General features: G+C 41.5%; 2 protein-coding genes across 2 annotated transcripts in view; one reads left to right on the plus strand and one right to left on the minus strand.

Moving 5' to 3' along the window:
• Nucleotides 1-4130, minus strand: part of LOC134400430 (cryptic protein-like) — a 5994-nt gene extending 1864 nt beyond the window's left edge. The window contains exons 1-5 of the mRNA XM_063128763.1: nt 4108-4130; nt 3330-3379; nt 3036-3212; nt 1143-1257; nt 945-1051 (exon numbers count right to left, since the gene is read on the minus strand). Coding sequence (XP_062984833.1) covers nt 945-1051; nt 1143-1257; nt 3036-3212; nt 3330-3379; nt 4108-4130 — 472 coding nt within the window. The remainder of the gene's footprint in view (nt 1-944; nt 1052-1142; nt 1258-3035; nt 3213-3329; nt 3380-4107) is intronic.
• Nucleotides 4131-42286: 38156 nt separating this feature from the next.
• Nucleotides 42287-108904, plus strand: LRRC2 (leucine rich repeat containing 2). The gene is made up of 9 exons (XM_063129434.1): nt 42287-42408; nt 55405-55550; nt 68741-68948; nt 71343-71499; nt 80403-80539; nt 97316-97461; nt 99202-99357; nt 102677-102813; nt 108672-108904. Exons 2-9 carry the CDS (start codon nt 55426-55428, stop codon nt 108719-108721), a joined length of 1116 nt encoding a protein of 371 aa, XP_062985504.1. The 5' UTR covers nt 42287-42408; nt 55405-55425; the 3' UTR covers nt 108722-108904.
• Nucleotides 108905-144179: the final 35275 nt, after the last annotated feature.

Raw genomic sequence — 144179 nt, forward strand, 5'->3', positions numbered from 1 at the left:
AATGTGCTGTGTTTTTAGATTTTTACACTGCTGTTGTTTTAGTCTGGTTTCCATTTGATTTTAGTCTGTTTCAAACTTTTAAAGGCTTTATATTTTATTATGTTGTATTTGGGGTTTTTAACTTTTGTAAACCAGTCGGAGAGCTTTGGCTATTGGGCAATATGGAAATGGGTTAAGTAAGTAATAAGTAAATAAAGTAGAAATAAGGTAGAAGCTCTTAAATTGCAGATGCAAGGAATGTTTTGAGATTAAACTTCATCCATGCTAAATTGGGTTCAGTGCACGCAAAACAAAAATTGTTCCTGGGGGCTTTTTGGCCTCAGTGCTGATGCATGTTTGAAAGAGAGTAATAAAAATCGCCCAATCAGCAGACATTTTACAATATAGCTAGTAGCCAAACAAGCACATAACTAGTTTCTTTTCTAACCTAATTGCTCAATGAACTTTGATAAGAGAATAGGCATTCAAAATAGGAGAAAGCTATCTTGCCCAGAAGGGATCATTATGATTATTTAATCTGATCTCCCACATCACCTAGGCCAGAATTAATCCAGCAATACTTGTTGTTTCCTCTAGTTCTCTACATACTATGCTAGCGTCTTGGGTGTTCTTGTTTTGAATACCTTGATCAAATATTCATCTAGGGCAGGGATAGGCAACTCTGTGTCCACCAGGGTTTGGACTATACTTCCCATCATCCCCAAACAACTTGCATCTCCAGGTAAGGCTGGAAAAAATCTTCCTTGATACCCTGCTAGTCAAGTGTCAACAATACTAGGCAACATGGTATAAGGCAGCGTCCAATGGCCTTCCCCAACCTGGTGCCTTCCAGATGTGTTGGATCTGAGAGATTCTTGGGAGTTTTAGTTCAACACATCTGCAGGCAACCAGATTAGGGAAGGTACCATCAATGAGCAAATGTTTCAATCAATTTTTTTTCTTACCACAGTTTTGCATTTGTTCCGATAAACAGTGTAGGACACCATAACCACACCGGCACAACTGGCAATCTTTTTGTATCCATTCCCCATGTGTGAACGGGCCACAGTTGCTGTCAATGACAGATCAGAAAGTTCAGAACTTTTATCATATCACATTAGCACCATCACCAGGAACTCTTGCCTTCCAGTCTGTTTCCTTACCTCTTCCGTTCATCATGCTCACAGTGTCTGCCAGTGAAGTGTTTGCGGCAAGCGCAAAAGCTGCCCAGGATACAGGTCCCGCCATTTTGACAGCAGTGCCGGTTCAGTGTTTTACCTGAAAGTGAATATTCCACAGTTTATCAAGAAACAGACCTCTTTGAACCTACTTCCTCACTCGCTCTGCCAAAACTCCCTAGCTGCTGGGTCTGACTTTATTGGCCTTAAGGGGACAATAAAATTAGCTGCCTGTTAAGAGTGTTTGCTCAGTTAAGCCCGATTTGTTTAGATAAGGATTAAAAACACACTACTAGGGATTACTGAGTAGCCAAGCAGAAACCCCTGACATGTTCTACTGGAGAAGTGTGCAGGCTGAACTGCATATTTCATACTAGTAGAAGAGATCTCAGTCAACACTGTAATAAATACATGTTTTTTAAAAAAGACATTTACCAATAGAATAAAAATTAGATTTTTGCCATTATCTCCTGATGAAGCAAAGATCTGGCATGGCCTTTTCAAATTCCTTTTCAAATTATACTTCCTTTACAGTTTAAGCCCCCCAAAAATACCAAAACAAATTTAACAAATAGCATGCTCATGTTTTGACGATGATCACATGTTTGTTATCTGTCACCCCCCCCCAATGTATATATTTTCTGCTACTATCCTTGGCTGGAAGGGCCATTTATAATGTAACTACAGAACACATTAATAGCTTTTCATAATCAACAGGGACAGATTACATGGGGACTTCAGCCTTTTCCAGATGTAACTGCAAGAGGATCTTAGATTTCTGCCAATTGGTGTTTAGGGACATTGTGTCAGAAAAGCTTGACCAATACATCGCCACATAGGATTCCCCTGTGCAAGAACACCTATGAAAGCTTGAGCATTCAAATGGCTGTATGGTTGTAACATTAAACATGGCAGGAGTAAGCTCAAATGGACTCAGTGAGATTCTAAACAACTTTAGGAGGAGTTGGTAACAGTGTAATCTTATGCATATTTCCTCAGAAGCAAGTACTGCTGATCGTAGCAGAATATACTCAATGGCCAAAACAGACATTACTTTACATCAATAGCTAGCAGCTACATCCCCCCCTTTTTTTTTACTCTACAGTAGGTGCAGTTGGGGTTGGTCCAGATCAGAACTCTAATACAAGGGATAGGTGAGATTTAACCCCTTCTTCCATTTTTGGGCCTAATCTGGATTGGGGCCCTGTCCATGTTTAGACAGATAAAATGCCTACAATTGCCAGCACGCCCCAGCCAGCATGGGAATGCTATGAGTTATATGTCTTTTTCTGTCTAAACATGCATAGGATTGTACCTTAAATGTGTGGAGGTGAGAAGTAAGGACAGCACACAATGCCACTACCAACCCCCCATCCACACTGTAATATCTGCACAGACTTTTTGTAAGAAAACCACATGTCAACTGTGACAAGCATAGTTTTATCTATTTCACTACATGTGGGAAGCCATGTGGCAACAGATTTGCCATATATTCATGTGATTATTACAACCCTTTCCTCCAAGTTCAAGATGTTCCCTATTTTGTCCTTCCAATTCCACCCCTGTAAGGTAGAATATGGGGAAAGTTGGTGACAGGTCCAAGGTCACCCATATTGCAGTCATATACACACAATCAGTCTTAATTCTGAGAAAATATGTATACCATTGCACTGCCAGTAAGCTTTATGGCTGAAGGAAGGATTTGAACTCAGGCCTCATGTGCCTAATTCCCACACTCTATCCATTTCAACACTCTGCACCAGACTCTCAATTGTAAAATGGCCCTGAGCTGCTCAATAGCATGAATGGGCCAGGACTGCCTGTAAATAATGAAGATACAAAATGTCATAATGATAGAAAAAGACAGAAGTTACATACTCTGTGTAAGACCTGTGAAAGGCAACATTGGCCTAGAGTCCACCTGCTTTCCGCTCTCATAGCTTTGATTCATTCCACTGAAGGCTTTTAACGTGGTAGCTTGGTCTTTTGTGAAATACTTTTGGGCTGTAGCATCATTTTGTCCAGTCTCATGTCCATCCTCCTCTTTGCTATAGCCTGGGAGAATACATGGTAAGAACATTAGGATACAGATTTTTAATTTTTTAAATGCACCTATTATAGAGTATTAAGAGCAACAAATGGTATCAGACAAAAGAAGGGAAAGTTCCTCACCTTTTCCAAAGTGCATAACTTGCAAGGCCATAGTCAATATTAAAATAAATCTAAAAATTCAAAGCAAGAAATCAAAATTAGTTTAATTACAAAAAAAGGTGGATGGAAAGAGATAAATACATTCACAAGGTTGATTCCAAAGTTAGTGCTCCTTAAGAGTAGACCTATTGAAAAGAATGGTACTTAAGTTAAACTGACATTGGATACAATCCACAATGCAATATAAGGCATGTCTACTCAGAAGTATACCCTGAATTCTATGGGACTTAATCCTGGTAAGTAACTTCAGGATTGCAGATTTAATGGTGGGGTGGGTGGGTTAGATGCTAATGAAGAATGTAATGCTGAACACATTCAACTAAATTCATCGAGACTTTGTTCTGGGCAAAGTCTTAGGAGTAATGAAACTACCACATCTGTAAGATCCTAGTTTAATCATTGCATTCTCATCCCTGTTGCCACTGAAGGAATCACTTCACAACAACATCTATAACATCAATTGTATAGCTTATAAAAGATAACATTCAAAACACTGTGGACTTTCCCATTTACTTTCACTGGAACCAAAAGTGTGCAAAATTATAGTGGATTGGATCCAGACTGGGTCAGAGTAGGCTCACTGATTTCAATGGGCCTTAAATTACTCATTGATCCCAATACCTCTCTTAATTATGACTAGGTCTGGAACCAACTCTATTTAAAAAAAATGCCTTTGCATACACAAAGAATAAAAGGTACATGACTCAAAACCAATTTTAAAACATTAAAGCAGACTTACCTTGTGTTTTGTCTCCAATGCATTTTCCTACAGTGTTAGGTTTTAAAAGCACACACACAAAAACCTCCCCACTTGAACTGTACCGCTGTTTCCAAGGGAGAACTGTCTAGGTTGTTCTGTGCTTTGCCTCCACTTTGATCTCAGGAGCTGATGCTGCATCAATAGAAATGTTTAACAGAGGGAAACTTTTCCACCTGGCTTCAGTTCAGGACAGCCTCCGAGAGGTACAAGGCTCCAAGTAGCTCTGCCTCGCAGAGGTGCGGCCGGTCAATTCTAATCTCCCAGAGTTGCTTAGTTCTTTCCTACCCCCTCCCCTAAAATACGTAAACACATCTTGCTGGGGGTGGAGCCCCCAGCGGCGATGATTTGCCCGGGTGGCCTAAGGGGGATCGCGCTATTAGCATCGGCAACATTTTATTCTTGTTTGTTTGAAGTTTTTAAGAAACGGCGAAAGGCACAAAGTGACCAGCAGGGAATGATCATCTGCATACCCTTTTCAACTATTATTCTGCATCTAAGACACAACCGAAATATGAGAGATATGCAGATTGCCCCCGATAGAGGGGAGGGTTTCACCCCTTCCCCCCTCTTGAAAGAATCCCTAGGTCATTTTCGCATTAACAGTGCTTGATGGACCAGAAGGTGAGGTCTCACTGCCCACAAGTTCAGTTTCTCTCTCTCTCTCTCTCTCTCTCTCTCTCAATCTCAATGTCTGCAGTCACCTCTGATCTAGGAATGTGTTCCAGGGCCCCTTCTGGATATGTATAACATTCCGTTTTCATTTAAAACCCATCCCATAAGAGGAGAGGCTTAGCAGACTTAAGTTCAGATTCAAAACTTCTGGTGCAATTTCTGCTGTCCCTTATCAATGGCTATGCTGGAAATTTGTGGAAGTTTAGAATAATTCCCATGCACATCTAGGGGCTGAAGATACTGTAATATTAACCTTCTTCCATTCATGTAGAGAGAGTGTAAGCCACAATATTGTTCTAGGGCTTTTTAAAAATAGAAATCCCTGATCAATATTGCTCAACTAAAATTACCTCTGGTGTACAATTAAAGGCAAGAAGTTGTCATATTGAGCCTAATGTTTGTATTCTGAACACTACGGTAGGCTTCTAGTTCAAGTATTACTTGTCTAAAGACATATATCCACATATGTGGGAATAAGTCTTTTCTGAATGAGTATGCATAGGACTGGACTTCAATCATCTCTAAAAATAGTCTGGCAAATTACTTTTTTTTTTTTTACAAACAATCATGATTAAATTACAATCATGATTACAAATGACAACGTCACAATTTTAGTTAATGCATCTTTGTTTTAAATACTCTTAATATTAAGGCTGCACTCCTAAACACACTTACTAGGGAGTAAAACCCATTAGATACAACGGAATTTATGTCTGAGTAAATGTGCTTAGGATTGTACTATAGGGTTGCAAGCCATTGCACTTTACATGGAACTAAGTCTCATTGGACACAGTGGAACTTACTTCAGAGAAAGCATGGATAGGTTTGGGCTGCACAAGGATCTGAAGATCATCTAATCCAGGGGTGGGCAACTTCTGGTCTTCCAATTGTTTTGGCCTACAACTCCCATCACCCTTCATCATGGGCTATGCTGGCTAGGGCTGATGGAAATTGTAGCCAAAACATACACATTCAAAGCCTGCACAGTGTGTACACACAGATTGTCGATTGTACACTTGTCCAGTTATTCACACTTAACATGTTCAACATGTGAACAATATATGTACACAGATTGCTGATCTGTACTTTCATACAGTTATCCACATGCCATGGACATGTATTCATACAGGGATTTGATAAGCAGAGAGGAGGGCAATGAGGATGATCAGTGGTCGGTGCTCCCTCTCATCCTCTTCATTTAGTTTACATTTTTTGGTGGACAGGGGAACTGGTTTCCTTTATATATATTTGTTCAGATCTGACACTTATGGAGTTGCATTTTTCTTATTTACTGTTACTAATGCTTGTACCTATTCTGTTGACTCCTCTACTTTTAATCCCCGCTACTGTCATCACTGTAAATGTAATTGTTTTTAACTGCAATGAGCAGGAGCATGGAATGCATGATTTTCAAGGTTTGTTCCAACACTAAAATTCTATGATTCTAAAGTTCCTTCAGGATCCTTCACTTCCAGCTCAGGTTCACTTCTGTTTCATAGAATCATAGAATAGCAGAGTTGGAAGGGTCCTACAAGGCCATCTAGTCCAACCCCCTGCTCAATGCAGGAATCCACCCTAAAGCATCCCTGACAGATGGTTGTCCTGAAGCTTAACTTTTTTTCTTTTTATCCCTCAGTACATTTCAGTTATGACATTAACCTGTCCAAGTGAACATGAGAAATAGCATTTACCTGTGATCCTATGCTCATTTTATACAAGGTCTGTCAATAAATATTGATTTATTTATAACAAGTTGTATCTAGACTTAGTCATCCTTAGAGTAGACCCATTGAAATAAATGAAATTTAAGTTAGTAACGATTATCTTTAGTCCCATTGGTTTCTCGAGGTCTAATCTATATGACTCTAACTAAATAGTTTTATACTGCCTTTCAATATAATTTTTCAGAGCAAATGGCTCAAATGGCAGTGAAATCCAAAACTGCTGCAATCCTATTCACATTCACCCAGGAGTAAATCCCACTGAATGCAAGAGGACTTACTTCTGACATGATTGCACTGTTAACATAATCTGGTCATTTAATTGAATTGTTACACTGTACTTTTTGTATTACATTGCCATTTAATGCCACTGTTCAAAATTTTCATCTACTATACCCATAAGCTTATATATCTGCCTACTGAAGTTAACACCTCTTGCATGTGATGAAGTGGATTCTGGTCCACAAAAGCTCATGCTGTAAGAAATTTGTTATATCTTTAAAGTGTTACAAGATTTGCTGTTTTTTTAAAAACATGATTAGAAGTTTTACGTATACTATTAGTAACAAGTTCCCATTATAACAGAGGTGTTTATTGGAGGAAACATTGATTAAAACTGACAATTTTCTAAATAATTACTAGTTTATCATATCTTCTAATTTGTTTGCTGATGATAAAAATGTTTCGGAAAAGAAAACAATTACTATTATTTACTATTACTATTTAAATTACTAATTACTATTACTATTAAAATAATTCCGATGCACACTATTTATATGAGAGTAAGTCCCATTTAGCTCTGTGGGTCAAATTTCCATGTAAATGTTCACAGGATTAAACTGCGTAGTAACTTAGAAGCAAGTTTCATCGGGAGCAGGAAAATGTGCCTCAGAATAAGTATGTTTAAGATCAATGTACAAGTTTTGGAATACATTCTGCTTAAAGCCCTGTTCATGTTTGATACCTGTTGTGGGCACCAAATGTGTCAAACAGCAAATGGGAATCCCAGGGGCTAGGCCCATCCGCTTGATGACATCACACATGGCCATGCTTCCTGCCAATGAATAATTGACTCAGTCTACATAGTGTTTCCATCAGAGACCTGGAAACCTGGTCAATCAGGGATCCTTTCCCTTTGGAGGAAATCTTGCATGCATAGCAGGCAACCCCTTTAGATTGTACCCATTATGCATTGGCTAGTGTGCATCATTGTCAAGTGGGTGGGGCTAGTGCTCCCTGATCCCGCTTGCCTCTTCACATGTTCAAATGGAACGAAGAGGCCTTTTGTAAATCAGAATTTTAATAACACAAAGATTGTTCCCTGAATTCTTAAGAAATTTAAGAATAGAACTATCTCCCAAATATCTAAAGTAGGGGTTCTCAAACTTTCTACCCAGAGGCCCTCTTAAGAGAGCTGTAAATGGCTGAGTCACTAAATGATACTGCAGTGGTGGAGCCAGTTCCAAAATTATGCCAGATGGAGGTGGAGTTTGGCATAATCAGCTGGCAGTCGCTCATACCATTTTATGTTGATATCTAACCCCTTTTTATAAATTGCTAAATTCTTTGCCATAGCTATTTCCTTGCAACAGGGAGTTCCATAGTTAAGCTTTCCTCAAGTAAAGTAAACACATTGGCTCTGAAGGTATCATGACTCAGCCTGCCTGTTTCACACAGAATTTGCTGATCTAAAGGTTTAAGTAAAAGAAGCTTTGATGCTTCAGGAATCTTTCCTTGAGAGACTGGCCAAGGTTTTACCAGAACTCTGTTTTACCAGAACCCTATTTCTTTTTTAAAATAGTAATTTTTAATATGGTGTTTTTATTCTTTTATCCTATCTGTGGTTCATCACTCTGAAATCTTTTGGATGTGGAGTGGTATATAAAAGTAGAAAACTTTATTTTATATTGTTTTTCTTCTATTACCGCATGCCTCTCAAAGTATTCTTCTCTTGTCATTTCTTCTCCCCTTCTCTTTTCACACTTAATTTCTGCCAGTTTCTTTCATCCCTTCCTCCTGTTGCTTTTACATTTGCTCCCTCCTATAACCACTTCCCTCTTTTATACCCTTCCTCTTTATTGCTAGTTTTTAAAAATCGTTATTCAAAATATTAGCCTTGCTCTCCTGCTGCCATATCTGCCTCAGCAACGTAAATAGTGCTGCCATGATGCAGGGCAGTCAAGCAAAGAGGTACTCGGTAGTCTGCAGCACCGAGACACACTGGTGGGTCCTGCCCCACAGTTTGAAAAAAGCTGAGGACATACATTTACCCTTCACAACAGACTGTGAAGGGCAAAATAAAGGTGGAAACAGCATATTATTAGTTTCCAGGAGATGTAACCTTTATTGAAATGTCCCTTCTTTGTTTTTACACAAATATATTTCTAATGAAAAGACCCCAATTCTATGTCAGAAAGATGGAAATGCTGGGTTAGAAATATAGATGAAATGTCACACCTCGTACCATTTGCTTGAGATCTGAAGCTTGTCTTAAGGAAAAGATCTAATGGCTCTAGCAACTGTAAATCAACTGAGCAATCCTTCTCACCAAGATGCCATGTTCTGCTCCTTTCCGTACAGCCAAACAAAAAGGCTATATAGGCACTGAGGCAACCCAAGCAGGCGGCTAAGCTGTGGCTTTCCCCTGATGGTCTTGAAAAGAGCTTGGCATTAAACTGCTGAAAGGCCTCCAGTGTTCGGTGTCAAGAGAACCTGTCAAAAAAGCCATTGCTCAAGCCCCAGAATCTGAGAGACACGATAATGAGTCCTTGCCTTCCCCACCCCCTTCACTCCACCTTTATCAGCCCTGGAGACAAGATAAGATTGGAGACACGAAGGAACTGACCCTAGAAATTTCAGTGAGGCCTTATTTACATGAGAGGATTGTTGTAACAGAGAGCAGTCACAAGACTAAATGTGGCAAACTTGAAACGATGCTCCGCTTGTGTTTTTCTGCAGTGATTTAGCATATTCAGTAGGATTGTCAGATCAAAATGTACAATGCTAGCAGAACTGGCCCAAGACACTTTGCTGCCTGAGGCAAAAGGCAAATGGTGCCCCCTCCTCATTCCATGTACAGGAGGCAATGGGACTGGCAGTTGAAACTTACTTCAACAAATGTGATGGGATAGCGTCCTCCATCCCACCTAAAGCCGAAGGCTAATTTAAGGGCATGCAGTGTGGCCCATATAGCGCTGTCTTACAACAGAAGGAAACAGCTGGGGATTTCAGGAGAAGGAGACAGGATGCTACTAATGCTCCTTTGCTCCCAGGTATCTGCTGCATGAGGCAATCAACTCACCTTGCCTAATGGTAGGACAGCTCCTGAAAGTTAGACAACCTCTCATACATGCCCAATGAACCCTTGAATACCATTGATGTTGTGTTGGTCATCGCTTGCTGCATTGTCTGCAGTTACTCATGGTAAATCATAAAGTACCATAAGGAGCACCAGTTCCCATATCAACCTGCATGTGCCTTGATGTCAGGGGAAGACACACTTCAGGTTTGCAGGATAACCTTTTTAATGTTTATTTTTACTAGCATGCTGAAATCCACCAAATGGAGCTTGGTACAAAACACATAGCCCTTGTCTATACAGCAGTGGGATTGCTCCTCATTAAATATAAACCCGATTTTTTGTTGATTCGAATGTAGGTAAAGAGCATCACACTGCAGCAGCAACAGCGATTTATCTCCTGTATTTTTGTTGTTGTGCAGTTATACATGCGCACATGCACATTATCGCATTATGGGATATACGAGGTTAAGGAACGAGTGAAATGCTATAGGTTATATGTGGAGCTCCGCAGATTGATATAACAGCAAAAAATGGAGCGGGGGAAAGGAAGGAAGCTGCAGAGGAGGATGGCAGTGCATTTCTGCCTCTTTATTTATGCGGAGCTCCGTAGGATCAGATCGTTCAATCTAAAAATGGCATGGAAAAAGGAGCCAGCCGATAGATGGGAAAGCGAGAAACCGGCCAATCACATTCTCCTACCTTGAAAGCTCCGCCCACCTGTCAAAATATGGTTTAACTTCCCCAATGACACATCACCATAATGCAGAGCAAAGTCGGACATGAACGAAAAGTCATGGTAAATCGCTGAAGCGAATATGCACATTATCGCGGTTAAAATGTGATGTTACTGCGAATGGACGGCTGACTTGTGTGTCCTAAAATGAGAATATGCGCAGCTACGTCAGAGTAAACAAGCCGTATAGACAAGCCCATACACTTAGAATTAAAGAATTCCACACCCAGTAATTTGTTTTGGATACCAAAATGGAACTGAGCTTACAGTCCATATTACACACATTTTGTTGCAGAGTCATTTTGGTTTTGCCATTGTTAAGAAATGGGGAGTCAGCAATCTTTGCTGATCTACTTTGAGTCTCCCAGAGATCTACCCGTAGATCCTGATCTATATTCTGCTCACCCCATCTGCTGAGGTTCTTTGCCAAGTGCCACCCTTGTCAGGTGTGAAATGAGCGGCAAGGAAGGTCTTTTCAGCCATGGCACCCTAACTATGAGAAGCCCTCCTGAAAGACGCTTGCTTCGTGTTCATACTGCTTTCTTTTAGACACTAGGTAAAATCTGTTTTTGTTCTTCCCTACTCCTCAGTGTAGTATAGACTTGTAGACGTTCAAAATTTTGTTTTTATTTCTGTAATATTCTGGATATTTTCTTTCTGCTATATTGTAATGAGCTAGGGTTATAAACAACAACACTGAGAATAACTGGTAAAAAAACTTGTTTTCATTTTTACTCTATAGTAGGAGCAGGGCCCCCAGTCTGGATCATGACCCTGGCATGGGGTGGGGTTATGAGGCTTTTAAGAGAGCTTCGGCTATGGGGCTGCATATAAATTTAACAAATAAATAAATAAATAAATAAATAAGATCTGTATTGGGTGCCCTGCACCTACTTTAGAGTAAAAATGAAAACAGACATAGCTGCTAGATACAGGGCTGGGTGGTTCCCCTTGTAATTTAAACATGGGGAGAGAGCCTCATCTTAAGAAATGGCTTGGCTTGGCTGCAGTTACATCTATTTTGGTCCCTAACTTCTGATATTTGGCCCTTGGATAAGGTGGCCACTTATACATCACCAAAAAAGAGGAAATGCATCACTAAAAAATAAGATGAAAAAGCTAACACCAATTTGCATAACGTTTGCATATGTAATTTTTTTTACATATATAGAGTGCAAATTTAGAAATCGTTGTTGTTGTTGAAATAGAAATACAATACATCTCATCATACTGGGGAAGACTGACTAGGTGAGTGGTGTGACTGCTCAGTCTGCTGTCCAGGTGCTACTTCAAGGCCCAGCTCTCCCTCCTTAGGGTTCTTTGACTTTAAACCTGACTTAGACTGGACAGCCTATCAAATAGAGGACCCCTTCAAATAGAGGACTGCCCTCTGCCAGGTCTCCAAAATAGAGGACTGCCCTCTGTAAAGTAGAATATGTGGCCACCTATATGAGAAGATTCTGAGCAGAATCTATTTCAGAATAATGCCTTGTAACGTCACTATGGAAATTAGTGCAATGTTTCCAAATAAGATCTTCAAATTCTGGCTTCTTAGTGTTTTGAATCTGATTTTGCACAAATGAAAGCGCCAAGTTTGGTATATCAGTTGATGGAAGGGTTTTGCAAGTATTTCAATTGTCTAAACTGATCTTGAGCATGTTACATTTCCCCATCCGGTGTTTGGTGGTGGGGGAAGCACAAAAGACAAAACGCTATAAAGCAGGATGGTGAAATTTAGCTGTTTATAGCTGTCAACTCAGCCCCAAGGCTGCCGATGAATAGAATTGTCTCTCTGTCAGCCTTAAGTCTCTTCAGTATGCCTGAATGTTGTAAATTTGAAAACAAGATTAGAGCTGAGGTACACAAGGGCAACAAAAGGATTTTGCAAGGATCTAGATAGATTGAATCAAGTTCTTACGGGAAGCTGTTGAATAACATGTTGAGCTTAACTTGGGAATTATCCCTTGAAATTGCTTTTCCTTTTTCAGGGTGGAGGGGATGCCAGAGAGGCTAACACATTTAAGAGAAAGTGATCAGCATTGTCTTAGGCATTTGTTTAGGGATATTTGGCTTAAGCAGCAAGCTTTTAATTGTGTTTACACTTAAATGAAGGCAGGGAATGCTACCCTCATCCCCCCCCCACTCCCATGTGGGTATAGATGATATCCCAACTAGCTTTGATGAATTTAGCTTGTTTGAAGCTGGAAAAGCAAAGGGCTTTTGTAGTTCCCCCGTTAATAAATACACTTGCAAATATTTGATTAAACGTGGATATTGATTTTGTGCAAATGTATCATTGGTTCCTCTTTTAAATGGTGATGATTCTGATAATGATGTAAGTTTGAAGGGGATGTTGTATTATAAGTTTGAATGGGATATTGTAATAAGTTTTTTCATTACATTTTGTATTCTGCCCTGGGATAACAATATTTTAATGAACAAATAAATGTTATGCCTAAAAGTGTGCCCATAGTAAACAGACAGGAGATGCACATCTAAAATTGCCAAGGGCTATTGCACAACAGTCAAAATCCTGATTAGCGAAGGAGAGGTGTTAAAGATACCGTGACTCTCCATAATTTCTCACACCATGCCAATTTTGGGCAGCATATGGGCAGACAGACCTGCCAACCTCCTTGCAGAACTTTACCATCTATTTCCCCCATTTATTATTCTCAGTTCTAGTCCACCAGCCTCTCCTCTTTGTTTATCTTGGACCCTAATGGCCTGTTTGTCTGCCTAGCCTGCTACCTTTTTTGATACAAATTGCCAGTCAGCATCATAATCGTGGTAAAATCTATTTGGAATGGCTTACAGCATCAGTAAAGAATTTACAAAATAAAACACAGCATTTCCAGATAAGCCCAGAACTTTTCACAGTTACTAGGGGCGTCCCTACCATTAGGCTTGGAAAATCCCCTGCTTGATGCAGTGGAACAGGGGTACTGGTGAATCAGGCCTTCGCTCCTCAGGCCCGCAGAGAAGGTTTGCCACTGCAAATGTAAAGTAGAAGATATACAAGGAATCTACATAGCAGGGAAAGGAATTATTTATTTATTTAGGCATTTTTATCCCACCATTCAGCCAAAAAAGGCTCTCACGGCGGCTTACAAAAATATTTCTTGACAGTCCCTGCTTTAGGCTTACAATCTAAAACACATGACACAAAAGGAAAGGGGATTGGGAGGGAGGAGGAAGGGGAAAAGCAAAGCAAATTCAGACACTACATTCTTAGGGCCTTGCTAGATGGCAGGTTAGCCCGGTGTGAGGCCCGGGCTTGTCCCTGTGTGTCCAAAGGACTCACAGAGAATCCCGGGCTCAGGCAGGGCTCAAACCTCCCTGGCCCCAGGCTAACCTGCACCTCTTTTGGCCCGGTTTTTCCCACGGTCACAGGCTCAGTCCGAGACTGCGGGCGTGTAGCCCATTCCGCCGCTTTTCCCGGCTACTGCATTTACGCCCAAATAACCTGGAAAAGCGGCGGATGGGCCGTAGTCCCCTGGCCTGCGACATGGCGGTGGCAGGCATTGCAGGCCGGGGGACATGGGGGGTGGAAAACAGAGGCTGGGGACATCAGGGGCGGGAAATGGAGGCTGGGGACATCAGGGGGCAGGAAATGGAGGCTTGGGACATCGGGGGTGGCGGAAAATGGAGGCTGGGGACATGGGGGGGCATCGCAGGCTGGGGGATGTGGCGGCAGCGGGAAATGGAGGACATGGGGAGATCGGGGGGGATCGGAGGCCAGGGGAGATCATGGGGGGAGGAAATCGGGGGAAGGGGGAGCAGGGGACCCATTTTTTTTTAAAAAAACCCCATCTACCTTTAGTGGTGGGGCACTCCTGCGCATGTGGCCCCTTTAAATGAAAATAAAATGGCGGACGCGACGGGGCTTTCCTAGACCCCGTTGCGTCTGATGTGTAGACGGGGCTGACAGGCCGCACTACTTCTAGTGTGGCCTGGCCCCTCCTCACTGTCGGATTTTAAGTTAGGTCTAGCAAGGCCCTTCATTGCAAAGTTCAGCAGTGACACCTCATCTAAAGGTAAATGATACTCCCAACCACAAAATCTAAACAAGACTCCATCCTAATTGTCCCTAAGCATCTTCAGCAGCAGGAGCAAGCTTTGTAGCCGGAGTCAGTCAGGGCCCTTCCACTCCAGGTCCTGTGGAAATGAGCCAGTAAGAGGACCAGGTCTTGTAGAACTCACAGCTAGATGTTCTTTAGGTACATGTGCTTGGAATCTGTTCCTGGTACTTAAGGGCAAAATACAGGTTACATTAAATAAATATGTACTTTTATACATAGCTTTGCATGTTTTTTCCTCTACCCAAAGACAGCATATGACCCAGACCAAAAGTGGGACCACAGCATGAAGGGAGAAGAGCTTAATTCTTCCCTCCCCAGCTGCTTCCCCCCTCCTGAAAATTGCTTCTCCTAAACAACAGTTAGCAAAACCAACAACCTCTCTGGCAATAGGAGCTGGTTTTACTGTTGTTAACTGTTATGTGTGTCAATTTTCTAGGAGGGGATGTGGCTGGGGTATGTGTGGGGTGGGTGGGGGAGAAAAGGATTAAAGCTCCCATCATGCATACTGTGTTCCTGATCTGGATTGCCCCATCCCACATTTAGTTCGTAGTAAAGAAAAAATCCCTACAGAGCTGCATGTTATTGCTATTTGTGAACCCCATCCTTTCTCAGAGCAGGCTTGAAACCTCACATCCACAATCCTGTGACTCAGAACCTGACTGCCCTCTGTCAGTGGGGAAGGGGACATCCTAAACCCACCCAGCTCAGGAGGACAAACAGGTCATCTGTTCCTCTGATCTGCCTCCCACTCCACAAGGCCACATCGCACTGCCCTGGCCATCACTGGCTTTCTCCATGTGTGAAAGGCAAGAGAAGCAGGATGGATGGCATACACTGACCCTGGCTCCCACCCCTGCACATTGATATCAGCACAACGTGGAGGCTCTGTGCAGATTGTTTGAAACTGGGAGTGAGGTCTAATACCACCATCAGGGCTAACCCTGAAGCAAAGAACAAAATGGCATCGCAGCCCATTTATGAAAATGAACTGGACTGGCAGTTGAATTTTACTGCAACACTAGCAGTGGGAGGGTGTCCTCCCCTGCACCTGAGGGCAGCAGGCAAGTTTAAAAAGGGGCAGGACAGGTCATGTGGCACCCACAGCTCCATTAGAGGGGAAAAGCCAGGGAGCTGCTGCCCCGCAGCAACTGCCACCTGAGGCTGTTGCCTCACGCTGCCTAACTACAGGGCCACCAGTCATCAATTCACCCTTGATTGCTGTCAGTACAGGGCATAGGCCTTCCACTCTGCAAGTGAGTCACACTTTTGAAAAAGATGGTTAGTCTCTCTATTGAAGCTCTGACATAGTCTCCCTGTTGACCAAAACAGGGGACAGTCAACACATAGAGTGGGAGGTCATAGCTTTTGGTACCAACCTCCATAAGCAGATTAGATCAGACTCTCTTACACAGAACCGATGAACCTTCAAATTGTAGCCATGTAGGTTCTTTCAATAGGTACACATATGCTCTTGATTGAGGTAATATATTCATTCCACGTAGATATCCTGAACTTGTTATATTATCAAATAAAGTGGTTAAAAGGTGACGAAGGGGACAAATATTATTAGGGAACGTTTGTTCTGTTAATCCAGTTGTATTTGCTTTATAGTATTTACCAAAAAAAAGGGCCCTATTTCAAAAACAAGTCAGAAAGTTAAATATTTACACAATGAGGTAAGATTTACCTGTTGGCCTAAGCGTATATTCGTTACACTCCTAAGAAGAACTGGCTGAGTTCAAATAATTTAAAATGAGCACTAACTACTAATTGTAGGTGATCTGTGGATTGTTTAATCCAGGATTAAACTGTAGTGTCCAGGTTTGGATGTCAAGTAGGAACTCCCAATTGGCCCAATCAGGGGTTAAGGAGTCAAAATGGCAGTGGAATGTGCTTGGTATGTGCTGCAAAAAAGTGTGGGTCAATTAATCCATTATTTGCAGCCATTGCGTGTGAAACAGGTCAGTAAAACAGGAGGTAAACTTATGATACATGTGGAGGATGAAAGGATCACCTGAAAAGAATCACCTTTGGTTTTACCAACTGCTTTCAATGAAAGAAAAAGGCCTGCAACATGATAGTTTGAATAAAGTTGGCTTAGACTAGGACTGTCAGGTCAAATTTCCAAAAGGAAGTTATGTATTTTGAAATAAAGCGTTCCTTAATTATTATTTTTTTCTAGAAACCTGAGTTCTGACCTCCCTTTCCTGTCTTTCATGGCAGCTTTCAAAATTAATAAACCCATAACAGGGAAAATGTGGCATTTAATTGTGAAAGGAAAAGAAAGTGCAATTCCCTTTTGTGTATTTGTGCTATTCTGCTAAACTGCAGTACCACCTAGAGGGAATGTAGTAGAAAAGTAGGAGTAGAAGTTAAAGAAAGAAGAAGCTTCCATTGACATTCTACATCTGGGCAGGGCTGAACCCTGACATCTCTAATCCAACTTCATGTCAGTTATTCGCCATTCATTGCCATCCTTGAAGCAGCTTAAACATGTTATGTATGAAAAGAGCAAAACAGGATGTGAGAATTTTTTTAGTTTCGTTATACATGTTTCTATGCATTTCCCTTCCAAGGTATCCACACATTAAATGCCTCCCATGGGACTGAAGACATAGGGTGCCTGTTGAGATCCTGGGTTCCTCAGAGAAATTATAGGAATCTTCCTGAATATTGAGCCTTCCTTCCTTTTTAGTAAGTCTTTAGCCCTTTCTGTTATGCATCTATAAATAAAAGCAAGAGGTAGTATCCCACTCAATATCTCAGTAAGATATGAGATTTTGCTCCCAGTGAGTGCAAAGACACTGAGGGAAATAAGCTCTTATTTGAAATATTTATAAAGTTACATTTTGATTTTATTAATAATATAAGAAATAACTTTAAACAGATCAAGTTGCTTGTGTTTAGGTTTTGTCTATTCTGCATTTAATCCTTTAACCATATTCTGTACTATTAGGCCCTGTCACCACAAAATGTTTGGCTACATTTGTGTAGGGGCCTCCGATAGGATCAGCATCAACAAGCATAGTAAGAAAAATGGCCTCACTTTGGCCTCACTTTTAAAAAAATTATTACAAAAAAGGAAAAGGAAACTTTCTTAGGACCTGGAACTCTGGCTGAAATGGCTGTAACCACTGCCATGTTAATTTCCCCAGAATGTCTCTGTGCTTTCATGAGGGACCCCAATTCATTCTGGGAAAATGAAAATGGTGGTGATTGCTGCAACTGCTTCTAGTGACAACACTGGACTCACTCCCCCCCTCCCCATGTGTGCTGTCCCCTACTAAGCTTGCTGGGGGAAAGCAGAAGTGTGTGTGAGGGAACTGGGGGAGAAGAGAAGACACCTTATCCAAATCTCTCTCAATCTTGGCAATGGCTTTGCCCTCAGTGATACAGTTGATGCGCTATACCAGAATTTTGTACTCCTGAGTGAATATGAATCCGAGAATAAGAAGTGGCATGCAGCCACACTGAGATGTTTGTGACAGATCTATTCCTTAGGTCAAGCCAGTAGTTCAAAAATCCCTGAGTTAATCACTGGTCTATCACAGGATATATATGAGAGTGGCATTATTATTATTATTATTATTATTAATAATAATAATATTAATATTCCCCATTCAATAATTTGAGTGGTTGACAAATAGAATAAAAAAATAAAAACAGAATAAAAACTAGGGCTGTGCATGCCCCCCCCCCAAATCTGCTTCGGAGCCCGAATCGGACCTTCCAAAACGGGCCCAAATCAGTTCGGATTGATTCCGACTTTCCCTGATTTTGTTCGGATCCGAATCCAAAGTGAGATTCTGAGGTTCAAATCGTGATTCAGATTACACATTTTCCCCATAGCCTTACATTGGGAGAAATAAACGCCTATAACTTTTTTATTTTTCAAGATAGAAACATGAAACTTGGTGATCTTACAGTTGTGATCAACCTACTTATATGTGTAAATTTTCATATATATGTGTTCAGCAGATTTCTCTTAAATCCCTCTCAACCTTGGCAAGACCTCAGTCTTGACAAAACCTCAAACTTTTTTAAAAATCCTAAAAATCAGGGGATGAACCAATGTGCTTCAAACTTGGCATGCCTAAAGCCATACATAGGTGCTATCATTTTGCCAAGTTACATGTCTTTACCTTTAAAAATGACAGAGATGAATGCATTTTTGTAAATTCCCATGTGTAGGCCTTGAAAAAAATGTCCGAATCGATCCAAATAGATTTGGACTGATCTGATTTGGATTGATTCCAACCTCCCCTGACTCACCTCAGATCTGTTTTAGAGAGGTCTGAATCACCCTGATCCTCTTTGGATTCGGGATTCGGATCCGAAGTGGTGCACATCCCTAATAAAAACACATTAAAAGTACATTTTTAAAATAAACAAAGGACAAAACTGCAGCTGGTCATTAAGGGAAGACTTCCTGGAACAACAGCATTTTCAGGAGGCTCTGGAAGGAATACAAAGTTGGCGCCTGCCTGACCTGTGAAGGCAGGGAATTCTATAGGATTGGGGCCACCACACTGAAGGCTCTTCACCTGGTGGACTCCAATCAGAAAGTAGGTCTATGTGGAGCCACCAGGACCATGCCCTCAGATGCCCTCAGAGACCAGGCAGGTTAATAGGGGAAAAGGTGCTCTCTCACGCTTGCACAACTGGAATGCAATTCTCATAAAAAATCCAGTTCTGTCAATGAACAGATGATGGAATGAAATATGCCGGACAATCCTCGAAACACGGACAAAATAGATTTTTTTAAAAATCCGTACATCTCTAGCCAGAAGGGCAAACTCTACATCTGTTATGCTTATTTGCATCTTATTTTTAAGAGTCTGAGGCCTAGGGTGGCCCTGGTCAGAACAGTGGGGTGCTTATGCCCCTGCCAATTCTCTTGCTTCGCAGCAATTCCATTGCACCAGTGGCCCCCACCCCTTGTGCGGTGGCAACTTAGGTCTTCCGGGGCAACTCAAAATGAGCATAAATGCTCCTTTCTGGATGGAGGCAGGATGGCGGAGCTCATATAAGGGAGCACCACTCACCTGCCTCATTCCAGAAATGAGCATTTCCACTCGTTATGCGGCTTCTGTTAGGAAGCCCTAAATCTCCCTTGCCTAAGTGGGGTGGGAGAGCTGCCGTCCAACATCTTCCCTACAATTATTAAAGTTACTCAGTGGAGGCTGGTGGCTCCGATGTCAGTGAGGTGGTGAATTCACTCTGGGTTTCAGTCAGCGCTCTAAAGGATCTATCCAGGGTGCTTTAGAGTTCAGACTGAAACCCGGAGCGGATTCATCATCCCACTGACATTGGAGTCAGCAGTCTCCACTGAAGGCACATTATTTCGATTTAAAGTACAGTAAGTCCTTCTAAATGTGTTTCAATACATATACATTAGCATATGCAAATTTGATGTAATTCTGTGCCCTCTTTTGTCCTCTTTTTGGGGGATGCATGAGTGGCTACCTTACTGGGTCCTCTGAACACAACAGCACCCTAAACCACTCAGTTGCAAACACAAAACAAAATGGAATCCAGCTTCCAGCATTCCCCCCCCCCCTTACATGCCCACAAATATATGTTGAACAAATATACTGAATGTCAAAGATTGCTTCCATTAGGGGGCTACACTTTTTTAAAAAACGTTTTGCCATTGCTCTGAAGAAAAAAGAAAAGATGTTGCACTAAATAGTATTTGAGATTCTGCACCTGTCCACTTTTCCTGCTGAGGTCCTAAAATTCATACCTTTCCCTTTTCTCTTGGCTTTTATAAACGCTATTAACTTTTAACAAGCCAAATACTCTACTGGTGCATATAGAGAGCCTACTTAACCCCACATGGCTGTAGGTAAACCTTTTCCTCCACATTACTAACTGCAGGTACCCAATGATGACCCATAAGCTTTTAGAATAAGAGCACATTTCTCCACTGTCCAATTACCAGTGTAAAGTGAGGAATTATGTTTCCAGTGTAAACGCTGTGATAGAACAGGAGGAGAAGCAGAAAACAAATATTGTGACACAGTGAATTGTTGGGCTTCCTTGGGATACCTTGGCTGAAATTTCATTCTGGAGGCGAAAACCCCTCACTTTGAACTTGCTTAAGAAGTTAAAATATAAAAGTAATATGGATAAACAATAGAATCTGAAAATTGTCATGGGAGAGAAAGAGGGGATGATTTTTTTTTAAGACCATAAGCTATGAAATGGGAATCTAATCTATTTCTTTCTCAGCAGGTTTCCAAGATTGAAATGTAATTTCTGTTGTTATGGTGATATTGCTTTTCTAACATGTTTCCCCCCCCACCAAACCATCATTACCTATATAATTAATATTTTTTCCCCAGTCACAATGTTTTGGCTCATATAATGAAAGTGTCAAAAATTAAATCACTCCCTCCCAATCTTTTCTGGACAGGCTTGCAGGCAGAAAATATTTTTTAAAAAAATCAGCTTGCATTTGTAATACAGTATGGTTCCTACTTATGTAAGAAGTCCCATTATGTAGGAAGTCAAATTTTGGGATGGTGAGCAGAGACCTTTCTCTATAACATTTTTCCAATCTCGGTTCCCCACAAGCCACTTCACAGCAGAATATTGTGCTGTATTAACAATCAATTATGCTGTGCCATCATTGTTTTAAAGATTGGATTCAGACTGTATGTTAGTTTAAATGAAGCTCTAGCTAGTCTCTATCTATTTACACCAGTACATGGGAACATTTTACCTTCTTAGCTGTTCTATATAGCATGGCCACTTATGCATCACCAAACAAGAAATGCATCACCAATAAAGAGGGCAAAAGAGGATGCAGATTTGCATAAAATGTGCATATGCTAATTTATGTGCAGAGATGCAAACGTAGAAATAATTATAATAATTTAAATAGAAGTACAATACATCCCACTGTCCACTGTGCCTATTCAGTCTGCTTCCAAGGTGTTAACTGTTGATGGGCAACTTCAAGACCCCAGCTCTTCTTTCTTAGCATTCTCTGGTCTCCTCTAAATGAGCGATTTATTGCACATTTGTGATCGGACACTCATGTAAGTTTACAGGTCCATTACATGATGTCGTTAATGACCAGGACATCTCCTGTGCTATCCCCTGGAAATCCTGCCATTAAAAGAACCACTTTTAATGTGGTATCCAGAAAAAAGCAGGATTTCCCACCACTTGATGGTGCTGTTTCAATGGAAGTGAATGGAGCATGCTTACAGAGGAAGTATTCAATCCAATCCATGTGGTTGCCCCTCTCCACTTGTGTAATGCAGCTCATAACAATCGCGCCAAAGAGGTAGGAAGCACAAAGCCCTGGGTATGCAATGCAATTTCCCCTTAATGTAGAGGCGCTCTTTATCTTTAAACCAGACTTAGACTATACAGCATTTCAAATAGAGGATGCCTTCAATTAGAAGTCTTCTGACAGCAAACATACAACAAGCTTATGGGATATTTAGGAGGAGAAAATGTAGTCTGAGTCCATTCACAGATTCTGTGATCTTGGCTGAGATTACAGCTATTGTTTAGCTTTCATTGTTTTGAGAGTCCAGCAAAGGCAGATAATGTATTGTATCCCTGTTATGAGGACTGTTCTACTTGGATTTCTTTGTATTATCATCTCATCCCACTTGGCTAATTTTGTTTTCCCTTGACTGTACTTCAACCTACAAATATATCCTCCCTCTTTTAAGCAGCCCTTTGTCTAACAGAGGTGATGCCACAATTAAATAATTCATTCCTAAGGTTCAACAAGACGGTTTCTCCGTATATTTGATATAATTTGTATTCGTAATGTTATTTTTATTGTCTTATTCATAATGATAAAGTGTGTGTGTGTGTGTATTTGTAGCTATGGCCATATCTACACGAAGCAGGATATGACACTTAGAAAATCTTTTGAAAACTGTATATGCAGCATGTCCCGGGCCCCAACAGTTATCAATACTGTTATAAATCGTTTTAAAGCAGTAGAGTAGATCCTGCCTATATGTGTGTATATATTTGTGTATATCTGCAGGTCTGCATGCTGATTGATTGTTGGAACTGTACCCAGCTCTTCAAAAGAAATCTATCCTGAGGTGTTACCTTCCTTAGTGACTTGGGGTGCCATCACCTTTTAAAGTTATGGGAGGAAACAAGGAAAAGAGCTGCTTCACACGTTATATTGCATTGCTTTCTTGACACACAGAAGTTATCCCTTGGACGTAACACAATCAGTGGGTAACCTGCCACCCTGATCAGCCACACAGCTTCCATGTGCCAGAGTTTTTAACTTCACTATGTGATAGCCATTTTCTGTCAAGACAGAGCCACTAGCCTCTCTAGCTCAAGTTCCCACTTAATAATAGAAATTTCATGCAAGAGCTCCTGCTGAAAAGAACCTGTCACTGACAGATAATCAATGGCTTCCAATAGTAGGTCAAGTCATTTCACAGCAGCACACAAAAGACTGCTTAAGACAGCCAGCTTGGGAGTTTGAAGGACACAATTTTAACATGCTATTTTTTCAAGGCAGTGCTGTGTACATGGACGGAGATGAAAAGGGCAGGTGTGCCTGCTGAGCAGTCAATTTGAAGGATCAGATGCAATCATGAACTGAATTTGGTCCCCTTAGCCCACATGTCTGAGACTTTGGGCTTCTTTAAATGAGTGATTTGTAGCACGCTTGTGACTGGCCACTCACAGAAGTTTGCGAGTCATTTTGACAGCATTGTGATCCTCCTGTGCGTCTCCTGCTCCTTTTCCCAGTTAATCAGTTTAAAAATAAACCTAGAAAAATCCAATTCTTCTGAAAGTTGGGCTATAAAACACCCACTAGATGGCACTGTTCCCATTGAAGTATATGAGTTGGGGGGTTTTAAATTACAGGCCACATGGGTGCTGCTTTCTTCCTGTGTAATTTAGCTTGTTTCAAATGTGGAAGAAAAGCAGGAAGCAGAGTGACGGTATGGAAACTCTGTGACAGCTTCCTCATCCCCATGACTGATAGATGTCCTTAGCCATTGACTATATGGTCTGCATGGCCAGCCTCGGCTACTGGCATAGGTAACCTGGACATCGGGCATACTTCCCACCCTTCTAATGGTGTATTCTAATACTGAACTGGGAGAGTAGGCAGCTATTTTATTTTATGGATATAGAGAAACATATTTGTACACATCACAAAACCATTGGGGGTGGGGAAACCTACATAAAACTGCTGTTAGTTTTCATATACATTTACAGGATGAGGGCACAGAAAAGGCTAAGACCTAGACAACTCTGAGCTGGTGAAACTTGACTAGTCTAGGAAGTAACACAAATTAGAATGCTTCATTAATAAGGCCAAAGAACCTGTTGCTTCTACAACCACCACAAAACATCCACTACAAGTCAGTTATTGTTTTTTTTTTAAAAGGTGGATAATATATAAAAACATTGGACTGCAAAAATTGGACAACAATGTCATCTGGATTCTTCACAAAATGCAAGGGAACAAAGGATGACAATTCTAAAAAGGGCTAGCGTAGAAGCAGTAAATCATGTCTGACATACAGCTGATTGAATTACTTAAATTCAAGATAATATAGCAATCAGATGATGAGCACAACACTGTGAATAACTATTCATTTACTTCTTTAATCTCACCTTTCCACTAAAAAATGGTGTTCCACGTGGGATATCTATCTTTCGATAGAAAACCCAGCCATCTCCACTACCATTATGATCCATATGTTCAGTCTCTGTCAAACTGCAAAAGCTTACCTATTTCACCATTTTTATCTGTACACATAACTTGTTTCAGTGTGAAAATTGTCCCTTGCACGTGGGCATGCCCACAAAATTGGTGAATTTTATTTGGCCTGACCAGCTGTGTGAGTTTTGAGGGATTTAGGCTGCAGTCCTAAACACATTTACTAGGGAGTAAGCCCCAGTGAGCTGAGGGTTACTGCTGAGTAAACCTGCATAGAATTGAAAGAATATTATCAGTTTCCAGAGGGTAGATGTGTTAGTGTTTTGCAGCAAAAACAAAGACCCAGATTGCTTAACCCAGGATTGCTGACATGAGCAGAGCACCAGAGCTACACGTTCATCATTTCCACATTTATATTAACAACCCAGAGTTAACCCAACAATTGCCCATGGTTTGCTATTGGTTTAACTCTGCATTGCTTAACCCATGAACAATCTAGAATTTCTGTGTTCTTATGTCACAAAACAACCCAGAAATGGGGCCACTTCTTCCTGCAATTCTTGGGTTAAACAACCCAGGAATGCCCACCGTGATGTGCAAACCAGGTCTAAAGCTCACATGACATAAGCCACTTCCACCTAATGCATAAAGTATTAAGGAAAGTTTCAGGTCTATATATGGCATGTATGATGGTGTCAGAATCAATGCTAAACAGTGATGTCAGAAGGAAATTAAATGCAAAAAGTGACAATCACATTATTACTTTTATTAGGACCAACCAAAATCCCACAAATTGTGCAAGCTTTCAAGTTCTCCCAATCTCTTCAGCAGACTAGGTGGTACAAGAAATAGGGGATAAGGGAGGAAACAGAGAGTTAAGAAAAAATGGCCAGGTGTTGTAGCCATAAAGTCTGCAGTTTAGCCAGAGCTAATCTTAAAATGGAGATTTGCAATCTGAATGAATAAGTCAGTGGTAGATGTTGCAAGTATCAGATTACACATGACGTAGTAATGCAATTTGGAAAGTGGGGGCAATGGCTGATCTCCATTTTGGGGGGAAAGTAAGGCTGGCTGTAACATTCACAGTGCCTACTGTGATTTGCAGAAGGCACTGGGTATATTTTTTCACGTCTGTTTTTTCTTCCCCCTTTGCTACCAAAAACATCTAGAATCTATGACATTCAGAAGACTGAATTTCATCTTGCATTATTTCAATATATTATCTTCCACATTAAAAAGTAGGGAAAGGTCTCTTAAAAGGAGAAATAAAAAGTGTTTGTCAAGACTTTCTGTATTACAAGAAGAAAATCAGAGACTTCCCAAGGAAAATGCTATCAATAAGAGCAGATGCTGTTATCAGCGGTTAAGTGATATTGAAAGGTATTTATCAATTTAAAACACTATTGCCAATTAACTTCCTGAGCGTATGGGTAGTGATCTCAGCAGGATGTCATCCAGTTACAAGAGAAACATTATATCATACTGGCAATTGATTTAAAAAACAAAAGCAAAACCTAACTTAAACATTCGGAAGAAATGTCCATTGCTTGTCAAACACGCATTCTTTTTGCCAGGGCTGTAAGTTTGGCACCAGCTCCAGCTGTGCACAGCAGGTATTTCCACTCAGAACTATAGTGGGCTCAAGGCACCAAAAGAGGATCAGCCCTCCTCTTTAGCCATCACTAAAAAGTTCAATTACTGCTTCAGGAGCTTTGTCAAGAGGACCTAGTATGATCTGAAAATCACATTATGGCATTAAAAAACAACAACCTTTAGGACACAATGGGAAAAAAAGCAAGAGGCATTTAATTTTGTGGTTGACAAATTGCTATCACCAGAGTTGCTAACAAAACAGCAGGAAAGATATGTAGATTAAAACCAGCAACTGAACCTCAGTACCAATTGTAACTTTCTCCCTCTTCCAGAAACACGCATAGACCTTTTATTCCACGATTTGGCCATATTTCCCTGTGAATAATAGTTTCAGAGCCTTTGGGGCCTCCTGCAGCCTCCCGCTTCAGCCTGATTAGCGGTCCTCACTTTGATGAACAAACCAAAGCTTCATGTCTATAACTTCCTCTTCTTTTCTTGCTGGCATTAAGAAGCAGCAAAGAAATCAACATCACTGATGTTTGGCGTATCTTCAGCGGCAGCTTTCCATGAGGAATAGTCAGAGAGTACATAGAATTCCTGATGGAACAGGCAGTGGTCTGGGACCGCTCATATGACAATAAGCCATTCGGTTTAAACCAGTTCCTGTTTTGCTTTTAGCTGTGTGCCATTCTTGTGGGTTTTTTTAAAATTAGAATGTGTTCCTGAGGATATGGCTTGAGCTAAAGGGAAGAATGCAACATGCTGTGGTCCCAAAGGAATCGCAGGGGTGTGTATTGTGCTGAGGCCTGCTCTGCCCTTCTCTAAGCAGAGGGAAGCAACTGCCCCAGGCAGCAGATGCTAGTGTGTGTGCGCAGCAGCAGTGGCAGCCCCCTGGTTGTCCAACTGTAGCCCCAGACATTCTCCTCTGTTGGAGGACAGAGTGGGGTCACGATGTATCTTATTTTATAGAGAATAATCCTCCACTTGAAGGTGTCTTGAATTGGAAGGACTGTTACTCCAGGTCTGCTTTAATTTATTTATTTATTAAATTTATATACCGCCCCATAGCTGAAGCTCTCTGGGTGTTTTACAAAAGTTAAAAACAGTGGACATTTAAAAAGTATACAAAATTTTAAACCATCAAGAAATATAAAAACAACAGTATAAAACAGTATCCATTTTAAACAACAACAATTCTGGGGTCCATTAGAAAACAAACAAACTTAGCATATGTTGTTAAATGCTGTTAAATGCCTGGGAGAAGAGAAAGGTCTTAACCTGGCCTTCTTGGGGGAAGACCCCCAAGAAGTAGAGCAGGGGCCCTGAAGTTGCTCATCAGCACTTAGGCCCTGGACAACAGACTGATCTGCAGGCACAATCACAGTTTCCCCAGCTATGATGTGATAGATGTGTTGTATTTCCATTTAACTTATAGTAATCATATCTAAATGGGCACCTATTAAATGGGCACACATATTAATACATGTAAATACTGGGAAAATCAATGTCCCCTTTTCTTTGGTGATGTGCAAGTGGCCACTCTAGGGCAGAGCTATGCATGCCATAGAGCCTGGCCTACACTCGCCAAGCTAACTTGGTGCCCTCAGGTGTAATGGAGGCTGATGCTGTCCTCTCGCCACTATTGGGGTAAGAGTCAACTGCCAATCCAGCTGAAGGGTGGGGATGCACAGTCTTTGTCTCAAACTGTGCTTTTTCACTTTGGCCCAACTGAGCATGGCTGTGAATGATTTCCACAAGGTAGGAAATTGATTGAGGCTCCTGTCCAGCTCAAATGAATGTCTTGGGCTCAGTGCCCAGGGTCTGGCATGCCATGTTTTTCTCTGTGTCCAAGTGAAACCCCAGTTCTCAGGCTGGAATAGAGGTTGGCTAGGTAAACACTATCTACGTTAGTTTTTCTCCTGAGCATCTAACTCAGGGTGTTTCTGCATTATTTATTTATTTATTTATTTATTTATTTATTTATTTATTTATTTATTTATTACATTTTATTACATTTATTTATTTATTACATTAAGCAACCCCCCCCACATATTTACCGTGGGTTTCTGCTTTTATTTATTTATTTATTTATTTAGAATATTTATATACCGCTCCCCATTGAAAAATTTCGGAGCGGTGTACAAGGTAAAATGAAAATAAAAACAGAATAAAAACAGTTAAAACAAAATTTAAAAGAAGCAATAACAGTAATCCAAGGCTGCATGTTAGAGAAAGGCTTCTTGGAATAAAGATGTTTTCAGGAGGCGCCAAAAGGAGTACAAGATTGGCGCCTGCCTGACCTCCAGAGGCAGGGAATTCCACAGGAGGGGCGCCACCACACTGAAGGCTCTTCCCCTGGTGGATTCCAGTCAGAGGCTGGATCTATGTGGAACCACCAGGAGCAAGCCCTCGGATGACCTCAGTGACCCGGCAGGTTGGTAAGGGAGAAGGCCCTCTCTTTTGAGTTCTTTGCGGTATTAGGATGGGCTTCTTTATACAGCAGACACATGGTTTGACCAGAATGGGACTTATTTTTGAGTAGACATAAGATCGTGTTGTAAGTGTAACCCTTGGCACACTTACTTGGGAGTAAGCCCAATTGAAAACAATGGGACTTACTTCTGAGTAGACATAAGCTTGTGTTGTAAGTCTGTAACCCTTGGCACACTGATTTGGTAGTAAGCCCCACTGAACTTATAGAGGTGCTCTCGGTGGGGTGGGAGATCAGATCAGTCTCCCTTTGTTCCGGGGAGGCATTTTACCCTCTTCTCCCTCTGATCTTGGCAAGTTCATAACGCAATACCAGCTTTACACACTGCCGATGCAGCACCATTAGGGATTTATTCCAGCTTATCTCCAATCTTTTTGAAAATGGGATTGTGGGTGGAAAGGGGAGGAGACGTCCTGGCTGTTGTCAACATCGTGTAGTCCACCTGCAAGCTTCCATGAGTGACCAGTAATGGGAATGCTATAAATCACTCATTTAGAGAAACGCTCAATGGCAGAGAAGATGTTTTGCATGCAAGAGGTCCCAGGTTCAATCCCTGGTGTATCCAGAGAGAGCTGGAAAAGTTCCTACCTGAAAGACTGGGAAGTAGCTGCCAGATAGTGTTGACAATATTAGGCTAGATGGATTAATGATCAGTATACGGCAGCTTCCTCTGTTCCTAGCTGTATTTTATTTTATTCAATTTTCTGAGCATCTAGCTTTCTTTTATTTAATTTTTGCACAACAGCCCCTGCTTTCTTTTTCCTGAGCATCTAGCCAATGAAGAGTGATGTGGGACTCAAAAGCTTACACCCAGCATTCTAAATATGAATTAAATAAAATAATGGCCTTGGGTCATTAATATAGTGTTTGCTCAAGAATCCTAATGACAGGATCCTTATTAGTGGTGTAATTTAATTCAATAAATGAAGAGAAAGAACTTTGCCTTAAATGTGATAATTATTATGCTGGCATTTGGTCTGGTGTAACACAGATGTACAACACTGGAGAATCAGGCCCATAAACCAAGCTCACAATGAGATGAGATGCAGCTGCTACTAACATCAGCTCAGCTCCTCCAGCTTGTGCATTTCACAGAGCCCTACTTTGGATGGAATGCAGCTGTTGCTGCCATCTAACCTTTCAAAATAAGAATAATTGAATTTTGAACAAATTCCCTAGCAGAGACAAAGCTCTCTAAAGTGATTATTGTGGCTGTCTGGAAAAACCCTCAAAACGAAACAAAGCAATCCCAATATCATTTGTGTATGTGTTGAGATGTCAACATTATGCAAAATTGCTTGCAAGCTAACTCTGTATAAGCGTGCGTGTGTGTTTAGAGAGATAAAAATAGTTGTTTGTATAATTTTGCTTTGGGCAGAAACAAGGATTCTGGGATGTCTCTTTGTTCCCTTATCTTGATGGGGGAAACGAGAGAAATGTACAAAGTACAAGCCTTATTTCTTCCAGAACATAACCATGTCCATTTTTTCAGCATGTAAGCGGCTGTGCGTTGGTTCCCCTTACATCTGCTTTTCTTCTTGGTGGGAAGTTGAGTTGGCAGCCTTACAGACCATTTGAAAACAACTCTCTTAGAACTACCCAAAAGGGGAGGGGGAGTGTGAAGTTGCCAGTATGGAATCAGGGAGGAAGTGGTGATAGCTGTTATTAGCTCCTTTGCAGAAATATCCTGGGCATTCGGGCTTTGTTAACCCTTCCAAAGTTAATTACAAAGGGATGGACCCGATTGTGTGGGTGAACAAACCTTGAAGTTCAAAGAGATTTTGCATTTAAAAAGCTCCAGTTTTCATCAAGGGCCAAAAAGTATTCCTCTGGATTCTTTCAAGCCCAAGCCATTTTGTAAAACTTAAATTGTTTTGCCCAAGTCAGGAAGTGGATTCAGTTCTCATGTTTCTGTGGGAACTATGTAAGTAAGAAACACATTTTTTTATACTATTAGTGTAGCATGGAAGATTTGTTTGTACTTGTTAAAATGCTTGGCCCCAGGGTATATGTTGAAAAACTACCATTTTCTTGACAGAGTTTTTGTGCCTTTAGAAATTCAAAAGGTCTCATTTTCACAGCCTAGCAACCTGCACAAAGGCTCTTCTCTAAGTTCCTTTGCTAGGGGAAACTTGTTATGTAGCAACTAGGCATTGGGCCTTCTTCGTGGTGGCACCTTGTCCCTGGAAAGCCCTCCACATTGAAACTCAACTGGCACCGCTGTGGCTCACATTTCTGCATTTAAAGGTTAAAATTTACTTGCTCAGGCATTTCAAAGTTATGTTGGCTTCAGTTTCCATTGTGTTGCTGTTTTTATGTTCCTGAGGGTTTTTTTTGGTACTAACTGCTCCTGTTCCAATTGTGTGCCTCTTTGCCTGAGCTGTCTCCTGGAGCAGATGATGAAATCCCTGATAAGCCACAGATGAAACAAAGATGGAACCTCAGAGGGTGAGAACACAGTCTTGTGAGCTAAGGGGATATGTTGTTGTTGTTATCATCATCATCATCAACAACAACAACATTATCTTTTATTTGTAGTCATTAAGCTTCTTTTCAGCCTTCAATGCAAGTTACTTGTCAAAATGTTGTTTTACTTGTTGAACCAGTCAAATAATAGCAAGGTGTCATCCTCATCCCTAGCAGTTATGCCTGGTAGCCTCCAGTCTAGTGAATTACCTTGAGCCTTGCTTGGATTAAAGTCTGGAGCTACTCTAATAGGGTTCAGTAGCAGTCACATCTTTGAATAGCAAGGGGTAAGGCGATACATACACAACCCTAAGAGTGTATTCATTCTTTAACAGTGATCGAGGGGGGATCCGCACGTCGCTTCCAGAGCGCTTCTATGCGATCCCAGTGCACCCCGAAAACGATAGTCTGACTTCCTGTAAAAGAAACGAGGAAGAGCCATCCATGCTGCCTCTGCCGCCGCCGAGGAGAGCTCTCCCCCTGCGAGGAGAGCTCGGCAAAAGAAGGAAGGGTGGAGAGCTTCTTCCGCTCTTCACCCTGTTCTAACCGTTTCTCAAGGGAGAAGGACATGAGAGTGGAGGCGGGCTCTTCCGCCGAGCTCTCCAACCCGGGTGGCTCTTTTGCCGGCAGCAGGAGATGGCCGGTGGGGAGTTGGGCTCCGCGGCAAGGACTCACCAGAGAAGCCGCCTCTTCCTCCGTCTCTTCTGACCAGGTAGCTACACTAGGAGTTTCGGGGCGCCCTGAAGCGCTTTCGGGGCGCCCCGAAGACTGTGTGTGGAAGCCCCCGAAGGCTGCTCTAGTCACACTGATATTTACACTACCATTCTAATTTTAAAAAATAGTTATCAAGTAAAAAGAAAATGGGAAAAGCAGGGTCTTTGGTGTGCCAGTGCTTCAACTATGCTTGAGATTGCAAGGAAACTTGACCTTTGAAATTGAATGCGATGGCTTTGCTTTTAATATTTATGGGTGTAAATATATCCTTTGCCAGGGGGTTAAACTGCAATGCTGCACACGCTTACTTGGGAGTAAATTCCACTGAACCCAGTGGGGCTTACTTTTGAGTAGAGATATAAAGGATTGCACTGTAAATTGTGTATGGTTCACTCATATATGATCAAGTCCTATTTTACATGAAGATCTGCAAACAAGTTTGATTACATCACGATCAGATGCTTTTGGCCCCAGGGGCTGGATTGCTCCTCTCTGTGTGGAGAAAGTTCTTTTCCCAATTTGGAGGAGGAGCAAGTGCAGGATTTGTCCCACAGGCTACAGCAGGGAAGTTCCTCATCCCTGCTTTAGCAACTTTAATTAGTTTTTAATTATGATTTAATTGACAGTTACATGATTAATTTCATTCAGCAAAAATCCAAAGGACTGATTTTGCAGGCCTATTTTCATATGCTTCTTATATCCCCACCTTCAGCTATCTTTTTTTAAAATAAAAGTTTTTAAAACATTTAAAAAAGATTCATAAACAAGATGAAAAGTTAATTATCAAGTTTGCATAATATCCAAGTCTTATAATACTCAAGTAAGAAAAATGTTATAAAACAAGAACAACAAAATACTATTAGGATGCAATCCTGTCCGGATAGTTACCAGCCTCCGAAATCGGAGGCTGCTGACTATCTTATGTAGGGCACAGTCTGCCTCCTATACTTGAGCTGGTTGGAGATGGTGGCTGGGTTCGGACGACATATTAGGCAATGAAGGGGGGAATAGCACACTCTCCATTATTTTTCAGGTACTCTCCACACAACATGTTGCCCTTCCTCCCGTTGTGCGGCTGAAAGTCCTGGTGTTCTTCTGAGCTGCTGTTGCTTCTCCCTTCCCTTTCAGTCCTCCCAGCCATTGTGAGTTCTGCTGGCTGAACAGGAGCAGCCAGGTTTTTTTGGCCACTCCTGCCAGAGAACTCTATGGTCAATGGAATAGTGCAATAATCAACTCAGCCAACAGTTGCATCTCCCCACCCCCAGTTGATTATCATGTCGTCTGAACCCCGCCACTGACTGATGCAAGGACAGCCTTACTGTTGTTAAAATGCCAGCAGGTCACCTGCATATGCAGGCTTGTTGAGATAGGCATGGCAGCTTTTAGGCAGGGAAGCAAAGGTACTTTAGGGACTGGAGGAGTAGAATTAGTGTGGTGGCATGAGGCGTGCTTGGTTGACTCATGGTTTGCCTGCTGGTGATTGTTACCGGTAAGCTTTTGATGTCTAGGCATGTTAGTAATGCATGGAATAATTAAATGCTGTTTTGTTAAGTTTAACAGGTAGAGACTTCGTTTCAGAGTAATAACTAAACTCTGACTGGGTTACTTTTAACTGTAGATGTCTCATAGGCCATTGTACTTTGGCCTTGTAGATGTCTCATAGGCAAATGTACTTTGGTTTATAAAGGTGTACAGAGGCTTTTTTGTCTTCATGTTTCATCTTGGTCCAATTTGCAATTGATTACGATTAATTATAGGTGACATTTTTTGATGTTAAAAATAAAACTGTATAGTACATTGTTACAGAAGATAGCCTAATTCTTTTTTTAAAAAAAGATTTATGGATATAAATCAACTCCCAACTTAGAATTACAGTGAAAACTGTTGTGATTCGTGGACATTGCATGTCAAGACCTTTCCGATGAAGTGTGTTTCATGAGAATCTGTCAGTGGGAAGGCTGTCAATATTTGAATTATATACATAAGGTAGATAAGTTTCTAGGAGAGAGATATTTTAAAAACCTCCAGGACAAAGCTGCATGTGTTCTCATATGCCCTCAGGGAGCTCCAGTGATCCTTTCAATGGAAGCACAGAACTACCCCCCCTTTTTTTTAACTGAATGTGGCTGTTCTGTGAGTGGGAAAGGAAGTCTGTGCATATCAGCTCATGTGACACCAATACTGCACCAGCTGCACTGGTTGAAAGTGTACTTCTGAACCCAAATTAAAGTGCTGGTTTTAACCCTTAAAGCCTTAAATGGTTTGGGCCCAAGCTACTTGAAGGACCACTTTCTCCTGTACCAACCTGCCTTCACGCTAAGGTCATCAATAGAGGCCCTTATCACCTGCCTGCCAACAAGGGCAGTTAGACCGCTGAGCACAAGGGCAGGGCCCTCTCAGTGGTGGCCCTGCACTTCTTGAATCAACTTCCATCGGAGGTTCATCAGGTCCCTTCTTTTCAGGTCCTCAGGAAAGCTCTGTTTTCACTGGCCTTTCCTTAAGTTTTTACTGATAAGCTTAGGATTTTTCTTTTTTAAAAAAGATTATTTTAATTGGCTCTTATTTTTTATGGATTTTATTGAAATATGTATTATGTGTTTTAAAAATTGTGTATACCTTGTGTGGGTTTTATCTTGTACGCTATCTCAAGGAAGTTCCACCCTTCAAGATAATTTTAGATGGATAGATGCCACAAAATGGCCTGTTTTTGCACCTACCAAGGAATCCTTTGATTGAGACAATAATAATTGGAGTATATCAATTGGTTAGAGGGAGGAAAACTGTTTTCAAGTAGATTCTTAATCTGCACAGATTTGTTATGTTCACATGTTACGACTCCGAGTTCATCAACCACCATAGCATGGTAAGACTAAGAATTATCTTCTTCTGAAATTCCTGGGAGACTATTAATTTTGCTGGGCACCTGTAAATGCCTTATAAGGATGTTAAAACTTTTCCAGTTATGGTTGGAAGTATTAAAACCTCATTTGCAGATCATAGTGATTAATGAAGGCCCTAATGGGACAACTCATTGCAACAAATTAAGCACTTAGTGCCATTCAAACTGGCCTTTTTCCCATCATTACCTTCTCTCTTGTTAATTATTTCAAAGTTATTGTTTCATCTCTGTGTAAGTCATGGACAGAAGTCATTAGTTCTTTGTGGAGGGTTTCTTTATTCTTTCATGTAATTTGTCATCTTGTATGATGGAGTGCATCGCCTCCACCTGTAATTACCTGTTGTAATTGCACATCTCCTCCCTTCTTTATTGCAATGTTTGCATGACAGACCAAAAAACCAATATATTTAACGGAGGACTCTAGTTTACAGCTTGTTATTGATATGACAAACCCTGTAGAGGTGTTTCCATATGGGAGGGCTCCTAGGGCTACAAATAAAAAAAAGTAATTCTATTCCATCTTTCCTATTTTACAGATTTTTTTATGATAAGGAAATAGATGGGAAAACGCAGGAGGGTTTCAAATGGAAGACATCTCCCTCTCTACCTGCCCATCCCTCCAGTAAAATTCTGTGTTTCAGACAGGACTTGCAGGATAGACTACTAATCTGGATGTACCCATGGATGATCAGCATGCTTAATTGCAACCTTTAACAAAATCCATTCTCTTCCTAATTTCTTCTCTTTCCCTTTTTTCTCCTGAGGGCTGAGTCACATGAACACACACATCACCGGAGAGTTTATCACTTGAAAACCTGCAGCTGAATGTCTGAACTATTTCTGTTGTGTTGAGGGCTATCCCAAGGGCTATAGAAATTTGGTGTATGGTGTTCAATTTGTGGTAATGGTTTCAAAGACTAGCAGAGGTATCCTATGTTGGAGGTGGGCAATTTAATTCTGTGGCAGAGAAGTTGATACTTCCTGAACCTTGCTGGTTTGCTATGATCAGGGCAAGAGGTGGACAATGGCCTTTCCTTGACTACCACCCCTGCCCCAGCAGTTTAATTCCCCCTTCTTAGCAAGGGCCCATTTGTTTCATAGGGCTGACCCTAACATACACTGGAATGCCCCCTTTTGGGCTATGCTCATCCAGATTTCTTCAGGTATACCAGGGGCCTCTCAGGGCAGCTGTACTCCTCTCGGTTGGTAAGGGCACTTCTGCTACATCCAAGAACCCAATTGCTCTGCCCAAGAAATTAACTGATAGTCTCTCCTATTCTCAAGAAACCCACTCTTGATAGGCTATCTCTGTCTAACTACCGACCTGTCTCTTTGTTGCCGTTTGTTTCAAAGATCCTGGAGCATGTGGTCTACTCTCGTTGTCTTGATTTTCTTTCTAGTAACTCTGCTCTGGATCCTTTTCAATCTGGATTCCATCCTTTGCATTCCACCGAAACAGCCCTTACTAAGATTACCAATGATCTTCTTACTGCCAAGTCTAAAGGCCATTATTCCGTTCTTATTCTCCTTGATCTAACTGCAGCCTTTGACACGGTTGATCATGATCTTCTTTTAGATTCCCTTCATGACCTTGGATTTTGTGGCTCTGTCTATAACTGGTTTGCCTCCTATCTAGCGGGTCGCTCTTTCAGCGTGTTGGCTAATGGCAGCTCGTCTTCTTCTTTTCCCCTTTCAGTAGGGGTTCCGCAAGGCTCGGTGCTTGGTCCGTTGTTGTTTTCTTTATACATGTTGCCCTTGGGTAAGCTTATTCAATTTCATGGCCTCCAATATCATCTGTATGCCGATGATACACAATTATATCTTTCATCTCCGGAACTTTCTCCTGATGTTCACGATTGTATCTCAGCATGTCTTTCAGATATCTCAGCTTGGTTGCTTCATCGTCGTTTGAAACTTAACATGGCAAAGACTGAATTGCTTGTTTTTCCTCCTAAACCTTCTCCTCATCTCTCATTCTCTCTTACTGTCAATAATGTTACACTTACTCCAGTCAAGGAAGCTCGTAGTCTTGGCTTTATATTTGATTCCTCGCTCTCCTTTATTCCTCATATTGAGGCAGTAGCTAAATCCTGTCGTTTTTTCCTGTATAATATTGCCAGGATTCGATCATTTTTGTCTGTCTCTTCTGCCAAGACTCTTGTTCATGCATTGGTTATTTCTCGGTTAGACTACTGCAACCTTCTTCTCACCGGCCTTCCTTCTTCTCACATCAATCCGCTGGTTTCTGTTCACCACTCTGCTGCTAAGATCATCTTCTTGGCTCACCACTCTGACGATGTAACTCCACTTCTGAAATCTCTTCACTGGCTTCCAATTCACTTCAGAATCCAATATAAACTTCTCCTGTTGACCTACAAAGCTTTTCACTGTCTAGCTCCTTCCTATCTCTCCTCTCTCCTCTCACCATATTGCCCCGCTCGTGCTCTTCGCTCCTCTGATGCCATGTTCCTCGCCTGCCCAAGGGTCTCTACTTCCCTTGCTCGGCTTTGTCCATTTTCTTCTGCTGCCCCTTATGCCTGGAACGCTCTTCCAGAACATTTGAGAACTACTAGTTCAACAACAGCTTTTAAAGCTCAGCTAAAAACTTTTCTTTTTCCTAAAGCTTTTAAAACTTGATTTTGTTCTGACTTTATACTGTTAGTTTTACCCTACCCAGTGCCTGTTTACCCTACCCTGTGCCTGTTTGCATTCTCTTCTCCTCCTCATTGTTTTATTATGATTTTATTAGAATGTAAGCCTATGTGGCAGGGTCTTGCTATTTACTGTTTTACTCTGTACAGCACCATGTACATTGATGGTGCTATATAAATAATAATAATAATAATAATAATAATAATAATAATAATAATAATAATAATCTAGTATGGGCTTCAAGGCTGAGAGAGAATTTAAGCCCTTGTCTACCAGATCCTAGTCCAAAACTCTAATCATTGTACCACACTGGTTCTCTGAACAGAGTTCACCCCGCTTTCCCAGCTGTTTTTGATGCCAGTACTCAGCTCTGGAGAGAACATGAGGAAATATTAATGTACAGAGTGCTGTTCCATCACCATTGCAGGAGATCCCCTATCAATGGAATGGGAGGATACTCAGTGGCAAACTGGGCACAGTGAGTTGAGCTGTACCTTCACATTCTCTTACTGATCCTTAGATTGGCTTGGGTTAGTGAAGTGTGGGGAGGGAACAATCCTTTTGTGTCTTTTCTGACTTCCTTGCAGAGGTTACTTGTTCCCTGGTTCTCTGGCGGGATGGCCATGCTCCAATTTGTTTAACCCTCACATAATCCATGGTCCCTGGGTTTGCATGGTACAACAAGCTGTGGCTAGATGCTGAATGTTCATAATGGCCACCCCCCCCCCCCATGCTGCTACCTGCTGCAGACCACCATAGCATAAATAAGCTTAAATAAGATGTGGTGGGCTGTTCAATCATGTGAACTTGGTCAATGACATCCCATGGTTAAAGCAACTCATGGTTTACAACCCAACGACAAACCATGGTTTCTTTTTGTAGGTGTTCATGGTTAACAACCCATAGTTAACCTGTAGTCCTGGGTACACATGTAATGGCAGGTTGTCATTATGTGTGAATTGGGTGTGTGGATGTGTGTGAGAGAGAAAATTGTGTTGGGAAAAAACCAGTGGCTTTCTGCCCTGACTCAGTGCAACAGCTAACAAGGAGATGGCCCTTGATGGTTTGAAATGTTTCCATGTACTCCTCTGCTTTCCCGGCAGCTGTACTCTACTGCTGGTTGCTGGGGTGCGTTGAACAGTTCTCAGCTTTGCTTTGAAGGGCCTTAACCAGTCTGAGCCCCTGAATAAAGTGGAGATCACAGTTAGGGATTTAAATTTGCTTTGTTAATTTTTTTTTTAAATGGGTTTACCAAATTTGCACTTTCCAGAACCAAATGTGGACTCCCCAAACACAATTTGTGGTCAGAAATCCATATAGCTCTGGGCTTGTGCTGCATTCTTCAGCATCTTTAGTTGTGTGTCACAACCAGAGACAGGAAGGGTTTCAGGCGTGCACTCCATTTACTTTATACTGGGACATGTTAGAAACAGTGAGCAGAGCGGTTTCTTAGGGATGACTCCATATTTTCAGTGGAACTGTCGGCCTTTGATATACAGGAGAAATGATTTCTTATCCAAAGGGCACAAGTTATATAATTTGTATAAGTTATAACGCTGAGGTACAGTGTGTGTGTGTGTGTGTGTGTGTATGTGTATGTGTATGAATGAATGAATGAATGTAATCAGAAGCTCTAGAGTCCCGGCATTATGTTCGATGTATGTTCAACCATCAAAGTATGAATACACTTCTGTCAGCAGATGGCAGTATTAGTTTCAATGTTAATAATCACCCACTTGTGCAATACATTTTTTTTCAAGAGGAAGCATACAGAAGATGGATGTAATTACAACAGTATTGTAGTTATATTTGTGGGTGCTTTCATACCAAATTAAGAGATAAAAATCTTTTTAATTTTCTCCTCTCTCTACACCCCCCAAAAAGAGTATATTATGGGGAATAAACCCTTAATTGTGAGAATCAATGGCCACTAGGTTACTCATGTATTATATTCCATATCTTTAAAAACCTGCCAAAGAGGCAAAAAAGAACAACTGAAGTGTGTCATTGCTGGAAAAAGCCTCACCTGTTGATTTTTGCCTGTTTTCAGAGCTATTAAAGGCATACAAGCAAATATAACAACCAGACACATTCTTCAGCAGGTTATTCTTTGGGCTGCTGATTTTTTAACCAGTCCCTGCAGCTGTGTTTTTATTATGGAGCAGTTAGGTGATGAATTTTTCTTCGTCACCCCATCCCGCCCCACTCCACCCCTCCATCACAACTCCATGCTTTAAAACTGCTTCTACATTCCCGATATGTGAGAACAATAGCAACAAAATGGTTTGCCAACGATTAAAAAAACAAAAAACTAAACTCTGAGTATGTGCAGTTTTGCATTTTGAACACCTTAAAATTATAACATCATGAGGTCTTACAGGAATAAAGCGGGTGTTTGCTTCTGTGCCACTGATGCCCTCATCACCTGACACTCTCTGGGTGGTTATTTGGATTACTCCTGGGCTGTAAGGCCCTGGACCATTTGCCCCAAGGTACCAGTGATAGCTGCTCCACCTGAAAGGTTCAGCTGGCTAAAGTCTTGATAACACTGTTATGTTATCTTCCCTTGCCGCTTGACCCAAACCCTTAGGCATAATTCAGTGGTTAAAGTGCTAGACTTCAGTCAGTGGTGAATCATCATCACCAGAAATCACACTGAAAATAGAGTCTACAACTACTTTGCCATGTTTTACTTGACAGCAGGGGTGCTGTGTCAAAGGGTGCTTCCAGACACAAGGCTCCTTGTGTTACCTGTCATGAGACATCATGCAGCTGTTCTGACTTTTCTTTCTTTACGGATTTTCTGCAGCAAGAAAAAAGACAGAAGACGATGTGGCAAAATATGGGAGGGGTAAGAATGGAGGACAATAGCGCTTCGGCAATAAATAAATAGCGCTTCGGCAATAAATAAATAAATAAAATAAATTTGGGCCCCCTCATAACATTCCATAAACGAGGTAGGATAATGGCATGGTAGGACTTTGAAGCGAACAGCCAGGCCCCACTCTGCATGGGTCCCCAAACACAGCAGGGATGGAACGCCTCTCCCGACATGAACCTACCCGTACACTGCGCTCAACATCTAAGGTCCTCCTCCGAGTGCCTACTCCGAGGGAAGCTCGGAGGATAGCAACAAGGGAGAGGGCCTTTTCAGTGGTTGCCCCCCGACTGTGGAATGATCTCCCCGATGAGGCTCGCCTGGTGCCAACGTTGTTATCTTTTCGGTGCCAGGTCAAGACTTTTCTCTTCTCCCAGGCATTTTAACAGCATTTAACAACGTTAAGTTTGTTTTTAATGGATTGTTGTTTTAAAATGGATACTGTTTTTATACTGTTTTTATGTGTGCGTTTTTTTTAAAATTGTATACTTTTAATGTTTACTATTTTTAATGTTGTAAACCGCCAAGAGAGCTTCGGCTGTGGGGTGGTATATAAATGTAATAAAATAAATAAATAAACTACCTCATTTTGAGGTAAGTGAAGAAATGCATGTTACCACCTAAAGAGGGGTTGTGTGTGGTAAGCCATTCAGTACAGCATCTATATTTACTTAACTGAACCACTGTTAACAACAATAATTAAAATCCCTATAACTTACATTGGTGGCAGGAAATAGCTGGCAGTGTGATGGTGTTTGGGAAATTCCTGGGGTTTGCCTATACGATCTGTATATCCTGTCATGGCTGCACAGCTGGGCCCCATTGTTTATATGACGCAGCCGCCAACTTGCAGCCACATCGTGCTATTCCTGCAAAACAACACTTTCTCAATTCGTCGTTTTACTGTGACTTTTTACCTTGTTCCGATGTCACTAAGGTTGTTTCTTGTCTGTCAGTGGTGGCTTCAGTTCGGATTGAGAGAGTTGGCATAGTTAGGGGCGGATAGGTCAATGCTCAGTTAGGTCAATGTTCTGGTATCGGATTTTATTGATCTTATATTATTGTGTATGTTTGGTGTTTTCTTTCACTGTTCTGTTTTTATCTTTACTATAATAAACTTTACTTAATTGGGCCATTGGGCTGGGCTTGATTCCTATTTATACCTTAAAGGGTGGATTTGCTTCCTGACCCCACCGCCTAGAATATTTAGGATAGGCTTTACTGCAGGATAAATCCCAGTCACTGTTGTTTACATTGGGGGGGAAAAAATTGTTGGCGCAAATGCAGACACATAAAACATGATTAGAACTGCTGCAAGAGCAAAAGGATAAATACAGGGCATTCCAGGGTCCCAATCCAGATTAGGATCTTTATGCCTATCATTTACTGAAAAAAGACATCGTGTAATTGCAATTCATGCAATAATTATGAATTGTATGAATGGTGTCTCGTCTAATTTGGCTCATAGCGACCCGCTCTTTATCAACCAAATAAGCAGAAATCAAGAGGTGAAACTTTCCCTCTGCATACAGATGCTGTGATGGAGAAAGCACAGGGCCTTCTATTTTTCCTGTTAAGCAGCTGTCAAAATCACAGAACATCAGCCCACAACCAAACCAAGGTGGAAATACTCCACACTGCTTTCTTTTGCAGCCTCAGCAAACTGTTTACATGGAGAGCCTTTGGGCATGGTGGATTTCTGGCACAGCTACTCCCTATTTCAAAGTGGCTGGCTCAGAGGTGAAGGCCTACCAAGAAAGAAAAGCTGGATCCCTTCCTCAGAGCCCATTTCTGTAACTATATCAGGAAGAACTGAATTTACCAAGGTCAGAAGGGCAGTGACACCTTTCCCTTGAAACATGTGCTTGTCCTGCTGGGGTGTTTGTGGCTGGAATATCACTCCAGTCACTCTGCATCGTGACAGCTGCAGCTTGCCTTAGTTTATGAACGGGTCTCTAGACTACAGAAATATTTTACTAATTCGAAGAAAATCCTACCTTCTCTTTCCTTCTGGGGAAAAAATACTTTTGCACCTCTATGTGATTGTAAATAATGTTTGGGTCATAGGTCAAAGTAATGTTGTTTTTATCACTCTTGCTATAGTGCCAGCAAGATGCTTATCCTATTAAAAGGGCCATTCTTTTCTCCAAGTGGAACCTTGCCATGTTGATATACTATCATGTCCGTGGATGCTTTCAAGCCACAGATCATGTTAGCACAGTACAAATATAGAACATTAGCGTATCTGGAAGGCTGGTCACACTGGCAGGTTTAAACAAATAGAGATATTGGGCTGCCCAACAGCTATGTTATTCCTGTAAACAACCTCAGAGTTTTCACTTTACTTACAGTCCAGGTGCACCAAGGAGCTCAGAACAAAAGTTCTCTTTAGGCAAGTGTAGGTAAGTGGCCATTTTGCTGATTGTTGAGATTACAGTTCTTTGGATCTGTGAGGATGAAACATGCAGAGTCATAATTGCTGATAGATGTTGCTGGAATTGTTTTAGTGCCTGCCGAATTAGATGTATCTGAAAGAAACAGGCATAAATAAGCTTAAATCCAGAGCAGTGTGCTGTTTTGAAACACCTGATCTTTTGAAGATAGCTAAATGAACTCAGTCCACTGACCTGAAGTGCTTAACCTGAAGGATAAGTCAGAGTAGTGTATATCATGGGATTCTTTATTTTAATTTATTTTTTTTCATGCATACCTAACTCTGGGTGCTAGTACTTTCCCTATCTCCACTGCAAAATGAAAAAAGAAAAAGAAAAGATAGAAAACAGAGAGAGAGAGAGAGAGAGAGAGAGAAACAAAACAAAAACAGCAACAATAATCCTGTGCTATTATATCTCAAGGGCATAGGTTGGAGTGAAAATGATTTACTATAAAGAAAAAAAAGTTTGAGAGATTGGCTATTTATCTTTTGAGTGTCAGTATCTTGAGTGAAGTTTAAAAGAGTTATAGAATGTCTGCTTCTGAAGGCCACTTGTGCCAAATACCTAACACAGATAAAGCATATCTAGAATGCTGAGAGACATTTGTGTATATGAGAGAAAAAAAAGGTTGCAGTTCAAAAAATGTACGTTGCAGATTAACAAGTTATCACCTGGTGCCCATCACTGTGAAAAGATGCATGCTAGTCGAAAGGCGTGTCCTTAATCTTCAAGGAGTAAAGATTAAGGCTGGACATTGACATGGAGGATAAGGAAGGCTGTCAGTGGTTACTGTCATGATAGCTACATGCTACTTCTAGGATCAGCAGCAGCAATACCTCTGAGTATGAGGTGCTGTGGAACAACAGCAAGAGAGGGCTATTGCCCCCTTGTCTTGCATGTGGGCTTCCCAGAGACGTCTGCTTAGCCAGTGTGAGAAACAGAATGCTGTACTAAATAGGCCTTTAGCCTAATACCACAGGGCTCTTCTTATGTTTTTAATAGATCTTTCTTCCTTCTAGAGAGTTGGATGGTATAAAAGAGGCATTGTCCTCTATTCGAAGGGCTGTCCAGTCCAAGGGCTCCTCTAAATGAGCGATTTATTGTACGCTTGTGATTGGCCACTCATGAAAGTGTGTGTCTTTTACATGACATCATCAACAACCAGGCCATCGCCCACGCTTCCACCATGAAAAGAACTATTCTTAAAGTGGTTATATCCTGAAAAATGTGAAGCTATCTCATTGAAGTGAACAGAGGGGAAGTATTCAATTCAATTCAAACCACATGGTTGCCCCTCTACCTGTGTAATACAGCCCATAACTATCACACCAAAAAGCAGGAAGCACAAATCCCCGGCTATTCAATGCAATTTCCCCTTAATGTAGAGACACCCCAAGTCTGTTTTAAATATAATGAACCCTTGAAGTTTTCCATCAGCACTTAGCCCCTGGACAGCAGACACTGCTGCAGGCACACAGATATAGAGATGCACATTTAGAAATATTTACTATAATAGACATACAATACATCTCACCATAGCAGGGAAGACATAAGGCTTTTCTACACTGGTGATTCATTGCACCTTCACGACTGGTCACTCACGAAGTTTGTGAGTCTTTTTGTAAACCGCCCAGAGAGCTTCAGCTATGAGGCGGTGTATAAATTTAATAAATAAATAAAATAAATAAATAAACATCATTAACCTCCAGGATGTCTACTGTCCTTTCCCCCATTTTATCCCGCTTTCAAAAAGATCAGAGATTACATGAAAAGAGATGCTCTTCTAATCTATAGGCTGTGTCAAATGCTGACGTAGTGGTATAATAACAGCACCATCTAGTGACTGTAAATTGAAACAACGAAACATATAGAACTTGCTGACGAAGGGCTTTCCTAGATTCAAACCACATGTTTGCAATGTAAAGGAGCCCATCGTAATCCCACAAAGAAACCAAAATCAGAAAGCACTGGTAAGAGTGTGGTTTTTTGCTTATTGTAGAGAAGCTCCTAGCGGGGAAGACCAGGTAACTTGTGTGCCTGTTCAGTCTGCTGTCCAGTTGCTAACTGTCTCCTCCCTGTTTTCCCTTGTTTATTTTATTTATTTATTTATTACACTTTTATACTCCCCCAAAACCAAGGCTCTCTGGGCAGTTTATAATTAAAACCATAACATACAGCATGTCAAGGTTTAAAATGTAAAAATACCATATAAAACCAAAATAAGGTATAATCCAGGGAAAACTTGTCTGAAAAGATTTTTCCAGGAGGCGTTTAAAGGATGTCACATTTTCTGCCTCCCCAAATCACACGAGTGAGGGTGCCACTACAGAGAAGGCCTGCCGTCGAGGTTCTTTGTGGCGACGTTCTGTTTGTTTTGGAGTGATGAGCTAGACCTCCTCTGACAATCGTAAATGCCGTCTGGGTGTATATAAGGGAAGGTGGTTTGCTAGGTATTTATCTTTAAATCTGCTTTGGACAGGACAGTCCTTCAAATAGAGGGCTGTCCCATCCACAGACCTTTAAATAGAGAACAGTCCTCCATAGGTGCCCCAGGTTACAGGGAGGAGTCGGGGCAACAAGTGTGTAGACATATGGGAAATCTTGCCTCTGACGTATCATCTTCAAGCCTCTTTAAAACACAAAAACAAAAAATGATTGTCTGTCCCCAGCTTAAGGGTGCATATTTTCAGCATTCTCAGTGTACTGAGCTGCAATGGTCCCTGCTTTCATGGCAGGGACCACAGTGGAGAAAGTGGGCAAGACCAGAGAAGGATAAAATAGCAAGGAAATATTTCACACATATTCATCCCTGAATTTGGTTGGAACTGGCTTGGCTGGCCCTGGCACACAGCATACTGGGGCAAGGGCTAGGACCCAGCAGGTTTGTCACTGCTGACGTCAGGTACATCCTGATGGCTGTCCTCATCTTTTTCATTGCTGTTGCTTCAGCTGGCTGCTTGCTTGCTGGGTGATGCTGATTGTATCCATGAGCCACGTAGGTGTCAGCAATGGGGCCAGCATAATGCAAAGGAATTCAGAGTTCTGTTCTGTAGCCTGCAGCTCCAATCAGCGGAGGTATCTGGTCACTTCTTTTCCAAGAAGACCTGCTCAGTAATGTTTTTGATTTAAAGAGAGTCTCCTTAAAATTCTTAAAGATTGTAGAAAGTTTTTGAAGTGTGTTACCAAGCTTCTCACCAACTGTAGGTGTGTTATATTCTTAAGAATCATATAAATATTCTGTTTGAATTTTTGAAGCTAAAGTATTATGTTTTTGAAAAAACACCCCTTTCTCACGTTTTTTTAAAATTAAAAATATATCAATACATTACCGGTTGGAAACGTGAAAAGGAAAAAAAAAACTTTGTAAACTGCTTAGAGAGCTTCGGCTATGGGGCAGTATATAAATGATGATGATGATGATGATAATAATAATAATAATTAATAATAATAATAGTGTATCTTCTTTATGGGTAATTCTCACACGTCTTGGTTAACATAAACAACTATTTTATGTTAATTAATTATAAGCACCAAATTGAGACAAAGTAAATGGAAAGGAAAGGGGCTGATAAAGATGCTCTGAGGATGGTGCAAGGACATGTACTTGGGATGTTCTCTTAATTTTTGCTTTTCTTGAGAGGATCCATGTTGCCTGTTAGTGCTCAGTGCTCCTGTCATATATCTAGAGCTCCTAGTTCACCTCTGGTGGTGGCGCACGGTCCCAGTGGGGAAGGGCCATCTGAGCCACAGCAGTGGCACCAAGTGTGCACCCACATAGGAGACAAGGAGTCAATCAGGAGCTAGACTGGCTTGACGGGAACAGAGCTTTGTTGGCGGACTGGAGCGGGATCCTCTCGCGTGGCTTTGGCATTGCCGTCGTCATCTGGATTTGTTTCCCCACCTCTCTGACGTGCCGTAAAGGGAATGGCTTTGCGCTGCCACACCCAAATAGGACAGATCACATTAGTGAAGGCACTAGTGCTCTGGTGAGAGAATTTAAATAGTACAGCTGGAGCTCCCACTGCACTGCTGAGGATATAAAAAGAAGGGATTTACTGATTTTTTTTTGGCAAATGTTTTTACAGTGAATGTATAAGCTGGAAGCATTGGTATAGACAAGGGACAGAGACAATACCTACATGGGGCCCATTGAAGGTATAGGACTGCCTTCCCCAGTCTGGTGTCATCCAGATGTTTTAGATTTCGATGCCCATCAGCCCTAGCCACTATGGCCAATGGTTAAGAATGCTGGGAGGTGTGGTCCGTAACATCTGGAGGGCACCAGGTGGGGAGGGCTGGTATATGAACACTCTGAATAAGACTGTTCCTTCACTTCACACAAACAAATGATCATACCTCCTCTTGGTTTGACCATATCTCCATGTTTAGAGGCAGTAAGCCTTTGACTACCCAATTGCTACTAGGGGGCAATAGCAGGAGAGAGCTATTGCCTTCAAGTGCTGCTTGTGAGCTTCTTGAAGGCAGCTGATTGGCCACTGTGATAAACAGGTTGCTTGACTTGATGGATCTTTGACCTGATCCAACAGGGCCCTTATGTCCTTATGGCTGTTCTTTGACGTAAAATAACATTTCCTCTCTGTATCTCGGACAAATACTTATAGTGCTTCCATCTCTCCTTCTCTATTGAAACACAGTCAATTTTCCTTCCTCTCTCTCCTCCCAGTGTTGTTGACAGTCCCTCAAATCCTTGAGGTTCAGTGTCCTTATGGGATGAATGCAGGATCCATAAAACAGTTAATGTGTTGGTATTCCCATGTGTTGCAGGACCAGCAAGAGGGAGACAGGCCAGAGAGTTGGCTGGTCTATTTGCCACTCAGGGCTGGTATTCAGAAGTGTGCCATATCCTTGTGTGTACTGTGTTCCAGAATGTTCCTGATTCTGAACTGATCTGTCATGGTGTCCACCCTTCTCATACTCACAATTGGCAGACTGAAATAATGTTTATGTGGGTCTCCAATCCCCATGTTACCAAAGGTTGGGTATGGACAATATAGTCTAAAAGACTAAATAGATTTCTGTCTAGGACCAGGGAACTGAAGTAACAGATGGACCCTGAATAGAAACAATTGTTCCATGCATGATTCCCATCCTGTTCCAACATAGTAAAACAGTCACCAGTCTAGTTTCTCATAATGCATATTTTGCTAAAGTAACAGAGAATCCCAGGATTGTGTACAGTTCCAAGGATCTCATGCTGGGGCCTTTTGCAACTAGACGCAGGCGCATCAATCTCTGCACCAACAGTGTGCCAGAAGCGAGAGCTGCAGCCTGCTGGCCTTCTTTCTCTTCTCTGCTGAGGCACCAAGACTGCTTGCCAGAGGGTGCTTGCAGCTTCTCCTCCAGTTCTTGTGAGGCGATACACCTGGCAACGTTCTAGGGGCCAGCTGGTCCTATCAAACCCCTGATTCTGGCCTGGCTCCTCACTTGAAATAACTTGTTGCTTGAGTGAAGGCCAAACCTGTTCAATATATTTTGGAAATGCTGATGATCAAAGTTTCATCAATAAAATAATGATGAAAAGGATAACTTGAAACCAGCAGGGAGGAAACCAGCTTCTTCGGCCATATGACAGAAGGAGGGATGTGTTTATGGAACGGCCTTGCCAGCTTATTGAAGACATAGGGAATACATCTGTAGTAAATCCCAGTACATGTGTAGCATCCATCAAGCTTGATGGCAAACACATTAGTGCTGCGAGAGCCAGGGCAGAACAAGGAATACTCTCAAATCAACCACTAATTAATCCATAATTAAAGATCTAATTAATGAACATCCCCGTGAGGAGCTTAGACTTGGTGGCGCAAAGAGTACTGCAATAAAAGAGAACCTTGTTGATGAGATCATGTTCTTTGATGAAGCCTAGAATATGAATTCCAGGTCAAGTCATTTCCTCCTTTTATGGATATGAAGAAACATAGAGATATACATAGATCAATTCTGCCTTACAGGAGGCTGGACTTGGTGGTCTTTTTGGTTCCTTTCCTTCTAATATTATGAGTTTGAAATGTAGATATGCTGCTCTTGTGGCAGATGTTATGGATTAGTGACTCCAATATACAAGAAATTAATTTATGTGATTAATCTAATGAAATATTAGGCTTGTTCTTTTCATGAGAATCTTCTACTCAGCCTGTATCCCCCCCTCTCTTTTATGACTAGGTTATGATTTCTGTCTAGCCATAACCTTTCCTTAGAACAGGGGGTACATGACCTCTTTTAGAACAAGGGTCGAATTACATGACAGAGAAGCCCTTGGGGGCCACATTCCTGGGGTGAGCAGGGCCAAGGGCAAAAGGGGCGGGACCAAAGGCAAGAGAGGAGTGGCAAAAATACAAAGAATTTGAGCATGTTACAGCTCAAGGCTTTGACTGCCAGTGACTAAGCTTGAGGGAAGGCATTTCAACTTTTTTTAAAACGGGGAAAAAACTGCACAAAAGTCAGGAAACCACCAAAGGATTGGTGGTTGGGGCAAAGTGGGTGGGGACAGGGGAAGGGTGTGTGCCCATTTGGGGATCCCAGTTACGCTGAATCTGCCTCCTGGGCCTGAGATTCTGCCCCTAGAACCTCTGGATTAATTAACTGGTATTGTACTTAAAAACAGTGGCACAAACTGGAAGCTTCACTCCACAAATATTTATCAAATCACTGTTTGACCAAATCAATATCGGTGTCACTGAAAATCCATTTCCATAGTTTTGGGTTTCGGTGCTATAGTGAGAAGGGCTTTCTTGTGTGAAGAACTGATGTACGTATCTATATAAAGCTGAATGTTTTTTATGTCCAGAAATGTTTACCCACTTCTAGATGAGCTACAAACTTGAAACGTTGGATGCTGATAGGTCTTCCTGTACAATGTACAAAAAAACACAACCCCCCCCCAATTACTGCAGTTAAACTATTTTTAAACAATTTAAAACAAATCCTACGATGATGCTTACAACTCCTAGCAACTTCTGGGAAAGTGCCTCTCAGAGAACGGGGCCACCTGCGGACTGCTGAAGCCATGCTGAGTGGTGTAGGTGTTTCAGAGATTTTGGGGGTCGCATGTGGCCACATGGGCAATTGCCCTAGATCTCTGAAATGACTACACATCCCAGCATGCCTTTCCTAGAGTTGCCCACATCCACTGAGAGCCGCTTCCCTCTACTCCTTGGCAATGCTACTCTGAGAGAGAGAGAGAGAGAGAGAGAGAGGTGAGGTGAGGAGCATCAGCATCAGCAACAACCAGAGGAAAGCAGATTAACATTATTCGGGAACCAAGCAACACTGGGAACTTCTGCTAGTATTACATAAAGGGCCATGAAATCTATGTCCTGTCCCACCCCTGAGGCCCAGTATTTCTGTCAAGGTGCGTTGTGGAAGGGAAAGATGTGGGCAGTGTTTTGGTCCATTCACTGAGGTAGTGAATGACCTAGATTTTGTTAGAATTACATTTAAACACAATTCCATCCAGAAGAAGCATCTCAAGGAAAGTCAGCTGCACGCAGAAGTACCAATGGTTACAACAGAATGTAAGCACACTTGGCTCTATACTGCATTCAAAGTTGCAGAATTGGTCTGTAAGGTTTCTTATTAAACAATTAAATGGATGAAAACGTGAACATTGTATTCATTTCTGCAAAACAAATAGGAAAGTAATAAAAACAGGACCAATGAGAAATGAGAACAATAAATATTCAATTTGGGAAACCTTTAACTGTGTATAATGTTGGAGATATAAGTATTTCTGATGCGACACTCAGGAACTGAGTGTTGAATAAAATGCAGTTTCAAATCTAGCTATTGAGAAAATGGTAGCAACGATTTTGAAATAGTTTCCATATGCTCTGAAAAGCAGGCAAGGATTTTGCAGTAACCATGAATTACACAGTTGATGCATTGAATTATTCCTTGTGTAAATCTGATAAAGCTATTGGAAAGGCATTGGGGATGACTCTAGCTCAATGTGTTAAACATGAGCTTATTGATTGAGGCCCAGTAAATTCTCCACGAGTAAATAGGAATGGCTAAAGCTAAGAATACCTGCTACTATCAAGTCCAACATACAGAGCTTCTTTGTCACAGGTAGCACCATTATAAATTACTTATAATCTCCTTTTTTATGGCCTTGGACCTTTTCCGCTTAATCTGGGATCCTGCTCTCTTTATAGTATATGGCTGAAGAGACCAGCTTTCATGACCTCTCCAACTAATAGATCATAAAATTGAGTGATACTATAACAATGCATCATCGAAGAAAGGTGTGCCATGACCTAAGGAATAAAATACAGATGTCCTCTAGGAAAGATGGTATTGAGCAGTAAGTGCCATAGAATTGCAGGGTAAAGCTGTGTGGAAAACACAGCTAAATGCTCTTCCACACAAGTTTATTTATTTATTTATTACATTTATATAGTGCCCCATAGCTGAAGCTCTCTGGGCAGGTTACAAAAGTTAAAAACAATGAACATTAAAAACAGATATACAAAATTTAAAATCACCAAAAGTATAAAAAACAACAATATCCATTTAAAACAACTATTCTCAGGTCAGTTAAAAACTCAGCATATGCTGTTAAATGCCTGGGAGAAGAGAAAAGTCTTGACCTTGCATTGAAAAGATAACAATGTTGGCGCCAGGCGAACCTCGTCAGGGAGATCATTCCATAATTGGGGGGCCACTACAGAGAAGGCCCTCTCCCTTGTTGCCATGTGGCAAAAGTCCATTGATGAGAGGAGGCATCATTTCCATAGTTTTGGGTCACAGAGCGTCCACAGACTATCAAGGAATACAGCAGGGGTGTTGAACCTCTTTCAGCCAGAGGGTCAAAATCCATTTTGAAGGAGCTCTTGGGGGCTGCATTCTGGGGGGCGGGGGCAGATCTGAATGCAAAAGGGGTGGGGCCAAAATACAAGCATATTATATCTTGAAGTTCTTACTGCCAGTAACTAAGCCATAGGAGAGGCATCTCAGCTTTTTAGAATTGGGAGGGGGGAAATGGCACAAAAGCCAGGAAATGACCAAATAATTGGCGGTTGGGGAAAGGTGGTGGGGAAGAGGGTGTGGTCTTCTGAGGACCCTTAGAGTGCTGGACTAGGTCCCCGTGCCTCATGTTCTGCACCCTTGGAGTCCAGTCTTTATGTAAGAATACTGTAGCTTTGTCTAAAGCCACATCATTTGTAGATTTCCCCCCTCCTTACGCCATATTGGCCACCACCAATCCTCAGTGCACAATCCATTGCTCTTGAAAGGAATTAGGAACAACATATTGGTATAGTCTATGATTATGAATAAACATCTTTGTCAATACATTGGTAATCGGGATCCAAAACCCAAAAATAACCATTATAATTCTGTTATCCCACCTTGCCTTTGCTATGTGCTCAAGGCACTTTACAATATAACACATTTAAAACTAATAATTTATGAAACAATAATTTTAAAAATAAATCTAGTATTAAAACTTGTGAGTCCCACTCTGCCACAATGGTACCCAAGGCAATGTACAACTTACCTTGATACTTAACCAGAAATTTAGAAAAACCTACCTCCCCTTCTAGTCTCCATTAAAAACATAGCATAATGTAAAGTGTGATGAAAGCTATATTGTGTTGCAATTTCATTTATGGAACTGGTGACTTGGCTGTGTGGTTGTTTAAGAAGGTGTCCAGCAGCAATAAAACTTGTGAGTCTTTGAAGAGAATGGGATGAAAACTTTAATGAGAAAAACATTAAGATATCTACTGGAATCTGTCATAAAATCTTCTTTCCATTTTTTTTTCAATGAGGACTAAGGGCTGTCCCTATCATTAGGCAGAGTGAGGCAGCTGCCTCAGGTGGCAGATGTTAGAAAGAGGGGTGGGGAAGTGTTGGAGAGAAGAACTGTGTGTGTTACACGGCTTGCTCTGCATTTCCTCAACTAGACACCGTCCCATCACCAGTGTTGAAGTGAATTTCATTTCATTGGCTTTGAGTGGAGGAATGCCATTTTGTCCTTTGTCTAAAGTAGCAAAATGTCTAGGGCCAGCCTTGTGGTCTTCAAAATGGCTAATAATCTAAAATGACAAAATATCAATTAAAACTTTCTCTAAGGTCAGCAAAAATAAGATCCCCCCACCCTCAACAAACAAAAGACAACATAAAACCAATAGCACAAAATCAACTCAAAAAGGTTGGGTAAAACAGAAAGCTTTTAATTGCTCTTCTAGAAGGGCCAAGCCCTTCTCATTTTCAAGACTATGAAAATTAGGGATGTGCTCCACTTCTAATCAGACCGGCGAATTAGAAGCGGAGCGGGGTGCTTCGCCTCCCCTTAAGGCGGAGGCGAAGAGGATTGGGGGGCTGGCGGAGCATGGCGAAGAGGATCGAGGTGAAGGCGGATCCTTTGCCTTGATCTGGAGCTCCGCCGGAAAGGTAAGTGGGGTTTCCCGGGCCCTGCCGCTGTCGCTGTCGCCCATGCGGCGACAGCGGCAGGGCCTGGTAACCCCCCCGCCCTCCTCTCCCTTACCTGCCTCCGTCCGCAGTCCGTTGGCTTCTTCAATTGAGCCCGTGGTTCAACCAGGAAGTCTGGGCCACACTTGCGGCCCAGATTTCCTGGTTGAACCGCGGGCTCAATTGAAGAAGCCGACAGACCGCGGACGGAGGCAGGTAAGTCCCCCCTCCCCCTTGGTCCCTTACTGGGCTCTGCCGCCGTTGCCGCACGGGCAGCGATGGCGGCAGGGCCCGGTAAACCCCCCTGCCCTCCTCTCCCGGCCTTACCTGGCACCACTCCCCTCCACTGCGGAGCTCCGATTCGGAGCCGGAGCTCCACGGCGAAGAGGAGCGGAGTATGGGCGGAGCGGCGCGGAGCGGAGCAGGGGGTCCGTGCACACCCCTAATGAAAATGTCCAATAGGGCACAATAGCGTGTGCCCTATAGAGTGGTGGTGGAGTCAGTTAGAACAAGAACTGAGAAAGTAGCAATAGCTGAAAGAGAAATTAAGTATATAAGAAGAGCTCTGCTTGATTCAAAAAAGGGTCTGTCTAATTCAGGGAAAAGCAACCTTTTTCTTTTCTTTTCTGTAGCTGTTTCTCTCCTGGAAAATCTGTCAATAGCCACATGTTGGTAGTGAGCAGTGCCAAAGCCAGAAGTGGGTGGGGTCAGCCCCTTTCTCTTTACGCCAACCCATTTTCTCTCTCTTCTTCCTCCTTCCCATGCAGCAGGTTGCCATGGAAGGGACAGATTGCTTTTGCAAGAGCTCTGAAATGATTGCATGTGTGAAATCTGGGTGAGGGCCACATGTGGCCCTAGGGAAGCCTGCCTTGATTGCCTACCCCATTCTAATTCCCCATCCTATATCCAACAGTGTCTAGCTAAATGCTTCCAAAGAGTGCTTCCTACAAGCATGGCATGAAAGCAACTGCAACTCCCCTGTTGTGTGACTGGTATTCCCAAAGTTATGCCTCAAAACATGGATGTTCCATTCAGCCAGGATGACTAATAACCATTATCCATGACTTTGTCTAGCAAAAGTGTGTGTGTGTGTGTGTGTGTGTGTTAGAGAGAGAGAGGCTATTTCTCTAGTATTGGATTGACAACCCCCCCAGCTCTTTTATTAAGTGCAATAAAACTGGCATCAAATGAAATCTCAAGTGAAGTTTAAAAAAAAGAAGAAAAAGAGGGGAGAGGAAACCGCCATTTTTATCTGGGTTGAAGCAATTATTTTTAAAAGGCTTTCTGACTTCTGTTACATAAAATTCCTTCAGATTGGCTCAGTGAATGACTTTATGAACAAGGAAGTATAACAAAAACCCTGTATAGATGGATTAGCTGCTTTTCATGATAATAAAAATCAAGTTGAAATCATTACATCTTCAGCAATGACCGAGCAATAGAAAGAGCAGTTTTACTAGCATTTCAGCTATGCTTGCATCAGACTTAGTGGCTGACTGGCTTGTCACTACTGAAGCAGTGTTCCAAAACACTGGTATGGGGCAATGTTGGAGATGCTGTCTTTTAATGAGGTATAGAGGCAGGATCTGCTGGTTATTAAAGAGCCCCGTGTGCCATTGGCAGGGATACAGATGTCAATAGTTGCTGCTTTTCTCAACAAAATGAAGGGCAGCATCTGATAAGAATTAGAGCCACAATAAAGTTTGTATGAATTCAGTAATGGGTGAGTTACTCTGGAAGGAAGATGGCTTTTTAGCAGACAAGGCAGTATATAAATCTTAATAATAAATAAGTCTCAGTCCTATAAATCACACAAATAAGTCAGTTCTATAAAACACAGTTTACTTGCTAGTTCACACATGCATGTTCTTTACGTGCATCATCAAATGGCATATTTCATGTGGGGATAGCCCGTCATCACATATATAAGACCACAAATAGAACTTATATATCACTTCTGGCCACCTCAGGCACAATGCTTTTCAGTATAGTCAAAGGTGGCCTAAGACATTTTGCTATTTGTGGCAAACCAGCAAATGGTGTCCCCTTTCCCTCTGTCAAGGTACAAAGTAGCCTAGACCAGCCAAATTATTTTGGCACCTGAAGCACCCCCCCCCCCGCCACAACCAACACTTCTCCCTGGCAGGAAAGATGCAACTGTAATACATTAAATAACTAATAATTTTCTGCCTTTTCAAGTTACCCAAAATCAACAGTCTGAGGAGACCATCTCACTCTACTGGTAAAGCCAGCCATGAATACAGTCCATTCATAAATTCAGCTGCTTGTTCTGTTTATGTAGAGAAATTAACTGATGTACATACATGCATGCATTTGTGAGCCTAGCCTAATTCAGAGGCTTTGGGGATTGAAAGAATTTCAAAGCTATGCCTAATAATATGGTGTAACTTGTATTATTTGCCTAATAGTATGGTGCAAACAGTATTATCTTCCTTTTTTTTTAATAAGCCAGTTGCTACATGAGATGTTTTTCATTATCATGACACTGTCGTAATGAAATTGTTCTTGCAGGAGAATCCTGATGTCAGCAGTATGGGGCATCAGGTGATAATACTCGACTTTTCGGCCATAAGAGGTTTGTGGGAGATTCGGGTTAAGAAGCACAAAGAACGGGAAAAAAAGGAGAAGGAAAGAGTAGCCAAAAGCGCATTAGAGAAGTAAGGAAATGTATTATTCATTTCAGTATTAATCTGATGTCTGATAACTGAATTTTACATCAAGCCATGGGTCAATCCTAGGCAACAACAGCTTGCTATCAGCAACAGCTTGCCTGCATTATTTTATTAGATAATTTTTCCATCTACACCATTGCATTTAGATGACTTGCTAATTTTGTGTGCTAGCAGAAGTTAAAGCTATGCTTCATTTATGGTCCCTGAGCAAAGCAACCTCAGAATCTACTCTGAATCCATCTCCTCTCATCAGCACTCTGCATTAAATCTACTGGGATGGTTATAACTGCAAAAGAACATGAATGCAACTGTACAGACTTAGCATTTAATGAGCCAAACATGAAATAACACCCAAGTCTGCAGTCACAGGAACTTAAGAAGAACCTTGATAGATCAGACCAAGGCTTCATCTAGTTCAGCATCCTGTTTCTAACAGCGAGAAACCAGATAGTTTCTAAAAGCTCTCAATTTGTTTTTGAATTGTTAGCCATGCACCTTGGACTTTTTAAGGAAACTTGGAATACAAGTGTAACCCTGTGTAGTGCAGCACAACCTTGAGGAGTTAGGTAGGAGAGTTGCTTCTGAGGAAATGGGGAGGTTCTGAGGAGACTGTAAGCAGAAAAAGAAAGACTGAGATTGTGCAGAAAAGTTCTGAGGAAACTGTGAAGAGAGCAAGAGAGAAAGAGAGATGGAAAAGAGAACTTCTAAGGAGGCTGAGAAAAGAACAGCAAAGAACAGCTGAAGCATTCTGCCCTCCCTCTGCCCCCCAGTTATGAATCAGTAGAAGTTTGAAAGCCAACTGTCAGTAACTGAGGTCTACAGTTACTTCTGAGTCCTGGGTCCAATCTACATGACTGATCTAGCATGGAGTGAGAACACATCGGGGTTGTTCATGGCAGATGATGGTATCACCAATCTGCAGCAACCTCACAGCTTCCCTCTAGAAAAGGTGCATTTTCTCAAAGTCATTTTAGTACGTTGTTTTCCTTAAACATGGCTCGTATATGGTTCAGCTGCAGTGTCCCCTGTCCCCCTGCATTAAATCCTGAGCATGCCTAGGGGTGTTTCTGTGATGTGGCAGTGACATGGCCAAGAGATGGAACCACCCCTTTCCCTCCTTCCCCTCCCCGCCATTCACAGTAGGGTGCTTTTGGACACAGCCTTCCTTTCCCATTTAGCACTACTTCACAGCAGAACCCTTCACAATAGTGCAGTAGCCTGCTTCACCCATTCACAGTTTGTATCCTGTTTTTCCCATTCACAATAGCACAGTAATACTCTTTTTAACAATCCACAAGCGCACAGTAGCACTGTTTTAACCCTTCATAATATACCAATAGTGGATGAAAGGGGAGATGTCTTGGATAGATTACAAGGGCCGTTAAACTTCCCTGAATAGGGAAGTTTAATGGACAGGGGTGAGGAACAAGTCTCTCTCTTTCACCGAGCAGCACCTACATGGTAGATGACAACGTTCAGTTCTTTTTGCTGGCAGTTTCAAGTGCCATGTGACCTGTCAAAGCGGGTTTATAGGTACCGTTATACTCCACTTTCCTTGGTTCATGTGCTGCTGATGGACCAAAGTTATTTCATAGACAGAAAGCACTTCTCATACAGTTTCCATGTAGATTGGGCCCTGAACTGCACACCTAGGATCAGTTTTAAGAAATAACTTATGTATAACTATTAGACCCCTTTCCCTCCATTTTATTGTTTATAGGTTTTTTTTAACTCATTTATTCATTTGAATGTTTCTTTTGCTTCCTTTCTCCATTTCCCATCCCTTCTTAAATAAATCCTGGTTCTTGTTTTATCAGTTGCTCACTGGTTCCCCCACTTCTACCCCTTTTCAGGGAACAGGAGTCCTGGTAGGCAGAGGTACCACTTTTTCTCCCTCATCCATGCCAGTAATATATGAGCCCATGTCCCATGGTTGCTGGTAGGGAAAGTGGGATTACAGAAACATTTTAAATAAGAAAGCAATAGCTTTGTCCTATTGTTTTCCCTCAACAACTGCTATTGAGAGTCATGCTAGCTCTGAGCATGGATGCTCCATGTAGCTATTATGGGTAATAGTTGATGATAGACCTGTCCTCCATGAGCTTGCCTAATTTGCTTCTTAACTGTCTAAGCAGGTGACCATTACCCCCATCTTATTATTTGATTTATTTATTACACTTATATACTGCTCCCATAGTCAGGGCTCTCTGGGCGGTTTACAAAAATCTTCTATAGGAACATAGGAAACCACCTTGTAATGAATCAGACCAGTGGTCTCTCTAGCTGGGCATGGGGAATGTGTTTCCCTCCAGAAGTTGTTGGACTGCGACTCCCATTATTCCTCACCATTGACTATGGAAAGGGCTGTGGGAGTTGCAGTCCAACAGCATTTGGAGGCCTGCATATTCCCCGCCATTGTTTGCAGACTACACTGACTGCAATGGCTCTCCAGGGTTTCAGGGAGGTGACTCCTCTCACTTTACCTGGAGATTCCCGGAATTGAAACTGGGACCTTTTGCATGCAAAACCTGTGCTTTACTGCTGCGCTGTGGCTGAGCTGTGTGTTGTGTGCCTCATCTACAGGCAATAAATTTCATTGAGGACCTCCAATATGAGAGACAGGAAATAGTTCTCTATATCTACTTTCCCTCAAATATGCATACTTTTATAAACATCTATCATGTCTGTCCCCAACCCCTCCAGTGTTTGTTTTTGAGTTATGGAGTCCCAAATGCGTTACCCTTTTCTCATAGAGAAGGTGTTCCAGTCTCTATCATGTTAGTTGCTCTTTTCTGTACCTTTTCCAATTTTCTTAGATGGAATGGCCAAAATTATGTACTAGAATGGTCACTTCTGCATCACCCAATGAAAGACAAAAGGACACCCAGTTTTGCATAAAATTTACACGTGTTAGTTTATATAGATGTAAACTAAGGCACATATCCACCCTGGGGAACATGGGTGGGAGGGTGCTGTTGCACAATCTCCTGGTTTGTTGGTCCCTGCTCGACAGCTGGTTGGCCACTGTGTGAACAGAGTGCTGGACTAGATGGACCCTTGGTCTGATCCAGCATGGCTCTTCTTATGTTCTTACACACTTTTTCAAATGTGCTTGTATCATGGACTGGGATGTTTGTGGTCAGGCATTTTAATACAGTAAAGATCATTTGGCAATGCTGCAGTTATAAAATGCTCTCGCAGTGTGATCCTAGCCATGTCTACTCAGTAGGAAGTGCCATTGAGTTCCAGTCAAAGATCACATCAACCCCAAAAGGGAGGAAAATTCATAAACTGAGTATTTGATGTGTAAGCAGTTACAGTTTATTTTGTCAAATGAATAAAATTATTCCTTGTCATCTGATGGTAAGGTTTTTGGCTATGGTGGGCTGTTTGATACTGCCAACTGACCTATTAAAAAGCCTTCACACATTTGTGATTAGTTAGTTTTATGCAATACTTATAATATTGGCTGTATTGTAGATCAGATGGGACTAGAAAGGAGATAAACCTGTAACTGGATTTTTATGTACAGGTAATCAAAGCTCATCACTGGCTTTTAAAGGTAGTATAATAGCAAATTTTGTATTTTGATATTTAGAGAAAAGACTTTTGTTCAGACTTTTGTCCCTTTACCTATATTTGTCTATAACAGGTTACTGCTGCTTTGAGGGAGTGGTTTTCCTTTTGAGTGCTGCCATTTGAATACTAATCTGGATTCAACTGCGGTAGCAAAGCACACATCTCCCAAAGCCCCATAATTCCAGGCAACAAGGTCAGGTCCCTCCCCCTGATGAATTTGTACCATCCCCATAGGCCATATGAGCCTGAGCAGCAAGTCTCAGTGACTGCCAATTGTCATAAAGCCCCTCTTCTCTACCTGATAATCCCCACACATTAGTGATCAATTATTTGCCTATTTACAACAAAGAGTCTCGTGGGACATTAAAGTTTAAGGCATTAATTCTGATATCAGCTTTCATGGGCACTGTTCGCTTCATCAGAGGCATCATGACTCTTTCTTGGTTTTGCTGCAACAGTTTAAGATGGCTACACTTCTGAAAATTATTACCTATTTACCAAGCCTGACCCTATTCCTGAATATTCAGTGCAGCATACGTGAAAAACAGACAAACAAACCCTGTCCACCTGGCCAATTTGCGAACAGCCAAAATATTTCTACTCGGCCCCCAAAGGGCAACTAGCTAATCCTGCATTGAAGTCAGAGAGGGAAGGTGGGGGCCAGACCCTGGCAAGAGACCTTGGGAGAGGAGGAATGGCTTAAATAGGCCAAAGGTCTTCCCCTAATGCCAGCATGGTGTGGACCTTCGGGTCTCCTCAGTATGTTTCCGTGTCTTTTCCCCTTGTCCTATACCTAGCTGGTTGGGCTGATACAATGTTCTTTTATCTACAGTAGAGCTTATTCTTCATCTTTGCTTAAGCATTCATGAAGAGATAGCACAAGTTCCATTCATTAACACAGACTAACGAGTGTGTAGCAACGAACCCTGACTCGGACAAAATGCTTCGACGCACTGATTTGATTGAACATGAGGCATACCGATGACTGATACGTCTGTAGAGTTAATCATACACATCAATATTCTTATCATAGTCTCTGAGCTTTCCTTGCTTGGCTAAGGATTAGAAGAACACGTTGAGTGAAATGGCCCGCAATTGATTTTGATGCTACTTTCTGGGGCCAGGAAGGCTGCATTGATTCATTTGGGTTAGTGATGATGCTCCAGGGGCTGTACATGATTAGAGTATCTGATCTAGAAATGCATTACAACTTTATTCAGAACAAATTGGCAAGGTGTCTTCATGGACAATCAAAATCTTCCAGATGTTGCCTCTTGGGCAGTGCTGGCTCTAGCCCCCCAATCCAGTAGGAGCCATGCAATATCCCATCACCGTATAACGCATAAGAAGATAGCCTTGCTGCAATGGGACAAGGATGCTGCTCTTTCCATTGTTTTTAAATATGTAAGCTAGATGAATGTTCAAGCTGTGCTGCTCTTTGAACTTGAAAACTAGGACTGGGTGAGTTGTGTCTCTTATTGCTAGTTTGTAATAGGCGTAGTTTAGCAGGTACCCAGGATGCTAGGGAAACCACATTTCATACAGTTCATACAACAGTAGTGTAGGTTGGATTCTCTGGGTAAAAAAAGTATATTTTTTCCAGTGCAAAATATTTTGTTTAAGTTCTGGGAAGTTGCTTTTGTTGTTTATTCGTTCAGTCGTTTCCGACTCTTCGTGACTTCATGGACCAGCCCACGCCAGAGCTTTCTGTCGGCTGTCGCCACCCCTAGCTCCCCCAAGGTCAAGTCTGTCACCTCCAGAATATCATCCATCCATCTTGCCCTTGGTCGGCCCCTCTTCCTTTTGCCTTCCACTTTCCCTAGCATCAGCCTCTTCTCCAGGGTATCCTGTCTTCTCATTATGTGGCCAAAGTACTTCAGTTTTGCCTTTAATACCATTCCCTCAAGTGAGCAGTTTGGCTTTATTTCCTGGAGTATGGACTGGTTTGATCTTCTTGCAGTCCAAGGCACTCTCAGAATTTTCCTCCAACACCACAGTTCAAAAGCATCTATCTTCCTTCGCTCAGCTTTCCTTATGGTCCAGCTCTCGCAGCCATAGGTTACTACGGGGAATACCATTGCTTTAACTATGTGGACCTTTGTTGTCAGTGTGGTGTCTCTGCTCTTAACTATTTTATCAAGATTTGTCATTGCTCTCCTCCCAAGAAGTAAACGTCTTCTGATTTCCTGGCTGCAGTCAGCGTCTGCAGTAATCTTTGCGCCCAGAAATACAAAGTCTGTCACTGCCTCCACGTTTTCTCCCTCTATTTGCCAGTTATCAATCAAGCTGGTTGCCATAATCTTGGTTTTTTTTGAGGTTTAGCTGCAACCCAGCTTTTGCACTTTCTTCTTTCACCTTTGTCATAAGGCTCCTCAGCTCCTCCTCGCTTTCAGCCATCAAAGTGGTGTCATCTGCATATCCGAGATTGTTAATGTTTCTTCCTGCGATTTTAACTCCAGCCTTGGATTCGTCAAGCCCAGCACGTCGCATGATGTGTTCTGCATACAAGTTGAATACGTAAGGTGAGAGTATACAGCCCTGCCGTACTCCTTTCCCAATCTTAAACCAGTCCGTTGTTCTGTGGTCTGTTCTTACCGTTGCTACTTGTTCGTTATACAGATTCCTCAGGAGGCAGACAAGATGACTTGGTATCCCCATACCACCAAGAACTTGCCACAGTTTGTTAAGATCCACACAGTCAAAGGCTTTAGAATAGTCGATAAAACCCTGCAAAAGAAGTGCCAGCTTGAGAGTTCCTGTTAAGATATTGCCATTCTTCCTAATTTCTTACTTGTTTGCTTCCATTTCTTGTAATATTTATTGTGCCATAAATAAGTACATTGGAAAGGCCTTTAGATTTATTGTTTTAATGGTATTTAATCAGATCAACATGGTTGGGCTTATTTAATGGCACCATAGAGCAGACATTTGTTACCTTTAACAAAAGGTATCACTAAGACCATAAAAAATAATAAAATATTTCTGTTTCTTCGACCTGATTTACATGTTTAAAAACCCAAAGTTTGTTAACCATGTTTTTGTTTTTGTGGGGACAGGGGTGAGTGGGCTATCTCCTAACTACTCATGTGTTCTACTTTGCTAAATAATCCAGGGTTAAAACTCTGAGTTGTTTCTCCCTCAGCTACCTAGGGTTCTGGGTTCAGACATCATGAAGAACAATCCAGGAATGTGGCATTCTAGGGTTGTTTAGCAAAGTGGAAGGGGGCAGCAGTCACAAACAACCCATGGCAGCAGTCACAAACAACAATTTGTGGGTTACTTAATTGTGGGTATTTAAATATATATAGGTGAAAATTTGGAAATAATGATTATTTAAAACACAAGACATCTCACCATAGTGGAGAGACAGCCTAGGTGACCTGTCTGCCTGCTCAGTCTGTTGTCCAGGTGCTACCTGTTGATGGTCAAATTCAAGGCCCCTGCCTGCTCTCCCTCCAAGTTTGGTTTGCCTTTAAACCAAACTTGGACTGAACAGCCCATCAAACAAAGGACACCCTCTGCCAGCTGTCCAAAATAGAGCCCTGTCCTATAAAGAAGGGCACATGGACACCCTGTGTTAATTTTACTGCTATGAAGACTCAACAAATGGGATAGTTGTTGTATAGCAGGCATCTTTGATTGCCAGTGCCCTGTATAAACATTATAGGAGGAAATAGTAAGGGCAATCATGTCTGGTTGCAGCAGCACCATGCCTTGCAGGTGCAAAGCTGGTTGCCAGATTGCATGTCTAAATTTAGACCTCACTTTCTCCTGCATATTAGTCATTCCATCTTGCCTGTCCTTTCAGTCAGGGTTCAGTAAATTTAATCTAGAGGATAATCCATCCAAACGTGCCTTAACCCCAGTTAACAAAGTATAGATTGATGTCACAGTTCAGCCAGAATTCTTCCATTATCCCAATCCTGTATTGGTGGTACTGGTTCAGGCATTACCTCTGGATCCTCCAGTAAACACGAATTAGCATGGTTGGGGGTCTGTAATAGACCTATCATTTCTGAATTCAGAACTGCGTAATGATTGGTGGTGTGAACATTAAACTCCGTAGAGGAAGAAGCAAAGAAGGAATCAGTTCTGCACTGCTTAGGCTTAGGAACACTGGGGCCAGAACCTGAGCTATCTGGATGTTTGGTCTTACCCATACGTGGGTAGTACAGCAACCACCACAACAAAAGTATATATATATATATTTTTACAAATAATTAGAGAAAACCCAACAAATGTGTGGGGCCCCACCCTATGAAAAACGTTTTTAAACCAAGAACACCCTATGTGAAGGGCCCTATGCCAACTCAGGCATGTAGTGCTCCTCCACCATGAGTGACCTTGGTTCAATCAGGATTCCCCCACTTCATGAAAAAACTCTAAATGTGTACATCTGGGCATTTCACATGGCTTCTGAATGTGTGGCTAGCCAAGGATATGGCTGGTGCATGGAGCTATACAGTATGACCTCCCTTGTATATCTTTTCTAAAGGTGTTTTACCACCTCCATGGGATGTGCAGTATTTTACACTCTCCTTGAATTCATCACTCAGTTGTAGTTAGGAAAGGCTTGCACTGAGGACCTCAGCCTACTTCTGAATTTGGATTGATAGTCTTGTGCGAGAAGGCATTGCAACATAAAACTTGTACTTTGATCCATATTGTACTTTGGTCTGTTCCTTGGTGCTGCTGAGGATGTTAAAGTGAAAATTGTACATTGTAAAAGAAGGTGCTGCTTCTGAAAGCCAACTTGTAGGTTGCTGGAGTCTTGCATTAAATTACAAACAAACAATTTTATGGAAAAAAGTTCCATAAAATTCAAGAGAGTTGTAGAAGAATAGCGAATATAAAGCCAGTTACACCATGACCACAGTATCACAATATTTTAAATGCAATGCGACTTCTTCTTCTTCTTCTTCTTCTTCTTCTTCTTCTTCTTCTTCTTCTTCTTCTTCTTCTTCTTCTTCTTCTTCTTCTTCGTCCTCCTCCTCCTCCTCCTCCTCTTTTTAGACAGTTTTTAGGGCCTAACTCTCTTGCACAACAAAATATACAATTACATTAAAAACAGCATTGGAATTATTGGTTGTAGTTTGTGATGACAAAGGAAAGCAGGTTATTCCTGTTGCTTTAAGCATTGTTGGAACTGAAGATTAGTTTTGAATATTTTTGTTTGAATGCCAAAGCTAATGCAATATGTGTGAGTTATCTGGATCTTTGAGTTAACTATAGACATATTTTGCACACCCTCCAATATATGCACCTCGTGATTTCTGCTCTTTTAATATAAACCCTTTCAGAGCACTGTGTTCACACATCTGTGGACATGTGTAAGTCTGGCACAGGACACTCAGCAATGGTTTCCCCAACAGGCTCCAGAACTAGGAAATGTCTGTTGTTATCTGGCTTTCCAAGCCTGAATGACAGATACAAGGATGAACAGATGAGAAGAAGAGGAACACAGCTTAGCACTCCAATTTATATTTGCTGCATTTCCTGGCCTAAATGCTGTACAGAATTAGGCATGTTTATGCTTAAACCCACTGAAGCGAATGAGTTAAGCTTGTCTAACTCTATGTTAGAGTTAGGCCTCTGATTTGTGTTTTAGGGTGTTTTCCAGAGTGGCCACTTACGCTTTGCTAAAAAAAGAGGGCAGAGATTTGCATAAAATCTGCATGTGCTAAATTCTCTGTATAGGTACAAATTTAGAAATAATTATTATAATTTAAATAGACCTCAAATACGTCTCACTATAATGAGGAAGACTGTGACCTGTTCCTTCTAAGTCTGCTGTCCAGGTGCTAACTGTTAATTGGCCTGTGCTCTCACTTTCCATGATTCTTTATCTTTGACTTAGACTGGACAGCCCTTCAAACAGAGGATGTCTTCAACAAGAATGTCCTCCGGCAACTCTTCAAAGAGAGGGCTGTCCCCTGTAAAAGTAGGACACATGGCCACCCTAGCACACTGCTTCCAGATGAGGCTTTTATTATGCCATTGCCCAACTTTATTTACAGATTTTTTCCTGGTAATGGGCAGGTGTGTCCATATGATGATGTCTTCTGTTTGTAACCCTCCTATGTTGTCCCACCACTGTTTTCATCAGTTTTCTAACCATGGAAAATTTAGAGGGGGTGGGGAGAAAAGACAGCAATACTTTCTGATTGTTAGCCCCAGGACTCATTCATCCGGAAGCACCCTTAAAAAGAGTATGTGTGCATTGCAGATGAATTAGGCCAGTGATTTCCTATATGGACTCAATTCTAAGAAAGCTAAATCCCCCCTCCCTGGTAGGACCCATTTAAATTAATAGAAAGGGTTAAGCATGCAGATAAAAATATTTCTTTAGTTCAGGCCTGGATTGTGGCCTGCCAGGGCTTTCATAACTCCCTATTTCTGCAGCCTGAGGAAGACAAAAATAAATTAAACGTTTATCAATCAGGCTCCTAGTGGGCCAAACTACATGGCCGAGGGGCTCTGCTTGGCATCGTAAATTGCAAAGTGTGGGCTCGGTCTAGAGAGAGCCCTGTATGGGCAACATCAGAAATAGACCAGAACGTCTAACCTACCAGCACTATGAAAGTTCTTGATTGAATGATTTGCACGACTTGGAAGACCTCAGGGTAATCTAGTTAACGTAAGTGCTAATACTGTACTAGAATTTCATAACTTTTCACAGGTGAAAACAGGAACATTTCTGCGGACTTATGAGGCCTTTAATTACACACCGAGGATTGCTGCCCGAGTCGCTCCTCCCCTTGCTGAAAGTTGCTGAAAGCTTTTCTCCACCTGCAGTACATTGCAATAATTTGCTGTGCAAAATAGTCCATCTTGCACTGGTGGTTGAAGTAGGTCATGTTGGTAAACTGACTGCAATGTTTCCATATGAACCTGTCTGTCAATAACAGTCATTCCTGGAGGCCCTGGTCTGTGTTCAGCCACCAAAAGATGTGCAATTGTCAGTGATGCAGGATTGGGCCCTTTTGTGGAACTCCCCTCCCAAGGGAAGTTAGGCAGGATTTACACTACTACTTTATAATGGTTTATAACAGTATTGACAACTGCTGGGCCCAGGACACACTACGTATACCATTTTCAAAATGCTTTCAAAGTGTTATATCTTGCTCGGTGTAGATCTGGCCTTAGACTGGGCTCCTTCTCTGCTATCTTTCAGGTGGGCAGTTAAGAGATTTTTATTCTGTCAGGCTTTTAGTGCACCTTCATCTACCTAGCTATAGACTTGTTTTGTTTGCAAATATTACGGCCTTTAATGTTCTGCAGTTTAAAACGTATTGAGTTTCTATTCTTGAGAACCATCTGGGGGCTCCTTTTTAGGGCTGAAAGGCAGAAGAATCATAGATTGATAGAATTGTGAAGTTGGATGGTACCACAAAGGTCATCTAGTCCAACCCTCTGCAATGTGCAGGAAAACCAATTAAACCATCCACGAGAGGTGGCTGTCCAGCCTCTTCATAAAAACCTCCAGAGATAGAGAACCCACAACCTCCATAGGTAGATTGTTCCACTATTGTACAGATATTACCATCAGGAGTTTTTCCTTATATTTAATCATAATCTAGGTAAACTTGTAAAAACATGTTTTGATAAGTGCATGGATTAAATAAATAAATCCCCCTCCTGGACTTTTAAAACTGAATCATGTTTAGCAGAACATTTCATTGTGCAGTGGATCTGGTTGTACTTGTTATAGAACAGTCACAAAAAGCATTCAGCAATGTTTATTTTCTGGATGAAAGGAGGAGGGATGGAAGGAAAGCAGTACAACAGCATTTTGGATCCAGGTGTGAGCATTCACATGGAACTGCACATATGCAACCCCTTCTTCCTCCCTTTTTGGAAAGGAAGAGCCTGGACTGTATCACCAACCTGCCAGGGACCAGAATAAACTGTTCCTCACCTCCAGCATGTCCCTGATCATACTGTACCACTATGTGGATTTTAATTATAAGCTGCTTTGGAAGTTAATCTTGGCTAAGAGTGGAATATAAATATAATAATTACAAAAACATGGATGGGGCTGAGACTCCCCGCCCCTCAGATTTCTTTTTAAAAGGCATCCTTAACATCTTCCCCAAAGACAAATTAAGAAACACAAAAAGAACAGTATTTTTCTAAGGATAAATATGAACAAAATAAGGCACTGATTTGGTAAAACAAACAAACAAAAAAGAAACACTGGTATATATGGAACATGCAAAACTGAGAAATTGGCTTAATTCAGAGTACTTTGTGACCATTTATTTCATGGTTCTATTTTGGTTCCGACTTCTTCCCACTTTAAACTTTGCTGGATTTTGGACAGAGCTCTTCCTTAGATTAATTGTGTGCATGTTCGATGTTTCCCTGTGTACTTCATCCACTTGTTTTCCTCAGTAACACCTCAACAACGTTTGCAGCTCCTTAGCAGCACTGGCTTTCAGGGAAAGTGTACGCATGACTCTCTCGGGCCTATTTTTATTTGGTGATACTACAGTGACATTTCATAGCTTTTCAGGGCAGGGCCTGCCTGACCTCTTGAAATAGCCATTGTCTTGCTTGTGTGAATTCCCTGTTGCACTGGTGATCTTTTCTGTTTACACTGGTAACATCACTTGGAAAGTCACTCTCAGCAAGGGGCATTGCATTGATGACCTTTGGCTCTTGACTATTTAAAACGGTTATGACTATGTGACCTATCTTTAGTGCCAAAGCAGTATGTTAGAAACAGAAAAGGTGCCTGCTGAAAGAGTAACAGGCCAGCCTTATCCCCCTGCTTTAATTACTAATGCACAAACAGAGGCTTACATTGTAGCTACTAAAGTGGTATCCTATGCAAAGGAATTTGGGTATCTTATTATGCCAGCCTGTCATTTTAAGCTATCCTTGGGCTTTTAAGCACTCACTGTAAAATGATCCAACCTGGGTCCAGCTTGCTTACCTCTAAATCAGTTGATCCAGCATCATATGATGATCCAGAATTGAATGAATAAATAACATTAAAATGAATGAATGAATGAATAAATAATAAGCTGAAGCTCAGTCACCAGTAATTATTTAATTCTTACTGCTACTACACATGGAGCTGAAGTAATCAATTCTAGGAAGAGGAGGAAGGACATGATTGTTTCCTCTTCCTTCTCCTAGAAAGGAGTTGGTATGGAGGGTTCAAACCAACACATGGGTAAGACAATTTCAAGAGAACAAAGTCCCATCTATTGACTTCAGTGGAACTGTCAAGTGTGCATAGGATTGTAGCCTAAGCATCTTAGAAATGTACGGGGATTCAGCAGTATTGTCCTTCCAATTCATGTAAATGCCACTGGTACAAGAGAAGACCCAAAGGTATTTTGTCCTTAGCAAAAGAACAATAGTTCCAGAAATAACCACATTTTTCATATTTCTGACTGTGTTGTGTGTGCAATCATGTCTCCCTTTCATGTGCTATTAAATTGTACTCTTTATAGAGACAGGATCGATACAAGCTTGTTTGGATGCTGAATGAACCCTTCTCTGAAACATTATGTAATTGTAGGTTTTCCAGGGGGTGGGAGGTGGAAAGAAAGCAAATAAAAATGTTTTCATTTGTACGCTTTCAGGATAAGGCAAGAATGGGACATTGTGCTAGAGTGCAGAAGAAAAGGCATTCCACAAGCTGCATATCTGAATAATGGTTTCATAGATACGGACAGAATTTTGGATAAGCTTGAAAAGAACTCACCACTCATTAAGAAGATTGCATTGTTGAATGAAACAGAGAAAGAAAGAAACAAGTTTATTTTTCAACTTTCAGGGGAGCACTGGACAGTAAGTATAATTGAATGGATGAGATATTTGGGCAATGTGAGACTTTCCCACAATATCATAACAATGGGCACAGTCTGTCAACAGTAGGTGTGCTCAAGTCTACTAACTACACTAGGCTTAAGCATGCCTAAAGTCTGTTGGCCATCAGCATCTGTGACATCTTTTGGGCCAGGGTCCCAGTTGCTGCCATCTCAAGCCCTTGTTCCCTTGCATTTTCTTTCCAGGAGCAGCACCCCAACTAGCACCTTGTAGCCAGATCTAACCATCTTTTTAATTTCCCACAATACCCCCTGACCTAGCAGAACTCTAGTGGCTCTGACCTAGCATCATTCTAGTGACTAAGGGATCACTGGGGGGGGGCATTAAAGGGGGAGGCTAGAATCCAGCTCCCCAGCTTGGAGGACTGACACCACAGTAAGGTAATCCTGCCCACTCAGGCCCATTGATAGAGAAGGGGAGGCCACCAGAGAACCCTTGAGATGCTTTTCTTTTGGAGATAAGCTAATTAAAATGTGCACACTCCCCGGGTGAACTAATGCTTGCCCTTCTGATAGTAGAGGATCACCCTTCATACATTTATAGCAGGGGTGTTCAATCTTTCTCTGGCTGGGGGATGAATTCCAATTTTGGAAGGGTTTCGGGACTGCTGTGGGTGGAGCTAAGGGCACAAGGTGGGGCCAAGGACAGGCAAAACAAAGTGGGCAAGACGGATGTAATTCTTACCAATTTGGATGTTTCCCCACCAAGCATACAAACTCACAACTCAATTCTAAGCAAGTCTACTTAAGAGTAAGCTCCAGTAGAACAGCTCTCCTGCCTGCAAAGCACAGCAGGTATTCTTTGCAGGCTGTTTAAAGCTGACTTGCCTTTAAATACCCTCTTATCCCCAGTCACTAAACTGATCATTGATCAGAGGTAACAACAAAAGAAGCTTGCCTGCTGGGGAACTCCAGGGGCTACATTGGGCCTGCAGCCAGGTGTTTCCTGTCCCTGATCGTCAGAATAACTTCCAAGTATACCTTACATTTAAATAATTTTGGGGAAATGGGGTATTTCCACATTGTCTTATATATTAAAGACGAAGACTGAGCTTTTCTAGCGGCTGTCTTTATGGAGCAATTTCTCACTTTTCTTCTGGCTTCTGTGAAGTGATTGAAGACTGCTGGAGAACATGAGGGAATTGGAGAGCAGAGCCAAAAGGAAGTCTGTGTAAATTTCAGTTCCTATCATAAGCTGGTTTGTAAACCAAGCACTAAAATGCCATATAAGATTGCGCTCAGGCAAAGCACAGCCATATGTATGGCAGTAAGCACAATTCTGAAAAGTCATTTATAATAGCTTTTCTAATGTCCTTTACACAGATTTCCTGATTCATTTTTCCCTTTTTTAAAAACAAACCAAAAAAACCACACAAAAACTTTTCTTGTTTTTCTACTGTGAGTTTTGTTTTTAGCACCTTCTGGAAATATTATGTTAACTTTTGCTTTATATGAAGTCATTTCAATTCATTATGTTTAAAAAACTTGAGAGGAAAACATGAAAGATTTGTGGTTATAATTTCTTATGAGAGATATAGGGCATGTCTACACCAGGCGATATCCCGGGGATCGTTCTGGGATCGTCCCTGTGCGTCCACATGATGCACAGGGGATCCTGGGAGCAGGGAGGGATGATCCCTCCATTTCCCTGGGATATTGCCATACCCTTTTTTTGTGGTTTTTTTCCACAGTCCCAGGACGATCCCGAGGACTGCAGGTGGTGTGTCCGACCATCCTGGTTTCTTCTCTCCTCCCCATGAGTAGCTCTTCAGAGGGAAGGAGATGGGACAGGGGGAATCCAGACCCATCAGGGGTGGGTGGGAAGTGAGGTCGGGGTGTTTTTTTTTAAAAAAAACTTTTTCACTGGAGCGCAGGTGTGCTCCAGGTCTTGTCTTCTTAAAAATATATATGGCGGGTGTGATGTCCTCCTTCCTCCCTGGACATTGCACGCCACGTGTGAACCCAGGGGGAGGCTCTCACAGTCAGCATATTGCAAGATCCTCCCCCTCCCCTCCCCTGGTGTAGACATGCCCACTGTCATTGCTCCTGTTCAGTGAAAGCAATCCCATAATTCTGTCTTTGTTAATCATATTGGGACACATTATTACGAACAATTTGCCATGACATAAAGAGATTACTCATATTGTAGTGACTTTTCCTTGTTGGCCAAACTAGACAAGACAGTAGACATCTGTGATTGAATCTCCCATTCTCCTACTTAAAACTTTTCTACAAACAGAAAAGCAGACATGCATGGAATAATAATATCTGTTTTCATTTTATTTTGGTAGCATTAAAGATGTCGATATATTTCTAAATAAAGAAAACCTTACTTTCTAAAATCTTCTGTTCTTAGGAATTTCCAGATTCACTGAAAGAACAAACACATCTAAAAGAATGGCATATAAACAATACCAAGATCGTTACCATTCCAACCTACATCGCCTTATTTCAGGAGCTGAGAATACTGGAATTATCCAGTAACCAGATTACAGATCTTCCCATTGAAATCGGTAGGTTTCTCCCAAGACACAATCTTCTGTTGTTTATCAGATTTTATACTGAACTGAAAGTGTGGGTGCATTTCATGAAGCCATTTGAAATGCATTCTCATGCTTTTAGGTGATTTTTCACACCCTTTGTGAAAGGGTGCAAGAGAAGGGAAGACAGGGATTGGCCTACCATTGGGCAGAGTGAGATGTTTACCTCAGGCAGCAGTTGTTGGGAGGTGGCAGCATGGTGTTGGAGGAGAGAGTTGTGTGCCATGCGGCCTGTCTTGTGCTCCCTAAAATAGCTCGATGCCTTCAAGTACAGTGGAGGACACTGCCCCGTCACCAATGTTGAAGAAAGATTCACCTGGCAGTCCAGTTGTATTTTGTTCATAGAATGGGAAGGGGCAACATCTTAATTCAACAAAATGTTCCTGTGGGGTGGATGTTAGGGGGAAAGACAGGGTACACATTTTAATGCACTTCTAATTGTATATCCACTGGAAGTAATGCTCTGTGAATGGATAAGAGTCATAATCAGATGCACATCTTAATGTGGATGTTGCCTATGTACCCTGCATCACATTCAATGGGAAGTGCATATGTGGATTTGTTTTGTAGAATTTATTTTCCCTTAAAGTTTTACTGAAGTTAAAAAAATGTAACACAGAAAGCAATGAAACCACCTGTGTGACACAGGAAAACTGGAACCATTGCCTGGTAGTCTCATAAATACAGGAACATGTTCCTTTCCCCAGTACCTATGTTGTATACCCAGTACAGTTAGATGTTCATTACAATGAACATTGGAGCATTCATCCCAATGCAATTCTTCTTATTGGGATTTGTACTTGAATGCATGTACATGACTGATGATTTTAGCTATAAAGTGTGGGTAGAGCTTTCACTTTTTCTAGACTAAGTGATGCACATGAGGGACAGGAGTGAAACTCTTTTACTTCCCCTCACTTTTAGATGTGTTCATAAACTGGTGGGGGTGATCTTCTAAGTTTGAGGAAACTTCAATTTTCAACAACACTTCACTGGGAATACTTCAACCTCAAAAATTTCAGACTTTGAACACATATTATGTCTGTTCTCTTAAATATATATATACTCCAAAATGATATTTAAGGTGATTAGTATAACCAGCAGATAGAAGGGATTGGGTGATGTTCAATTTGAGTTTCAAATTAGAATACTGGGATTAGAATACAAAAAATTACAAAATAACTACTTTTGTTGATCTTTTTTTTGACTTTGAACCACAATAGCTATGTTTTGCTATTATTGATAATTTTCTACAGAAGAAGACTATTTTATTACAGAACCCCTTTAGAATCCACCATCTGTTGTAGGTTGTAGCTACCCACCCTCACCAGGTTTTATTGTCATAATGGTAATTAGATAAATCAGACAGCATGCAACTGGCACGTGAGGCGGTAGTTAACAAGCCAACGTGTCGTGTGAACCAGCCCATTCACTTAAAAGGGGTGGGAATGAATGAAATAAACACTTCATCATTCTCTTTGTACATTGTGGATTTTATTTAATAACCCTGATCCTGAAGGATGTTTTCCTTCATTTTGTACGCTAACTCATTTTGAGAACTTACGGCCAGGTTAGATTTTCTCAACTGTTAAAATAACACTAATAGATATGATTGGTTTATTTATGTGCACAATATTTTATAAAGATAATTGCCAAGTAACATCAAGTTGTATTTTATAGGTAATCTGACAAGTAAATGCATTAGAAAACGATAGCCAATCATAAGCATGATTCTATGAATATAAACCAAAGAGTAAAATGTTAGTTCTTTTACTGGTATTTAGATTTTTTGGATGAAACAAAACAGGAGGCTTAATTGGTTTAAAAACATTCCACAAGGTGGCAGTGAAGAATAGAATAAAAATGGAATAATTCCCCACATTAGATTGTATCTCAAGTTCTCTTCTTCCTTTTTTAAAGTAGTCTTGTTTTTTGAGGTGACACACACAACATGACTTTTTGCAGTATGATTTGTCATATAAAGATAAAAAGAAGTTAGCTGCATAAAACACACCTCACTCTTACATTTTTCATGCTCCACAGAGACCTCTTGAAAAATTGATAGCCGAGGCACCCTGGTTAACAGAAATTACCATGATGAACTGCCTATTCCCAATCAAATGGGTGCATTTTCCACAGATGTATGAGTGCATGCTTGTAAACTCCAGATGTGTGGAAGCACTCTTAAGCACATCTGGTCTTTTCAAAATCCTCTTTGTTCCCATTAGAATAGCTGATATTCAAATTGCATGGGAAATATTTTGCATGAAATTATTAATTGCAGCATTACAGAACATGGGAAACCTTTAATTGGCTAATCACATTAGCTGTAATCCTAGACCACTGTTATGCAGGTAGAGGAGAAGAGTGTGGACAGCCAGTAGTATTTTCCCAACCTCCAAAATTGGGGTGTCTCTGTGTGTGCACCAGCGTAAGCTTTGTTGGGACCATAGTCTGAAGTGAAAGGGTCAAACAGATCCACGCGGAAAAGGGAAGAGTTAAAGTGATAGAATGGTTCCCTAAAAAGGAGAGACACACTGGCACAGAGAAAGAAGTGGGTAGAGGATAACCAGCCAAAAAATGCTACTGAACAGCTGCACAAAGGGTCATCTACACTGGGTATTTGAACAGGTGTACCATTGTATTAAAAGAAGTCAGATTTTCTGAGCTCTGAAAACAAACAAGCAAGGAAGACAAAAGGGAAAACTTGGAAGGTGGATTTTTGCTCAGATCATCATGAAGATTCCCTATAAAAAGGGGCTATTCCACAGGAAGTGTCCAGCATGGTAGTAGCCCAGGAGAATTAAGTTGATCCATACCCTTTGTAATCATTAGATATGGTGACCTTCCAAGGTCAAGAGATAGCTTGGCTTCACTTTCTGATATAGGATCAAGAACATGCGTTAGAGCCTTCCCTGTGTGTGTGAGAGAGTATAGCAAGCAATGTATATGAATATGTTGGGGACCTACAGACAAAATTTGTCTAGATGGTTCAAATCATTATGTAAAGCTCTGACCAACCCCGCCCCTCTCCACACTCCTTCTGCCTCCTGAGGCTTCTGCAATTGCTTTTCTTCACCTGTTAATGTTCACTACCTCAGAAGGAGTGGAACCATGTTAGTTTGCCCGGCTCCTGAAGTAAGCCTATGCGGCAGGGTTTTGCTATTTTATTGTTTTACTCTGTACAATACCATGTACATTGATGGTGCTATATAAATAAATAATAATAATAAAATAAATAATAATAATGTGCTCAGCCGGTTCCACCCCTCACGTCCACACATTGAGTGCAACATTTCCAAAGGGTTGTGTACAGCTGGATGAACACAGGCAGCACAACTGGGGTTTCAAATCGCATGGAAGCCCGTTGTAGGCCTGAAGATTCCTCTCTGCAGATGCCATGCTCAATGTGCACATATTGGGAGGCTCTGGCTGATGAGGCATGTGACCTTGGGGACTGGGGCCGCAAGGCATGGCTCTGCTCCCTCATCCACATGGAATGTAAATGTGAGGAAAATGTCTAAGAGGTTCTTGTCTCCAGAGTCATCAATTGTCATCAATCCACATGGAATGTCAACGTGAGGAAAATGTCTAAGAGGTTCTTGTCTCCAGAGTCATCAATTGTCCCTTGTTCGACCATCCATTGGTGCCAGTAACATAGACACTTCTGTCCCTGAGCCCTCTGTTTCTTTCACTTGGCCCAGCCTTTCAAACCTCTTAACTTTAAGTAAACCCCAGGTCCTCCCTGTTCCTCTTTTGCTCTTAGGCCTCTACACCTTCATTCCTCTTTACCCCAGTGATTACTTAGCAGCCTATTACATGTTCATTCCACAGCCATCCAGTTTTATACCATTTATGTTTTTGATGGTTTTAAATTTTGTATACTTTTTAATGTTCACTGTTTTAAACTTTTGTAAACCGCCCAGAGAGCTTCGGCTATGGGGCGGTATATAAATGTAATAAATCAAATCAAATCTTTTGTACCTTGTGAGTACTAAGTTTCCCAGTGTTCAGTCTTTCTGCCTGCCTTCAAGGCTCCTTCCGTGTCCAGGCATGTCTAACTTTTTTCCTAGCCAAGCTGACCATTTCTTTCTTTACAGAAGAAGCACTATTATTCTATTATTATTGTTGTCACTGATACCTTTACATTAACTAGTTTGTAGTACCTTCCATATCAGGTCAGTAAATGACTGGGAGTGGGGTAAGGAAGTGCTCATGGATAATAGACAAGCAACAGTCAATTATTAGCATATATGACAAAAATCTTTACCTTTCAAAAAGGCTTGAGGTTACAAAACTGGCTTTGTAACTATTTCTACTTATAGTTTTCTAACAGCCACTTAGCAACTCTAATGGGGCTTTTCTATATATTGAAGTTGCATTTCCATAATGATAACAGCCACTGCCTATTAAAAATTAAAGGCTGTAGTTTAATTACTGGCTTTAATGTGTTTAATAATGATTTTTTTTAAAGGAAATAAAAGTGAGAATAAATCATGACTCAGGAGTGACTGGGATGGCATTGTAGCTACTAATTAAAAGTAAAATATTCTCAGGCATGAAATTAGCAGGGAAACTGGATTTCATTAGTACTTTAACTGCATTTACTCTAAAGGCACAAAAAGATGTTAGTTGTTTAATTCTTTAATTTATGCCTCCCCCCTTTTTTAATACACAGAGATATTCAGAGCCACAAACCATTTAGGTCAGAATGCTTCAATTTAAACTAATTTTGTCCCATTGACTTTAATGGGAGTAAATTATCTTAAATCAAGAACCACGTCTTAAGAAGTTTACAGCATGCAGTGCAAGTGCTCTGCCCTTATAAACAGCACATCCTCACGAGTCAGTCTTCACTTTGCATACTCACAAACAGAGCATGTCCAAGCATACATACTTGTTCCTAGCTGCTGGTAAAGGTCTTTCCTCTCCCAATCACAGGGCATGTCTACAGCTAAGGGTGTAGAGGGAGGAAGGGGGAAAGATTGTGAACTTACCTGCTTCCATGATCCTTCCCCAGCATCTAGGCAACTGCACAATGTCCTGGAAGAAAGGAGGGACATCGCAGGTGCCTTAAATTTTTCTTTTAATGTTTTTACAGAAGGGGGAGCTGCACGTGGGCAGCAAAACAACAACAACGCGTGCCAACGCTCACATCCCAGGGATGGTGAAATTGCTGCCCCTCCCATGGGCATGGATCTACCTCACGTGGCTATTTCAGGCCCTGGACTGCGCGGCACACCAGCTGCAGTCCTCGGGATGATCCCGGGACCATGGGGAAAATTGGGATAATAGACGGGTCATCTCTGCCTGCCCCTGGGATCCCTGTGTGTCATTTGGATGCACAGGGATGATCCAGGGATTACCCCAGAAAAAAGCCCTGGTCTAGACATGCCCATAGTGTGATTGGAATGTGTGAAGAGGCAAGAGAACTCCAGAAGCCCCAGATGTTTACCCCATGAGTCTTAGGGCATGTCTACACCTATGGGTGTAGAGGGCCAGAGAGGGGGCGATCCCGGACTTACCTACTTCCAGGATTGTCACTCTCTGTCTGCATGCGGTCTGCAATGTCCCGGAAGGAGGTGTAGTCCAACAATACCTGGAGTGTCACAGGCTCCCAACCACTGCTATAGAGGAGTTTTCTTTCTTAAACTTGTTCAGATCCACTTTGGCCCATTGTAGAAGTGGGTCAAGGCATATGTAGTTCTTGATCCACATATTATATAAAAGAAGTACATTTATGGAAGCTTATAACCATGTGTATAAAAAAAATAAGGCACAATTGATAATGCACGTGAAATTACAGACTAATTAAGTATTTCCAAGGCATATATGTTATATCACATAAATCAATCCATTCTATTGCATATACATCATAGCAATCATATCAATATCATAACAAGCAAATCTGTCCAACTGAATATTATCGTTTCGACTAGGAATAGTCTTCTTCAGGAGCTATATAGGCTAGTCTTTTTAATATATTCCACAGTATGGAAACTGATACTGTAAGATTTTTTTTGCACTTCCTGAATATTATAAATTTTCAGTGTGCGTTATGTGTGATACAATGCATATGCATTGGAAATATTTACTTCCTCTGTAATTTTGTGTGCCTTGTTAATTGTGCTTTTTTTTGGTTTATATATGTGTTTACTTCTGTTATATGATATATTCATCAAGTACAGTTCGGTGAGATCCCATACACCTTGTGGTTTTTTTTGTTGAGTTGTCATTGGGGATCATGTCTTTTCTGTTTTGCAAACATAGTTCTTCGTTATAACCCAGGCATGCAATTCACTGTGGTTCCCCCGTCATATATCCAAGTTAAATCAAATGAGTCTCCTCAAACGAGTCTCCTTCAGTAGGGTAAATAGCATCTTCATAGCAATAATGGTAAGCCCAGTTGTGTACTGACTTGCTTTAAAATTTCCCACAGCTCCCACAGGATAGATATGTGCCTCATCACACCAGGGTTTTACATTTTCCTTATTTATTGAGTAATAGAATGACAAACTTCAGATGTGGGATAAGATAAGCAGTGAAAGTTGCTTTTGTGAATGGGAGTGTCCACCTATGTATACTGTTGAGAATATAGGCAGAGGAGAAAGAATGACATATGCATCAAATGTCAGCAACTAACATATGGTTTTCAACTAATCAATCAGGATTTATTAATCAATCAACCATGATGCATGGAAAACAAATAACAAGTAAAAGGAAATTATATTGTATGCAGTATTAAGAACAATTCTAATTATCCAGCATTGAAGCCTAGTATTAATATCAATGTTTCAGAATTTAGCTACCAACAGAGTAACTTTATTTCATTTAATTTCAATACCACCCAACAGCTGAAACTCCCTCGGCGGTTCACAAAAATAAACCATAAAGTACATCGTAAAGCATAAAATATGGAAACTTAAACCACAATCTAAAATCACAATATAAAAGTACAACCAGAATAAAACTGAGTAGCAATGCAGAGATTTAAAATATAGATTTAAAATGCAGATTTAAAGCAGCAGAGTTAAAAGATGAGAATGATAAAATGTTGGCATTAACCCCCATCAAGACAAAAATAATCCAAATTACAAGGACAGGTCTTTGCATGATTGGAAATATTTGAAAGCAACCTTCTTTTACTATAGATTTCAAAGCATTACACCTAGCTAAAAAAGAAAAGAAAAGGAGGGTATCTTCTAGAATTAGGCACAGATACTCAAGTTCAGAATAAAGCTATGAGCCAAAGGGGAGCAGACACTACAAGAATGAACTAACATATTCTATTCATCAGTATCCTGAATCCTTTGCTTAATTATATATTTTGCATGTGTACTATCAAATGTAAGTAACAGTGCTGGGGAAAAGCCTGAAGCATAGATCTTTGACGAAATAGCCTTTTTCCCAGGAAGAAATGAATGGATCAACTAATATTAGATAAATGTAGGAACTGGCAGAAGCATTAGGAAAAGGACAAATCAATAACTTAGAACAAACATTTTGGCCAGGTGCATCAAGGAACTCAAACCTACTTCCAAATTCAGTTCTTGCTCAATGAAAGACTTTGGAGAGCCCAAATTCTTAGGTTTTCATATTCTCTCCAAGAACCAGGTATGCTGAGATGCTATCTTCAATGTGAAGTTATTGATCTTATTTTTGAAAACAGTTTTGCTCAGCTTAAAAAGGAGCCCCATTAACTGGTCAGCAGTTTAAAAACTGTTGAAAATGGTGTACTATTATTTTTTAATACAAGTACTATAAAAACTGCAAATGGCAAGCACAAATTTAAGAGATGTTTCCTGCTTTTGTATGGAAGGATGGAAGATGCCTCTTAGGATGTCTGCTGTGACTCTTTGTGCTTAATTTTAAAATGAATGTCTTTTCTATTTAGAACTACTTTTCTCATATCCAAATTTATGCATGGACAGACTAATCCTATGGAGGTCAGGGAGGGATGGTTCCAATGGGAGGGAAAATAATGTCACCAAGAACCTGCCTTCATGATGCCACATTGGCACCGCTCTACCGCCAAACCCTGCAGTATTGCTGCTGCAAGGTGGTGGCAAGTAATCCCCACTGGAGTAGGGAGCGCGGACTTTCCAGCAGTCGTTCGATTTGCCGGGCCCACCCCCTGCCCCTCACCTGGCTTCTGGTGACCAATCGGGAATACCCCCGGCTTCTGCCCGGGAATACCCCCAGTGCGATGCCAGAGTGAGGACAGATGGTGGAAGGACCCAACTTTTCCAGCAAACAGCTTCATGGGAAAGCACCATAGTGGCTGTGAGATGGCTGCTGCATTGTATAACTGAGGCCGGATCTACACTACTGCTTTAAAGCGCTTTATAACTGTTATAAAGCGCTTTAACTGCTTTAAAGTGCTATAAAACTGTTATAAAGCGCTTTAAAGCAGTAGTGTAGATCTGGCCTGACACAGTGCCACTGTGCAGACACCATGGGTTTTTTAAACCGTATAGACAGCCCTCAGCTCTAGAGCTTATTTAATTTTCTCTTTGATCTACAGTAGGTGAGTGTCTAGGAATGAGAGGGATTTGGGTCCAGTGGATCAAAAACCTCCCCAGATTCACCTGTGACAGGACCTCAAGGGAGGACCTATAAATCCTGGATACTGTGGTTGGAAAAGTAAAATGTCATTAATTAGATGACAATCCTTCATCTCCTACTTCTCCTCCTCCTCCTCCTCCTCCTCATTATTATTATTATTATTATTATTATTATTATTATTAATATTATTATTATTATTCATGAAATCATATGAGACCTCTTCTTTCTTCTCTATTAAGATGTGCATCTTTTTGTTTTTGTAGTCAACTGAATTACTGCTCAGCTGATTTTAGCTCACTTTATTTTGATAGGTTGTTTAAAAAACCTGAAAGAGCTCAATGTGAGTTTTAATTGTTTGAAGACTATCCCTCCAGAACTGGGAGACTGTGAGAATCTGGAAAAACTCGATCTGTCTGGAAATCTAGAATTAACGGAGCTCCCATTTGAAGTAAGACTTTGACCTCACTTTTGATATGATAAATTTGAGCTATGAGATTAAAAACACACACATCAAATTTCCAATTCACACAGAAACTTATAATATTTAAACTTTTGCAAATGTAGCACATGTCACAAATATATATGCCACATTTTTAGAATCCATATAACTGAGAAACCTCATGGTTGGTAAAGCAGGACTGAGCAGATGAGTGTCTATTTACATAGGGAAATAAAATACTGCCAAGAGATTCTTTGTACAAGGCTAATAGTTTAAATGGCTTCCAGCCATGAAAAGAAAAATTATGCAGACAGCTGGATCCATGCAATATCATACTTTGAAGGTGTGGCCTATTAAAAGCACATGGGAAGGTTCCAAGACTGTCATCAGTAGCCAAAAAAAAAAAAAAATGCTTGACGGAGATTCAGTTACACACACTTATGTCTGGGGTGCAGCTAAGCTCTCTAAAGAATATGAAGACACTTCACTGAGGAACATTCAGCTCTCCAACAGGATGAGGTGAGTATATTTACTTAATAGAGTAGAATACATAGCTGTCTAGTTACTGACATGGGGGAGGGTAGAGTACTCAGGGAGAGAAGTACCTTGCAGGTTGCAAGAAAGAGCCAGACACCATACTTGGAGTATAACTAGGCCCCCACTATGATTTAACATTTATTTATTTATTTATTTATTTAGCAATATTTATATACCCCTCCCCATCCAAAAGATTTTGGAGCGGTGAACAACAAATAGAATAAAAACACCATATTAAAAAGAACAAAGTTCTGATTATATGTATTTCATGTGTGGTGGTGGTGGTGTGTGTGTGGGGGAGCGAGAGGGAGCATGTCCATTGGGGATAGACTGAGAGCAGATTGCATATCCAGCAGTTGCCCAAAATCTGCTGGGAAGACTTTATCCCGCTCACTATGCTGCTGATTACAGGTGCCTCCCTTCTGGGGGATCATCCTCTGTCCCGGTACAAAGGGAGTTAGACATGCCAGTTCATGTAGGATACAGCCATATATAGTCTTCTGCACAAGTCTTGGTCCTAAATATTAATGAAATAAGAAAATGCCTGGTCTTACGAGGCTTGCTGGTCTACTCCCTTCTCTTATAAAGACTGGAGGCATTCAGTTATCTTAAGAGCTCCTTAGAAGTGTGCAACGTTGAGGAAGACTCTCAGAGCATTACTACATAAGGCTTTTATTGCACACTTGTGATTGGTCACTCACAGATGTTTGTGGGTCCTTTACATTATGTTGCCAACTTCCAGGGCATTTCCTGGGCCTTTTCTGACTTTTATCCCACTTTCAAAAAGATTGGAGATAACCCTATAAGGGACTTTAATCCGATATGTCAGCTGTGTGTAATGACAGCATTGCGCTATAACCACAGTGCCATCTAGGGGCTGTTAAAAAAGACCTATAGAATTGAATTGAGAAAGGGAGTCCTATATTCAAAGCATGTGTCCGACCTTAATCCCAGGAAGAATCCAGAAGCTGAAATCCCTGTAAGGATGTGGGATTTCAGCTTCGCATGATAAGCCCCTTAGTTGCCCCACATGCCAATGGCCCTCAGTCAGGAGACTTCTCTCTGCCCCTCAGCCTTCCTCCTTCCTGCAGCCCCATTCATGCATGCCTACATTCCCAGTCTAATCTCAAGCATATTCAATGAAAGGGATAATGGGAGCAGTGCTAGGAAAGACTCCCCCACCCCAAGGCCTTGGAAAGCCAAGGGATTGCTAGTTGATCCTTCTAGCTGGAGATGCCAGGGACTGAACTTTGTCACTGCTTTAAAGCCCCCCCCCAAAAAAACCCCTCAAATCTTCAACTTAATATAGTGTATTCTTAACATTTGCTGTGGGATAATTGGCATATTAGGCTTATGTTGGCATGTAGGTATTTGTGGGCTTGGGGATTTGCTTGATAAAGCATACTGGCATTCTGTTTTGTCAAAAGCAACTTGATTTAATGCTAGCAGTTTTCAGTTGCCAAGTGTACAGCTTCAACCAATTCTTTTGTTTGTTAAAAAAAGGAGTTTGCAGTCATTGCAATCACCACTGGAATGGTGGCAGATTAGCCTAACAAATGTACAGAACAGCAACAGAAATAGAATTGCCGTTCTGCTTCCCATTTCCTCAGGGAAGGGAAGACAATTTTTTACAAGGATGCTGAAATGATGGTCTGTCTGGAAGAGAACAAAAATGGCAGACGGCTTTATGAATCAAGTTTTGCAGTCGATGCATCAAACATTTTAACTCTCAGAAAAATACCATTTTGTCATATAAACAAAGGCTGTTTGAAAATTCATCCTAGCTTAATATTCTAATCACATTTCAATCATGGGTACAGATTTCTAAGCAAATCTTATAATCTCTCTTAGTCTGGGATGTGTTTTTTCTGAATATTTTTTTAAGAGTTACAAAATGGATGAGAACCATTTTAAAACAGAATGAACTTTCTGGTGAATGTGGTTCTTTCATACAAATGCTGGATATTCAAATACTATTTTTAAAGTCACTTATGAAAATAGCCTTTTCCCTAGGAGAAGCAAATCTGTAGTGGGAAAATCAATTTCCCCCCAGCAAACAATATACAATATTTTATCACAGGAAAAAAATTCCATTCAGCTAGGTCATCTCATGTAGTAACTGGTGCCATTTTGACTGTAAGCATGCAAATACAATGGTCACCGATTGGTTAGTGCCTGTGAAATCATGTGTAGTGAATGATAAGAACACGAGAGACATGCTGGATCAGACCGAGGATCCATCTAGTCCAGCATTCTGTTCACACAGTGGCCAATGAGCTGCCCACAGGAAACACAAGCAGGACACAGTGCAACAGCACCCTTCCACCCATGTTCCTCAGCAATTGGTGTATACTGCCTTTGATAGTGGAGGTAGCACATAGCCATCAGGATTAGTAGCCATTAAGGCAAAGTAGGGAGGCAAAGTAGCTGACAGTCCACACTGTGCAACACCATTTTGTGACATATCTATGGGTCAAACGAAACATTTCTTTAAATACATGCATGCAGTTACATCGATCCTTTTTTCTAAATAAGAAGTGAATGGAGGCTTTTTCCTATTAAAATTACAATCTGGATTAGGACTCAGGGTGGGGGGTGGGAAGGTTAAATCCTCCCTTCCCCCTGCTAGGTTCCCAATCTGGATCAGGTCCCCCCATGCTTATTCTTGAATATGAAGCTGCATGCGACTTATTACAGGTAATGTGCACTTTATGCACAACTTTTAGAGGCATACTGCACCATAGAAGTGCAGCAGTACTCAGAAAGGCCTTTAAAATAAAGGGAACAATCAGAGCAAATTAAGCAATTTCATTCATTTCAATGGAAGACATTTTGGCCTGTATCCAACACTTTCCCTGCTGGATTTTGACCAGGGAGGTCACTGGCAAAGGATAACAAATTCTGGTGGGATTTAAACTTAAATTTAAATTTTACTGTTCTAACTCTGTATTTTAATCTTATATCAATGTTGCTGCATGGTTTTATCCTGGTTGTGCTTTTTATACTGTATTTTGTATTTCTGTTTTTAACCTGTTGGTTGTTTATTATGGTTTTAATTTTTGTGAACCGCCCAGAGAGCTTCGCTATTGGGCGGTATAAAAATGTAATAAATAAATAAATGAATGAATGAATGGATGCCTACCTCTGCAACCTTTTGCAACCTCTGGACCATTGGTGGTGAGAAGAAATGTTGGCATTCTGAACATTTTATTTCTGTAAATTTGCCTCTCTTTATCAAGTTTCCATTTGAAAGAATTTCATCACACCTTTCTTTAACTCAGGGGTGGGGAACCTGATGTGGTTGAACTCCAGATGTGGTTGAACTCCAACTATCATCAGACCCATCCAACATGACTAATAGGGATGATGGGAGTTGTAATCCAGCAACATCTGGAGGGCCATAGATTCTACACCTCTGATTTAACCCATACTAGTATCCTTTCCAGTGAAGAGGAAGGACAGACACATGTAAAGCTTGTGCCAGTTTTTTCACTCATCTCTACAATGTTGGCTAAAAACCTGTCAATCTAAGGAAGGGAGCAGCTGGTTTCTTCTTATGGAGGAAGGGCAGGGTTTGGGATGTTGTTGATATTGACATAAAATATAATTCTCAATTTTAAAAGGAGGGCGTGAAAAGGGAAAGGGCAGATAGTGAGGTGTTAAGTGTCAGAGGAGATTTGCTAAAGCATTAGCACTGCACCAGCTCTGGCAAAGCATGATGTAGTGATAAATTTCAAAGTGGAGGTGCTCATCATGACAGTCTTCATAGCCACTCGCCCAAGGAGAGCTGCTTTGATCCATATCAACAAACCAGGCCTAGCAGTTTTCATCTCTACTTTGGAGCAAGTCTTTTGTAAAATGAATGCCTCTTAATTGCCCACTGAAGACGAAGCCACGCCATAATACTTTGCATTACAACTAGGAACACTAGATTGTTCATGTGAAAATCCATTTCCCTCCAGCCATGGTGAGGACTGCAGCTAAGCTTAGAGGGAACAAGGAATTTTACATGGCTGGTGGCGGATGATGTCAGTGTCCCTGTTAATAATATAAAAAACACCCCACTGCATTGCATCCCTGTGAACCCTGTCTCCATTACAACACTGCCTGAAAATGCTTAGAGGAGCCTAAAGGAGACTACACAAATAGGTGAGGACCCACCGCTTAGGTGTAAGTCAATATACTTTCAACTGTTCCTTGTCAGCAATTCATATGTAATAGTAGCATTCCGAACAGTTTCTGTCTGTGTGAATGAGCAATGTTTATTAGCCTTTGACACTACCAGTGCTTTGATTTATGACAGATGTACCTGGGGACTCTGAAATTATTGACCCTTGCTTTACCCTCTCTGCGTGAATTTTGAACATCTTTTCAAGGACGACAAGCTTAAGTGGTATCAGATGGCCCTGAAATATTGTCCTACAATGGAAATAAAGACTAAATAAAGATGGTTTAAAATATGAGAGGAAAGGAATATTCCAGGAAATACTTCAAAAGGTTTGGAATGAAGAATTATGTTTTTGCAACAGAATCGGCATGTAATTGCCACTTCATATAGGTCACCATTCGGAGCATTATCTAATAGTTTTGGTGGTCAAAAGGAAATCATTAAGAGCAACTGTCATGGGTAACTTGTACTACGGAACAGCTTTCCTGTAAATTAAAGCCTTTTCTGATTCAAGGCAGATGGGTTCAATGGGTTGAATCCAATGTTGGTTGTACTTAGTGTTAAACCCATTGGAATTAATGGGACTCAATTTGCGTAGAACCCATTGAACTCATCTGAATATTGTAGTTTGACCTCTTTTTCTGTCATATGTAATTATTAATTTGGGCAGTATCCGACACTGCTGCTCTACTTACGCTATTGATCTAGCACGAGTGTAAGTGACCCCTATTGAATTGCTGGAACAATGGGCTTTCCAGGGAAAGCAATCACTCCAGCATATGCTATTGGGATTGTGCTAGTGGTCGCTTACATTACACTACATCAGTGGCATAAGCAGAGCAACAGCATTGAATATTGCCCTTTATCTTTTTGTATTATTGATACAGATGCCAAAGAGTTCTCAGAATTGATTCTATTTCCGGTGTTACTTTGTTCCAAAGTTTAAACAGTGATGCGTATAAGTATTATAAGGAAGTGAGCCATGCAATCCCTGACCTTGTCTGACCAAGCTGGAAGAAACTCTCTAATCAAACTTAAAGATGGGCAGATTCTCTGTAAATTCTCCCTCCCTGCCACCATCACCATCACCACCACCATGACTGTAGGTAGGAACAAGGACAGGGTTAGGGTATGGCAGTTTTCAATCACATGGGTTGGGGGAGGGCTTGCAGAAAGTATATCAAGGGACTCTGCATAAGCTTTAGTTCTGTTGACTGGGGAGCTTTGCCCTGCTTGGTCAGATAAGCTTTGGGATTGCAGAGCTCCTTTGCTCCCAAGGCTTGGGATCTTTCCTGAGCTGTGCTCTCTGCACTAGCTCAGTGACTGAGTATTTTCCTGAAGCTTCCAAAATTAGGCATTGAGGGCATTTGCACATTTCTTTCTAATGTCCAGGATTTCAAGGAGCAATCGGGAGCACACTGACTTTTCAACAATAAGGAAGTGAAAAGGAAACTATCTTACACATGTCTATTCAGAAGTAAGCCCCACTGTATTAAATGAGGCTTACTCCAAGGAAAATGCGTATAGGGTTGCAGTGTTAAAAGATTATTTTGGCTCAATTCCAGGGCAGTTTATCAAATTGCTTACCCCGTTCTCTCATGACTACCACCAGCATCTATAGCGTGTCTATGAGCCTGTGACATATTAAACAACATTCACACCTTCATATAAGAAATCTCTTATTTACAGAAACACACCCAAAATATGCCTACCTAACAAATAATGAGACAAGCCCTTCTTCTTGGCAATAGATGTCAAACTTCAATTTGTATTTTTCAATGTGTTTCAGTCCAACATTCATACAAATATAAAAGACATATTAAAAGTTCATCATCATATGTGATATTCAAAAGGCACACCCTTGCTTTATAGAAAAGCTGTATCACAATTAGCTGAAGGATAAAAAAGGTAGGTTTTCCAGTTATTGTGAATATATGATTCAGTAATGCAACGTGTAAGGAATTGCCATTCGGCTACACCAGCATCCATCAAACAAGCTGATAACATCTCCAAAGTATCAGTCATTTAAATGTTGGTACTATAATACCACATTGCCAAAGATCAGTGTCTTTTAGCTGTGCCTTAACATTTACCTCCCATCCTTTTTCTTGACATTTATTTCACATCTGCCATTGCTATCCTATTCCAGCATTCTATTTCACTGATATTATCTTTTAAACTGTTCTCAGTATTTTCCACCCTGAAGTGAACAGTCAGTATAGGGTAGAAGAAATCTGTTGACCAGTGTTTTATAGTTCTCAATCTAACCGTGCCCTTTCTGGTGGCAGGGCTGGGCGGGGATTATATTACTCAATTTGAATGTTTGCAAATAAAGCTACCTCTGTAAAGATTTCTTGCTTTTCCTCTAGGAAGTGATGATTGATTTACTTTATGCTTCAGAAAGGAATTGTTTTTAAAATAGTGATTTATGAAAATACCTTACATGGCAGTAGTTCCTGATAACATCAAAATATTATTGATTAGCAACTTTGGCGGTCTGTTTCACTGGGCCAACATTTCCAAATAGCTGGTTCTGCAGCTTGCAGAAGGGATGCTGAAAAAAAGTGGCAATTGAAGAAAAAGTTAAACTAAGTACAGGACCTGACAACTAAAGTGTTAGGTGGGCTGAAATCAAGATCCACCCAACATGATCTACTGCAGTCTGTCTCTACATTAAGGGGAAATAACATTGCTAATCCAGAGGCTTTGTGCTTCCTGGTTCTTTTGCACAATTGTTATGGGCTGCATTACATGGGTGGAGAGGGGTGACCATGTGCTTTGTATTGAATACTTTCCCTCTTTTCACTTCTATTGAGACAATGCCATGTAGCGGTGGAAGATCCCTCTTTTTCCTGGATATTACCACATTAAATGTGGTTCTTTTTATAGTGGGTTTTCCGGAGGATACCGCAGGAGACATCCTGGTCATTGACAATGTCATGTAATGGACTGGAAAACCTCCATCAGTGGCCAGTCACAAGCGTGCAATGAATAGCTCATTTAAAGGAGCCCTAATTCTTGCTAACTTCTGATTTAATCCTTATGTTGGCTGCTTTTCAGTGGTTTTGCTTCCAAGCAATGTCTGACATTGTTGGACGAAGGGATAATTCACCTATGGGGGAAAAATCTATGCAGTAGTTGGAGTCTGGTCAACTATTACAGACCCAGGTGAAGATTGCCAAAAATTGTGCTCCACACGACAGTTACAACATTTCAAAGCCACTTTCCTCCTTATTTGCCATAATTGCAAAGATTCATGCCAGCACAACACTGTCCTGGCAGCCGCAAGTACTGATTGGCTTCTGTCTAACTGGCAGCAATCCCTTAGGATTGTGCTCGAAATCTAGATCTAAACAAATGCATTTAATTGATGGTAACTTCATTTTAGAGAAATAAGGTGAGAGTCGGACCAGCAATTCAAATTATCACAACCCTCTACCCTTTGAAATGCCATGCAAGGGGAGGTTTATGCTAAAACCACAAGCAAGCAACCTTATCAACAAATCCTTTTCAATGACAAAAAAATAAAGCAGAATTGAAAACGCACCCATTAATCAAACAATTCTTTCCATTCACGGACATGGCGTCCTTTTCTTTCAGCTGAAACTTGGAACTGCCAGTGTATTGGGAAGCAACAGGGTCTCTGGGATGTTGCACAAGCGATATTTTAAAGAAATATTATTAAGATAAGCAGAAATATAGGTCGTTTGTCAAATAAAGATGACAATTTTGATTAAAAATCAGGACAGCAGTAATGGTGGCCGGGTACTTTGGCTGTCAAATACAGTGAGGTTATAAAATGAAGCTTGCACAAAGCCCGCATTATAACTGATTCAAACTTGGATAACCAAGTGCTTAAAAGAAAGAAAGAAAAGGGAAAGGTGGCAAAATAAACTGCCAAGGTAAAAATGATAAGGTTGGTGTGCTTGTTTAAAAAATAAAATGTTACCAGAGGAACAAAAACTCATCAGTCTTCAAGAGAAAATAAAATGTATAGGTCTTCCTTTATTAAATATACTACTGAGTTGCCATAATTTCCTCTGTGTCCTATACCTCAGGGATTTGTTGTTAGCATTTCAGTGAGGGGGAAAAAAGATTAAATAAAAACTCCATTTGGTTTCTAATGCATTATAGAAACCAAAGTGTTGGTTAAATATAGCCTGAAAAGGAAGAACCCAGAGGAGCTGTTTCTTTACATGATATAATCATCAGAAGCCCATATATTCTGAGATACAAGAAATCCAAGTTTGTTCTCATGTTAGTCCATTCCTTCTTATTTCTTTGTCAAATCCTATTTCCAAGGGATTATAAAGCAGAAGGAAGGTCCTTTCCCCCTGATATAAAATTAAGAAAATTGGGAACAAATTAACGGCCGTCTAGCCACACTGTAGATTTTTATAACTAAAGGCACATCTTCAGGATAGGTTTCTGGGTATTCAGTTGGGTGCATTAAGATATTGAAAGCTGGGGAATTGTTTCCAGCATTAATTTGTTTGGAGTAAACAAACAGCTTTCCCCCTACAGGATCTTATTGTGTAAATTGCACTTCCTCTGTTGGCCCCAAAATCTCATGTGTTTTAGGAGTAAAAAGTTAGGAAGTGACAGACACCCAGTGTGAGTTGAAGCAATGCCTACGCATTGCATGTACATCTGTCCTTGAAAAACTACCACATCCTCTTTCAGGCAAGCTTTTGGATTTTGCATGTACCCCCTCATTTTATAGTGCCTGGAGGCATTAATAGAGGTGTGCACCAACCCCCAGCTTCAACCTGGACCACAATTTGGTGCTTTGAAAAATGCCTTGATTCAGCTTGGGCTGATTCAGAGTCCATCTGCTTCAACTCAGTACTGTACCTGTTGAGGTTCAGTAATTCCTTGCTTTCCATTGATTATCATGGGAAATCCCAAAATGGCTATAACCTTTTTCTCTTGGACAAAATTGGATAATGGTTGTAGACATGTCTGCTAAATGTCAGAAAATTAAGTACAGGGAATTTTGTACTACACACCTTTATATTTTGATATAGGAAACTTAAAAAAAAATCATGGTAGAATTGGATGAAAAGTGCAGGGATAATTGCCCATTTTAAGTTGATCAAGCATGCCACATTGCAGAATTATAGTTGCAGGTGTTGATGTGTGAGTGCAGCTTGACATTTTGAGGATTTCCAAAAGAGAACATGCTTATTGCCTTATGTTCCTTGTGGGTCATTGTTCTGAAAATGATAAGACATCATAGAAGTGTCCCTAAGTAAGAAACCTACAAAGTTTTAGAAGGATGGGTGCAATGATTCATGTAGAAATGGAGTTATCACATTGATTTGCTTCCCCTTCCCTCCACCCATGTTTTTTGGGGGGAGAGGAATTTGTATTACTCCTGGGACACACCTTCCACAATGCCTTGTTCTGGGGAAAGACCCCCTCAGGGCCAGGCATTTTGGTATGGTCAGCTTTCTGAAGAGCTGTGTCAGCTGGTTCCTCAACCTCATAGGGCAGCAGATGCCATGGCAAGAGAGTAGCTGGAAGGACTCTCTGGAGCACCCACTGGGATTGGCACTGAGCCCTCCTAATGGGCAGTGGCACAATACACTTTTCCAGCTGTGCCGCCTGAATTGGGGGCTCCCTCCCTCCCTCCCATGAGGGCCAGCCCTGCATGTAAGGCTTTATAGGTCAAAACCAGCATTGGCATTATATGTTCAGGCTTTCTGGTCCCCGATTGTTATTTGTCCTTAATTGTATTTTCCCACTTCTTTCAATGAAATTAACAAGGAATATGTGGACTGAACCCCCATAATCAAAAGAAAATGCTATTTTAAATTCTTTCCCATTATTTCCCCTATCTGTTTACTTTTATTATGCCTTTACTAAGAAAAATGATTAATTTGGTTTCTTGGCTTTCAGGTGCCTTTTGCCTTCCAGAAAAACTGTTAGATTAAAGGCAAAACACTACCCTATGCCAGTCACCTAAATAACTGGGGACTTTAACATTCTGATCTTTAATCTGTTTCTTGAAATTAAGCTCAATTGATTTTAATATAATGACTATGATCTAGGCAAAGTTAACTTCTTTTATATCCAATTGATTTCCATGGGGGAGAGTGCACATTTAATTAACATGTAAGTGAGCAATGACCACTTTTTACCCACTGGGACATGTGAGATTTAATGTGTTTGCCTGGATCAGGATCAGCTCTGCCTTGTACTTTGAAATATTTTCAGTTCAAGCCTATACATGTTTACTCCGAAGTAAATTCCACTTCATTCAGACCAAATAAATGTGCATAAGACTGCAGCTGTGCACATTACTCCTTGTTTTCAATAGGTTGTACTCCCAAGTCAGTGTTGATTACTTACCTGGGAATTAATTCTACAGAACTCATAGTCAGTGGGGCTTACTTCTGAAAACAATATTATCAGATCACACTTTTAGGGCACGTCTACACCATAGGGTGTAGAGAGAGGGAGGGGGATGATCCTGGACTTACCTGCTTCTGGGATTGTCCCTGGCCATCAAAACTGGAAGCGTGATGCACTTGCGCTCCAGCAAAAAAGTAAGTAAAAAAAAAAAAAGGCCAGACCCTGCTCCCCCCAACCCCGATGTCCCTGGACTCCCCCCATCCCGGCTCCTTCCCTCTGCTGACCCCTGCTACTTTTGGGGAGGAGGAAAGAAGCCAGGACGGGTGCCCACACTGCCCGCAGTCCTCAGGATTGTCCTGGGATCATGGGGAAAAACAGGAAAAAAGTGCTCCTGGAAATCCCAGGTAAATGGAGGGATCGTCCCTGCCTGCTCCTGGGATCCCCTGTGCATCATGTGAACACACAGATTAATCCAGGGAAGATCCCAGGGAAAACGCATGGTGTAGATTTGCCATTAGAATTGTAGCTTTAGTAATATTTAATTTTCTAGTGCTGTCTATACATGGGCAAAGCCCCATGGTGGCTGTGCTTTCCCACAAAGCTGCAAATTGAAAAAGTCTTGGGCCATTTCTACACCTGCCTTTTTTTTTCTGGGATCATCCCTGGATCATCCCTGTGCATCCAAATGACACACAGGGGATCCTGGGAGCAGGCAGGGATGATCCCTCCATTTTCCTGGGATAACCCTTACATGTAGAAAGGGCCTTGAACTTACCTTTCTTATAAAAAATATAAAAATGTAATAAATAAATAAATAAATAAATAATGAATACCCTGACTTTTTCAATGGGAGCAAGGCCAGTATGGCTCTTCTGCTGTCTTACATCACTCTAGGACCAACCTGGGTCCAGTCCCTGGTGGTCTGGTGATTGAGGCTCTGGTGGCTTTGGTACCCAGATGGCTGCCAGAAACTCCGTGCTCCCTTTTTGGCATTGGAATTACCCAACACCATCCCAGGGAAGTAAAACCACAGGGTTTTGGAGGGAGGTGCTGTGGTGCTGTGAAGGCAGCCCCTTTTTTTAAATAGGGAAGGTTTTGATTTTTCTGTATTTCTTTGCAATTATTATAATCTTGTTTCCTGTTTCAGACAGTAAAAGAAATGCTCATTGCTCACTGGCAGATGTTAATTCCATTAACATATGCAAGCTTTAATATTGCTTACTTGGAAGACAATGTTGAAGGACCAGGTCCTGGTTCAAACTTATCTGAATTAAAATTCTAAGTTAAAACTTCTATTCTCCACTTCAGAAGTATTATTATTATTATTATTATTATTATTATTATTATTATTATTATTTTATAAATCACCATCAGTGTACATGGTGCTGTATATAGTAAAAGAATAAAACAGCAACACCCTACCACATAGGCTTACATTCTAATAAGAATCTGTATTTCTAATGCACCCTGGTAACAAAAAAAATTGATTTTGAATTAAAAACCCACACACCATTCTTTCCATCAATAATGTGTTTGTATAATTAACCTTGAATGTAGCAGCATTTTATAATTTAAGAATAAAGCATGGTTTTGAGAACTGATGTTCAGATAAAAGTATTTAGTGCATTGCCATGAATAATTTATATTGTGAGAATCAAATGGGGCTGTCAGACCACTTTTTCAAATTATTATTATTATTATTATTATTATTATTATTATTATTATTAATTTATATAGCACCATCAATGTACATGGTGCTGTACAGATTATACACAGTAAATAGCAAGACCCTGCCGCATAGGCTTACAATCTAATAAAGTTGTAGTAAACAATAAGGAGGGAAAGAGAATGCAAACAGGCACAGGGAAGTGTAAACAGGCACCGGGTAGGGTGAAGCTAACAGTATAGAGTCAGAACAAACTCATTATTTAAAAGCTATAGGGAAAAGAAAAGTTTTTAGCTGAGTTTTAAAAGCTGTGATTGAGTTGGTAGTTCTCAAGTGTTCTAGAAGAGCGTTCCAGGCGTAAGGGGCAGCAGAAGAAAAAGGACGAAGCCGAGTACAGTGTCTATTTGTTAGTGGAACAGACATTACTGGTAGAACGGATTTCCTCTCTCCCTGCAGCCCCATGCACCCCCCCCCGAAACTGGCTTTGGAGGGGACCCTCCAGAACAGAATTAATGGTGGTGTTTGGGGATGCAGAAGGAGGAGAGGAAGGGAAGTCTTGTGGTGAAAGTGGGTGTCCACTCACATGACGTTGGATGGAGGCCATTGGTGTCTGAAATTGGTCACTAGCTCCCAGTTCCTTATTCTCACAAAAGTTCTTTGTGTGATTTGTAGAAGACATTTCCCTGGAGATTAATGTTTTGGGGTGGCCCAAAGCTTTCTGAGGGGTGCACATCCTATGTCCCTTATTTACAGTTGTCATCTGGTGTCATCACACACTAAAGAGCATTGTGCCAAAACAATGACTGTGATAGGAGAGAATTATTGTGGATCTTGAAGTCCTCAAGTCATAAAGATATGTGATATTGCGTAGGGCAAAGTTTATTTTGGGATGCAAAACATGACTTCTTACTCATTGAGGTCTGCTTTGAACTTTCATGCAAACAAGGAGCTGTGAACTAGGAGCCAACTTCAGCATCTTCTTGAAAGCAATATGACAGAGGAGAATTATACATACCCATGAAGCTCTCAAACAGGTTTGACAGATTTTTGAAGTGTTGCAAAACCCTGCAAGACCTGTTTGACAGAGCTGAGTGCGGATCAAAATAAAGAAAAATGCACATTACAGTAAAAATGACTTTGTCATATAAGGTCCAGTTCTTTGAAAAATGATGTCAGTTGTCTAGCTAATCTTAGGAACCATAAAAACGACCCATTACCACAGTTGTAAAGAGATATAAACAACTGTACTTTCCCCTCTGCTCTTCATGATCTTAAAGAGGTAAAAATAAGGTGGGCTCCCAATTTCACCCAGGGCCTTGCTAGACGAGGCCTTAGCATGCTTTGAGGCCTGGTTTCCCTGCTGTGCGTCCACATGACGCACAGGGGAATCCAGGCCCAGGCCGCACTAAAGCCTCCCCTAACGCGCCATAAGCAAATTCGCTTATGGCGCGCCTTTTCCGCAGCCTTGGCCTGAGGCCGGGGCTGCGGAACGTCTAGCAGGGTCTGTGGCTTTTTGCGGCTACTCGCTTACTCGTGAGTAGCCGGGAAAAGCCACGGACTGGGCACAACGCTCATACGAGAGCTGTGCCCATCGGGCCGGGGGGGGGATCCCGGGGGGGGGGATCCCAGGGCTTCCGTAGTCCCTGCGTGTCGGCCGTCTAGGAGGCGGGGCGGCGCGCGCTGGCAGGATCTAGCAAGGCCCCCAGTTTTCTGAAATGGTAATAGAGCTGACAGCTTTTGAATTGGGCCCTTTCTAGCTATCCCTGTGAGGGCAATAGGATATGCAGCAATTGGAACATGATAATGTGTATCTCCAGGTCACAGAAAGCACCGCCACCTTATTTTTGTATATCAAGCTGCTATTAAAAGGCAAGGAGCTGTCAATGCCATATTTTCGCGACATGAGAGGTGAGGTCACAGGGCCAACCCTACCAGCAGGCAGAGTGAGGCAATTGCCTCAGGTGGCAGACATTGACCTAGTTCGCATGACATGGCATAGCTCATCACGGGCTATTTTACTCATGCTGAGCTGCAGCATCCACGGGCACCACTTTGTATGTCCAAATCCTGCTCAGAGGTTGTCTTGTTGTGCAAACCCAGCAAAAGTAGTTTATGTCAGGGTTAAACAGCACTCACATAACCCATGCTCTACTCTAAATAACATAGTCTGTTGTTTAACCCTTGCATAACCCAGGCTTGCCATACAACAACCCTCGAGCAGGGGCTAGAAATTCAAAATGGTGGCTGCTGTCCTGGAAAGCGGCTTCACAACCAGCCACTTTTCAACTTATCTACATGGGCTGTGTGCCCAGACTGGGAAGACCGCCAGGTACCAGCAAACACACCAAATGAAGAGATAACACTTAATTTGTATTTCTCGCACAGTTCAAACATAAAGAAACAGAACACTCTTTCTGTGCTTACGCCGAAGTCAAAGCCAGTCCATAAATCCATCCAGTTGTCATAAAGGGTCCGGGAGAGAGGGTCACGAAAGTCCACAAAGCCAGTCCGAGTTCCAAAGGGCAGGAGAGAGTCACAGAGTCCAAGAAGTCCGTAGTCCAACCGGTATAGCAGAAACACGACAAGGCCAAGGTTTCAAGGTCCAGAGTTTTCTCAGGCAAACCAGATTAAGTCTGACAAGTTCCTGGCCTGCGCACTGTTACTTAAATACCCAAGCCCAGAATCACAGCTGTTCCCTGTTTATCTGGCGTTTAGTAGCAATACGCTTGGATCTGCGTAACGCCTCCTTCTCCGCCCTTTGTTGTTTGAACGGTGGCACCGGTAAGATGTTTGTTTGCTCTTCCTCTAAGGCTGAGCTGGAGGGAGCCTCTGCTGGCTGCTGCCCAGCCATGCTGGTACTGGGTCCAGCCTGCAGCTCTTCATCCCCAGACTCCTCATCGTCAGATACCTCACAGTTCCTAACAGCTGCATGCGCCCTGCACGTGCCACAGCCTCACCTGTCATGTGAACCGGCCCACTATGTGTGTTTGGTAGGAGGGGCAGCAGTGGCAACTCTCCTCCAGCCATTCTTCCTATGCCCCCCTCTGTGGGAAGGCAGCACTGTTTGTGCCACACAACCTGCTCTGTGCCCCTATGCTAGTCCACTGCCCTCAAATGCAATGGAGGATGCTCTCCTGTTGCCTGTTTTGAGGTAAGAGTCAACTGCCAGTCCAGTTGGCTGCTGTATGCAGAATGGGAAGAGGTGAGTCATCTTGTCTTTTGCTTCAGGCTAAATGGGGGGCGGGGGGAAAGTAACCTCAACTGCTTTCTTTTTTTCTTTTTTTAAATTGAGGTAGCTTTTCACTCCAGATCCACTAGAGAGTGGTAGTAAATATTCACTGAGGACATAATAGGGTTTTAAAAGCCTGAAGATAACCTCAAATTGGCAGGGTCATGTGTTAATCATCAACCTATCCAATAAGAGCTGCTAACTGGGAAAATAACAGCATTTCCCCAACTGTAATACATTCTTGCTGTTTCAACTCTGATAAAATGGGATGTTCCTGATAATATATATATATTGCAACAAACAAGAAACAGCAGTGCATTTGTTGTGTGATACACAGAGAATTTGGTTCTGGAAGGAGTTGTAATAAATGTGCCTTTATTTCTAGAATAGTGGCATGAAGCCAAATAACAAGGTAACATGGCTTGATTCACCTCATCCTGTCAGAGAAATTCCAACTGCCATAATTAAATATGTACTTTCCTAATTGAATTCTTTTTTAAAAGTTTAATCTTTGTATTATTAGCCACTACTGTGCAATTTCAAATACTTTGCAGTTGATATAATACTCTGATAAAGGTTCATTATGGAGTCCTTATCTCATATTAAGGCCATCCAAAGTAATTAATTCATCCAATCTGTATCTATTCCAATAATTAATACATGGAGTCCAATTTCCCCCCTTCCCCTCTAAAAAATGGACTGATCTGACCTGTCCATTCCATAGTAGTTTATTCATAACCGCAATAAACTATCCCTTACTTTTTCACTAATCAATTGATGAAAAATGAGCTGAATCTTTTATAACATCATATAACGTTTTTGTTACAGCTTAGTAACTTGAAACAAGTGACATTTGTAGATGTGTCAGCAAACAAATTCCCTTCAATTCCAATCTGTGTGCTCCGAATGTCAAGTTTGCAGTGGCTGGATATGAGCAGCAACAACCTCAAAGATCTCCCTCAAGACATAGACAGGTTTTTCTTTATATTATCTTTGCAACCACATTTGGTTTTAGAAAACAAGGTATGGGGTGACTATATTGTGTCAATTTGGAAGTTGTGCACCTTTGAAAATTGGCTGCCTATTGCTTGTTGTGCCAGTCATGAAGTCCTGGTTTGGGTGATCACACAAGAGAGGGCCTTCTCAACAGCGCCCCCACACCTGTGGAACAAACGCCCATTGGAGGTCCACCATGCACCATCCTTGCAGGCCTTTTAAGAAGGCCTTGAAAATATTTTATTTTACCACGGCCTTCTGATGATATGAGTAATGTTGTTTCTGTTATTGCCATTGTTGTTTTTGCTGGTTTTATTGTTCTTAATTGCTATTTTATTGTCATTATGTTTTTATTGCTTTTAATATTTTAACTGTTTTAATGTATTTTATTGTAAGTTGCCTTGCGAGGGCTTCTACCTTGAAAAGCAGCTAAGAAATGTTTTAAATGCATTTTAAAAAAACGATTTGCTGAAATATTCAAGTCTATCAGCTGGAGGAAGGATGGCAGCTAAGACATACCTACTGCCCTCTTTCAAAAACAGAACTTGGTGCTCTCCAGATGTTTTGGTCTACAATTCCCATTGTCCCTGATAATTGTCAAGCTAGCTTGGCCTAATGGAAGTTGTAGCCCCAAACAAGTGGATGGCACCTGGTTAGAGAAGGCTGGTCATGACTATGGGCCTGTTCAGACAACACACTAAGCCATGGTTTGGCCGCTATCCCTTTTGCAGCAAATGGATAGTGAGCATGTTTAAACTGTGGTTATGTAGCCACTATAGTTAGGAATGGTTCACATGACACACTAAACCATAATGTTTAGCTCAAAATGCTTAAACATGGTAGCTTAGTGTGTCGTCTGAACGGGGTCTATGTATTGTATCTAGAAAGCCACAACATTCTAGCTAGAATGCTGTGTGCCTACGGAACCCAGAACTCAATCCCTCGCAATCAAGATTGAGCAGATAATGACCGGCAAATTAGTGTTTCAGGATTTGAAAAAGTCAGGCCACGAATAAGTGTAATTATGGTCATCGTGGTGGTACATGGCACTTCTGCAATTTTTAAGATAAAACATCTACAGAATTACAATGGTCATATCAGTTTGGATTTTGAAAAAAATAAAATAACAAACACCTCTACCTCACACATTACCATCTAAACGCACATTTTCAATGTCCTTTTTGAGAATCGAAGTGAGTTCTATTTATATATTGGACATAAGATGAGAAAAGGGGAAAATATGGCTTGGTTTTCACAGTCCCCTCTTCCCAAAAAGAAATTAAAAGTTAATGTTTGAGGACAGCAAATACAGAAAAGCAAATTACTCGAGTAGATGGTGCTATATAAATAAATAAATAAATAAATAAATAAATAAATAATAATAATAATAATAATAATAACAACAATAACCCATGCTGGATTTTGGTGCTGTAGCGTGTCCTTCTACCCTTAAGGGCTTGTTGCATACACTGGAGAACCCATAAACAATATATTGGTAGGCAATGCATTGGTGCACCTTGCCTTCCCTTTCTTCAGGTCCTCAGTCAGCAAGGATTCTGCCACTGCCATTGTAGGGACGAGTGAGGGACACAGCCACCCTGCTCTTCTTGACAGAGGAAGGTAGAGATATGGACAGGCTCTTTGCTAGTACATAATAAAAACCTGATCCGCAACGGTATATTGTGCATTTAACTATGCTACTTTATTACTCTCCTAAGGCTAGAAGAATTACAAACTCTTCTCCTGCAGAAAAACAAGCTGACCTATCTTCCACACGCTCTGCTCAACCTGACAAAACTCAGTTTACTGGTTGTGAGTGGTGATGCTATTGTTCAGATGCCTACAGCTATCTGTGAATCAACCACAGGTTTAAAGTAAGTAACTAAAAAAAGGTAAAAGAATAATTTTGCGTTTATATTTCCCTTTTCCCTTTGTCTTGGATTTATTCATTTCTTCACTATATGGAATAGATCCTTGCACTCTTTTTGCATAATCTAATTCATCACCCCCACGCCACATAAATACAAGTTTAAGTTATGTTATCCATAAATTACAGTGTGTCACAAATATCCTTGTTGTTGTTGCTATTCAGGGTGGTAAAAACAAAAAGGGATGGTGAAGAGTTCCTAAAAAAATCTCTCCAAACTAGAGGCAATTTCCCAGAGGACCTTTTCTTCTGTCACCCCCAGATTATGGAATGGCCTGCCGGAGGAGATTTGTAAAATTAACTCTGTGTGATTTTAAGGCAGCTTTAAAGACTAGCCTTTTCCGGTAGGCCTATCCAGATCGATGTGAAATCAAGAATTTTTAAGATGTATTGATTCCTGTTCTAATGTTGTTCCCCGCCTCGATCCAAAGGGAGAGGCGGGTAAGAAATAAATATATTATTATTATTATTATTATTATTATTATTATTATTATTGGGTATTAAAGTAACTGTAGTCTAAATACTAAATGTATTTAAGGTGGCACGAAACTCTTGTGTTTCCTGCAGTAGACTAACATGGCTACCCCTCAGGAAATAATTAAAATGTGGACAGTGTGGTTCAATATAAGTGGATTACAGTGATGTACAATGGGAGAAAAAAATCTTTAGGGAGGGAAGGGGCAGGGCTTCGGGAGGGAAGGAGCCAAAGTCTCCACAGGCCAGATGGGGAACCTCTGCAAGTTGGATTGTGCATGTGGACCAGAGATTCCCCATCCCTGAGTTCAAAGGCATTGTGTACCTATTGCATCTTTTCTTCCTTAACCAATTTCTCCTAGTAAGAGAAAATATGGAAGAAGCAGTAGGAAAACAAGGGAGGGCTACAATTTGAATATGATGATGTCAGGACACTCTGTAAAAATTCTGCTAATGAGGCAGTGTGATTGCACAATAACAGTGTCATCTAGAAGCACCATGCTAGTTCTTGGTAGCATGTTTACCCACACTCAGGCAGGAGAAGTTAGTTGTATTGGAATAAAGTCATAAAATTCAATCCAGCTAAGTCTCATGTGCACGTGGCCCATTCAGGGGTCATCTTTATCATGCCGCTTCTCCTGCACACAGCATGAGATAGCGTCAACTTATGCCTTTAAAGATAATACAGACATACCGAGGGCTTTTTTTTTGTCACATGAAGAAGTCTAGAAGGGGTGGGAGGCGTGCGGGAGACAGACGATGTTGTGAGAGGGACCCACAAAAATCTGTGAGTGCCCAGTAACGAGCGTGCAATAAAACGCTCATTTGATGATGCCCCAAGTAACAGCAAGTATTTCCATTTCATGTCCAGTAACATGATATCATTAGGTCCCCTGACTGTATTTGCAAATTAGATTTAAAAAAATCTGTTAGCCTAGTTAATTATATAATCCATACTTCCTAAATGCCAAATCCAGCAACTTCAGATTGACCAATTATTTAAGAGTTTGGCTTCCAGAACCAGCTATTCTCTTTCCTATTTCTTCGGGGGTTAGGATGTAATTAATATATTCATGGAGGATAATACTATCAATGGCTATTAGTCATGCTAGCTAGGTATAACCTCCAATATCAGTGACAGTATGCCTCTGAGTATCAGTTGCTGAGGAATAGGATGGCAGGAGGGTGCTATTTCACTCAATGTCCTTTTTGTGGGTGTCATGTCTCACTGTTTTATGCTATTTATCTGTGATGTAAATGCTGTCTGGACTTCGTATGCTAAGCTTGGTAAGTGCTTAATTCTGTTGGAAGGGGGAGTGAATGAATGGAATGTTGAAGTGAATGCTGATTGGCTGTTGGATTCAAGTGTGTGAATGACACTCAGTAGTTAGGAGTGAGAGAGAGTCAGGGTTAGTCTGCTGAAGAAGTTAGATCAGTGTAGGGTCTGTGTTTTATTGTTTTGAGGGAATGAAGGAGGAGGAGGAGTTAGAAAGAGCAGAACTACTTTAGATTTGACTTTAGAGGGTAGAGTAGGCAAGAATACATGACAACTGTATTGTAGCAATTAAGTACTGAACCAAATGAAACTACAAGCTTAATAATATGTGTGAACTTGCTTCTTGTTAAATAAAAGTTATTTTTGTTTTCACACTGGATTGGGTTCTTTAAGTAACTGAGGTAAGGTACTGAGTTATATGGTGGCAGCGGTAAAGAAAAGATGAATAATAAAAAGCACAGAGTGGTGTAGTGGCTAGAGTGTTGGACTGGGAGTCGGGAGATCTGGGTTCTTGTCCCCACTCAGCCATGGAAACCCACTGGGTGACTTTGGGCTACTCACAGACTCTCAGCTCCCATCCTAACTCACAGGGTTGTTGTTGTGAGGATAAAATGGAGAGGAGGAGGGTGAGGAGGATTGGGTTCAATGAACCTTCCTTGGGTTCATTGGAGGAAAAAAGGCGGGATATAAATGCAACAACAACAGTGCCAAGCTGGTTGCAGTGGGTCCAAGAAGTGTCAGAGAATCACAGAACCAGTGGGAAAGTAAAAGGTTGATGCCCAGAGGTGGGAACACAAAGGAAAAATAGTCCACAGAGTGGGCAGCTGTATACCAACTGTGTTCATGGTTGGGATCCTTTAAAGATTAAGTTAAAAAGGAGTCTCAAGGTGAGAGTGGTTTGTGACTGTGGGCTTCCCATTTGGGCATCTGGTTGGCCACTGTGGACACCTGCTAGACTAGGAAGATCTTTGGACTGATTCAGCACAACTTTTCTTATGTTCTTATACTGGTATTGAGCTATGGAAGCATGATAGAAAGAGCAGAGCTACTTGATTTCTACCCATAAATCTGGGTACTTGCACCTTCTGAATCTTGGTGAAACTCCTCCCATGAGTTAAAATATTTCCTATTTAAAACAGCAGCGAAGTTGTTGTACAAAGCGGTATTTGAGGACTCATAGGGTGGCGTGTAAACTGTTTGCATGCTCCCCAGCAGATGGGAAATATACCTTTTGATTTTAGAATTAAGCATATGCTCTTAGTGTTTTACATGTCTGCCTCCACAAGGCCACTCCTGAATTAACGTTTATTATAGCTAATTAGCATCAAAGGCCTGTGGCTAACATGCCCATGAACAATGTAGCTAAGTTATGCCCACAGATAAATTGACTTAGCTCCATAACAAAGTAGGAAGAGCAGAAAATTTATAGGGCAATAAATCATTTGGCATATAGCAGTCTGCTCATGATAAGAAGCATTATATAACCCCTTCATGCTAATATTTCATCTTCTTGCAGATTTATAAGCCTCAAGGATAACCCTCTTGAAAAAACCTCAATTCAAGAGATTGAAGAAATAACAGAAAATGAACGTGATCGTGAGCTGTTTGAAAAAGAATTTATGAAGGCCTACATTACAGACCTAAGAGAAAGAGGTACAGGCATATATAAATGAGAGTGCAAGCTAATTCCCTTTTCATTCTAATGTATAAGATGTTAATTTCAAGCTGGTTTTCCGGACACATCAGGAAAATGTTATTCAGTTATGCACTGTGACTCCATGTGAGGCATTTCATAGAGAATCTGGGATTTGGAACAAAATGAGGATTCATAGATCTTGGAAAGGAACTTCAGAGGTCATCTAGTCCAATGCCCAAATCATTGCAGGAATTATGCAACTACATTCTAGACAGATGCACCCCGAGTCTCTGCTTAAATGCCCCCATCAGAATAGAAACATAGAATTTTACAGCTGGGCGGGACCTCGGAGGGACCTGAGAAGAGCGATGTGTTTATTTGGTGTTCTTTTCTTGGGGTAGGGGGAGCATGTCTCGCTCTCATTATGGTGTTGTACTTGAAATGTGCAAAAAGCATCTCAAAAAGAGAAGATTGGGAATTAAACATTTTCTGCCCTGCAAAGCTGCTTTCCTCTCCCATATAGCCTCCACTAGTCTTGTTACTCAGAGTAAACTCTGCCTCATTAGATCTAGCCATTCCTGTTACATGTCAGAATTACGGAATAATGGACTATTAAGCTCCATTTCTGACTTGACAAGGCCCTGGTTGCCCCAATATTTTGCACCTGTACTGCTTGTCATGTCACTGCTATTTTTTTTTTTGCAAGTCAGACAAACTTTATTGCTCTTGTATTAGGCATACAGTGTTCTGTTCTGTTTTTAAAACTATCATGTATAAACCATCAAGATGGAAGCTATTGGCATCATTATTTTTATTTGCCTGAATCAGCCATTAAAAAAAAAATCTAACCTAAATTAATTCCCATGAAAGTTCCTTCTTTTTTCACTGTGCCTCTGAACAGCAGTTTCATATACAGAAATTAAGGACGTGGATCTTTTTTGTACATGGAAGTAAGTACTAGGAAAAGCTTCACCTGGTTATTTATTTATTTATTTTTTATGTATTTTATTACATTTATATACCGCCCCACAGCCGAAGCTCTCTGGGCGGTTTACAACATTTTATATGTCAGATGTCTGTTAAAATCACAGATTAAAAAAAAGTGGAAATGCTCTAAATATAGAACAGGCTTTTGATTGATCCTGTCAGGAGCCATGAAATTTAGGGATGAATTTGTGTTTTTACCTGGAATGTTTATTTCCTTTTAAAACCATTAACTAACATTTACCCACATATTTGTTTTGCAGAACCTGTGTTGTTTTTTATTGTAGAATATTGTTACATATATCAAAACCAGTTCCAGGTATTATTAGGCAGCCATAATTTATTTCTCATCTTTACTGATTGGCAAATATTCAGAATGCAATAACAAATTACAGTTCAATAACTGTTTTTCTCTCCTGGAATCCACCCTCCACATTTAACTCCTTAGCACTCCTACATGTCACTATTATCTAAAAATTCGAACACAGGACTATTTCTGAGAAAGGCCACTGTATGACTGAATCTTTTCTAGGGTCTCAGAATAATGGTCCATCATGATGTGTACAAACTAATGCCATGCCAAAAATTTCTCCCACGAAAATTTCGACCATTCTCATTCGATTTGATAGAAAAGAAACTGCTTTTGAAAAGAAATTCAAAGGAGAAGAAATTTCAGAGAAATTCTCATGGGTTTGGTTCAAGGTTCTTGTGCTGCCTTACTTATGAGATGACTGAGGAGTGTGTGTGAGTGTCCCGTCGTTCATCTTTCTAACAGCCTGTAGCCTCCTTGGCTTCCCACACTTCCCACCCAGGGGAAGACATTTATTCCTCCCAATAGGCCTTTTCAGATCAGGAAGTGCAGGCAGCCTGGGAGACTGTAGAGCAATGGTGAGATGTGTAATAGAAAGAAAAATACAGACAGTACCCTCAGCAACCTCACAGTGATTAGGGCCATAGCTAGATGGGGTGAAATCCTGGGGCAATCCCATGACACACAGGGGATCCTGGGAGCAGGGAGGAATGATTCCTCCCTTGCCCCGGGATCTCACCCTCCCCTTCGAGCCCCCTTTTTCCACTGTTTTGGAATGATCCCAAGACCATGGAACGTGTGAGTGTGCGTTGTGGTTTGTCTGGTCCCTCACGAGGAGCCAGGACCCATGCATCAGGGGTGGGTTGGGGGGAGCAGGTTTTTTTTTTTTTTTAAAGACTTACCTTCTGTGCATGAGCGCTTGTGCACCCCTTCTTCTTTAAAACAAACAAAAAATGGCAGCCACAACGTCGCGCACCGTGTGTAGACCAGTGCGACGATCTCGTGATCATAAAATTGCGAGATCATCACATTACAACCCCTTGGTCTAGCTGTGGCCTAGGTAAGGTAAAAAAACACACCATCAAAGCACATTCTAAATAAATTATAAACTGTCCTGAGTAAGAGGTAGGGCATTTCCTTCATGGAGAAAGAAAACTTTTAGGAAATTCCTGAGTTTTTTCTTCTCTTACCCCCTAGAAATAAAAAGGCACATTTCAGAATTTTCTTGATATTTCTCCATTTGTGACAGCTGCCCCCACCCCACTCAATGCCCTTGGTGTGTTCCCCAGCACCTGGTGTACATAAGCATACTGCCTCTGATACTGGAGGTCATACGCAACCATTAGGACTTCTAGCCATCAATAGCCTTATCCTCCATGAATTTGTTTCTGACCCAGAGACAGCACTACTTGTTTTAACACTGGTGTGGGGAACCTACTTTCATGTAAAGAGAGAGAAAGGAGGCAGGGTGCTTGCAGACAGCAGGCTCCTAGCACTGCCTATCAAAAAGCATTGTGCACCCATTCCATCTTTTACTCCTTAAGAGATTTTTTTTCTGGTAAGAAAAAAGATGGAAGATCCAGTGGGAAATCATGGGAGGAGTATGGAAGATGACATCATCTGGACCCTCCATAAAATTCTGTGTTTGAGGCAGGGCAATTGCAGATAAAAGCTTAATCTGAAAGCATCCAGGGAGAAGGATAGGGGTGACATGAAGACATTGTTCATGACAAGACATTGTTCAGAACACCGAGTTCCCTGATGCTGCTGCAGTCTGTCCTCCTCTTCCTACAAAAGAAAGGTCCGTTCATTCCCTCCCTAACGATGCAAGGCAATGAACTGCCCTTGCATTGTTAGGGAAGGAGTGGGGTTTTCTGAATCATGCCCTGGAGTTGTTCAAGCAACAAGCTCTGCTTCAGGATCTTGATCAGACAAGTGCAGAAGACCACAACAGACCAGTGGGCACTGATGGCTCCTATTTCAATGCAGCAGTGAATCTGTGCTGGGTGTCAGTCAGAACTCTAAAGGAGCTTTCCAAAATGCTGAACCCTATTGCCAAAATGGCTTCAGCACATCAAATAGCTCCTTTTGAGTTCTGACTGAAACCCAAAGTGGATTCACTGCCCCACTGAAATAGGAGCCACCAGCCTCCACTGGAATAGTCACATGGCTGAACCATGGAATCAGAAAATATGATTCCTGTCACCATCAAGTTGGAAGGGCCCTGATGAGTCAGGGAAACCTCTACTCAGGGCAGTTGATGCTTCATCTAAGCTTTCACGATCAAACTGCTCATATGGGTGGGACGTCCTTCCCAAAGTGTAACCTAAATTGAGCTTCTAGTAATTTAAGCACATTGTTTCATGTGTTGTTCTCTTTGAGTAGTGTGATCAGTTGCTTCCCTTTTTCTTCCCAATTACAGTTAAAATATGGATAATGCATCTTCTCCCCAAGATTAAACATATAATTTTCTCATATGGGATGTCTTCTAGGGCCTTTATAATCGTGTTCTGATTGTTTTCCAGTTTATTAATATACTTCTGAAACTGTGCCCAGAATTGAATGATTCAGTTGAGGCCTAGCCAGTGCTATGTAGAATGCCTCCTCTATTTCCAAAGTGTTGGAAATAATATTTAAAATTATAGAGGGGCGGGCACACTCCCATGCTGGAGGTCTTCAGGAAGAGACTGTTCAGCCCTCTGTTAGGTTTCCTCTATCTTTGGGTTTTGCTGCATTGAGCAGAAGGCTGAGCTAGGTGGCCTACTTTATAAAAGACAAGCCTCACTTTCGGAGGGCTGGCGGAAAGCAGTCCACTATTTGAAGCTGTCCTCTATTGGAGGGGCTCTCCAGTCCAAGTCTGTTTTATAGTCAAAGCACTGTATGGAGAGAGCGAGAGAGAAACCAGGGCCTTGAAGTTGCCCACCAGCAATTAGCACCTGGACTGCAGTTTAAGCAGCCACACAAGGTCACCTAGGCAGGCTTCTTCACTATATAGAGAAGTCTTGTATCTCCATTCAAATAATAGTTATTATTTCTAAATTTGCTCACACACACAAGGAAGGGAAGAGTGGGCTTGAAGCAGAGAGGATGCTCTTGTTGCAGTCTCAGTGCTAGTCTTGGACTCCACATGTGCAGTACAGGCAGGGGCCGTGGCTCAGTGGTAGAGCATCTGCTTTGCGTGCAGAAGGTCCCATGTTCAATCCCTGGCATCTCCAGTTAGGGCAGGAAAAACTCTTGCCTGAAACCCTGGGGACCCGTTGCTGCCAGTCAGTATCAACAATATTGGGCTAGATGTACCAATGGTTTGACACAGCATAAGGCAGCTTCCTATGTAAGACCGGGGCAGACAGGGGTCCTGCTGTAGTCTTTGGCAGAGGGAGGAGGTTCATCTGGCAACTGGAAGCCAGTTGACCCAGATTTGGGGCCAGCATGAGCACTGCAAATGAGCACTCTTTGACTGCCCTTTACCTACCCTTTTGTCTAGAAAAGCCATGAGGGTGAGGGAACTTCAGGAGCCATCAGGTAGGCAGTGGTGAAGAAGGTGGCTAAGTCAATGGGAAAGCCATAGAAGGGCCAAGGCTGCAGAAAGGGCTAAAGATGAGAGGGCTAAGAATGGGTGGAAGACGAGAGGCCGCAGGCCATATCTGGATACATCATTGGCCCACAAGTGAGCCATTCCCCACCTGCAGCCAAATCCATCTTGAACGTTTTGCCACAAAGTGATTAGTTCCTCATTTTGTACTTCTGTATCAGGTTATTTTCTACATCCTCACTTTATATTTGACTGCACTGAATTTCATGTTTTTGCTGCCAATTCAGGTCTCTGAAATTGCCTACTTCTCCACCGTCAGTCAGTTCATTGATTCAGTCTACAGAGCTCATAACAAAACCTATACAACCATTAACATAGGAGAATAAAATACAAACCCATCACTTACCTTACAGAAGTAAAATCATAAAACATATGTCAGATATCTCTATTAGTACAAATAATCAAAATTAGTCTAGTTAGATAATATTTTAGATTGCATCCTCATTGCACTCAGCAAATATTTAGCTGTATCTCCATCATCATGTGTTAGCCTTCCTCCTGCCCAGCTGGGTGTTAGTTGTTCCTGACTGCATGACATCTACTACAGCAGATGTTACCCTCCAGATGTAACTCCCATCAGCCTTAGCCTGCCAAGCCAATGGTGAGGAATCATGGGAGTTGTAGGCCAAAACAACTGGAGGGTCACAAGTTGCCCAATCCTGTATTACAGTCTCATATTTGTTGGTAAGTATTGAGTCCTATGTACAACAGTGTCATTCATTTTAGGAATAATATAAATATAATGGAATTTTCAACATGAAGGTTATGTTAAAGTCCTTCATATAAAAATGGCACATAGATTTTTGTGGAATTATTAATGAAGAAATGATTACAGGATTTGGGCTCAAGAGTTTATTAATTTATATAGCTTAATCCAACGAGTATATTAGAAGGATGGTTTCAGTACCTGCCTAGCTATCTTCAACAAGTAAACTATGATAATTCTATGATTTTACAAGTAACATATTATTTATATTTTCTCTTAACAGAAGCCGTTCCTTGCTATACTACAAAAGTATCACTTAGTATCCAAATATGAGAACTGGAATTCATACATCACTGAGACTATGAAGAGCTTATTTTGACAAAACAAATGGGAAAACATCATCAGTTTTTACTGTCAACAATAAGGACTTTCAAACAAAAAAAGTTGTCAATGTCTATGGTAGTTGATGCATAATGGAAGCTTTAAGTGACCAGACTTATCACGTGATCGTTGCAATCATCATATGTAAACATGGCTGAGTCTATCTTAGAAAAAGGTTTCTTATATAAAAAAAGCAGAAACGTTTATGCTTTAAGGGTACTTCCAGACAGAGGGCTCCTAGAGGCGATACTCAAAAGACATTATGCAGCTATCTTTTTTTCTTAACAGACCTTTTTTTTCTGGACAGAAAAAAAGATGGGGGAAAAAACCCCAGTGGGAATATATAGGCCAGCTACATATTGAAGACATCGTTGTCTGGAACTGTGAAACTCTGTGAACAAGGCAGGGCAATTGCATAGTAAAAGCTTCATCTGGAAGAAGCCAAAGAATGTGATCCGCTTTGATTTTTTTAGACCAAACGATGGTATCTGAATTCTTAAGATCTTCCCTTTTCTGGTGAGGCCATTCATGTGTATACATGGCCTACCGGAGCATTGTTAGAACCAAAGAGTAATCCACAGTGCAATCCAGTGAATGTTTTCAGAGAAGTACATTCTACTGTATTCATGGGCCTTTCTCCCAGGTAAGCCCAAAGCTGTTCTCCAAATAAAGGATTTGCAAATGCCAGATCTAAAGAACAAGCATATCTGACACCGACAATCCACAAGAGGACGGTGATGATTTCCCTGCTGATCATTGTTTGGACTAGCACAGGCCTCACTATCACATCAGCGACTGCAGTGCTTGAAATGGTACCACTGCCTAGATGTACTCCCCCCACCCTTCCTATTTTAGTGGTAAGGTCACCAGGGAAAGCATCTGTCTGGATGCAGCCTTGGTTAATGGCAGGTTTACTGTAATTGTATCCTAGGAGATTAAGGCGATTGCTTGCTCTTAACTTGTTTACTCAGCTCTTCAAAAACTTATTTTCCCCATGCCACCTTACAGTTGAAATAATTGCCAGAAATAAAGACTGAAGTGCAGTACCTTGCATGTGTGTGCCAGATCTGGGCATGGTTTGAGGCTTATTTTTCTTCTTTTCCTCCCATCGATTCTTGCCATAGCAGCTTTAGTCCTCTCTCAATATCAAACAACTTCAAACCCAGAGTTTAAGATTATTATTTTTTGCAGTTGAGCACAGCTGTGACAAAAATGAATTAAAACAGGGCCCCAATTCAAGTAAGCACAGAGTTAGTTCTGCCAGGAGTATGGGACTTTTTGCTTCATTCCTGAAGAACACTCTTCACATAATTCAAAGCTGCTTTTTGAACATCACTGACCAGCCTGGGATATAGCAGAGGGATAGAGCTTGCTATATGGAAATATTTTTGAGTGTACATTAAATATTAAGAACAATTGCTAAGGTTGCCAACTAACCTGACAAACTGGCCTGGAGTGCTCTTGTACTTGTAAATGTACGTTGGTAAAGGACCTGTTACATCTGCGGATTGAAAAGTTGGCTGGATGAGAAATGCTAAGAGTTAAATGACTTTTTCTGTCTAAATATGCATAGGATTGTTCTCTTAATTATTTCGATGCTACAGGTGGGCAAGGTTTCTCTGACAAGCAGACTTATAATAACAACATGGAGAGATGCAATAAATCTTTAAGAGAAAAAAGAGCTCAGCAAACATGGTTCGGTTTTAAAAAGCTAGAACAATATTTGCAAACTAAGCACTTTCATGTATTGATAACTGAATGAGGTTTTTTTTGTTATAAAATATTTTCATTTCTATTTTGTGCAAATGTAATAGCTATATGTTCACTCTTACTTATGATGTACTACTTGTTTTGTAATCTGTCATACTTTATGTGAATGTCTGTTAGGCTGTTAGACTTGTAAAGTGATTTTGTTTTTTCATTCAGTCAATAAACTATATTTATAAACTGTGCATTTTGAAGTTATTTAATTTGTATACTGCCGTAAGTAAATGTTTACAAAATTTTGAAAAGGTGTATACTAGTTATAATCATAGCAATTTGCCCAGTGGATTTATAGAGAGTAAACTGGAGTATTGTAATGAGATCTAGGATTTGTCCAGATGATGCCCTGGGATCTCTCGGTTTCCTGACGTTAAGTTTTCTGTGGGTACAGCTACTGGTATGGGATGCCCTGAGGCAATGCCTCTTAAAACCTGACAAAAGTTGTCAATAGCTGGTAACGTTCAGGTGATATGTCTGTGGGTCTTCCAGACTAGGATTTTCTCATGAGGTCACCCTGAATTTTAGAAGGAGGGCAGGTTAGGGATACTGCAAGTGCCGGAGTGGGTCTGGGAGCTGCCTGCCTGTGTGCCAAAATTGTGCATTTCCCTCCCTGCGCCAATGGCGGCCTTGAAGGCCCAATTGTCACAAGGCTAAAGGTGCAGATATATGCCAGGCCAAGCTGCAGAAAAGACTCACATGGCTCAGTGAGTGGGGGCAGACGGTCATGGTGATGGGGCATGTGCCCCCGAGCCTGTTGTTGGTGAGTTTGCCCACTCCTAGTTCAGATGATAATGTCTTCTACTGTTAACTAGGGATGTCGGAGAAATACGCAATGGATTCAAATGAGTTCAGTTTTATCTGAATCTAACCTGCAGATTCTGCAGCAAATCAGCTTTTTTTTTTGAGTCACGCAGGTTCTGCAGACTGGTTTTCACTTGGGAGGGGGATTTGCAGTAATTTGTAGTAGGGATCATTAGCATTAATTATAACTACTGAGCACATGCACAAATTTAGTTAATCAATGGGAGCTAAAATGGTCCAAGAAGGCATAGGCCAGCCTCCCCCAATTTGGTGACCTCCAGATGTGTCAGACTACAATGTCCATCATCCTTGGCCAGCCCAGTGCTGTTCAATGAATGAGAGAGTTGTTCCCTGCCCCTGTCCATGTGCCCCTGCTCAGGGAAGTTTACTGGAAACACTGAATTAATTCTACATCAGCACTAGGATATTGCAAAATATTAAATGAGTGCTGCTGTGATATTTTGAATGGGAAAGAGAGGCCACTTAATCTCAATGGGTGAAGCAGCTACTGTGCAATTGTGAATGCTTGAAACAGCGATGCTGCAATATTATGAACAGGAAACAGGCTACTTGGTTTGAATGGGGTGGCCCCAGCCCTTGACCAGATCAGTGCCAGTTCACAAAAATAGGCATACTCAGGATTTAATGTGGCACACTTCAGTGGAACCACTCAGGAGACACATTTAGGGGGGGAAAGACACACTAAAAGGACTTCGCAATGATGTGGAAAGAGGGAAGTTGCTGCAAATTGGCGACAGCGTCATCTGTCTCCAACAACCCTATTGTGTTCTTCCTCCGCACTAAATCGGCCATGTAGATTGGGTCCCAGAGTGAAGGTAAGTTGGATGCTTTAGAGCATTGTGGGAAATTTAAAATGCTTCTGTTGTCAGATAAATTCATGGGCCCACTAATGTCAGAGAGGCCCTCAGAGGACACTTCTCCATGGTTTCCCTCAAACCTGAAAGTAGCCCTCTAAATCCCCTTAGGAGGGAATAAGAACACTGAGGACCATGGAAGTTACTTTATGAATATATATATATATATATATATATATATATATATATATATATATATGTTCTGCTAACCTCTAAGTTGCAATCTCATACATTTTATGCACTTTAACTCCTTCTGACATCAACAGGAGAGAATGAAGGATGTGTGTGACTATCAGAACATAATTAGGAGGCTTTCACAGAAAGCTTTACGACAACATCACCCTACCCTTTTCATAAATGTTTACAGGGTTTGTGTTTGTCCACATGATTACCGCTTCTACTCGGGACCCGCTTTTGTTTTCTTACTACTTCTTCTGTCTTTTCCCTTAATGCAGAAGATCTGTTGAAGAGAAAAAGATGGGAGTGTTGCACAATGCCTCTGATTGCTAGTGTTGGGAGCTCTCCATCTAGAAGCACCCTTAGACATAGTTACCACAGCATTAAACCACTTATATAAACAGCACTCTGAGGAATACATAATAAAGTTAGTAAGTCTTGGTTAGTCCTATGTCAGGAATGTTAAAAAGAAAATACAATTATATTCTCTTTCTTCTTGACCAGTGACATTTAAACACCATCTAGAACTTGATATTTTTTCACTTATGAAAAAAGCAAAGCATCAATTTATCATATGTGCTGACAGCATTTCATATAACATGATTTGCTATAAATGGGCCTCTGGTACAGGTTGTATGCATCAAGAGGCCAGGAAAATGTGAAATCAGATTGAGTTTCAAGACTGAATGGTTAATTCAGGGTTCTCAAGACGAAGTTGAGTAGACCAGGGGATTATTTTATTTTCACCAGCTGAAACAGCATAGTTTTGATTGGCATCTGTTCCGTAAGCTCCAGCTGTTTTCCTTTCACTTTTATTTATTTATTTATACTTATTTAATTTATAGGCTCTCTTTCCACTTGCATGGGGGCCAGGAGGCTGCTTGCAAAACACAGCAATCACCACTACTTGAAACATTAAAACTTTTCAACAATTTAAACAAATGAAACCAAGATAAGCAGTTGCATCCAATATTAGGCCTATTAGAGTAAACCCACTGAAATGAATACAACCCATTGCATACAACCTCTACTGTGCCACAAAACTTTAGGCTGACCATATGAAAAGGAGGACAGGGCTCCTGTATCTTTAACAGTTGTATTGAAAAGGGGATTTCAGCAGGTGTCATTTGTACATATGGAGAACCTGGTGAAATTTCCTCTTCATCACAACAGTTAAAGCTGCAGGTGCCCTGCCCTCTTTTAAATCTGGCCACTCTGATATAGCTCCTGCACTTTAACTGTTGTTTTAGGAGACATGAGAGTGGAGTGCAGGCCGTCAAAGCTTCGCCAGAATGGAATTTGGCACTCAGGCTGGAAGGGGTTCTGTCAATCTAAGAGAGCTCCTGATTCTTGTTGTGTTTTGTTGGAGCTACCCCTCGTGGCAAACTGATTTCATGGTGAATTGCTTTTGAAACCAAGGGGAGCTCCAAAAGCAGTTTGTGTATTGGCCTGTGGGTAGTCATCAGCTGTTAAAAATTAAACGTTCCAGCGGGCTAGTGAAAGGCCGAATCATAGAATAGTAATGTTGGAAGGGGCCTATAAGCCCATCGAGTTCAACCCCCTGTTCAATGCAGGAAACCACTTTAAAGCATACCTAACAGATGGTTGTCCAGCTGCCTCTTGAATGCCTCTAGGGTGGGAGAGCCCACACCCTCCCTAAGTAATTGGTTCCATTGTCATACTGCTCTAACAGTCAGGAAGTTTTTCCTGATGCCCAGCTGGATCTACACTACTGCTTTATGGCAGTATTGAACACTACTGCTTCATAGCAGCACTGATAACTGTGGTGGCACATTACGCATTCCATATACCACTTTTATCATGTTTTTTTTATTCTGTATTATCCAAAATACTGCAACCAATGTCATTGTGTGACCTACAAGGTATTATTGAGCAAGAGGGGCCAGAACTACACCAAGCAGGGTATAACACCATGAAATCAGTTTGAAAACTGTATATGGAATGTGTCCTTGTCCCCAACAGTTGTCAGTGCAGTTCAATACCATTATAAAGCAGTAGTGTAGATCCTGCCAAGGATATACGTAGCATCACCATGATGGGATTGCAGTGTTTTGACACAAGGTGTAAATTTGGCCTAAGTTCAAGCATGAGTTGAAGTAGCTTTTTCGATCTGATCCATTATCCCTTTAGTAGGAGAAGTTCATTCTCTGCTACTCTTCTGCTGCTTTGGTTTTGCATCGAGCTTGTTTCTTTGATATTGAGATGAAATTAACCATCCCGTGGAAGCTCTTTAGCTGACCTTGCCATTTGGCATCCATATTCCAGCTCGCCAGTATTGTGTCTTGATATTAAAGCCTCCCTATTATTTAGTGCTGATTTTATTTCTTACGTTTTATGGATTATTCTGAGACATTTTTTTTTAAAAAAAATATATGTGTGCCTGGGTTAGACAGATCATTTTTAATTTAATTGCTGTAGTTACAGCTGACTATGTTTGAAGGAAGTAACAATCTTTATCATTCTGCAGTTTAGAAACAAAATCGGTGTAATTGAGTTTTGCAACTACGTCTTGGCTTCTTGTTTTTGGCGTCTGTAGTAATTAATTTGTCTCTCGAAGCACTAATTGCCTTAAGGCAATTATCATATATCTATGTTCTTTACACTCCTTGTCGCACTGTTATTGTCAAAGAATGTTAATATATTTCTACTCCTACTCTGACGGGACCTTGTTTGTACGAGTTACAGATGATGCAGATCCATTGTTCTTGGATTCTCTTGTAACTGGGGAAGAAGACTTTCAGAAGTAAGCCATGCCTTTGTCTTCCCCCCAAATAATAATAAATAATTCACTTGCTTATTTTAATCCACGGGCATTGTTTAAATGTATAATACATGTCTTATTGTGAGTCTATATCTAATTTGCCAGCTGGCATGCATGGATATGAAAATGTAATTGCTAATTTGGATATCCAAATGTGTACTTGGGAATGGTCTCTTTGGGCCTGATTTTAAATGTTCGAATAGGTGTTTGTAAATGTGGTAAAACATTGATTTTCTTATTTCTTAGATAAGATGCTTTGTACTGCATTACTGTTGTGCTGCTGCAATTCTATACACACTCATCTGAGAGTGTCCCAGTCCCACTGAACTCAATTGCACTTGCTTCCAAGTTGGCCTGGATAGGATTCTAAGTTGCATTTCTTGCTGCTCTTGGAAAGTGATTTTGAAATGTTCACCAAATGTTAGTTTTTGTGCTTATTGGTTGATTCTCCTGGCTAGATTACTGAAATAAGTTTGGCTTTGAGAAATAGAAAATGTTATCTATTAATATGGAAACTGTTTCTTCTTCTTTTTCTGTTTCTCTTTGAAAGAAAATGATAGTCTATGTTTATAGAAATGAATGTTTTAAAATTAAAATATGATTCACAAATATCCTTTCTTTTCATTAAAAGTGAAAACTGAACTTTCCTTTTATGGATCTGTATTTTCCCTTCCTGTCTTCCAATATGGCAGGATGTGGAAGCAATATACAATATGTGATCTATGCAATCAAAATATGTGGTATATTGTAGGGGTGTGCTCCGCTTCACTTGCAGATCCGCGATTTTTGGAGCGGGCTGCTTCGCCCCGCCCCCGCTCCGCCCACTTCCGCTCCGCTCCGCTCGGAGCTCCGGATCTGGATCAGAGCTCTGTTTTTCCCCCCATAGGGTTGCATTGAAAGCTAAAAAATTATACAACTTTTTTTCTGTTCAAGTTAGAAACCTCATGTTTGGCACCATGACACCTCATGGAGGTATACAAACGCACGCCAAGTTTCAAGGGAATCCCATCATCCCCTGATTTTTGGGGAATTTTTGAAAATCGGGCACCCCATTCACACCCCTTTCCATAGCTCCATCAATTTGCACGTTAGAAACCTTAAACTCACCACCATGAAAGCTTATACAGGGATACATACGCACGCTGAGACTCAAGGCAGTCCCATCATCCCCTGATTTTTGGGGAATTTATGAAAATCGGGCACCCCATTCACACCCCTTTCCATAGCTCCGTCAATTTGCACGTTAGAAACCTCAAACTCGCCACCATGAAAGCTTATCCAGGGATACATATGCACGCTGAGACTCACCACCATGAAAGCTTATCCAGGGATACATACGCACGTCGAGACTCAAGGCAGTCCCATCATCCCCTGTTTTTTGGCGGGGCTTAAACCTGCAAAATTTGGAACTTCCAAAACTCCAAGTGAGCGCAGGAAGGACTTCTCCCCTGAGTCAAAGCCACACACACACAACATCCCTGTGAGGTGGGCAGGGGAGGAGGGAGGGAAGGCAGGCAGGCATGCAGCTGGCATTTCTGGGGGCATAAGGAAGTGAGCCAAGGATAAGCCAGTAATGCATATAAAATGGAATAAATAAACAAATAAATAAACGAAGGAGGGGTGGAATTAAAAGCAGCAGTGTTGCTGAATAAACAGCAAGAAGAACTTTAAAAAAAAGGCTATATCTGTCTTTTACCAGTAATAGGGGGACGTGCCCGGGGGATGGGGAAGCAGCTGCCAGTTCAAGAAAGCCATTGCTTCGCCAACAGCTCTAAGAAGTAAACGGTCACTTCAACTCATAATAGGCATCGCTCCACCACTAAGAGAGAAGTAGAACGCTCACTTCGACTCATGATAGGCATTGCTCCACCAGGTTACTCTCTTTGGAAGGCTCTAATGGCCTTCCAGTACAGGAGAGAGTGGGGGCACGTCCACAATGAGATGCCCTAGGGGAGCTCATCCCCTTGCACCACATCTTTTCAGTTGTTCCCCAAAGTTAGGGTGGGTAGCAGTGCTGTGTTTCTATCTCTTATTATTGGCTTAGTATATAATTTTAGGTTGTGTTTGTGCATTTGGTGGGGCTACTGTGCTAAAAAACACTGGGAAAAGTCTGTTCAGATTAAGAAAGAGAAGTTTCCCAGAATCCCAAGTTACCCGTTTTGCCTATGCCCTCCTCTAACTTTGGGATCATGTGATCATGACCGGGAGCTGACTCTGCCCCTCAGCCCTTTGAAAAAGGTATTTTTCCCGCCGATTTTTTAAAAAATTCTAGCACGCGACCCGCACCACGCAGAGAGGTGAGAGTAGTCTCAAAATGACCCCCATCCACGACTCTCTGTGCACAAGAATTTTCAGAACGATAACTTAAAAATCAACCCAGTTATCCCCGATTGTTTTCCTCAATGCAATCCTATGGGCGAAAACTGCCGTTTGATCCGCGCTGTCCGTTTGTTTACCCGATTTGTAAAAAATTCTAGCACGCGACCCGCACGACGCAGAGAAGTGAGAGTAGTCTCAAAATGACTCCCATCCACGACTCTTTGAGCACAAGAATTTCCAGAACGATATCTTCAAAAACAACCCAGTTATCCGCGATTATTTCCTGCAATGCAATCCTATGGGCGAAATGTTTTCAAGATGGCGATCAGAGCGCTCCGCCTGAACTAGGAGCTCCGAAAAATGGTCGCTTCTCTTCGCCTTGCTTCTAGGGGTCCGCGGTCCGCTTCTACTCCGCCTCTGGGTAAGGCGGAGCAGGCCAATCCGCTACTGCTTCTCCGCTCCTAATCGGAGCGGAGCACATGCCTAGTATCTTGAAATAACAGGATCTAGGATGGGGTGAGCAAATGTTTTGCCCCACAATTCCCATCATCCCTCACCATTAGCTGTGCTGGCTAGGTATGTTGGGAATCATAGGCCAAAATATTTGGAGAGCTGAAAGTTGCCGACCCCTGATCTAGGATGACTCGCAGTCAAATACTGCTTCTACAGCAGAACAAGCTTGTGTACTTGATGATAGCTCAAGCAAGCCTTGGAGTGCTATAGGAATCCTCAGGCCTAGGTATTCACATGTAGATTGCTTGGACATTGTGCAAATGTGCGGTGAATGCATAGTGCCGTACAACCAACTCCCTTTTGAAAGCCTCGCTATGGCTGCAGTACTTACTTGGAGGCAAGCACTGCTGAACATAGTGGGTGCTACTTCTGAGTAACCAAGCAAAGGATTATGCTGTATGATTTGTAAACTTGACGGCTGATTCAGACAACCATATTTTTACAGTTTCCCCCTAATCTTCACCCACAAGAACTGTTTAAATGTGAGCTTAAACCAGGAACTTGCTTAGCCAAGCTGCAGCAATTCCTCCAGCCTTAAACTGTGGAGAGTTTTGCAGCTCTTGAACGTTACTGTAGTGAAACCTCTAATCTCCTGGCTCACACACTGTTGCTCACGTGAGAGGACGATTCCCATAAGTGAAGAGCACTGCATTGGTTTTCGGCATCAGCTCCAGGGATGCAATTCATCAAGCGTTGCTCTTGTGCAACCTCCTTTCATCTCTGTGGGGTTTTCACAAGAGTAGCAATCAGTAAATTATGTCCTGCCACCACTCTGTTCTGCATGATTCTTTTCACTGGCTTTTCTCTTCAGTTTCCCCTCTGAAATTCATTGACCTTTTAGAGCCTTTTAGAATGAGGAAAGCAAGTTCCCTCAGTAATTATTCTTTTTTAGTTTGAGAACAATAATATAGGAAAGCACCCCAGGACAGGACGGAGAAACATAGGGTTTCTAAACTTGGCTTGTAAGATCATCTCCCATTTTAGATTGCAGGCCAGTATGCTTAAGTGTAGTGGAAAGTCCATCCAAGCATCTTGGTCACTTGTTCCTAAAGCTTTTGGCATGAAATGTCACTGATGTCAAGATGAATCTTGCTGTCTGCATGAATAGATTGCTACTTTTAACAAGTGTTTGATTTGTGTTATTTCTTAATAATCAGCTGAACCCTAATAGTCAGAACATAAAGCTGAGCCTTGAGTCCAGTGTCAGATGCTGTAAGGGGAAGTTCTTGTGTGAGCGGCAGTGGTGTAGCAATGGTAGATCAAAGTGGCCTCTGTGATAAATAAAAGCCACATCATTTGTTTAATAAACTGATGCTTTACTTCAATGTTAAAGATAATCCACCTAATAGCTACTACAGACAAATTCAACAGGTAAGTCCAAGCTGTACTCCTCTATCCTCAAGGCAAATATAGTCTGTGTGTGTGGAACGGTTGCTGAGAAAGTATTTCTGTCCTGAACCAAAGTCAACTCTAATAACAGATAAATGCATTTTGGCAAGAAGAGGGCCCAACCCCATCTTCTGTGGTTTTCTCTTGCTCCTTCTCCAGCCAAGAGTGATTTGAGTTCCCCATAGCTGCTTTTTCAGTCCCCCCTCCTGAAGTACCTGCTATGCTATGCCCCTTAGATTATTTATTTATTTATTTATTAATTACATTTCTATACTACCCAATAGCCGGAGCTCTCTGGGCGGTTCACAAAAATTAAAAACATTCAAAGTATAAAACAACAGTATAAAACCATAAAATACAATATAAAAGCTCAACCAGATAAAAACAGCAGCAATGCAAAATTACAAATTTAAAACACCAAGGGCACTTCCACACGTCATTCTCAGGGCGCTTCCATCCGCCCCCAGTGCACCCCGAAAACGATCGTGTAACTTGCCTATAAAAGAGACGAGGAAGAAGCGTCCTTGCCGGCGCCGCCGGCGCCACCCAACTCCCTCCTCGCCGGCCGGGACGGAGAGCTCAGCGGAAGAAGGCGGGGTGGAGAGCGGAAGAAGCTCTTCACCCCGCCTTCTTCTGCCGAGCTCTCCGAGCCGGCTGGCGAGGAGGGAGTTGGGCGCCGGCGCCGCCAAGGACGTTTCTTTCTCATCTCTTTTACAGGCAAGTTACACGATCGTTTTCGGGGTGCACTGGGGGCGGATGGAAGCGCCCTGAGAACGACGTGTGGAAGTGCCCCAAGTTAAAATGTATTTATAGACTGTTAAAATGCTGGGAGAATAAAAAGGTCTTCACCTGGTGTCTAAAAGCATATAATGTAGGTGCCAAGCGAACCTCCTTAGGGAACTCATTCCACAGCCGGGGTGCCACAGCAGAGAAGGCCCTCCTCCTGGTAGCCACCTGCCTCACTTCCTTTGGCAGGGGCTCGCATTGGCAGAGGGTTAGTTGCTTATGCTTACAGTGGGGTTCTTTCCCTGTTCTCGTTCCTTTTTCTCTGATGAACCCGAGGGCCTGCAAATTTAAAACCTATCCCAACTGTTTAAAACCTATCCCAATTGTTTCCCAAGCTTTCTCCTCCATATGAGAACAGAACAAAGAATAATGTACATTTCTGTTAGCAGTCTAGCTAGATCTGCCTGTCACCAGGGTCTCAGCAAGAAGTTCCCTTCTCCAGCTGCAACAGAACCATCTGTTTCCCTTAGATACTGGCCCAGTTTGCACATCACAACAACCCGTTTACCCCCCACCCACCCATATTACTCCTGCAAAAACAAATCATGGGTTATTTCAGGTTCGGATGCTATGCTAAACAATCCAGCGACGGAGTGGCAGTGGTTTGTTTAGCCACTCCTGCTGCAAGAACAAGCCATGGTTTATTTTGGGCTCAGACACTATGCTATGTCTTGGTTTTAATGTAGTGTTAAACAGTCCAGGGATGGACTGACAGTGGGGTGGTGGTGGTGGTTAGCCACTGCAGTTGCAAGGTCTCTGAACTCAAATTCACTCTATCCCTGGGTTGTTTAACATTGCCTCTAGCATTGCAACCAAACTTCAAATAACCTATGGTTTGTTCTTCAGATCAAAGTGGGGATGGGGGCAGTGACTGTGCAAATTGGCCATGCCCCCAGTGTCCCTGTGCATGCTGGCGCTCACCCTGTCATTCCCCAACCTCATCACGTGGTGTGGTGAGCTCTGAAGTGGGGCTCTGCATGTCCTCAGTTGAAGACGAGCAGAACATTCTGCATGATTGCTTCAGACTTTGTTGCATGGACAAGTGAAGTCAGGGAAAGCTGGGGCAGGGTCTGGTGTGGAGGGGGACATGGTGGGCAGAGCCAGCGTGCGGAGCCCCAGCTAATGGCACACAAGCTTTTTTAGAGCATTCTAACTTCATTCAGATCATACTGGGGGCAGCAAAATTATTTCTTGTTAGACATTGGAAAAATGTATTGCATGTGGCAGATTAGTTTAAAAAGACTGTAAAGTCTTGCATGTTACACAAAATATCTATCTATCTATCTATCTATCTATCTATCTATCTATCTATCAATATCTATCTATCATCTATCTATCTATTTAATTTAATAAGACTTTTAATGCAGCCCCAGCATGTTTACTTGGAAATAAATCACACTTATTTTAATGAATCTCACTTCCAATTATGTGTGCTTAAGACTAACCTTAAAATGGAAAAAAAGTTGCTGTTTTTGTGGGTTTTTTTTTTAAAAAAATGGATTATGAAAGGAACATGGGCAGGAATATAGCTTTGAAAATATACATTTTTTTAAAAAAAAAAGCTTTGGTCTCCTGTGAAATTAGCTTTCTTTCCTGTAAGTATTGTTCTCCTTTCTTAATAAAAGATCTCTATACCCTATGAGCTGGAAAATAATGATAGAATGTCAATTAAAAAAGGCAAGAAAAGCATAAGGGAAGAAATGCAGGAGAAGGATCATTTGGGGTCAGCCTGGTAGAAGAAATGAGCTCTCTGAAATCACTTTAAAAAGAGGAAAGGAAGTTCTCTCCACTTTGAAGATTACAGGTCTAGAAGAAAGCTTTGTAACTTCAGTTGCCATTTGTAAGGCAAATGTGGATGTTTACCATAATAAAACCTATTTGCTATCTTTTTGATATTTTTATTATGGCTAAGGAAGAGTCTATTGGAGAAAAATCTGCACAGATCAGAAGAGGAGTACGACTACTTTGACCTTGCTGACGCCAATGCTGATGCTTCTGTCTCACCATAAGGTGATGTGAGAAAACTCTCTCTGCTGTGGAGCCTTGTGAGAAGCAGAAGCAGCCTCGATGGAGAATGAAGCCCCTTGACATGCTTTAGTGGGGATGTCCTGGCACCGTAATCAAAGTCAGCATTAAGGGTAGGCATGTTTGGGTTCTGGATTCCCTGGTGACATTTGTGGCACCAAATGCCTTTCACCAGCTTCACATACACCATACAGAGAGAGCGAGAGTGCTTCTCTATAAGAAAGATTTACTGCATGCTCAGAGAAGTTTGTGGGTCCTTTACATGATGTTGTCAACCTGCAGAACGTCTCCTACACTCTCCCCTCATAGTCTCGCATTTAAAAAGACTGGAGATAGCACAGTGATTTTTGCTTAATGTAGAGACACCTAGAGTCACGGGATAACCCCAGTGTGCAAAGATGGCATTGAGCTATAATACAGCCACACTGTTTCATTGAACATAATAGAACATTGCTGAGGGGTGAAGTGTTCAATTCCAAATCATGTGGTCACCATCTAAAGGCGCCTGTTATAAACCCAGGAAGACTATGGAAGAAGAAAGCCTGGTAAGGTGGCAAGATTTTTGCTTAATGTAGAGACACCTAGAGTGACAGAGAGAGTGAGAGAGAGAGTGTATTTGATGACTACTCAAACTCCATTGGCACAAAACATGGTGGTTGGATTATTGACTGGAACGAGTTTTCTACTGATGGCTTGAGCCCTGGGACTCTAATGGACTGTCTGCTCCTGTTGAAACCTGCCCATATGTTGAGATCTCCTTCAGATGCTCTTTTCTCTGTGGGTCCTCTGGATAGGTAAATGGCTACTGGAGATAGAGCCATTTTTGTGGATGTACTCCAGTTAGGGAGTTCTATTCTATGGGGTTGTTGAATTCTGGGTTGTCATAATGCATGAATGTGACCATACTAACAAACCATAATTTGTTAACCATGAAGAAACCCCAAAGTGAACCCATGGTTTGTAGTTGGTTTGTAAACTCTGGGTTATTGTTGTTGTATTCAAATTGTGGGTTGTTCATGGGTTGTTTTGACAAGCTACAGAGATGGTGGGCAAAAGCAGTAAAATACCTTGCTGCTCTATATGCCAGTACTACAGTGCCACAAAGGCATTTGGGATACAGGGAGGGAGTGGGTAAAGGAGGTGGGAAACAACCCAGAGATTGAGAAAACAAAACACCATTTGTTTGATAGTCTGCAAGACAAGCCTTGGGTAGGGCAACAAATCATGGATTAAATAGATCATCAGTTAATGTCATGTGCAAATCAGGCCGTTGATATCTGTTGCAATGAAACATCCGGACTTACAAACTGGGAGTTTAAATAAGAGCTGCACTAGTGTGTACAACACTAGTGTCCTAAAACATACAAAACACATAGTACATGCTCTTTGATCATATGGTAGGGCCTTTGTATGTCTGACAATTGAGCATCCTTCCAGCATGGTGCAGAATACTGTGCAAGTATTTGTAATATCTGAAACAACCTGAACATTTGGGGCCCAATGGCACAGATCTTCCATTAGTGTACCAAGGTGTCATTTAAAATGATTTTGTGTTGTTGACTAATGTTTAGGCTAATTGAGGATTTGTCACTTTTTAAAAAAGAAGCCTAAGGAAACAATTTTGTAAGAACTTTAAGAGCTACTGCTATTGCCTTTGAGTGGATTTGCACATTTTGAATCTGTTTCATGAATATTTCAGCAGGTGCCAGATCACCATGTTCTTTTTTGAAAATGTTCTCAAGCAATGTGAAGTTGCAATCTGGACATGGGCAGTATTACTGTTCATAAAATGATACAGGTGTGCAATTCTAATGGGTGTAAAAATCAATGTGTCAAATGAAATTATAAGAGTATACCATTAATTTACGTTAACACGAGCTTACTAGAAGAAGGAAAATTGTTAAGTCAGAGTTGGGGGAAGGGACCAAATTCCTTCCTCCTACAACTTATTATTACAGACCTACTTCTTCACTCAGTGAACTGTGTGAAGCAGTAGGTCTGTAATAATAAACTATGGAATTTGCTAACACAAGGTGTAGTAATGGCTACCAATCTGGATGGTTTTAAAAGGGGTTGGATAAATTCCTAGAGGAGAAGGCTGTGAATGGCTACTAGTCCTGATGGCTATGTGCCACCACCGGAATCAGAGGCAGTATGCCTGTATACACCAGTTTCTGGGGAACATGGGTGGGAGGGTGCTGTTGCACCATTCCTGGTTGACAGCTGTTGGCCACTGTGACCCTGTTCAGATGACATGCTTAGCTATGATGGTTAAGCATTTGGAGCCAAACAGACGCCAAACCATGGTTAGACCATTTGCAGCAAATTGTTAGTGCATGTGTTTAAACTTTGGTTATGTAGCATGATGGTTAGGAATGTTTCACATAAAGTTTAGCTCAAAATGCTTAACCACTGTGGCTTAGCGTGTCATCTGAACAGGGTTATTATGGCTTAGCGTGTTGTGTGAACCACGATTTAGCATGTTGTGTGAACTGTTCCTAACCATGGTGGCTACATAACCATGAATAAAACCTGCTCACTAACCATTTGCTGCAAAAGATTTATTGGCCTAACCATGGCTTAGTGGATTGTCTGAAGAGGCCCTGTGTGAACAGAGCCTTGGACTAGATGAATCCTTGGTCTTATCCAGCATGGCTATTCTTATGTTCTTAGACCCAAAGTTTCATCAAGGCATTTGAGGTCTATTTTTCTTTTCTTATTTTGGTTTTTTATCTGCTTTCCAAAATACTATTAAGGAGTTTTAGACTTCCCCTCTCTACAATATGGCCTGCCTAGTAATTACATAAAATCTTGTCCAGCTATTCCAATTAGTTTAATTTTTAATTGACCTAAGAAAGAGTGTTTTTGCAATTAATAAAAAAAATATTCATGGTAGCATCGGCCTCCCCCCCACCCCAAGCCCCGAGATGTATTTCAACCAAACACACATGACAAAGAAAAGTAACCTGCTGAAATGTGTGTTTTTCCCCTTAGTGTTTGCATAGCCAAATGCATCCTGAAATAAACTCATTAACTCCATAGGTGGCCATTTTTTAAAAGAAAAATTGCATCCTTTCTAACACTGTAAAGAAAAGAACAATGGGAGACTTGCTGCGTTAGTGTAAATCATACTTGGCACAATTTTGTTCTGTTAGTTTTCCCCCACTGCTTTAGGAACTGCTGTGTGTAATTTTCTCTAACCTCCAGCCTGCTCTTAGAGTCTCCATTAGCACAGTAGTTCTGTTGGCCTGCTGCCAGGACCGTGCATTGTCCCTCCAGTTCACCTCTCTCCTAACAACTTGCACAACAGACACAGTAGGCATTATTACTACTGAGGCGAGTCCATGGCTTTACAATTGACACATCCCTCTTGCACTCTGCTCTTCTATTGACAGAGAGATCACCGCACAATTGACATTACTTAAAATGAAATAAACTGGTGAATTCATTTGCTCTAAGTGATACCTGAGAATTTAGTTTAGTGAAATGACTCATTGAAGAACAGTTAGGTTTTTATTTTGGGTAGTGCTGTTATCCAGATTCATACACCTTTATGTTTTATATTTTATGATAGCATCCAGATAGAACAATCCTACGGTGGGTGGAGGAGAGGATCCATGGCATGCCCTGTTGGCTTGTTGTAGCCAGGGGTGGGGGAAGGGGGAAGGGGGTGGGGAGGGGCTTTTGCTGCTGTGACCTTTGGACCCATTGTATCCCATTGATATCAATTGAGGAAGGCTGATCTAAGCAAACAAAATATGGCAATTCTTCTTAGATTATTTTTTGCTTTACTTTAAAGCAACACTCTGAAATTCATTCCCCCCAGATTGCAACTTCAGTGTGTCATAAGCATAGACTTAAAGGAGTTACTATGTTGGACTATTCATTGAAAAGTTATCAAAGTTCAGTGTTTGTGTTTCTTACATTGGATTTCAGTTTGTCACCAAGGAATACGATGCCTTGTTTTCTTTCATAATGTCCTGAGCATGCCATATGCGATCAACGGTAATTTTCAAGTGTAATTTTCTCAGTCATGAATTCAGAGGTATCTTTTAGAAAAAGCTGGGAGAGTCTTTGTAGAGGAGCCTCAGCCTTCACTTCCGGCTTCAACCAGGGCCTCAATTGAATAATAATAATAATAATAATAATAATAATAATAATAATAATTCAACCTGTTGCCATCCTTTTTATTATGGTAAGTACATGAACTGAAGCAGCTACTAGTGAGCAAGGATGCCAGGTTTTATTTATTTTTTTAAAAAAATCATTATTATTCCTAGGTATTAAAGTTGCAAGAGCAGCTGGTCTCCACTGTACAGTGGCTAGAGGAAAGCAAACAACTGCTGAAAACTAATGAGAATGGTGAGTGGGAGAGAGCAAGAGACACCTTTCAGACTTGTGATGTACATGGTCTAATGAGGCAAGGTTTTCAATTGGAAACACTTCGTATTCCACGGGGGATTTCAGTTTTGCTGCTAGTTCACTACGTTAAGAACTTAAACGAGTGTCACGGATCATAAAATGGATATTGAATTTCAGCGCGTGCATGACTGAGAGACTCACATCTACATTATCTTACTGTAAATATGGAGCGCAGTGTGAAAGGATCAGTGGAGAAACAAAAGCCCCCCCCCTCAAGAATACTTGACTGAGAAGCAAGTCCAATTGAACTCGGCAGGACTTGGGCTGCAAGATCAAAGCTTGGCAAAATGTCTTAATATGGTAAATCTTGTGACTACGTTAAAACAAAATAGCTACTGGAGAGCTGGTATGAAGGGGAAAAGGCTGCACTGCAATAAAGCAACACTGGCTTGTCATCCTCCCCAGTGTATAATGCAAAGACAGGCTCTGGCCCTTGCTTCATCCAAATCAATACATTCTCAAAAGAACCGCTGAAGAAGCACCTTCCTTATCACTCTAAAATCAAACACCACAACACGTAGTCGGAATTTGCTTGATGCTACTGATCATTTGTACACTTCATAGTGCACAGTTCAAGTCTGAAAAGTTAAATGACCCACGACAACAGGTTACATGCAGTACTTTTGTGGTCAGGATTGCAGCTGCGCAATTCTGACGTCTTGCCCTTTGTACCGTAGTAAATGAATTGTACCAACAGCTTATTAGGGGAGGAGACATTATCACTGAATCCATTTCTGTTGCAATTTTCTTTTTCTACTATCAGCAGGCACTTATTTTTTTAATCTTAGGACTCAAAGAACCTGTTCAGACAAGACTTTAAGCCATGGTTAGGCCACCAACCCTTTTGCAGCAAATGGTTAGTGAGCATGTTTAAACCATAGTTATGTAGCTAAGTCATGGTTCACACAACACACTATCCCACAATGTTTATCTCAAAATGCTTAACCATTGTGGCTTAGTGTGTTATCTGAACAGGGTCATAATGCCTAAAAGGTGTAGTGCATTTTCACCAAAAAATCTGATGCAGTTTCCACACTGAAATTGGTGGCATCAAAGCCAGATGATTGGGCTGTTTTGACATATGCATGGCCAACCCTACCACTAGGTAGAGTAAGGTGGCTGCCTCAGGTAGCTGGGGTGGTGTGGTGGTGGAAGGCGAGCAGTGGCAGGGTGCTGGAAGACAGAGCTGTGCATGCCATGTGCCATGTCCTGCATCCCCTAAGCTAGCCGACTGCCTTCAGATGTTGTGGAGGATGCTGTCCTGTTGCCAATGCCGAACTACAATTCAACTGTGGTTGAAGGTGGTGGTGGTGACATCTTGTTCTTTGCCTCAATCCGCAAAATGTCCTGGGCCAACCCTGGACATAAGTGCATGCATGCACACACACATAAGCACATGCATACACAATTAGTATGTATAACATTGATATGAATACAGTAATTAGTTATAATTGAACTATGGTGGAATCTTTTCATTGGAAGGAATGACTAAATTGTTTTCCAACTGCCAGTCCATGTCTGGGGCCAATTCAAAGTGCTGGTATTAACATTCACAGCCCTAAATAGCTTGGGGGCAAGGTTATCTGAAGGACTGCCTCCTCCCATACGTGCCTGCCCAGTCTCTAAGATCATCTTCAGGGATCCTTCTCCATGAGTCCCTGCCAAAGGAAGTGAAACAGGTAGCTACCAGGAGGAGGGCCTTTTCTGCTGTGGCACCCTGGCTGTGGAATGAGCTCCCTAGAGAGGTTCACCTGGCACCTACATTGTACTCTTTCTAAACTTTTTTGCTATCCCAGTATTTTAGCATTTAACCATCCTTGTCTTTTAACTGCTGTTTTAAATCTGTATTTTAAATCTCTGCATTGCTGCTTTGTTTTATTGTGGTTTTGCTTTTATATTGTGGTTTAAGTTTCCATATTTCATACTTTAAGATGTTCTTTATGGTTTTATTGTTTGTGAACCACGCAGAGAGCATCGGCTATTGGGCGGTATAGAAATGAAATGACATAAATAAATTCTCAACTGCAAGTTTTCCCAGATCTACCCCAAGCAGGATATAACACTTTGAAAATGGTTTGAAAACTGTATATAGAGTCAGTCCTGGGCCTAATCTATACCAAGCAGGATATTCCACTATGAAAGCAGAATGAAAGCAGTATATAAAAGGCAGGAGCTACACCAAGCAGGATATAGCAGTATGAAAGAGATATATGGAATGTGTCAATGGGCCCCAACAGTTGTCAGTGCACTTCAATACCACTATAAAGCAGTAGTGTGGCTCCTGCCTTTTTATATACTGCTTCCATAGTGCAATATCCTGCTTGGTATAGATTAGGCCCTGGTCCCCAACAGTTGTCAAAACCGTTATAAACCATTATAAAGCAGTGGTGTAGATTCTGCCCCACTTTTCCTTAAAACTTCCAGAGAAGGAACTTCTACAACTTAAAAGGATAACTAGTTCCATTGCCCAATCTTTCTTATTGTTGAGGTGGATCCTTCTTCCATTGCTGTATTTTACTAACTAGTCCACAATCACTTCCTTAAGTTTAAATTCAGCCTTTTATGGGTTTTTTTTTGGTCAATGTACAGTGGTCTTCTTTAAAGCAGGTTTTGTAATTGCATATGTTTGGTAATTTAAATGTGGGCTTTCCTGAAACCCTAAATGCTTTGTATCCTCTGATTAATCAGTTCTCTTATGAAATAATTAGCTATTTATACAAGTCATGGCGGTTAAGCGATGTTTATGCAGATTCCAAATGTCATAGCTGCACTTTTATTTTTCCCTATAGTAATATGCTGGCTAAATAAACAGCTGAATGAGAATACAATTGGTTCCCAAAGGGCAAATCTGTCCAGGGTGATGTACCTTTTTCTGGCTGCAGGAGCAATACTATCACTAACTCCTGCGCTTTGACAGCACCTCAGAATGTTTTGGTAAGAACTGAGTTTCGGTACTAACAATGTGTAAATTATAAGGAACTGTGAATCGGGGGGGAACTCAGTTAATGCTCCAGCCAAAAAATATTTTCAATATTATTTCTCTGAAAGATTTCCCTCAATGGTATTGTGAAATGCAGTGTTGGGGAAGGGCTTAAATGTTCTCCTTTTAATTTTAAATCAACTTGTTTTACTAGGAGTAACTGAGTGTTTTGCTCATGATGATCTACTGCCATTTTCCTCCCTTGCATTTTAAGCAAGCTGACTACAGGTGGGAGGGGGGGGGGGAAATCTACATTACTGCTGTGGGATCTTGTGGGGTTTTTGTAATTGTTCTAAATAGTGGTAGACACTGGAGCCACTGAGAATTATATGGGGTCCAAGATAATTAATGTCAGGATTTTGCTTGTATTCAATAGTGTATAACCTACCTTCTGCACAGTTGAAGGTCTAGTCATTATGGAATACCCTCACTGTGTACATACTCCAAACATACCATACTAACTACTGGGGGTGGGTGGGGGAAGACAGAGAAAATATTTCCAATTGCAACCTCACTGGGTTGACCCTGTTTAGACGACATGCTAAGCCACGGTGATTAAGCATTTTGAGCTAAACATTATGGCTTAGCGTGTCATGTGAACCAGGACTTAGTATATCGTGTGAACCATGGTGGCTACATAACCACGGTTTAAACGCACTAACCATTTGCTGCAGCCTAACCATGGTTAGGCGTGTTGTATGAACAGGCCCATTGATTCTTAAATGGCAAAAATACTTTCTTGGTAGTGATGAAGCAATGCCTTTTCTTAGGGTATTGTGCCTTAAATGGCTCTTTTTCTAGTGGCCATCAGAAGGATTCCTTGATGTTGCTGGGGCCATTAGACTTTTCTGTATCTTGGCACTGGCTCCAAGAGGTTGACTTCTGAGCATAGGAAAAACACTTTTTGTGGGGTTCTGAAGCATGAAATTAGATTATTTTAAATTTTAAACAAGACAAGTAAAATAGAGAAGCATCTTCTACTTTCAGGCTGACGATGGCTTGCTGAAATGCAACCACACTAATTCTTATAGTATAGAAAATAATTAGCTTGATGCCATTTCTCTCCACTCCCACCCCCCAGTGATCCTTTAGAATCATCACTGTTAAGTGAGAGTTTTGAAGGTGGATGAGGCCAATAAGAGGACTTCCCCCCCCTCCCAGGCAGCTACCAAATGTATACATGTTGGAATGCAGCATATCCACTTAATTACATTGTCTCATCTCAGTGTTTTATTGTGCAAGCAGTACAAGTCAGCAGGAAAAGAACATGTTGACTTTATCCAGTTGGCTCTGTCTTTATAATGCAAACAAGAAAGGATTAAGAAATGTAAGTAAAACAGTGGAGAAAACCTTTTAATGAGCTTTCTGATTGTGTAGTGCTTTCCAAATTATGCACACACAGTAGGGGATTTATATATATCTAAATTATCTTGCTACAGATAATGGAGGTGGCGTTCAGGAGTCCTGAGGTGTATAACAGATGGCACTAAACTGAAACTGTGGATGATAGTCAAAACAAGGGGGAAAAGCCCTTAAGATGGTGTTGACAGGTGTTGCAGAGGTGAAAATGCATCCCTGTGGCTCAGTAAGAAGCGCAGCAATGTCATAATAAAGGCAGCTGCAGTATGGAAAAAGAGACCAAGAGGACATGTTTAAAAGGAGCTATAACTAGCTTCTGAAGTGAGTGTCTCCTTGATGATGTAAAAAAAGGGCAAATCAATACGCTTGTTATCTCTAAGACTTGACTACTCCTACTCATTTTCTGCATTCTCCTGTGAAATCATTAGCGAACAGTGTATTTCTTGAAATTTTAGAGGTACTGTGTGTTTGTTACCCTGAGTGATCTTGGCTATAACTTGGAATCTCTTTAGAGTGAAAGTTTAAATTCAAAACCTAGTTGTCTTGGAAACTCAGCTTGAACGTGAGCTATGAAGTTTGAAATTCTGTTCAAGAAATATGTACAAATACGTTTGTACATCAGGGTTAGATTTCAGAAATTTCTCATAATCCACAGTCAACCATTACCTTTATCAGGACCAACCAAATATGCACAAAATTGTAGGCAAGCTTTTGAGTTCTCCAGATCTCTTCATCTCTTTACAAAAGATAGCATGGACTAAGGAAAAGGAGACAGGGGAAAACAAAAGCTGAGTTGAGGCTGGAGTCATGAATTCAGCCTGCTCAGAGTCTTGAGGTGGAGTGCAGGAAGAGGTGTTGACTTAAATGGATTAGCCCTCTAAGTGCTTTCTATGGGCTCCCAGACTCCCAGCATTGTCACTACTTGAAAAAAGGGGAAAACACTCTAGGAACAGACTCTATGGTTCCTGTCATGGAAGCCTTCTTCCTAGAGTATCCCTGGAGCCTGAAGGTTCTATCAACTTCCTAGAGACACTCAAGGAATAAAGCTTCTATGGCAGGAACCTTTGGGCTCATCTATACCAAGCAGAATATTCCACTATGAAAGCGGTATATAAAAGGCAGGAGCCACATTGCTTTATAGCAGTAATGAAGTGCAGGATCTACACTATTGCTTTATGATGGTACTGAAATACACTGACAACCGTTGGAGCCCGGGACATATCTACACCAAGCAGGATATAACACTATGAAAGTGGTATGAAAGCGGTATATGGTATGTATCAGTGGGCCCCAACAGTTGCCAGTGTACTTAAATACCGCTATAAAGCAGTAGTGTGGCTCCTGCCTTTTATATACCATTTTCATATCACTTTCATAGTGGAATATCCTGCTTGGTGTAGATGAGCACATAGAGTCTATTTCTAGAGCCTATTTCTCTCTCTCTCTTTGCAAATTGGAACAGATGCTCTTGCTGTAAGCCCAAGATCTGTTACTGTTAGGGTGAGTGTGTGTAGTAAGCACATGCCACCACCTTTTCTATCTAATTCAAACTTGCTCACATTTTGAAAACCACTTGCTGAAAGGCAAAATAAATCAGTACAAAGTCTTGCACCAAAGTATTTAGAATGAACCTACCAAATGCAAATGCTTCCAGTCCTTCTTCAGATGATGCCAGTTCCACCTTGCCTACTGAGTGGAGTGTGTGTGAGAGAGACAGAGAGTGAGAGGGGGTGGTTTCTATTAGGCATGTGCTCCGCTCCTATTAGAAGCGCAGAAGCAGGAGCGAATTGGCCTGCTCCGCCTTGCCCAGAGGCAGAGTAGAAGCGGACCGCGGACCCCTAGAAGCAAGGCAAAGAGAAGCGCCCATTTTTCGGAGCTCCTCTTTCAGGCGGACCGCTCCGATCGCCATATTGAAACATTTCGCCCATAGATAACTGGGTTGTTTTTGAAGCTATCGTTCTGAAAATTCTTGTGCTTAGACAGTCGTGGATGGGGGTCATTTTGAGACTACTCTCAGCTCTCTGTGTCGTGTGGGTCACGTGCTATATTTTTTTAAAAATCGGGTCAACAAACAGGGACAGCGCGGGTCAAACGGCGGTTTTCGCCCATAGGATTGCATTGCAGAAAAGAATCAGGGATAACTGGGTTGATTTTTAAGCTATCATTCTGAAAATTCTTGTGCTTAGACAGTCGTGGATGGGGGTCATTTTGAGACTACTCTCACCTCTCTGCATCGTGCGGGTCGCACGCTAGAATTTTTTAAAAAGTAGGGTAAAGGCGGGAAAAAGATTACCTTTTCGATTGCTGAGGGGCAGAGTCAACTCCCGGTCATGATCACATGATCCCAAAGTTGGAGGAGGGGATAGGCAAAACAGGTAACTTGGGATTCTGGAAACCTCTCTTTCTTAGTCTGAACGGACTTTTCCCAGTGTTTTTTTAAAACAGTAGCCCCACCAAATGCACAAACACAACCTGTGAAATCATATACTAAGCCAATAATAAGAGATAGAAACACAGCACTGCTACCCACCCTAACTTTGGGGAACAACTGAAAAGATGTGGTGCAAGGGGATGAGCTCCCCTAGGGCATCTCATTGTGGACGTGCCCCCACTCTCTCCTGTACTTGGAAGGCCATCAGAGCCTTCCAAAGAGAGTAACCTGGTGGAGCAATGCCTATCATGAGTTGAAGTGAGCGGTCTACTTCTCTTAGTGGTGGAGCGATGCCTATCATGAGTTGAAGTGACAGTTCCACTTCTTAGCGGTGGAGCAATGGCTTTCATGAGTTGAACTGACAGCCTTGCTTCTTAAAAGACTGGTCACTACTAGGACCAGTCAAATTGGCAGCTGCTTCCCCCTCCCCCGGGCACGTCCCCCTATTACTGGTAAAAGACAGATATAACCTTTTAAAAAAAGTTCTTCTTGTTGTTTATTCAGCAACACTGCTGCTTTTAATTCCACCCCTCCTTCGTTTATTTATTTATTTATTTATTTATTCCATTTTATATGCATTACTGGCTTATCCTTGGCTCACTTCCTTATGCCCCCAGAAATGTCTGCTGCCTGCCTGCCTGCCTTCCCTCTCTCCTCCCCTGCCCACCTTGCAGGGATGTTGTGTGTGTCTGGCTTTGACTCAGGGGAGAAGTCCTTCCTGCGCTCACTTGGAGTTTTGGAAGTTCCAAATCCATTTTTCAAGTGTGGAAGAAGATTCATATAGGTTGATCTCTACTCCCCAATTCATGGCATGTTGGGATTTCCTTTGAAATGGCCCCATTGAGAGGTCTGCAGGTTTAAGCCCCGCCAAAAAACAGGGGATGATGGGACTGCCTTGAGTCTCGGCTTGCGGCGTATGTATCCCTGGATAAGCTGTCATGGTGGTGAGTTTGAGGGTTTTTTTAACGTGCAAATTGACGGAGCTATTGGAAAGGGGTGTGAATGGGTGTTGGATTTTCATAAATTCCCCAAAAATCAGGGGATGATGGGACTGCCTTGAGTCTTGGTGTGCATATGTATCCCTGGATAAGCTTTCATGGTGGCGAGTTTGAGGTTTCTAACATGCAAATTGACGGAGCTATGGAAAGGGGTGTGAATGGGTGGTGCCCGATTTTCAAAAATTCCCCAAAAATCAGGGGATGACGGGATTGCCTTGAAACTTGGCATCCATGTGGACACATGGATAAGCTATCATGGTGCCGAGTTTGAGGTTTCTAACATGCAAATTGATGGAGCTATCGAAAGGGGTGTGACTTAGGGTTATGGGTGGTGCGTTAGAGGTTAGAGCCCCGCCAAAAATCAGGGGATGATGGGACTGCCTTGAGTCTGGGCGTCCATGTGGACACATGGATAAGCTGTCATGGTGGCGAGTTTGAGGTTTCTAACGTGCAAATTGACGGAGCTATCCCAAGGGGTCTGAATGGGGTGCCCGATTTTCATAAATTCCCCAAAAATCAGGGGATGATGGGATCGCCTTGAAACTTGGCGTGCGTGTGTATACGTCCATGAGGTGTCATGGTGCCAAACGTGAGGTTTCTAACTTGAACTGAAAAAAAAGTTGTTTACTTTTTTAGCTTTCAATGCAACCCTATGGGGGGAAAAACGGAGCTCCGATCCGGATCCGGAGCTCCGAGTGGAGCGGAGTGGAAATGGGCGGAGCGGGGGCGGGGCGAAGCAGCCCGATCTGAAAATCGTGGATCTGGAAGTGAAGCGGAGCGGGGGGTCCATGCACAACCCTAGTTTCTATGTGTGAGTGGGGTGCCTCTGTGCGTGCACACACATGCTTAGCTCCCTCAGGGACAAAAAGTTCTGCTGTACCAGGTGTCATGTGGATTTCAGATTACTCCCAGGCTTGTTGGGACAAACAGACATATAAGGTCTGATTTCCTCCATTTTTGAAAATATAAAACCCAGTTGTTACTCAAATGTATATCCAAATCCCAGGTGAACCTTAGGCAAAACAGAGAACAAAAGTAAAGAGAAACATAGCAGTTTTTATATTACCAATGCATGTTGGTGTACTAGGTTTGAATTCCATGTCTAGTATTGCTTCATAATTAAGGCTGTTCATTTTCTGTGTGAACATGCACAACTCAGGGCAAAATCTGGAATGTAACCCAGATTTTGACATATGACAGTAGACCAGTAACTAGAGCAGTTCATATGTAACAACAGCCCATGGGTTAAACAAGTGGCAAAGAGCATTGCTTGCAGTGTGCCAGCTTTTAAGCAACAACCTATGATCAGCTCATCTAGACAGGTGGCTTGTTTTGAGGCTAAACCTGGACGGGTAGATTGTTTAGTGGCTAAACAACACAGCAGTTAACCCAACAACAAATCATGGATTATTGCAACCTTGGCTGCAAGTTAGAGGAAGGGGTCAGTTTTGCAGTTAGTTAGCTAATACATGGAAAGTTTGGGCTTTATTTATTTATTGCATTTTTATACCACCCAATAGCCGAAGCTCTCTGGGCGTGCCTTAGGACCTCTATATCGTACATTGTGGCTTCCTGCTACTCCCCTTCCTTCCCCCACCCTTTCTCTAAACCTTCCTCCATTGCTGGGAGCACACGGCTTGCTCTCTCACTCCTGCCTGTGTAAAGGAACACAAAATGGGCTGAACAAACTCTCTTGAAAACCTATGCTGTGCCTGCAGTTGTACATGCAAGAATACTTGTGGCTAAAGCTGTTTTCTTTCCTTCACTAAAGGAAGAGTGTGGGCTTTCTTTTACCCTTTGTGTGCATATGGGACTGGTAAACACTCATTCCGTTCTGCCTTTTGCTTTTTCCTCTGCTAACTGCCTTTCTAGCAAGAGGCAACAATACCAGTAGTCCCATCAGGGTTAAGGGATCAACAAAGGGGAAGCTCACTTAGTTTTCTGGCTATTTAAGCATTACAAAAGCCTGCTTCCAAGTGGCAGACAGAGGTATACAGAACAAAAGTGATACCAGAAGGTAGGGTACCCTTAATGTGCAGATATCTTGGGGTGAAGATACTTCAGCATTGGACCATGTTTCCTGCCAAGGCTTTAAATTGAGCAATTTAAAGATCTCTTCATGGGTTGTCTGGTTGGAGTGGCAATTTAGGCCACAGCTAGACCTAAGGTTTATCCTGGGATCATCCAGGGTTCTCCCCTGCCTGAGCACTGAATCCCCTGTGTGTCACCTAGATGAACAGGTTTGACCCCTAGATGATCCTGGGATAAACCTTAGGTCTAGCTACGGCCTTAGTGATTAGGAATGAAACTGCATGTATACGGACTTCCCAGTTTTCACATACAGATCAGGATAACACCTTTAATTATATTACAGTACAGTACACACAGGTCAATGGACTGCAAATTACACAAAAGTCAGGCATTGACATGCTCTTGCTCTTAGTTGCCATGAGGCTCTTCTTACCCATGTAGCCTTTCTCAGAGCAACAGTGCGAAACAGCATGTAAACTATATAAAGCCATCGTGGCTGAACCTCTCAGTAATAGAATGCTCTTACTTTTGCCTCTGGATAATCATTCAAAATTGCCAGCCATAAACAACCTACATGATAATTTATGAGCAAGTTGTTTGCTATATGTGGTGTGTGTGTGAGAGAGAGAGAGAGAGAGAAAGAGAGAGGGAGAGAGAACTGGGCAATAGGCTGTGCAGAGAACTAGCAATATCCCATCTAGCACCCACCGCATCTTTAATGTCTGCCGTTAAGTACAAGGTAACAGCCATTGTGAAAACAGTGCATTCACTTCTTGAGAGGTAATGCTCTCCGACTGTGATTTGTTGACTGTTTATTTATGGTAGGACAGAGCTGTTTGTCCAGTGTTTCCGTTTTCTGGAACAATCTAGCTATGAGGTAAACTTACATAGACTCTCAGGTGCGCACACAGAGCTTCCCTCCACCCCCAACCCCCAAATACGCTAGACACAATAAATATCAGTTCCCACCCAACCTTCTCTGAACTCTGTCCTACCAATCTATTTTTGCTGGGATTACTTCTTCCAACCCAGTTTTTAAAGGAAGCCTGCTGCCAAGCTGCACGTTTGTGCTTCACCTTCTCCCATCCCCAAGGAATATTCTTGCTACTAGAATTTATCTTTTTACAAAGGTACATCCTCACAAACAATATTTTTGGCACAATTGTGGTTCAAATGCAGAGGATGTCTCAAGTGAGACCTCAGATGAAGACATTCCACTTCCTATACTCGGTTACCTGGAGTCTTGGGAATTTAAGTATTTCAGAAATACTTAGCACTGGCAGAAGAAGCATCCAAGCGGCTTTCCTTTTTGTAGGGTATCTACCTCCTTTTTGACCACAGAGTCTCTACAGCTCCCTTTCATAACTAGAAGTTATAAAAGAAGTTTCAATCCAGCATATAAGGTTCTTGAAACCCAAACCTAAATATAATTATTTGGAAGTAAGATCCACTGATCTTCAATAAGAAAAATAATATTTGAGACTTGTCTTCCTGATAAATATGCTTAGCACAGCCTTAGGCTGCAATCCTATATACACTTACCTGGGAGTAAGCCGCAGTGAAAACAATGGGACTCCCTTCTGAATCGTGTATAGTTCTGTGCTTTTAGTTTGAAAGCGTACTTGTATAAGAAGTTCTCACAACAATTTTAGTTACAGGGGATGCCTTTCTAGAAGCAACCTGTGCAATTTTGAGAGACGGATCAATGTAACCTTTTATCAAGGTTTGTTTGTTTTCTTACTCCCTAAATTTTATGCTGACACATTTTAGCTTATCTCATAGGGGGAAAAATGTCCATCAATCTCTTTTCCTTTGATAGTTCCTCTCAACACGTCAGGGGTATTTTTTCCTTCCATTTTCCTCATCATGCAATGGACATCCTATAATATTTATTGATTTATTTCATTTCTATACCACCCAATAGCTGAAGCTCTTGTAATAGGCTATGATGGCCCCTTTTAGAAGGGTTGACCATGTTATCAGGGAGCTGGGTAGGAGGAGGGGGCTCAAGTTCCATTCTTACTTCTGTAAGTCCAAAGTCCGAGGCCACTGCTCCACCGCTGCTCTTACTGACATTGTACACAGGGTTTAACAGTGTCTGCTGCAGATTACCTCTGATGAAAAACCAACCCTTGGATTTGGTGGGGCAGGGATGAGAGTTAAATTGTCGTAAGAACCCACCAATTTACCCAAGTAAAATTTTGCCTCTTTCACATTGGGCAGTAGTATTGTGGAGTTATGCAAAAAGCTGTGTCTCACTTTACAATAGAAGAAAAGTAGGTGAGTGGGAGAGCAGAAGATGAAATCGAATTCCTTTGTTTACTACTAGTTGATACCCAACAATCTTGACAGGTTGAACTGCCTTCCAACTAGGAAGCAGTTGTTACTGATTCCGTTTTTCAGTAAGGACTGGAAATTTATTAGTAACTGAAAACTCCAGTGAGAGCCAGTGCAGGGAGCATTGGGATGCCTCTAAAGAACTTCTAGGGTCCTAATGGTATTGCCACCCTAGACTGAGGTTAAATTGGAAGGAGTCTGCCAACCCCCTTCCCCCAGAAATTTTATCTGCTACCCCTGTCAACAGGCTTATCACAGGAAATATGATAAAGAAGAGCAAACAGTAGTTAGAAAATGGTTTGCTTCTGAAGTATAGAGACCCATCTGTCTTACTGGCATATAGACTGCTTTCAAGGTTAGGCTATGCTTTTGTTCTGTTGCTGCAAGAGCAAGCTGTACTCTTCCCAAAACCTTAACAAACGGCTGAGGGAGAAATTCACTTATTATCAAGTCTGTCAGAAAGAATGTGCAGCAATTAAATGTCTGAAGTACAGAATGGGCTACTATATGAATCTGGAGCCACGTGAGTAATTAAATCAGGTTCCTAATGCTTCCCTTAAAGTTCTGATCTGTTGACCATTTACTTTATTACTTTCTGCCTTCCCTCCTATCAGAAAACACGGATCTTGTTAATGTAAACAAGTTGGTTACCTGTAAACACAGTTCATGGAGAAAAATCAAATATAATGAAAAGTTTAACTTAACCAATTGAAGGCCTTGCTAGACCTGCCGGCAGGGAGGCAGGGCTGAGGCGCGCTAACGTTAGCGCGCCTCCCCCAGGCTACCACACGGTGGACGCGTAGGGACGTCGCATTCCTGCGGCGTCCGCCATTTTTTTTTTTTTTTTTAAAGGGGCCGGGTGCGGCCCGAAGCCGGCGGACAAGGTAAGTGTTTTGTTAATTTTTTTTTATGGGGGGGGGCAAGGCTGGGAGGGTGGGTGGCAGGGTGGGTGGCATGGGGGGAGGGCAGGTGCGATCGCGCCGCACGCCGCCCAAGCCCGGGCAATGCCTGGCATGGGGCGGCATTTCCCGGGCAATGCTGCCCCATGCCAGGCATTGCCCGGGCAGCGCGCGGCGCGATCGCACCCGCCCTCCCCCCGTGCCACCCACCCTGCCACCCACCCTCCCAGCCTTCGCCCCCCCGCCGATGGGCACAGCGCTCCTATGAGCACTGTGCCAGGTCCGCGGCTTTTCGCAGCTCCTCGCGAGTAAGCGAGGAGCCACGAAAAGCTGCGGAAGTCCCTAGACGTTCCCCAGCTCCGGCCTGAGGCCGGAGCTGGGGAAAAGGCGCGCCATAAGCGAATTCGCTTATGGCGCGTTGGAGGAAGCCTCAGCGCGGCCTGTCTCCGGATTCCCCTGTGCGTCATGTGGACGCACAGCAGGGAAGCCGGGACAGAAGGCGCGCTAAGGCCTCGTCTAGGAAGGCCCTGAGTTTAATCTCCATCCTGTCCTCATGGTTTATCTGCTTTGGGGGAATGAAAATTTCCCTGGTACTTTCTGCCTCCTTAGGGAGGATGTGGCATTAAGGCTTATGAGCCTTAACTCCCAATTTCCCTGCTTTTTGGTGCTTGATTGAAAACTGTCGAGCCTTAATGTTGTTTTGTAAACCATAGGTTTTTTGTTTAATGAATATATTCTATAATACAGCTATTTTTATTCTCTGATATGATTGAAACTCCATTAGAAGCTTTGCCTTAAGAGACTAAAGGTGTGATAGCATGGCTGGTTAGGGAATGCTGGGAGTTGTAGGACTTTTTTCCTGTCTAAACATGCATAGGATGGCACTCTAAGATGTCTTGTGCATCCCCAAAACCTAAGGGAAGTATGGGGTATAAGATAATGCATCACTAAAATGAGTAATATCTAATTCACTAGTATGTCTCTCTTTATTTTCCAGTCAGTTTTGCACTCAATTAAATGTGTATTTGCACAGTAGTTGTCTGAAGAAGAACGTATGGGCACAAATTGTGACTTATTTCCTATGAATTTCTTGCAGCCTATAAATTATTGGTTTATCATCACATCAGATAATAATTACAATAGCATTAGCTACCTGCAGAATTACGTTTTTCAGATCTTGGCAGTCTTGTAGAAATGTGATGGCTATGTCCAGCCCCACACATTTTGGTCTTTTATGCATTCCAGTGTTACTTTTGTACATGGCTGAGGAACAGCAGTTTCTGTAATCCATAGTATACAAGGGAGGGATATGTTGGAACCACATCCACTCATTATTTTATTTGATTACCAAAAAAAGGGGGGGGAAGGATTATATTATAGAAGCAAGAATCTAATGGGCACACAGCATTAGCTAGATTTCACAGTGAATGAGGAATACTTGTAGGACATCAGTAGTTTTTAATGAGACATACTTCTTAAGGTTGTTCTCTCAAATAAACAACTCATCATTTATTTCGGAAGGCTGAGCTCGATCTATAATACGGAAAGATAAAAAAGATGGCAGTGCCAAGACTGAACAAGATCTCTGTGTTTTTTCAGAACCATTACCAATACACATTGTCTTCTTGCCTCCTTTTAGTGCACTATTAAAGAGAAAAATCTGCTCACATAATATGATCCCTTAGAGCTTGCATAACATGGAACTCCAAGGCCATCTGTTTAATTTGGCCACCAAACTTTATAGGTTGTTAATCCATAGGAACAGTGACATTTTTCAAATAAAGTACATAAAACTTTTTGTAAGTGTATGTATAAAACAGTGTGAAGTTGGCAAATTGATCCTTTGTGTGTATGCTTTTGAGGGAACTGATGTAAGTGAGACTTTTAATCATTAACTTTCACAGAGTTTCTCTAAATGAGTGATTTATTGCAAACTTGTGATTAGCCACTCACTGAATTTTGCAGGTCCATTACACAATGTCGTCAACGTCTGAGATGTCTCCCATGCTACTCCCTGGAAATCATGCTTTAAAACAGAGATAATGTGGTATTATCTGGAAAATCGCATGATCTCCCAGTGTGTAAACTCAGCGTTCCACTAGAATTCCGCCACTAGATGGTGATGTTTCATTAAACTCAATGGAGCCTTTCTGAGGAGGGACGTTTTCAATTTTAAATGACATGGTGATGTTTAAATGACCATATCATCATGGTGGGAAGACTGTAGAGGATGAAGGCTGTGAGATTCTTCCTGTGTGTAGAGAAGCTCAATGAAGGAAAATTAAGATGGCTTTTTCTGGATGAGTCAGCTAGCTTTTCAAAAATTCACACTATGCACATCCTACCTCTCCCTTGCACAGTTTTCTTATTTTGCTCTTATTTGAATGAGAATGTTTCTTTGAGAATGATGACAGTTGTGCTTAATGAAAGAACTGGATAACTTGACTTAATACTAGAAAGGTCTTGGCATGTGGTAAAATAATCCAGTTTTATTGGTCACTGTGAACCATCTTGAACACATGGAAAGCTGAGGTGAATGATTTTAACTAAGTAAAATGTAGCTGCTTTTAAAAAGAAAAGAAAAAGAAGTTGATATATACCTTATTAGGCCTGTTCCATTTAAGTAGGGTTGCCATATTACAGTTCCCCAAATCTGGGTGGCCTAATTTTCATGTTATGCAATTATTATTATTTTTTACTAATTATACAAATCGTGTTGTGGGGTGTGGAAGAGTTAAGCAGCAGGCCCTGCAATCTTCCAATTCCAAAATCACCCCCAACTAGACAGTGCAAAAACAGACACGGCTCTTGACCATTTATAGTGGTGTAAAAGTGGCCTGGGAGAGAGTCTCAGAGGAGGCAATCGAATTAAACACACCTTTGCTTCTGTGACCTGAGGTGTTTTTTTTAATGGAGGATATTACTAGCATTCCTCCATCTCTTCTGGTCATTTCTTTTTTGGGGGGTGGGCAATGGCTGGTTAGGTCTTCCAGCCATTGGCAGAAAATGACCAGAATGGTGGAGGAGTGGTGGTATTAACTTCTACTGATGCATTTTAAAGCAGTGTTCAACAATCGTGAGGATCAAACTATACACAAGGTTCTTTTGGAGTTTAGCTATTTTCTAGGGAAAATATTTACTAGGCATGTGGAGGGGATTCAAAGCTAACAGTAGAATTGACACTGGGGAGTGATGATTAATACTTTTCCTTTAGACTGTTTTTGTAATCAAAATCTACCCACTCATAATAATCCCACTATTTCCCTACATTGGGAATTAATCCCAACTTCCCACCCCAAAGCTGCTGCTACAGTCAACTTCAGCTTCACAATCCTCCCCCGAATTGCATGCACCCTACCCAAAACCTAACACACCAGAATAGTAGATAAGACCAGGAGGACCCTTCAGATGAAGACCCTGACATTGCAGAGCCTAAAGACCCAACTCCAGCCACTGTGGCAAAGCTACATTGGGCTCTTCAACAATGGTGGACCCTGAAGAATCCCCGGATGGGGTTCCTGAGAGCTGTAGCTCACTTGTAAAGTCAGAGGAAGAGGCCAAACATCTGCTCAGACTTAGGCCCTTTCTACACCTAAGGTTTATCCCAGAAAAATGGAGGGATTGTCCCTGCCTGCAAGACTGCAGAGTAAAGGTCTACTCAAGATAAAGGGACTTCGCAGGCTTGGGCAACCCTAAAGCCAGGACAAATGGCTTGCAGCTATACTTGGGTGTGAAGACTTGACTGTATAAGCTCTCAGTTGAGAGCTGCTGATTGCTTGAACAAGACCTCTATTTTAGCTCCCAGTACTTTGCAACCTAATTCTTTTGACCTTGCCTCTTTTTCAGACAGATCTCTTGTGTTGCTGACTCCTGATCATTCCCTGATCCTTGGATTAATTTGGACCACTTGACTGTGCTTGATTTTGGTTCTGTCTCAGGCCTTGCTTTTGGGCTGTCCCTCTTTTTGACTAATGATACTCAAGACTGAATTCCACTTCAGAGAAGTTCCTGGAGGGGGGGCATTCTAGTGATGGGTGGAGATGAACGCAAATGGGGTGGGAGCAGAAATGAAAGCATATATGGGCTTAAAGCTATTACACCCAGTAATTGAGCCTTAGGAGAGGCATTTTGACTTTTTAGAAAGGGGGAAGACATTGCACATAAACCAGTCAATGAGAAGGGCTAGCGCCATCTGGAAAATCCTGAAGATCCAGTTTGGGATCCCAGATGGGCTGGATTTGGCCCTAAGCCTGAGGTTCTAAACTCCTGTTTTAAAGAGTGTTTACTTAGGGTGACCATATGAAAAATATTTATTTATTTAAAACAGTTATATCCCACCCTATATCAATAAGATCTCAGGGCAGCGTACAGATAAAAGCATATAAAACAGTAAATATACACAGCTAAAAACAAATTAAATCATAAACCAAGTTAAAATGATATATAATTTAAAAGCAGTAAAACTATTAAAACAGTTAACAATGTGCCTAGTGAATTCAACCATTAAAAGCTTTTTTAAAAA

This window comes from Elgaria multicarinata, chromosome 6, assembly GCF_023053635.1.
Source record: "Elgaria multicarinata webbii isolate HBS135686 ecotype San Diego chromosome 6, rElgMul1.1.pri, whole genome shotgun sequence".
Lineage (NCBI taxonomy): Eukaryota > Metazoa > Chordata > Lepidosauria > Squamata > Anguidae > Elgaria > Elgaria multicarinata.

Coding starts and splice junctions, on each gene's coding strand:
- LRRC2 (XM_063129434.1), top strand. CDS start 55,426: ATGGGGCATCAGGTGATAATACTCGACTTTTCGGCCATAAGAGGTTTG. Junction 71,500..80,402: donor AGATCTTCCCATTGAAATCG/GTAGGTTTCTCC, acceptor TTATTTTGATAG/GTTGTTTAAAAAACCTGAAA. Junction 99,358..102,676: donor GAATCAACCACAGGTTTAAA/GTAAGTAACTAA, acceptor ATCTTCTTGCAG/ATTTATAAGCCTCAAGGATA.